The sequence below is a fragment of the Henckelia pumila genome, unplaced genomic scaffold, assembly GCF_033568475.1.
Source record: "Henckelia pumila isolate YLH828 unplaced genomic scaffold, ASM3356847v2 CTG_38, whole genome shotgun sequence".
In the NCBI taxonomy this organism is placed as follows: domain Eukaryota; kingdom Viridiplantae; phylum Streptophyta; class Magnoliopsida; order Lamiales; family Gesneriaceae; genus Henckelia; species Henckelia pumila.
The window spans coordinates 690,444-834,622 of NW_027331813.1; the positions used below are offsets into that span (position 1 = coordinate 690,444).

At 38.0% G+C, this 144,179-nt stretch overlaps 1 protein-coding gene, 1 non-coding gene and 2 pseudogenes across 2 annotated transcripts; 2 read left to right on the plus strand and 2 right to left on the minus strand.

Annotated features, from left to right (window-relative positions):
• The first annotated feature begins 6,302 nt into the window (after nt 1–6,302).
• Nucleotides 6,303–101,581, plus strand: LOC140871069 (uncharacterized; annotated as a pseudogene).
• Nucleotides 35,878–37,589, minus strand: LOC140871086 (probable E3 ubiquitin-protein ligase RHA4A). Its single transcript, XM_073273535.1, has 3 exons — nt 37,173–37,589; nt 36,949–37,034; nt 35,878–36,287 (listed from the first exon to the last, which is right to left on the minus strand). The coding sequence occupies exons 1-3, from the start codon at nt 37,386–37,388 to the stop codon at nt 35,951–35,953; spliced, it is 639 nt and encodes a 212-aa protein (XP_073129636.1). The 5' UTR covers nt 37,389–37,589; the 3' UTR covers nt 35,878–35,950.
• Nucleotides 95,464–100,116, plus strand: LOC140871082 (uncharacterized; annotated as a pseudogene).
• On the minus strand, nt 98,338–98,448 carry LOC140871091 (small nucleolar RNA R71). The gene has a single exon (XR_012147606.1). It is a non-coding gene; the product is annotated as a small nucleolar RNA R71 (small nucleolar RNA).
• Nucleotides 101,582–144,179: the final 42,598 nt, after the last annotated feature.

Below are 144,179 nucleotides of genomic sequence, written 5' to 3' on the forward strand. Positions count from 1 at the left end.
CTATGCGTAAAGACCTACAGCTAAACCTGCTGTCTTCAAGGTCACTGGCTACTCCAAGCTCTAGGTGCTCAATCCTGCACCTTCACCTACCCCGTCGAATGAGGTTTCCAGATACACAGAAAAGACTGGACGTGAGCTCTAAGCTCAATACATAAGCAATGATATATATAATATATGCAGCACGTAAGTGAGTTTAAATCCAGGGTAAAACTGTATACTCAGGGCACCAAGCTTATTCAGGGTTGTGCCGGATAGCTAATCCGCGGTGCCGCTCCCATATTCTCCTACCGACTATAGCGTCAAAATCCACCGTCGTTTCCGCTCTTAGTGATAGAAAAACTAGGGGCTGAGTGTCCCCAGACACGAATCCATAAGGAGTAACCCCTCACCAATGGAAACTGTCAATGACTCACATCATACCAGATGCAGTCAACCGTAAAATCATGCATGTGCTAAAGCCGTAAAACATATAAAAACAAGTAACACTTACTCATGCAACACATATAATATATGCCACGATGGCCATATCAGTCAGTACTTACGTACCTTACTACAGGCAGTCCTAGTAGTTCCACTCTAGGTTCCAAGCCCATCATCAACTCTACAATGCAAATACCCATGCATCATTCATTATGCTCTAAAAGCCTTGACTAAGCTATTTCATACTCCTAAGTAATTTAAGGAGACCATAGCTATATGTGCGACCTCGGTTCTAAACAACTAATCTCGGATTAAATAATTAATAAAGCATACAATAATCCAAGGTCCAAACAATAAATAAAAAAAATTCTTTCTTTTTTTTTAAAAGGCCTCTCGCGCGCGCGCAGGCCACGCTTCCAGAGCCTCAGCAGAAGACTCGCACCCGCGCGAGATAGGATCTCGCGCGCGCGCGGTCCATCGCACCATAACCCTGGAAAAGCACTCCGCGCTCGCATGAGATACCATCTCGCGTGCGCGGGGGTAGCCTGGGCAGAAATGCTCAGCCTAAAAAAAAATCTTTCCGCACTGGCTTCGACATGCATTCCAATCCCAATTCAAATCCATTATTACAACATACAACATGCATAAATCCAATACAAGGTAGTTCTAAAGTTATACAATCTCAAACTAGTAGAACATGCTTCAATCTAACTTATTCAAAACAATACAACAACACGAGTTCGAATACAATCTAAGTTCGATTACAAATTCGACTTCCAAAATACCAAGTCTCACTTTTAATCCACTCAACCCTTAGCCATGCTGCCTCTGACTCGATCCTGCCCCACCTGTTGCCAAGCATGCTTACAAAGACAAGACAACAGCCGGATAATCCGGTGAGAATAATATTCCCAGTAAAAGAGACTAGCATGCAATATTAGATAAGCATCTCAAAATGAAATACATCCAATTCCAGATATTCAAATATCAACCATGCAATTCCAAAAGAAATCAGAATGAAATGCATGTCTTTAAAACTCTGGGATTATCAAGTCTGGATTACCAAGAAATTGTTGCTCTGCTTTTGGTATCCCGAGGATGAGATCACGTAAACAACTCATCGACTCCCCCGATCGAGGTGGTGCTACGTATCTCCATTCTCTAGACTTTGGTGCAACTATAAGGAGTATGCTGACACGAGGCGACCTCTACGCCTAGGCCACTCACTTTAAAGACCCTGATAAGTGTGTTTAGTATGCATTATTTTATGTCATTTTATATTTATTTTGCATGCATTTATTTTATTTTCATGAGTTTTATTAGTGTTTTATTTTATGTGTATGCATTATACTCTCCTGGTTAAATTTTGTAGGAAAATAAGCAATTTTTTGGAATCCTGTGCGGACAAGCCGCGCGCGCGCGAGCCTCTTGCTCGCGCGTGCGCATAAGGATTATCCAGAGGCATCCAGGCTAATGCGTGTGTGGGCGAGCTCCTGCCCCGCGCACGCAGAAGAATTATCAAGAGAGTTTCAGGGAAATCGCGCACGCGCGCGAGGCGTTCTAAGAGGCCACTGACTTTCAAAGCAACGCGCGCGCATGTTTGTGAGGTGCAAAGTCCGAGAATTTTAGTTTTACGAAGATTATAATTGGCGTGGCCCTATAAATAGAAATTTTATACTCTTTTTCCAGACTTTTTGTCTTTTTGAGTATGCGCGAAGCTTACGGCGGCTGTGGAACAAACTTCTCCAGATTTTCTTCCACTCTAGTATTTTTTATTTTATGATTTTAGACTTGGTTTATTTAATTATATTTATTATTGAGTAGTAGTTTTTATTCGATCAAGGCCACGTGATTGGACAGACAATTGATGTAGAAAACTCGTTTGTTTATTTGAGATTTTCAGACTTGATTTTAATTTATTGTTTATTGAATTTATATTTGTCTTGTGAATTTCCTGGCCAGTTATTTTGCTTGCATGTTAATTGATTTCAATTTGACAGAGGAGGTTTCAATTTTGATCACTTCAATAATCAACATAGTGTAAAACTGACTAGAAATAGAATTCGGTTTCATTATGCGGTTTAGGTGTCTACTGAATTTTCACAGTTATTCATGCATTCAAATTTGATTAGAATTACGAAAGATTAGTTCATCAATATTTGAATAGGTTTGATTGTTCTAGAAATAGTCCTTCGAACAAATTAGGAAAATTCTCGTGAATTAAGATTAAGTCTGATGTCTTAGATCGACCGCTTGTTACATGAATTGTCTGGTACCTACGTGTGTCCTTGATCGAACTTTTCCCATATTTGAATTAATCCAAATTTTCTTGCTGCATTTTAGTTAATTAAATTTTATTTGCAATTTTAATTATTAGTTTAAAATCTGAAATCCCTCTTTTTGATTAGCCTAGATTAAGTAGGAATAAATATATTTTGGTATTCATATTTATACAGTCCCTGTGGGTTCGACATCTGGACTTTTGTCCACTATATTATAACTTGATCTGGTACGCTTGCCAGTTGATTTTTTATCATACCAATTTAGTCGGTTAAGTTTTTGGCGCCGTTGCCGGGGCCTGTTTGATATCACAATTTTTATTTCGCTTGAGATTAGACCTTATTTATTTTCTTAATTTCTTACTATAATTTTTTGGTGATTTTCAGGTACCTTCTGTTGTGCATGCATAGTATTCAATCAAGGAAATTACTACCACTTGATTTGGAGATCGAACGCATGCTTAGCAGGATCCGAAAAGCTAAGAAATCTATCAATCTTGAACTAGAGTTAGAATCTGAATCTGAAATAGAGATGGCAGACACCCGTACTGTTTGGGATATCATCCATCCGCCAACTGAAGGCTATGGATCTAGCATAGTTCGCCCCACTGTTGAGGCGAACAATTTTGAGCTGAAACCCTCTACTATTCAGCTGATTCAATTGCAAGCTAGATTTGGGGGTACATATGTGGAAGACCCCTACGCTCATCTGGAGCGTTTTCTGTCGATCTGCGACACGTTCAAGGTGAATGGGGTAACATCTGATGCAGTGCAACTGCGGTTATTCCCATTCTCTCTACAAGGAGAAATTGTTGAGTGGCTAGACGATTTTCTTGCTGGTCAATTACTACATGGGATCAACTTGTTCAGACCTTTCTGAATAAGTATTTTCCCCCTACAAAAATGGCTAAACTGTTCTCCGATATCATCTCATTCAGGCAGAAGGAAGTTGAATCTTTACATGCTGCTTGGACTCAATTCAAAAAGATTTTGAGGATGTGTCCTCAACATAATCTTACTCAGAGCCAGCACACTCAGACTTTCTACAATGGGGCTGATCAATATGTTCGATCCATGTTGGATGCCGCTGCTAATGAAAGCCTATTCAGCAAAACACCGGCAGAGGCATGGGAAATCATTGGAAATATGGCTGAAAGCAACATTGGATGGCCAGATGCTAAAAAGGAGAAAATGGCTGGAGTACTAGAAGTCGATGCACTAACAGCACTAAATGCCAAGATCGATGCTCTTACTCATCAGATGGCAGTTATGCAGACATCTTCAGCCAACCAAGTGCAAGTTCAACAGCCTGACGAATAGCAAGTATTTGAAGTTGATGCTACGAATTTTATGGGGAATCAAGGGAGACAGCAGTACAATCCCTACAGCAATACTTACAATTCTGGCTGGAAGAACCATCCAAACTTCTCTTGGAAAGCTGCAGATCCTACAGCTAATACATCGAAGCCAGTCGAGAAGAAGCCCTCCTTTCAAGAAATCATGATGAAATATGTAGCTAGTACTGAGACCCGTCTACAAAATCAGGAGGCAATGTTGCAGAAGTTAGAAACACAGATGAGCCAGATAGCAACACAGCTGTCTACTACGCCAGCAGGATCGTTTCCTAGCAATACTAAGAGGAATCCCAAGGATGTCAATGCTATTCTGGCGGTGACTAGATTGCAAGAAGATACTGTGGAGAAAAATACTGAGGATGAGGAAGCAAGCGAGCTAAGCAAGGAAAAAGGGCTGGAGGAAGTGCCAAACCAGTCAGACTCGATGCCTACGGGCAAGAAAGGTAAGTCCTCTCACCCAATTATTAATGAGAATATTGATTTGAGTAAACTTCCCTTCCCCCAAAGAGCAAAGCAACTGCAATTGGATAATCAATTCGCAAAATTCTTAGAGATTTTCAAAAAGCTTCATATTAATTTTCCCTTTTCAGACGCTTTGGTTCAAATGACCAGTTATGCAAAATTTTTAGAAGAGATTTTGTCTAACAAAATAAAACTTGTGGATTTTGAAACTGTGAAGTTTTTGGAGGAATGTTCTGCTAATTTACAAAATAAACTCCCTCCGAAACTCAAGGATCCCGGTAGCTTTTCAATTCCATGCACTATTGGAAAATAATTTTTTAACAAGGCTTTATGTGATTTAGGTTCAAGTATTAATCTTATGCCTTATTCATGTTTTGAAATGCTAGGAATTGGTGAAGTTAAGCCAACTACTATCTCCCTACAATTAGCTGACAGATCTATAAAATATCCAAGGGGGATTGTAGAAGAAGTGTTAGTTAAGGTTGATAAGTTTATATTTCCAGTGGACTTTGTTGTGCTTGATATGGAAGATGATCGTGAGATCCCTCTAATTTTGGGTAGACCGTTCTTAGCCACTGGAAAAGCATTGATTGATGTGCATAAGGGAGATTTGATGTTGCGTATGAATGATGAGAAAGTTATATTTAATGTTTTTCAGGGCATTCGATATCCTGCAGACAATTGTGATTGTTTCAGAATTGATATTACTGATGATTTGGTTGAGTGTTCTCTGCAGGAATAGTTGTCTGTGGATCCATTAGAAATATGTTTGACAGGTGCAACTGATAAAGAGCATGTCAGTGAGGAAGTTCATCAAGTAGCGCGGTATTTGGATTGGAGTTTGCCCTTCGACAGACTCATCAATACCAAGATGGGGGAGCTTAACCATACTTCAAAACCACTGAAGCCATCCACCGAGGAGCCCCCCAACTCTTGAACTTAAACCACTCCCTTCTCATTTGAAATATTTGTATTTATTAAAGAATAATAAACTGCCAGTAATTTGTTCATCTTCTTTAACAGGTTATGAGGAGGAAACACTGTTGCGGGTGATTCGAGAACACATAAGAGCCATCGGATGGAGCTTGGCCGATATCAAGGAGATTAGTCCAACCATGTGCATGCATAAAATATTGATGGAAGCGGAGCACAAGACATCTACTCAACCACAGAGGCGACTCAACCCGGCGATGCAAGAGGTAGTGAAAAAGGAGGTAATCAAGCTCCTTGATGCAGGTATTATCTATCCTATTTCTGATAGTGAATGGGTGATTCCAATTCAAGTAGTGCCTAAAAAGGGAGGGATGACTGTAATCGAAAATTCAAATATGAATTAACTCCTACTAGAACTTTTACGGGGTGGAGAGTTTATATTGATTATAGGAAATTGAATGATGTCACCCGTAAGGATCACTTCCCCCTCCCCTTTATTGATCAGATGGTTGAGAGACTTGCAGGGCATGCATTTTATTGTTTTTTGGATGGCTATTCTGGAAATATGCAAATTCCTATAGCACCTGAGGACCAACATAAAACCACTTTTACTTGTCTTTATGGTACTTTTGCTTATAAACGAATGCCGTTTGGTCTTTGTAATGTCCCTGCCACTTTTCAGCGGTGTATGATGGCTATTTTTCATGATATTGTTGAAAAATTTATAGAATTGTTTATGGATGATTTTTCTGTGGTTGGATCATCGTTTGATGCATGTTTATTTAATCTGAATAAAGTGTTGCAGAGATGTGAGGAGAGAAATCTTGTGTTAAATTGGGAAAAATGCCACTTCATGGTAAAAGAGTGCATTGTTTTAGGACATGACAAGGTGTCTGAGGTAGGTGTGGAGGTAGATCGAGCAAAACTTGAGTAATTGAAAAACTTCCACCTCCAACAAATTTGAAGGGCATTAGGAGTATTCTTGGGCATGCGCGTTTCTATAGGAGATTTATTAAAGATTTTTCTTCTATTGCTAAACCCCTTACTAATCTGTTAATCAAAGAGGTGCCTTTTAATTTTTCTGCTGAGTGCTTGCAGGCCTTTCAGATTTTGAAGCAGAATTAACAACTGCACCAGTAATAGTAGCGCTTGACTGGAATTTGTCATTTGAGTTGATCTGTGACGCCAGTGACACTGCATTGGGAGCCGTGCTTGGACAAAAGAGGGACAAAGTACTTCATGTGATTTAGTACGCCAGTATCACCCTGTCAGCCGCCCAACTGAATTATGCAACTACTAAAAAAGAACTTCTCGCTGTAGTGTTTGCCCTGGATAAATTTAGGTCTTATTTGGTGGGAAGCAAAGCCATTGTTCACATGGACCATTCGGCATTGAAGTATTTGATGAGCAAAAAGGATGTTAAACCAAGGTTAATTCATTGGGTTTTATTGTTGCAAGAATTTGATTTGAAAATTATTGACAGGAAGGGTGCGGAGAATCAAGTTGCAGACCACCTTTCTCGTTTGGAAAATCAAGGAGCTGAAACGCAAGTGATTCATGATGATTTTCCTGATGAACAACTATTTGAGGTATCTAATTTACCATGGTATGCAAACATCGTTAACTATCTGTCAAGTAAGTTTCTTCCTTCGCATTTAACTTATTAACAAAAAAAGAAATTTTTCTCTGAGTTGAAATATTTTTTGTGGGAAGATCCTTTTCTGTTTAAGATCTGTGCAGATGGTATCATTCATAGGTGTATTCCAGCGGAAGAGGTAAGATCTATACTCTCATATTGTCACACAGGTCCAACTGGAGGTCACTTCGGCGCGGGTCGTACCACTGCTAAAGTACTTCAGTCGGGATTTCATTGGCCTTCTTTGTTTAAGGATGCATATGCCTATGTGATTACTTGTGATTCTTGTCAAAAAATTGGTAATATTTCTAGGAGACATGAAATGCCCCTCAATAATATTCTTGATTGTGAAGTTTTTGATGTATGGGGTATAGATTTCATGGGACCGTTTCATGCGTCTGAAGGGAACAAATATATCCTGGTTGCGGTCGATTATGTGTCTAAGTGGGTTGAAGCACTTTCATGTAGGACAAATGTGTTGGAGAACGGCGATCAGATCAATCAGAATTGATACCCGGTGCAGCGGAAGTTTAAAATTTTATATGGAACGATTCCATAATGGGTATCAAAACTTTACGATTAAATTGTGTGTGTGTAAAAATTAAATAACGATTATAAATTTTTACCTCAATCTCGAATCAAGATTATGGACACCAACAGATTGCTCTGCTCTTGTTTTATATCCCTGGAACTGATGGACGAACTGTTCTTCAATCAGGTCCATGAACGGATATTTAATCCCTCTGATAGATTGCACTAGAAAATCTATCAGAAGTTTCTACGAAGAGATTAACGAATTTGATCCGTTAAACCAGACTGCAAATTCAAAATTCACAGGCTGGGTTTTTCGAGCAGAGAGGGGAGAGGGGGGCGGCGGCCACTAGGTTTCAAAACCCTAGTTAATTTCGAAAATTATGCATGTTGTGTCTAATTTCTGTACTGCAATAACTTATTTATAATGTAGGCCACTAACAGCTTAGGGCCCATTAGTCATAAGTTCAAGCCCGACAAGCAAAGCCCGCATGTTCAGAAACTAATATAAAATTCATCGTGACTCCGATTGATAAACCGATTTCACCAATGTGCACAGAAACCATTTTTGCACCTTTTAAAGTCAAGATAAATTTTTCTGAATCCGAATTCAGTGGTTTCCAAAAATGTCCATCCCTATGTCATTTTAGGAAATCTTACTCCTCTACTCATAATTAAGAAGTCCAACTTCTTTGTTCATTAAATTTAACTCTTTAAATTTAACTATCTCAACGGGGTTTAAAAATCCATTACACTGTGTGACCCTCAATGGTTCAGGGATACAGCTAGCCGTGGGCTCACAACTCCTTGTGACTCGGAACAACAATTTCCGACTTGCCCATCGAATCATGGTAAGAGCTCCTAGCAACATCGCCCCATGATTCCCTAGGTATCACTAATAGTGCCTACAAGAACCAATAGATTTTGGTTAGCGTACAGTACGGTCCCTTCATCCATATATCCCGATCGAATCAACAACCATTGGTATATCGAGAGTCGTTCGAGATTCGATAACTATGCAATACATCTTGAAGATCAAATAGTGACATCGCATGTGCTACTAAGAAACCATTTCTTAAACCACATCATGTACTCTGGCCAGAGATTCGTCACACTAATATCTCCTCAGATCGCATAGGATATCCACACTCGCAAGTATGTGGTGAATCCTTGACAACAAAGCATCGACTCCTATATGTGTTGTAACTGTACCCAATCCCGACACCTGATGACCCCAATAGAGTCGGTAAATGAGTCAAAGCACAGTACTAGCATATAGAGTCTCAATGATGTTTCAAGTAGTAAGGACTAATGGTGTACAACCAAAACCGCGGACTATATCCACTCGATAAGTGATAACCACTTGGAAAGTTCGGATAGGGTAGTTCGATCATTCATCATATGAATATCCATTTGCATGCTTCGAACATCTCTATGTTCCTTACCAATGAAACGTGGTACTCTGCATCGCAAATGCTAGTCTCAAACTCGAGCGATCCTTATCCTTATTATCGGACGGCTCAATCGACTAGGAACAGTTTAGAATATACAGTGACTATAAGATGTGTTTCATGATAGACATCTCCATGTTCTACCACATCTTACATACACTATAGTATATTCAAGGTCTTTATCAAAACAACAATAGTATATCACAATATAACAATATGAAGAAAGATAAAGTCATTGCCATTAATAAAAGTGTAAATAATATTAAACAAAAGATTGTTTATACAAAGAGTCATCAAAGCCCTTAGCCACAAGTTGGCTCACCGGGCACCCACTCTTTCAATCTCCCACTTGCCCTATAGCCAACTAGTCATACTACGTAGACCCATTGTTTCGCGATGTTTGTCAAATAATGGTCCTGGCAAGGGCTTAGTAAGTGGATCAGCGATATTGTCTGCAGAGGCCACTCTTTCGACAGTGATGTCTCCTCTTTCCACAATCTCCCGGATGATGTGGTATTTCCTCAGTACGTGTTTGGATCTTTGATGAGACCTTGGTTCCTTTGCCTGAGCAACGGCACCCGTGTTGTCACAGTACACCGGGACTGGACCAACAACTTCAGGAATGACGTCCAACTCTTGGACGAAATTCCTCATCCAAACGGCCTCTTTAGCAGCAGCTGATGTTGCAATGTATTCTGCTTCAGTGGTGGAATCCGCTGTGGTGTCCTGCTTGGAACTCTTCCAAGAGACAGCACCGCCATTGAGCATGAACACAAATCCAGAGGTTGACTTCGAGTCATCCACGTCACTTTGGAAGCTAGAGTCGGTATAGCCTTCCAATTTTAGTTCTCTTCCTCCATATACCATGAACATATTCTTAGTCCTTCGCAAGTACTTAAGAATGTCCTTCACGGCTTTCCAATGCATTTGACCGGGATTAGCTTGATATCTGCTCGTGACACTCAGAGCAAATGCTACATCTGGTCTGGTAGATATCATCTCATACATGATACTACCTATGGCTGACGCATATGGTACATGTGTCATTTTCTCTATCTCTTCATCCGTCTTGGGACACATAGACTTGGATAGAGAAACTCCATGACACATGGGTAGATGTCCTCTCTTGGACCCATCCATTGAAAACCGTTTCAATATGGTGTCGATGTAGGTTGATTGAGTGAGTCCTATCATTTTCTTAGATCTATCTCTATAGATCTGTATCCCAAGAATATAGGATGCCTCACCCAAATCCTTCATCGAGAATCTACCTGATAACCATATATTTGTTGACTGCAACATCCCTACGTCATTCCCAATGAGTAGGATGTCATCAACATAAAGTACTAAGAATGTCACATCATCCTTAACTACTTTCTTGTACACGCATGGTTCCTCCGGGTTCTTGATGAAACCAAAATCCTTTATTGTTTCATCAAATTTCTGGTTCCAACTTCTTGATGCTTGTTTTAGACCATAAATTGATCTCTGGAGCTTGCATACCTTATGCTCGCTTCCCATGGATGTGTACCCCTCAGGCTGCTTCATATAGATTTCTTCCTTAATGTCTCCATTAAGAAAAACAGTCTTCACATCCATTTGCCATATCTCATAGTCATACCAAGCAGCTATGGCAATAAGGATTCTTATGGACTTGAACATTGCAACTGGTGAAATGGTTTCATCATAGTCAACTCCTTGTCTTTGAGTATAACCTTTCGCCACCAATCGCGCCTTGTAGGTCAATACCTTACCATCAGGCCCAAGCTTTCTCTTGTAGATCCATTTACACCCTATTGGAACAATTTCATCGGGAGGATCTACTAAAGACCAAACTTGGTTTGTATGCATTGAATCTATTTCCGACTGCATAGCTTCAAGCCATAAATTTGAATCCGCATCAGAAATTGCTTCCTTGAAGTTTCTTGGATCACATCCAACATCGGGTTCATCTTGATCCCCTTCAAGAAGAAGACCATATCGAATAGGAGGTCTAGAAGTCCTCTCGTATCTTCTAGGTACAGGCGTGTCTATCAATGGTTCTTGAGGTGCAGGATCGTTATTTTGTATTTCGGGTTCTTCTCGAATTTCTTCGAGTTCCATCATCTCGCCTTTGTTATCCAATAAGAACTCCTTCTCCAAGAAGGTGGCATTCCTTGAAACAAACACCTTTGTTTCAGCAGGATAATAGAAATAATATCCGATTGAATTCTTCGGATACCCTACAAAATAACATAAGCTGGATCGACTATCCAACTTATCTCCCACTGTCCGCTTCACGTAAGCAGGACATCCTCAAATCCTCAAGTACGAATACTTAGGAGCTTTGCCATTCCATAACTCGTATGGTGTTTTGTCCACTGCTTTAGTGTGGACGTTGTTTAACAACAATACCGCCGTTTCAAGCGCATAGCCCCAAAACGAAGGTGGAAGCTCAGTGAAGCTCATCATGGACCGAACCATGTCCAACAAAGTTCGATTACGACGCTCCGATACACCATTAAGCTGTGGTGTCATAGGAGGAGTCCACTGAGAGAGAATCCCATTCTCTTTTAGATAGTCCAAAAACTCGGTACTTAAGTATTCTCCACCTCGATCCGATCGAAGTGCTTTAATACTTTTACCTAGCTTGTTTTCTACTTCAGCCTTGAATTCTTTGAACTTTTCAAATGATTCAGACTTATATTTCATTAAATATAAATACCCATACCTAGAATAATCATCAGTAAAGGTAATGAAGTAGGTGTGGCCATATTGAGTACCAACTCTAAATGGACCACAAACATCTGTATGGATCAAATCCAACAGATTTTGACAACGCTCAGGTTTCCCCTTAAAAGGAGATTTAGTCATTTTTCCTTTCAGGCAGGATTCACAAGTAGGTAGAGAGTTAATATCAGACATATCAAACATGCCCTCTCCCACTAGCTTGTTCATCCTCCTTGAGGAAATATGACCTAGCCTAGCGTGCCAAAGGTTTGCCGGGTTTTGGCTATCGATTTTCCTTTTGTTTGTTGTTGCCGGTTTATCAACATAATTTATTGGAACGTCTTTTAATTTTAAGTTATATAGATCGTTTTCAAGTTGTCCATTTCCAATTAAACATTCATTCTTGTAAATATTGCAAATCTCATTCACAAAATTGCAAGAAAAACCATCTCTATCAAGCATAGAAACAGAAATAATGTTTTTAATTAAATCTGGAACAAATAAAACGTCTCTCAAAAGTAACTTAAAATCGTTCTGCAAAATTAAATAAACGTCTCCTACAGCTTTAGCTTCAACTCTAGAACCATTTTCGAGACTTAGCTGGGTCTCACCCATCCTTAGCCTATTACTTCTTGTCATCATTTGCAACTCATTGCAAATGTGAGATCTACATCTGGTATCCAATACCCAAGAAGTAGTATTAAGAAAAACATTTATTTCAATGTAAAACATACCCTTTGCAGTTCGCAACTGCTCGAGGTATTCCTTGCAGTTACGTTTCCAATGATCGGGTTTCTTGCAGTGATGGCAAACTTGTTTAGACTTGTCCAATTTTGCATGTAACATTTGGCCTTGAGATCATGGTCCAACCATTTCTCTAGTTCGGCCAACCTTTCGGCAGTTACATCAGCCGAGGCTGTTTTCGGAGAGGCCTTTTCTAATACTTAGAAAATCTTTTCCGAACTTAGGACAATCTTAACTTTATGGAACCATTCCGTATAGTGTCGCCAGAAAGTTTGTTTTGTTCGAGAACATGTGGATTACGAATTCATTGTAATGAAATACTGAGTTGAAACAGACAATAATCGATGATTGTTTAATGAATTTACTAAGACATAAAATAGGCGAAATTTATTTTATGAATCTCACTCCCACTATTTTAACGATTTCACTACCCTCTAGTGAAAACGGGAAACTGTTTTCCTTAGTGAGAACATGGAGTCCAATTGACAAACTATGGTCTCGAATAATATCAGCCAACCATAATTTTCAAAAGGTAGAGCCCAATTGCTTCCAAAGCAACCTCCATGTCTTTACCTCATGTCCAATAAGGGCCCAATAATATGACGCCGTTTATTGTGACATGTCAAGATGACCCATCAATATTATGTTGTGATGGACGGTCGCCATGTGGATCCCCCAATAATATGAGCCGATCCCATGGGAGTTCCACCCAACTTACAACATGTGTCGATCCAATGTACAGCTTTCCGACGAACGGGACCCCCCAATAATATGAGCCGGACCGTATCCGCGGGTAGCATCTCATACATTGATCGTTGATGGAAGGTAGGAACATTTAAACAAATTTAAATTTCCTTTATTTATCTTGATATCAATTTTAAATCATATTCAAAATGAGGGATTTTAATTATAAAAAATTTGTCTCATCATTTTTAAAGTTTTGTATGCTTGCCGGATTCACACAATTATGTCTAAAACATGCATACAACAATAATATCACATATTATATAGGATGATCGATTCCATTTCTAATCGACCCGTGGTTGCCAATCACGAGTCTTAGTCCAATCCTAGGTAATATGCAGTATGCAATGCAATCCTATTACATTTGCTTCCAATTTACATTTCTTCTGTCTTTATTGTCTGCTGGGCCCACCTCCATCTTCAAATCTTGATCTCCCACTAAATCTAATGTATTTACAATAAATAACAATGACAAGTAGGGGATACATTTTTAAGGGATGGGAACGGGCCATAAACCAAACCCACTTTTATTACATATGACAATTCATATTGGGCCATAAACCAGGCCCATTAATAAATCCAACAACAATAAAAACAAATGTAAATTCCTAACATACACCTACAAAATTGGTGATGGCAATCGATCATCCTTATCCAATAACATTTAATTCAAAATTAATTTATTGGATAACATGTAATGGAAATTTAAATTTAAAAGGATAAAATCATATTTCATATATAAAATCTTATTTTACATACAAAATCATATTTTATCTTTTTATCAAATAAAATCATATTTTATCTATAAAATCCAATTTTATACATAAAATCATATTTTATTCAATATATCCATAAGATCATATCTTATCATCAATTGTACCAAAAATAATTAATTTCAAAATTCAATTTAACGGATAAAATATTTAAATTTTCCAAAAATTCAAATTTATCCAAAAATCAATTTTAAAATTTTCGGACTCGAACAATTCGATCCGATGCCTCGTGGACCAATCAAAAACAATTTTCGATCGGACCAAAAATAGAATTTTAACATATTAAAATTTAATTTAAAAATTAAAAAATAATTTTTCCCGCGGGCCGCCCGGGACATTCCCGGGCTGCCCGCGCCCTAATGGGGTCGGGCCGGGCAGCGCCGAGCGCTGCCCTGCGCAGCGCCCAGCGCTGCCCTGCACTGGGCAGCGACCATCGCTGCCCCCCCCCGGTCAGCGATCCAATCGCTTGATCTGAGAAACCTGGCTCTGATACCACTGTTGGAGAACGGCGATCAGATCAATCAGAATTGATACCCGGTGCAGCGGAAGTTTAAAAATTTTATATGGAACGATTCCATAATGGGTATCAAAACTTTACGATTAAATTGTGTGTGTGTAAAAATTAAATAACGATTATAAATTTTTACCTCAATCTCGAATCGAGATTATGGACACCAACAGATTGCTCTGCTCTTGTTTTATATCCCTGGAACTGATGGACGAACTGTTCTTCAATCAGGTCCAGGAACGGATATTTAATCCCTCTGATAGATTGCACTAGAAAATCTATCAGAAGTTTCTACGAAGAGATTAACGAATTTGATCCGTTAAACCAGACTGCAAATTCAAAATTCACAGGCTGGGTTTTTCGAGCAGAGAGGGGAGAGGGGGGCGGCGGCCACTAGGTTTCAAAACCCTAGTTAACTTCGAAAATTATGCCTGTTGTGTCTAATTTCTGTACTGCAATAACTTATTTATAATGTAGGCCACTAACAGCTTAGGGCCCATTAGTCATAAGTTCAAGCCCGACAAGCAAAGCCCGCATGTTCAGAAACTAATATAAAATTCATCGTGACTCCGATTGATAAACCGATTTCACCAATGTGCACAGAAACCATTTCTGCACCTTTTAAAGTCAAGATAAATTTTTCTGAATCCGAATTCAGTGGTTTCCAAAAATGTTCATCCCTATGTCATTTTAGGAAATCTTACTCCTCTACTCATAATTAAGAAGTCCAACTTCTTTGTTCATTAAATTTAACTCTTTAAATTTAACTATCTCAATGGGGATTAAAAATCCATTACACTGTGTGACCCTCAATGGTTCAGGGATATAGCTAGCCGTGGGCTCACAACTCCTTGTGACTCGGAACAACAATTTCCGACTTGCCCATCGAATCATGGTAAGAGCGCCTAGCAACATCGCCCCATGATTCCCTAGGTATCACTGATAGTGCCTACAAGAACCAATAGATTTTGGTTAGCGTACAGTACGGTCCCTTCATCCATATATGCCGATCGAATCAACAACCATTGGTATATCGAGAGTCGTTCGAGATTCGATAACTATGCAATACATCTTGAAGATCAAATAGTGACATCGCATGTGCTACTAAGAAACCATTTCTTAAACCACATCATGTACTCTGGCCAGAGATTCGTCACACTAATATCTCCTCAGATCGCATAGGTTATCCACACTCGCAAGTATGTTGTGAATCCTTGACAACAAAGCATCGACTCCTATATGTGTTGTAACTGTACCCAATCCCGACACCTGATGACCCCAATAGAGTCGGTAAACGAGTCAAAGCACAGTACTAGCATATAGAGTCTCAATGATGTTTCAAGTAGTAAGGACTAATGGTGTACAACCAAAACCGCGGACTATATCCACTCGATAAGTGATAACCACTTGGAAAGTCCAGATAGGGTAGTTCGATCATTCATCATATGAATATCCATTTGCATGCTTCGAATATCTCTATGTTCCTTACCAATGAAACGTGGTACTCTGCATCGCAAATGCTAGTCTCAAACTCGAGCGATCCTTATCCTTATTATCGGACGGCTCAATCGACTAGGAACAGTTTAGAATATACAGTGACTATAAGATGTGTTTCATGATAGACATCTCCATGTTCTACCACATCTTACATACACTATAGTATATTCAAGGTCTTTATCAAAACAACAATAGTATATCACAATATAACCATATGAAGAAAGATAAAGTCATTGCCATTAATAAAAGTGTAAATAATATTAAACAAAAGATTGTTTATACAAAGAGTCATCAAAGCCCTTAGCCACAAGTTGGCTCACCGGGCACCCACTCTTTCAAAATGATTGTAGGGTGGTTGTTAAGTTTTTGAAAAAATTCATATTTTCTAGATATGGTACCCCTAGAGCCATAATTAGTGATGGAGGAACCCACTTTTGTAATTAGCAATTTAATACACTTTTGACAAAATATGGGGTCACTCACAAGGTGGCAACACCTTATCATCCCCAGACTAGTGGGCAAGTTGAGATTTCTAATAGGGAGTTGAAAAGAATTTTAGAAAAAAATGTGAATTCAAATAGGAAAGAGTGGTCGAAAAAATTAGATGATGCGTTATGGGCCTATCTCACTGCTTTTAAAACACCTATAGGAACTTCTCCCTTTAGATTTTTATATGGCAAAGCGTGTCATCTTCCTGTTGAACATGAGCATAAAGCACTATGGGCTACTAAATTTCTAAATTTTTATGTGAAGGCTACAGGTGAAGAACGCTTGCTACATTTGAATGAACTTGAGAAGCTTAGGTTGGATGCCTATGAAAATGCCAGAATTTACAAAGAAAATACCAAGAAATGGCATGATCAGCGCATTGTCTCACGTGAGTTCGAGGTAGGCCAAACTGTTTTATTATATAACTCACGTTTGAAGCTCATGCCAGAAAAGCTACGTTCGAGATGATCAGGACCGTTTATTATCAAGCAAGTGATGCCGTATGGTAAGGTAGAAATTTATAGTCCTGCCACAGGAGCATTCAAAGTTAATGGGCAAAGGATAAAAGTTTATCGAGGTGGTATTGTGGATCAGACACAGACCACCGTCGACTTGCGAAACCCGATAAATTAAAAAGGGAGGTACAGTCGAGCGATAGACTATAAATTTAGCGCTGGCTGGGAGGTAACCCAGTAATTATTTTGATCGTTTACATTTTTATTTTAGTTTTGTTTTTAGTATTTTTCGTTTTTATTGTTTAAGTATTTTTGTTTCGTTTTTTTTATGCAGGCCGAAGTTTCTGTTATATTCCACTGCGCACGCACGAGGGCCCTTCCTCGCGCGCGCAGGCTAGTACTCCAGAGGTTTGCTAAGGGGAACGCGCATGCGCGCACAATGCAATCGTCCAGAGGCACACTTAAAGTCTCGCGCGCGCGCGAGAGACGCAGATTGAAAACTACGATATTTTCTCTTTCTCTCCCATTCTTTTCTACCTCTTTTCTTTCCTCCCTCCCATAAACCCTAAATCCCCAAATATTTCCTCTCCAATTCCTCCATGTATTCTTGACATCCTTGCTCGTAATTTGCCGATTTTTGGAGTTTATCATCGCTCTTCAAGTTTGGGTCCGCCAATTTCTGCCCAAATCCTTCTATTGCTCACCACCACTAACAGCCGCCACTCACCACCGTCAGCCACCACCGATCGCCGCCTCTGTTCCGGTCGACCACCACCATGCCAGCCAAGCAATTTCATTCGTCCGGCCCTATTGTCTCTAGCTCCTCATCCTCCACGGCAATCTCCAATAAGTTCGTCTCTTGGGAAGCCCAAGAAAGGTACGAACATTCTCGCCTCAATCGAAATCCTATTTCTGAGCATGGGATAAATATGGATTGTAATGAATTTTTTGCTTTGGGGATTATTAAGAGAAAATGGACTGTATTTTGTCAAGTGCCCGAACCCGCCATTGTTTCGGTGGTTCGGTAATTTTATTCTAATGCCCTTGCCTAAGAGGACTCGAAAGCTTTTGTCCGAGGAAAACTTGTATCGTTTGATGTCGAAACATTGATAGGTTGTTTGATACTCCTGATGTTGATGATAGCCAATTTAGGAGTTTTATGGCGAATCCGGACTATTCTTTGATGTTGAGAGAGATGTGTTATGCGGGCGTTCAGTGGCACGATCCCCTCCGGTTCACTCATTTCCCGGAGCATTTTTTGAAACTTGAGCCGGCTTTGTGGTATGCTTTCATAGCCCGGCGACTTTTACCCGTGCTCCACACAGTTGACGTGCAGGCAGATAGGGCTATTCTTGTTTATGCTATCATGAAGAGGTGGTCGGTTGATGTGGGCACTCTTGTCCACGATTCCATTCTTTATTTGATGCGGACTCCGACGGTGGGCCTCTACTTTCCCCACACCATCACAGCCCTATGTCGCCAGGCGGGTGTGCAGTTTAGTCTCGATGAGGAGTGGCTCCCGCCTTTCAAGACCGTAGATGAGAAGCTTGCTACTACCAAGAAAGCAAAGCGCAATTTGGAATTCTATAGCGGTCAGCAGCATGTTGGGAGTTCCTCTAGCAGTCGAACACCGCCTCAGCCCTCTCCTCCTCGCCGCACCGATCAGGACATGGTCGTCGAGAGTTCCGCTTTCGACAACTATGCCATGGATTATTTTCAGGCTACTTCCACTCATCTCCATAATGTGGAAGACATGATGTGCAGCATGGCGACGCAGTTGGGGCTTGATACATCGGGCTTTCGAGGGGCACCTCGTTATCCACATCGATTTCCATTCCAGTCTACCGTACCACCCCAGTATGCTCCTGTTGCACCACAGGATCCCTCCATTCCCGAAGAAGAAGAAGACAACTAGTCACCAGGGGATTCTTTTTGTTTCATTTTTTGTTGTTTCATTTGCATTTTGTTCATATTGTCATTTTTTGTATTCTAAAGCATTGAGGGCAATGCTTTGGATAAGTATGGAGGGGGGGGGGGGTGTTTAGTTGTTTAGTTATCGTGTGTTGTGTTCATTCTGTTTGCATTCGTTTTGTGTCGTTAGTTGCATCTAGTCATATTCATAGCATTTCGTTTTGTTGTCGTTTGTATTAATGATGCGAGTTGAATGAAATATTTTAGCCAATGATGATTGAGTGGAAAAGAGAAATTGTGTTGAAAAATTTTTGCTAAATTTTTTCTCTTGATTGCACATGAAAAGCTGTCAGTCGACTCGTGAATAATTTTAAGCACGCATGTTAGAGTAGTGTAGTGTAGTGTAGTGTAGCGATGTAATTGATGATGTTCGTGTTTGTTTGACCATTGTACGACAATAGGTGTTTGTTGATCATGATAGTATCTTTGGATTATTGATGATTGTTAGACATTGCATGTATGATCTTGGGCGTACCTGTAAAATTTTTGAAATTTTTTTGTTGAAAATTAAGTTAAATCCATCTGGGTTACGAGCAGAGATTGAAATCCTAATCTCTGTTCTTGACTAAGTATGCGGATCTCATGAGGTTAAAAATTTTGAAAATTTAAAATAACAATTCCATCCGGGCTTGGACAATGATTGAAATCCTAATCATTGCGCCATGGCTAAGTTTGCGGGTTAAATGGGATTGATGCTCCATCCGGGCTATAGACGAGGGGATTGAAATTCAAATCCTATCTTAGTTATAGCTAAGTTTACGGGTAATTATTGGGGCTTATAAAAAAATACCGGGTGCAAAATTCGGAGGTACGTAATTAATCTAAAAAAAGTACATGTTTTTGTTTGGGATTGTTGATGACGGAGTACTAGATTGTGACACTTGCACTAATTTTTCATAGGTCGCTAAGCATTCTTAGGAAAGATTCTTTCAAAGTTGCATGAAGCTGGAATGACATGGCACGCACACACGTTTGCGTTCAACTGACAGTTTACTGTGGACGATCGAAAATTGTTTTAGTTTTTTGGAAAACGATTTAGGACTCGTCTGAGGCTATTTTGAACATGACTCATTCATACTTGTATCTTTGCATTTTGTTTTGCATGTCTTGCTCGAGGGCGAGCAAGGTTTAAGTATGGGGGTGTTGATAAGTGTGTTTAGTATGAATTATTTTATGTCATTTTATATTTATTTTGTATGCATTTATTTTATTTTCATGAGTTTTATTAGTGTTTTATTTTATGTGTATGCATTATACTCTCCTGGTTGAATTTTGTAGAAAAATAAGCAATTTTTGGGAATCTTGTGCGGCCAAACCGCGCGCGTGCGAGCCTCTTGCTCGCGCGTGCGCAGAAGGATTATCCAGAGGCATCCACGCTAATGCGCGCGCGGGCGAGCTCCTTCCCCCCGCGCGCGCGCAGAAGAATTATCCAGAGAGTTTCAGGGAAGTCGCGCGCGCAAGGCGTTCTAAGAGTCCACTGACTTTCAAAGCTACGCCGCGCGCGTGTTCGTGAGGTGCAAAGTCCGAGAATTTTAGTTTTACGAGGATTTTAATTGGCACGGCCCTATAAATAAAAATTTTATACTCTTTTTTCAGACTTTTTGTCTTTTTGAGTACGCGCGAAGCTTACGACGGCCGTGGAAAAAACTTCTCCAGATTTTCTTCTACTCTAGAAATAATCCTTCGAACAAATTAGGAAAATTCCCGTGAATTAAGAGTAAGTCTTATGTCTTAGATCGACCGCTTGTTATATGAATTGCCAGGTACCTACGTGTGTCCTTGATCGAACTTTTCCCATATTTGAATTAATCCAAATTTTTTTGCTGGGTTTTAGTTAATTAAATTTTATTTGCAATTTTAATTATTAGTTTAAAATCTGAAATCCCTCTTTTTGATTAGCCTAGATTAAGTAGAAATAAATATATTTTGGTATTCATATTTATACGGTCCCTATGGGTTCGACATCTGGACTTTTGTCCACTATATTATAACTTGACCTGGTACGCTTGCCAGTTGATTTTTTATCATACCGATTTTGCCGGTCAGCCCCCAAAACGTCTACTCAAAAGGGCAATTCTGCCCTCTGAAATCAAGGATTTTGGCTCAAGATGAATGTAATTCAAATCATAACTCATTCAATAAGTTCAAGTAATTCAATTAACATGCAAGTATGTGATTTCTTCGGAACACTTGAATCACGTCGGATTCGAGTCACTCGTTCCATTTCAGTCTAAGTCGTCTTATACCTTTTTCAAACGTCGATGCTCCAACCTAGAAACCACAGGAATATACTCATTCAAGATTCAATCAAACTTTCTAGTCGATAATAAGAGAATCGATACTGTACCGGCTACAATCTCTAAAACGATACAACTCCTGCAACCTCGCAACTCAACGGCCTTCAAACGAATCTGCAAAAGAAATAATAAAGGCTCGAGATCAATGTTGACAATCCAACTTGACTGAAAATGGCTCAATTCAAATCAAACCAAACTATAGCCCTCAACTCAAACCGGCGGCATAACGGCTATAAACTGAACAAACCGGAAACACAGACAACAGTACAATATCAATATCATCTCATAACAATGCTAAGACAACAACAACAAAGCAATTCCAACAAATCTTAAAACCTCATTTTCGAAAATAGGCTTCCAAAAATCATAACAATTCCGAACGACGCTCTATTTCAAAACCGATAGAGAATAAAGGACCAGAACTCTGCCAAGAACAACATACTCGAAACTCAACCGACTCTAACAACATCCAAAAAATATATTGTATCTGATCGGAGAAAAACTTACCATAGAACGAAGCTCTTGCTGCCGTGATCGCTAATCTGCCTTCAGAAATAAATTCTAACGGACGGATCAAGCTCGGATTGAAAATCAGAAAGCTTGAAGCTCTCATTTTGGTTCATCAATGGGGGAGAGATGTTTGGGAAGGAGAAGTGAGGTTGAAGAAGTCAAAGAGCTTATAAATATCTAACAAATCCAATATTCGCATTTTAGTCCCTGAAAAATCCGAAATTTGAAAAAAGGACCCTGATAAAAATCAAGTCGGCTCTTGAACTCTGTAACCTCCGATTATCTCAAATAAAGTCAAATTAAGAAAAATTTGGGGCGTTACACTATACATGCGTCCGTCGTCAGCCGGCTGATGGCGACTAACCCGCAACTATGGGCACACTCCTGCTGCAGCTCCACAACCTTGAGCACGGCTCCACTACACGAGCACTGCTCCGCTACTTTGTCAGACACTGTCTGACTATGCTATAATATATATATTCCCTACTCCAACTCTAAAATAAGAGTACCCAAAGTCTAAATAGAGCCACGTGGGCAAAGGAGAGGAATTCGGAATTCGCACCAAATGAGGAGCTCAGACCTCATATTTATAAACACGTTCGGACCATTCGAACTTGTCTTCGAACCTTCTGAACTGTTCATGCGTGACAAGTGTCACCTGATAGCAATGATTGGGACTTTGGATCATCCGATCCTGATATTACATCATTCATGATGTCACTCCTTCGGACACCTGGCCGAGGCACTATTCGGACCATCCGATCCATCACTTCGGATCGTCCGAACTCTGGTTTTGGCCAATCACATAATTTCTTTATCTTATCTTTTCTGGTGGAGATCGGGCCGTCCGATCCCTCTTCGGATCGTCCGAACTTCACCCTCCCGAACAACCTCAGACCCTCTGAACTTGGACACTTCGAATCACCCGAACTCAGGTTCGGAGCCTCTGATCCTGTCTAAGACTCGGAATCTTCCCGACCATTTTTGAGTGTTCTGGATCCATTTCTGGATTCCGTTAATCTATTTGTAATTTCCTTAACCATGTTTTACCTAATCTAAACATGATTACATGATTAATTGCTCATTAATCATTAATACCAGATACGGGTCACTACATTCTCCCCCCCTTAAAAGATTTTGTCCTCAAAATCTAGGGTAGAACCTCGAGAACGTATTAAAAGTTGTTACTTGCGCGTCTGGTCGAATAGCTTTCGACACACTCAGACTCTTGTCAAGATTCCTGCAAGCTCCATTAATGCTGAACCGCATTAGCATTCTCCCATCTAAAAACGATTGCGCTACTTGACGACAGTCAAACTTCTCTGGCACTAATGTATCACAACACCGATACATCTTCCATCCTGACCACGATCTCCATGATTACGAAGGATACAAACACCCGCTCGATCGAGATTATCATCCCAAGGAAAAGAATTAGACAGACGAAGACCAAGTCATAACCTGACTGGTTTACGAAATTCGTCGAATCACTAACTGAATCTAACCATCTAATTGTTCCAAAAGATCTTGGTGCATAACACCTCTAGTCAGGAAATACCAATCCCAAGACTGTCATGAAGGAACTCTCATAACATGACAATCATGTCACAAAATCCTCCCTTGAACTATTGGTCTGTGAAATCATACGCATATGTCGCAATGGCAATCATCGTTTCTCTGATGATCTACATCATCTTGACCATGGGTTATTCTCCCATGAATTCCAAACGATGGACATCCTCTTGATAGTTATACATACTCGCAATCACTGTACACACATCAAGACTAAGGCATGCTCCCATCAATATGCTCGACTGGGACATTCCACAGTTCACAGACATATGAAAATGCTTCCTATTTCTTCTCAAAACTCGATAGTCATTGCACCTGCTATAACTCGCTACGGAGCCTATGATGATACCATCATCGCTCGTCCCAACATCACAAGGTGGAACTCATTGATCCTGAAAACCAAATCCCATCGGATTCAAACAGTCAACTTGTGCTCTTGCTGAACGCATCAGCCTTATCACATAGAGGACTAAATCATCGGTCTCCGAGTCACTCCTGAAGACAATATCCACTTGAAATAACCTATCACACAAAACAAAACCGACCATCGTCCATTGCTGAAATGCAATATTCCTGACATACAGTCCACGGATGTGACTTGCTGACTGGAAAGAACAAATTCAATTCGTCACGATCTTGCGAAGTTTTCAATTCCAAAGGCAAACCTTGTTGGCTACTAAGTCGATCATAGACTATCTCAGTCCTTACAGAGACATCACGCATCACTTGCTAAAAAATTAATGACACACCCTGCTAGATCTCGAGAACTAGATCCTAGTTAATGTCACCTATTACGATCAGACAACTGATGTTTCCTTGCTAATGTCCATTAGCTTTTCCAACACTCGTCGGATTCAACATTACGGTTCAACACAAGAACACTCCGTAGAAATGTTCTGTTGACACCCTTAATATCTTGTTAATGAACAACTCTCCCACGAAGCAGAAACTGGATCCCGTCCGTTACTCAACCCAAGTATACGATCGCTATCACTAAGCAATTGCTGGAATCAATATCAGCTTCTTCTTAACAAGAATGCATAATCCTGGGAAACCTACCAACTCCCTTGCTTGTCTCCACTGTCAAGTTATCTCCTAACTTGACCGTATAAGTCCAATTGCAATTGTCCCCGATTACAGCAATCCCGAATTATACATCTCCGGCAACCCTAGAGACTAAATTACCCAAATCGCCGACTGTCCTGAGATCGTACCAAGTACAAATCCCCTTATGAACTACGCGACAAAATACTATTCCAAGTATTTATTAATTGTTGCATCCTGATCATTACAGATTGGCTCAACTCATCGACCTCGTCGATTCTACTGTGGCTCACACTTAGCTCAACAGTGAAACTAAAATCAGATTACCACTGATCATCAAAACCTATGTGGCTCGATCAATACTCTTGACTCGGCTGCCACAAATCTACTATTCTCAACACTTGGAATATCCAAATTGCTCTAGTTCAACACTCCTATACTCGATAGCCATACAACAGCTATTAGTAGTCTATTGACACCATCTCGCGCCTTACTACTGACAACTCCCTCGTACACTGGAATCGAATATTAGGGCGAACTAAACCCAAGAATTTCTCGTGATCTATCAACCTATATCATTTCCATGTCATGGTACATCCTACGCTTAATTCTGAAAATATCAGACGATAATCAAGTCCAAAAATTATACCTAAAGAATCCCAAAGATTTCCAAAATCTCCGGACATGCTCCTGATTATATCCCTTGCAAGTACTATACAACAATTCAAGACTGAGGTAGCCCACCACGATGTCCACTTGGAATCACTATCAAGTGTACACTGGCATAAGTCAAGCGTCCCTCATATCTCAAATATTCCTGTACAATTCCTAGCGTCTGGTATAATCCATTACTGATGAAGTCAATCATCATGGAGTAGTTCTCCTATCATAGGGAAACCCTAACCACAACTCTGATGACAATCCCTAGTCATAGCTGGTAAGAATCCGTCTACCTACTAGATCGATCCATCTAGCAGTATATACTAGGTCAAACCTAACTGCTCAGAACACACGCTCGTCAAGGAAATCCCTCCAAGACTGGTTCTCACAGCGGAACATTTAAACTAATGTCCCTGACACAAGTCAGACGATATCTAAATCATGATACCGAACTAGGCCTCTAATCCATGGTCATACCTCGTCGCGACTGTTACCAAAACTCTAGACTAAGTAGCCTCCCCACCGCCAATCCCATAGCAAGAAGTCTTCCAGGCAACCTTCGAAGTACAAAGACTCCCAGAGTAATATTGGCATAGGGTCGCGCCCCATCACATCTAGCCATGGTCATAGTCCATAACTCTCGGCATATATACGACCTGGTTCCTGATGAAACCCATCATCACAAAGTCGCAATCTACGAAGGTCATACTACTTTTCTAAGGAAACAACCTAGAACATGGAACAATATTCTCATGCCTCTAGATGAGTCCACTCATCGTTGGCACTAACTTAGTCTACTGACTAGCTAGGTCAATCCTAGGAAACGCCTAGACTAACCACAAGTCACACAGTTACAGTTGGCTTACTCAAGGTCCATGAGCTACAGTAGTTGAACACTAATCAACCAAAGCAATGCCAATTTTAGTAAAATCACTTGCAATCATTCATAATTGCTGGATAAATAATACATGTATCATTACTTCAAGTTATGTACAATTTCTTTATTACAATCCCATGTAATACATATATTATTCAAAATACAATGAAAATGTACAACCATTAACTTGAAATGATGCAACCAAAGTATGAAGATTCATTACAACTGAAATACTGTTTACAACTACAACAATACAATATTTAAATCATCGTACTAGTCTTCGTTTCTCTGAGTATGAAGCTTATAATCGACAAGTGCATCAATGCAAGTGTAATCCTGACCAATATCTCTGGCATCTCGTCCTGCCACGACTTCCAGAGAAATAACTCGAGCTCGCTAACCTGCTATGCTCTGCATCAGTGCCTGTCAGTCGACCTCTTCTGCTCACGATCTACCGTCAGCGTTCTTCTTGTATTTATATCATGCTTTTGAACATGAAGTTTTCCGTGTGCCTACCGAAAGAATCGATACATGCGTACAGGCAAAACCATGTTTTGCATGAGTTTAAAGACCTTACCTTCAAAACCAGTCATACCTTAGCCACTTGAGGCATTTCCTGGTGAAGGTCTTTATGACAATCTCTACAACTAAGAGTGGAGAATCCATTCGGACTGGAACCACATGGATTATTACACACCATTCGTTCTAAAAAATCCTTAGAGGTATGTGACGCAATATACTTGTTCTTCTCTTCCAGTCTTACCTGGCTGGAATCCATATGTTCTTCGATTAGCATCCCAATGCATCGAATGATGAATCGCCCACAGCAGTCAACCTATCTATCGATATGCTACTACTGGTATTCTCATCACGATTGCATTCCTTATAGTAAAGACTTATGCCGCAAACCTCGGCAATAAAGAATCAAATCATCCTTCGTTAGGTCTCACCAATCCTACAAAGATAATCCAAAGTCTCAGTACTATATCCCAAGTCTCTTTGCATGCCTCTCTGATACCAATAAATGTAGAGACTCAACCCGGATCCACTACCTAATCAGAGTTAAAGCATAATTAAGCATGCATTTAAAATAAATCATTGTGGAAGACTTAAATAAAAGCATACCGGCTAAATACAACCGGTTAAATAAGCCAATATACAACCCAATCGAATTACAAATAATCCTATGGGTAAAGACCTACAGCTAAACATGTTGTCTTCAAGGTCACTGGCTACTCCAAGCTCCTGGTGCTCAATCCTGCACCTACACCTGCCCCGTCTAATGAGGTGTCAAGATACACAGAAAAGACTGGACGTGAGCTCTAATCTAATACATAAGCAATGATATATATAATATATGAAGAACATAAGTGAGTTTAAATCCAGGGTAAAACAGTATACTCAGGGCACCATGAATATTCAGGGTTGTGCCGGATATCTAATCCGTGGTGCCGCTCCCATATTCTCCTACAGACTATAGCGTCAAAACCCACCATCATTGCCGCTCTTAGTGATAGCAAAACTAGGGGCTGAGTGTCCCCAGACACGAATCCATAAGGAGTAACCCCTCACCGATGGAAACTGTCAATGACTCACATCATACCAGATGCATTCAACCGTAAAATAATGCATGGGCTAAAGCCGTAAAACATATAAAACAAGTAGCACATACTCATGCAACACATATAATATATGCCATGTTGGAAATCTCAGTCAGTACTTACATACCTTACTACAGGCAATCCTAGTAGTTCCACTCTAGGTTCCAAGCATATCATCAACTCTACAATGCAAATACCCATGCATCATTCATTATCCTCTAAAAGCCTTGACTAAGCTATTTCATACTCCTAAGTAATTTATGGAGACCATAGCTATACCTGCATCCATCGTCAGCCCGCTGATGGCGACTAAGCCGCAACTAGGGCCACACCCCTGCTGCAGCTCCACAACCTTGAGCACGGCTCCACTACACGAGCACTGCTCCGCTACTTTGTCAAACACTGTCTGAATATGCTAAAATATATATATTCCTTACTCCAACTCTAAAATAAGAGTACCCAAAGCCCTAAATAGATCCACGTGGGCAAAGGAGAGGAATTCGGAATTCTCACCAAATGAGGAGCTCAGACCTCATATTTATAGAACACGTTCAGACCGTCCAAACCTGTCTTCGGACCGTTCGAACTCTGCATGCATGAAAAGTGTCACCTAATAGCACTTTGGACCGTCCGATCCCGATATTAAGTCATTCATGACGTCACTCCTTCGGAAACCTGGCCGAGACACTGTTCGGACCATCCGATCCATCACTTTGGATCGTCCGAACTCTGGTTTTGGCCAATCACATAATTTCCTTATCTTATCTTATCTGGTTGAGATCGGGCCGTCCGATCCCTCTTTGGATCATTCGAACTTCACCCTCCCGAACAACCTCAGGCCCTCCGAACTTTGAAACTTCGGATCACCCGAACTCAGGTTCGGAGCCTCCGATCTTGTCTAAGACTCAGAATCTTCTCGACCATTTTCGAGTGTTCTGGATCCATTTCCGGACTCCGTTAATCTATTTGGAATTTCCTTAACCATGTTTTACTTAATCTAAACGTGATTACATGATTAATTTCTAATTAATCGTTAATCCCGGATACGGGTCACTACATAAAAAGATTTATGAATGAAAGTTGTTCAAACCATTTTATGTTGTTGAGGGGAAACAAGATTATTTATTATTTCTTTTGATGGTCATGTTTGGCAAAATCTTTTGAATGCTATTTTCATTATTTCTTGCATTTTTTACAATCTTATTAAATAGAGAATATGATGCTTCCGCAAAAGTTTTTTTTATTTTCCCTTTATGTATGTATGTTGAGTAATGCTCCGATTGGAAATTGGGACGTTACAGCTTGGTATTAGAGCAGTTTGCTCTGGGGTTTGTCGCACGCATGCTTACTCGCCATGACCCTATGCTTCGTCTTCATGTCTGTAAGTTTTATGTTAAGGATTGCTTAAGATGCATGATAGTAATTATGATTTATGAGTTATGCATGTTTCAAGTATGATTTTTATGTTTAAAACGTATTTAAGTATGTGGAATACGTTGGAAATCAGGAGCTAAGCACTCTTTTATGTCTTTTAGTTTTATGATGAAATTGGGGATCTTGCCGGATGAATCTATTTCGGGGTTTTGTGTGTCATTACCCTCAGGAGAGGAATTAAAAAGTAGTAGGGTGGTAAAAAATTGTAAGATTCAGATGCAGAGTCTAGATGTGTGTGCAAATTTTATTGTTTTGGAGATGGTGGATTTCGATGCGATTTTTGGGATGGACTGGTTGGCTCAGCATGAGGCTATTATCGACTGCAAGCGGAGGACCGTTTCTTTAAAAATTCAAAACGGAAAACCCTTTGTGTTCCGTGCTGCATCTAAGAGGAACACACCAGGTATGATTTTAGCAGGAACGACTTGAAAATTATTGAGTAATGGGTTTATAGTCTTCCTAGCGAGCCTAACTGGGGATCAAAAGGAGCAACGACCGAAACTTGAAGAGGTGGAAGTAGTGAAAGATTTTCCAGAAGTTCTTCCCGATGATTTTGCGGGTTTGCCTTCGGTCAGGGAAGTCGAATTTGGGATCGAATTGTTGCCTGGAACTAAGCCAGCTTCTAAGGCGCCGTATAGGTTAGCACCGATAGAGATGAAAGAGTTGAAAGAACAGTTGCAAGAACTGATGGATAAGGGGTTAATCAGACCGAGTGTATCGCCGTGGGGTGCACCGGTGTTATTCGTTAAAAAAAAGGATGGGTCAATGAAGTTGTGCATTGACTAAAGAGAATTGAACCGAGTTACAGTGAAGAACATATATCCCTTGCCTAGGATAGATGATCTGTTCGACCAACTACAGAGAGCGGTGGTGTTTCCAAAAATTGATATACGATCGGGCTACCACCGGCTGAAGGTGAAGGATGAAGACGTGCAGAAGACAACATTCAGGACTCGCTATGGCCACTATGAGTTCTTGGTAATGCCGTTTGGGTTGACCAATGCACCAGCAGTGTTCATTGACTTGATGAACATGGTGTTTCAACCTTTCTTGGATCAGTTTGTCATGGTCTTCATATGTGACATATTGATCTACTCTCGCAGTCTGGAGGAGCATCGTCAGCACTTGTTTACAGTGTTGCAGATTATGAAAGAAAAGCAGTTGTATGCTAAGTTCAGTAAGTGTGAATTTTGGCTTGAGCAAATTGAATTTTTGGGTCATATAGTTTCAGCTAGGGGAATAGATGTGGATCCGTCTAAAGTGGAAGGAGTTCAAAATTGGGTTACTCTGAAGAATGCTACAGAAATACGGAGTTTCTTGGGAAGATTTATTCAAGATTTCTCCAAGATAGCTCTACCATTGACTTCTTTAACTCAGAAAGGTGTGGAGTTCGTTTGTTCAGAGCAGTGTGAGAAAAGCTTCGCAGAATTGAAGGAAATACTGATGTCAGCACCAGTGCTAGCAATTCCAGAAGCCAGAAGTCATTTTGTGGTTTACACCGATGATTCAAAGAGTGGATTAGGGGTTGTTTTGATGTAGGATCACAAAGTAATAGCTTATGCATCTCGACAGCTGAATGTGCATGAGAAGAACTACCCGACTCTTGACCTTGAGTTGGTTGCAGTTGTATTTTCTTTAAGGTTGTGGAGACACTATTTGTATGGTGAAAGATTTTAACTGATCACAAAAGCCTAAAGTACTTTTTCACTCAAAAGAAATTGAATATGAGACAGAGACGATGGCTGGAATTGGTGAAGGACTATGACTGTGACATTAGCTACCATCCAAGTAAGGCTAATGTAGTAGCAGATGCATTGAGTCGCAAGTCTGCGACATTTAACCAGTTGACAGTTCAGCAAGAGTTAATTTCTGATTTTGAGCGGATGAGATTGGAAGTATCCGAACCCATGGAGGTATGTACTCTATTAGCCTTAACAGTAGTACATAGTTTGCTCGATAGAATTCGAGCAGGACAAGCTTTTGACGAACAGTTGATGGCGTGGAGTAATATAGATGAGGCTAAGGGTGGTACACTTTATACCATCAAAGACGACATTGTCCATCACAGAGGTATAATGTGGGTGCCAGCAGTAAACTCACTGAGAATAGAAGTGATGACTTAAGCTCATACTGTCCCGTATTCCCTTCATCCCGAGAGTACGAAGATGTATAAGGACCTGCAATCCTTATATTGGTGGCCAGATATGAAGAAGGACTGTAAGATTTTTGAGTGAATGTTTGAATTGTCAGCACGTGAAGATTGAGCACCAGAAGCCGGCAGGAATTCTAAAACCATTTCCAATACCCACATGAAAGTAGGAAGATGTTACGATGGATTTCGTGGTAGGATTGCCAGTTACACCGAGAAGGATGAACTCGATTTGGGTGATAGTTGACAGGTTAACCAAGCCAGTGCATTTTCTTACAAAAAGGAATAATTTCTCGATGAATCAGTATGAAGAGATGTACATTTGAGAAATTATTAGATTGCATGGAGTTCCAGTGAGAATAGTGTCTGACAGAGATCCTAAGTTCTCCTCGAATTTTTGGGGAAGTTTACATCGAGGTTTGGGAACGAAGTTAGATTTCAGCACAGCTTTCCACCCTCAGACATATGGTCAGTCAAAACGAGTGATCCAGATACTCGAAGACATGTTGAGGGCTTGAATGATCGACTTTGGAGGTAATTGGGAATCAAAATTACCTTTAGTGGAGTTCACTTACAACAATAGTTATCAAGTAACTATTGGCATGGCTCCGTATGAGGCATTGTATGGGAGAAGATGTAGAACTCCCTTACACTGAGATGAAGTTGGAGAGAGAGCTGTTTTGGGGCCAGAGATAGTGACTCGGATAGTAGATGTGATAGCCAAAATCAGGGACAAAATGTTGACAGATCAAAGTCGAAAGAAAAGTTATGCCAATTAGCAGCTCCGGGATTTGGAGTTTGAAGTAGTTGACCATGTGTTCTTGAAGGTGTCACCATGGAAGGGTGTTATGAGGTTTGGAAAGAGAGGTAAATTGAGCCCAAGATATATATGACCTCTCGAGATCCTAGAGAAAGTTGGGGCTCGAGCTTACCGAGTAGCTCTACCTCCAAACTTGGAGGGCATTCACAATGTCTTCCATATCTCCGTGCTAAGGATGTATGTGGCGAATCCTTCTCATGATATTTGCCATGAGCCAGTATAATGGACGCTAGACCTGTCCTACGAGGAGATGTCTGTCCAAATCTTGGACAGACAAGTTCGTAGGTTGAGGAACAGAGAGATCCCGATGGTGAAAGTCCTATGGCGCAACCAATTGGCTGAGGAAGCTACATGGGAAACCGAGAAGTATATGCGAGCACGCTATCCTGAACTGTTTGGTAAGTCAAATTTCGAGGTCGAAATTATTTTAAGGAGGGTAGAGTTGTAAGGTCCAAAAAATCCATTGGCTCAATCACGATTAATTAATTAAATTATATGATTTAATGCATGATATTCAGAATATTTAATTGATATTTTTAATTATGTGATTTATTTGAAGCTTGAAATTTTATGTGATTTGATGTGATATTTTTTTAAAATTTTCAAGTTGGTATTTAATTTTGGGTCGTAGGGACGAGTCTAGCCTTGGAACGAGTTATGAAAAGTATTTTAATTAAATAAATTTTAAGTTGATGCAGTGTAATTTATTATTTGAGAGAGTTAAAATTTCAAAAGACTTTTAAAATGTAACTAAAGGGGCCGTGTTGGAGCCCATTAGTAACAAAAGAAATAAGCATTTAGAAATTTATTCTGAATTCTCATTTTGAACGCTCCTTTTCTCCTTTCAAAATCTCTCTCGCTCAAACACTGCGATCTCAAGGGTTAGGGTTCTTCATTGTCAAGGCTAAATCATACTTTTGCCCAGGTTAATTCCAATCAAACGATACAAGAAAGTTTTTACTGTTTTGAAACTCATTCAAGAATATAGATATTTTCAAGGTAAAATCCTAGGTGTTTTATTGATGATCTATGCATGTTTTCTTGAAAAATTTATGATTATGTTGCTTGATTGTGATACGTGAAGAAATCCTGATGTGTTCAGTTCAAGTTTATTGTGTTTTGAATGGTTAGAAGGCAAGAAATCAGAATTTTGGGAAAAAGTTGAAGGAAGGTTTTTGATTCAAAATCTTTGAAATCGTTAGGTGTTTTGTTATGAATTATTTTGAAGCTTTTATGGTGTTGTATGGAATTTTGATGGAAGAGTATTCCAAAACATCATGGGATTTGAAAAAATGCAGAAAGGAAGAAGTTTTCGAAAAAAAAGTCGCGACGGCGCGCCCGCGCTTCTGAAGCGGCGCGCCCGCGCCTGAGCTGCGCATTTTTGCGCACAGGCTGAGCGCCCGCGATGCTGAAGCAGCGTGCCCGCGCAGAGCTCCTGCATATCTGCAAGCGGACTGCGCGCCCGCGCCGCAGGCTCGACTTCCCCACCCTATTTACGTATTTTTGCGTCTTAAAAATCATGATATTGATATTTTAATGTATTTTTAAGAATGCTTGTGAAAAGGTTTCAATTTTTCGATGTTCGGGACGGACTAAATGCCTCACGTGGATCGGTCAAGCTATGTAATGCATGTTTATGTGACTTTCTCTTGAAAACTAATTCTTCATGAAATGTTTTGAATCTTGTAAGCATTTTAGCGTCACGAGAAGTTTATGAGCATGATTTTACGATGATACAAAATGATATGCTAAGATGAACACTATGGTACATGGAAAAATATTTTGATGATTTATGCGTCTTGTGGTGATTATATGGGGTATGCACTTCGGGATGAGCTCCGGAGCGGCTATCCAAACATGGCTCACTGGATGGTTATACAGGATATGCACTTCGGGATGAGCTCGGAAGCTGCTATCCAAAGAATAAAGTTTACGGGCGTAATGTCATATGCCTGTTGTACAACAGGAAACTATAAATGGCTCTTTATGACGATTACCACAATTTACATACTTCATCACTCCAAATGATTTATGTTATGACTTCATTAAGATGCATTTATGTTACGTTTAGCATGAAAGCTTATGATAATGATTTCTCTTTTAAAGTTTAGAAAAAATCCTTTTATGCATTTTTCTTCTTGAGTCTTTAGACTCACTATACTTGAATGCTGAAGGTAACAATGATGTTGATGCATTCATTGATGATTATGTGGGCGGACATGAAGAAGAGGCTGGGGTCGGTCCAGTGGATGATGCATGAGTGCGAAAGATTTATGAATGAAAGTTGTTCGAACCATTTTATGTTGTTGAGGGGAAACAAGCTTATTTATTATTTCTTTTGATGGCCATGTTTGGCAAAAGTTTTTGAATGTTATTTTCATTATTTCGTGCATTTTTTTACACTTTTATTAAATAAAGAAGATGATACTTCCGCAAAAGTTTTTTTTTTTATTTTCCCTAAAATTTTATGTATGTATGTTGAGTAACGCTCCGATTGGAAATTGGGACGTTATAGAAAATTCTTTTGGAAAAAAAGAAGAAGAAGGGGAGACGTAGAAGCTTAGACTTAGAACGTCCGTAAAAAATCTCTGTGTTATTTACCTTACTGCATATTTTCTATCTTCCTAATGATCAATTACTCAATTTTGCACTACAGGAATTTTCGGCACTGACCAAATCATTTCTTGTACCAACTTTTCTGTTAAGCAAAATTCGATAATCACGCTGATACTCAGCTTAATTGTCACAAAAATTTTCAAAATATTTTAAATGTATTCACTCTCTCGTCTACACACATTTTCGATCCTAACAAACATGGTCCATGATGACTTAGGTAGTGTTTGAGATAAATTTTTGGAAGCAATTCTCAGTTTTTCTATAACAATATTTCAAAATTTTGCTAATAAAAAGCTGAGAAGTACTTCCTATAAGCTTTTCCAAACATTACCTTAGTCCTTCTAGTCCTACCCAACCAAATATATGAACCCGTGTTTGTATGAGTCCATAGTAGTATTGCCTTGCTTCATGATTTGCTGCAGTAGTGTAAGTGGGATAGACACTTACCTTATTAGGGCCAGTTCCAGACTGGTCTCCTCTTGCCCTCTCGGGACCAGTTCCAGGTTGACCTTCCCTTGTCTGCCCTCCCCCGTCCGAGTCCAAAAATGATATGGGTTGTTTCCGGGGCACAGAGGGTTGGGGGAGAGAAGGTGGAAAAGTAGAACAAGATTGAAAATGTTCGAAATGAAGATCGGGATTTTTTATTATATTTTTTTTAAAAAAAGAAAAAACTATTTTACTATATAAAAAATGTACTGGAAAATTGTGTTTTGGTGTTATGAATTTGTGTCTTTTCGATATTGGTATATTTTAAAATTTCATTCTCAGGTCTCTTACTTTTTTTTTTGGGTTAATTTTAGTCATTTTCTCGGCAGAAGGTAATGTTTGTAGTAGTTCAGTACACTCTAGCAAATTCGATGAAAAATTATTAAAATTACCAAAAAAATTTAAAAATATATTTCTAATATTGAAATTTGATGAATTAAAACACCAAAATCACAAATTACCAAAGATATATAATCCAAATTTGATTTTCCTTAATTTTGTTCAAAGACAAGTATTTGAATATAAGCCTTATAGTATCATATCACTTTTAGTATCTGACCTGTGATAATAAAAGAAACTTATCGCACCAAATATATATATTTATATACCACCTTCTTATCTAATTTTATCCAAACATTTTAATTTCATATTTTAAAGTAAAACATTACAACTTCTAAAATCTTAATTAAGTTATGAGAATTCAAATAATTGTGTAAGATAATTATAGCCTATCTTAATGACAGGCCTATTATAAACTTTATCTCTAATCTCATTAATCTACATGGGAAACTTTTATTAAAAAAATAATTATATTATAAGTTTTTAAAAAAATATATTTAGTTTTGCCCAAAAAAATAGCACTTCTCTCGCCTTTTGTAAAAGTTTGTGCATTTCATTACATTCCCAATTCATGATTAACTTCAATCATCAAGTGCTACCACTAACATTACTAGATGATCTCTCAATCATTGTGGAGTCCTGCAACTGGAGTTGCCGCGGTGACAGCCCCACCATTTGCTGGTGGTTCGAAACACGGTTTCCCGGCATCACATCGACCGGAAAATCGTGCAGCTGTTGTTGGTGAGATTGAAGAGTAGTGTTTTTGCTGGTATTATGATCAGATACAACTGGAGTTCGACAAAGCGGGCAGGTTGAACTCGAGTGGAGCCAATGGCGGATGCAGTCTATATGGAACATGTGCTTGCATGATGGCACTTGGAGCAGCTCCTCTTTCAACTCGAACTCTCCCAAGCATACGCAGCATCTGTGATACATTAATTTATTTCGATGATTATTCACAAGATTAAATTAATTATATTAATTGAGATTATTAAAAGATGTAACATGAAAGGAAATTAAAAAGTGTAACTTTTGTGTAATTCTTAATTATAACATTTTGGTGCTCCTTTCACCTTTATTCTACTTTATATATAGTCGATAAGCATCATGTAAAAGAACGGACGCTGTTAAATATTCTTGATTGATCAAGTAAACCAAAAATGTTATACGTCACTAGGATGCAAAGTGTGAATATTGAAACCGCATGCTTTCTGCACGCGTAACTCGTCGTTCCGGCCCCGACAAATTTTATTCGTGCGATTCGGCTTCCGCTCTTGGAATAGGCCATTACATGAGTTCAGAAAATTATACAACATGAACGAGTGTTTTTGGTGTCCACAGAATAAGATTCGGATGATTTTTCATAAGGTCAAAGTACAATTTAGTAACTGTGAATGCTTTATTATTGGCACTCAAGCTTAAGTCCTTGTCTGGAGGGCACTTTCAAAAGAAAAAAAGGAAAGGTATTTAACAATCACCCTGGATCGCCCATTCCCGTCGCGCAAACTTGCAAACTAGTGCATGATTCGTGTTGAAATGGTTTATATATAGTAAAAAAAAAAAAAACAAACATTAACAGAACTCACAGTGGATCCTTTGCTTTGTGATAATCATCAAACAAGACAGTGCAGAGGTTGTTCTTGAGCTCGTTTTTCAAATTCGAATCGGAAGGCTGGATTGGAGACAGTGAAACCCGATAAGATCGAACTCAACGAGAATTTAAAAAGACCCTCTTAATTATCTAACTTACAACATGTAATCCACCAAAGAGATCACAAGGATGAAAAAAAGTAACATGAGTATTGCTTACTATTGTTACGTTAACGTCGTTGATCGTCCTCGGAAGAACTGCAGAAGTGGATGAGAAGACAGAAGCTCTTCTTTTGAGGTAAAACAAGTAGAATAGAAGGAAAAGAATGATGGAAAACAGGATAGGAATTGAGAATATGAAAGCCTGGTAAAGCTTAAGTTGGATGGCTTGCGGATATTGGTGAGGCGGGCTGGATGCAGATTGGGGTGCCTCCATAAATCTTGGCTATCGTATCCTTGGGAATTAAAAGCCAGAGTATTTAACAATCTGCTAGAATCTTTAAAGCTTGTATTTATGGAGTCTTTGCTGTTGGCCTCCACTCTTTGTTGTGGGGTTGGATGTGTTCAAGGATATTTATGAGACTCATAATGGAATGCAACTTTAGTTTGCTATTAAACAAGTTATGATGCCCCTGGAAAGAGCTTTTTGATAGAAAACAGTATTTTTGTTTGATCCTTGGTTTCTTGTGTAGATGGAGCCGAGAGTAGTACTCAAACATAATTAGGCACTGTTTGGTGCAAAGCCTTGCATCAACCCACATTTGGGTCAAATTTTACAAAAATTGGAGTTAAAAAATAGTTATACTACCCTTATCTTTCAATTTATCATTATAACTTTCGTCATCTCATTACATGAATCAAATAATTTATAAACATGTTAGAGATATTGGTGATGTGATCGCTCTCGATCGTATCTCGTGGCTTCCTAGCTCCGCCACTGTTTGTGAAGAATGGGACAAGCTAGCCCACTAGATGAAAGGGTCACTTTCATGATTTATCATAATCTTCTTTGATCAATTCACCTAAAATCTTATGACATCAACAATAGTTGCTTTTCTTTGGTTTGGTGTGGTTAAAATCATTTGATGCAATGATCAATTCCCAAGGGTGGTTTTGTTACAAATAAACTCTAACCACTAAAATAGACAAGTCTTTAGATACCAACAACATGAAAATAACATCAATCTTGCAAGAATAAATCCAGACTATGATATTTCTAGACCCAACTACCTGGAACCAAAAGTCCCATGGAGTGCAAACCATACTAGGATGTCAGATTTAACAGATTCTTGGAGGGGTGCCACTAAGTAAGCACTAACCGAGTCGAGTTGGGTCGGGTATATAATTGAAAAAAACTCTCCCAAAACTATGCTATCAGACATGAGACTTGAACCTGAGACTTTGATTAAGAAAACGAACTCTGTACTCCTCGTACCAACATCAAGGTTTTTACCCATCAACGTGTGTGGATAGTACTCTTTGTTAGCCCGGATAAAAAGAACAGATTGATGGGGATACATGTTGAATGGTAATGGTGGGTACAAACATATAGCAAAGGCAATCATTCATCCACTCATGCTGTAATGTATTCATCAAAAAAGAGAGAGATTAAATACTCCGCACTCCTCACTACTGATTATTACCTAGACCAAACATGCTTATGACCCACATGATCAACCATTTCCACTATTAGTGCACCTTTCCATCCATAATGCCTTTTTTTTTTTTTAAAAAAATAATTAATATAATAATTTTTTAAAACATGATGATATTGAACAAGTCCAATCCCATGAGAACTGACGAGTAACAATCTGATTTATCATTCATCAATCTCAAAATTTTCATTCAACATTTGAATATCCCGTCTTCGTTTCTTGGACTCGGCAGAATTAGTTCATCGACCGAGCCGCGCCGAGTTTGTCCAACCTCGAATTCTCTTTGTATTAGATTGAGCCAATCTAATTTATCGGGTCGGGCAGGCTGAGCCAAGACGTGCCCCACCCCATTGTGAATCCCACTTTAGTGAGCCTTGACTCATTACAATACAAAAGGAGGAAGAAGAAATATGATCTCTATCTTGAGAATCAATTTAAGAATAGAAAAGTTCATTTGCTTTAGCCTTCAGCCAAATCCAAGAATTTCAACACCTGTAAAATGAGCGCCAAAAAGGAAGATAACTACAAGAAGCAAATTATTTAATCATAGTGAAGTACCATTCATTACAACTGTTGGAGCACTTCTCCAACCACTTGTTAATAATTCTTGTGAGAAGATAATTATAGTATTTCAGCAGAATATGAAGTGCAACTGCTGAGGCGGCTTGAAGTTGAGGCAACTGCATTGAAGGTTCCTGGAAATCATACTAATTAACTCTGCCCCGCATTAAAGATCCTCTCCCTAATGAAAGAGAGGACAGGGTACGAATCCTCTGCAAATAGGGATAATTGTTTTTGAAATGAAAATATGTCTTGGTTTGCAAGACATAAATTCTCTTCAATTATTTTGCTTTTCAATTTATATTGGTATTTTGTGTTTTGTCTTCCAGTGACTCTTTTTTATCTTTACTTATAAATATTATAATCTTTAATTGAGTTATATGATTTGTTTAGTCGATTATGGATATCTTTTATTTAAAAGAGTTATTTATTAACAAAAGATTTGTTTCCATTTTGCAGGATTTTATCAAAAGGAAACAATCTAATATATTTATGTAAGGCGGGAAAAAGATATTGTAATGCTTGAACGATTAAAAACAAGAGATAAGAGAGCATACACCTGAAAGACTGAGTGCCCTGTTAGCCAACTTGTGGCTATGGGCCTTTATAACTCTATTTGTAAACAATCTTTGTTTAATATAATTTACACTTTATATTGGCATTTGCTTTATCTTTTATCATATTGTTATATTGTGACGTGTTATACGATGTTTAGATAAAGATCTTGAATATACTAAAGTGCATGCAAGATGTGATAGTGGATATGGATGATTATCATTAAACACATCTTGTAATCACTGTATATTCTAAACCAGTTTCTAGTCAATTGAGCCGTCCGCAATAAGGATAAGGATCGCTCAAGATTGAGACTAGCATTTGCAATGCCGAGTACCACGTTTCATTAGTATGGAACATAGAGATGTTCGAAACATGCAAATGGATATTCATTGGATGAATGATCGAACTACCCTATTCGGACTTTCCAAGTGGTTTTCACTAATTGAGTGGAAAAGTCCGTGGTTTTGGTTGTACATCATTAGTCCTTACTACTTGAAACATCATGGAGACTCTATTTGCTAGTATTGTACTTTGACTCGTTTACCGACTCTACGAGGGTCATCAAGTGTCGAGATTGGGTACAGTTACAACACATATAGGATTCAATGCTTTGTTGTCAAGGATTCACCACACGCTTGCGAGTGTGGATATCCTATGCGATCTGAGGAGATATTAGTGTGACAAATCTTAAGCCAGAGTACATGATGTGCTTTAGGTTACTTGGTTTCTTAGTTGCACATGCGATGTCACTATTTGATCTTCAAGAAGTATTGCATAGTTATCGAATCTCGAACGACTCTCGATATACCAATGGTTGTTGATTCGATCGGGATATATGGATGAAGAGACCGTACTGTACGCTAACCAAAATCCACTGGTTCTTGCAGGCACTATCAGTGATACCTAGGGAATCATGGGGCGATGTTGCTAGGCGCTCTTACCATGATTCGATGGGCAAGTCGAAAATTGTTGTTCCGAGTCACAAAGGAGTTGTGGGCCCACGGCTAGCTGTATCCCTGAATCATTGAGGGTTACACAAGTAATAGATTTCTAATCCCCATTGAGATAATTAAATTTAATTAGTTAAATTTAGTGAATGAGAAGTAGGACTTCTTATTAATGAGTATAGGGAGTGAGATTTTCTAAAATGACATAGGGATGCCATTTTTGGAAACCAATGAATTCGGATTCAGAAAATTTATCTTGACTTTAAAATGTACAGAAAAGGTTTCTGTACATATTGGTAAAATTGGTTTGTCAATTTAAGTCACGATTAAATTTATATTAATTTCTGAACATGCGGGCTTTGCTTGTCAGACTTGAACTTATGACTAATGGGTCCTAAGCTGTTAGCAGCCCATGTTATAAATAAGTTATTGAAGTACAGAAATTAGACAACACAACTCAAAAATTTCGAAACCTAGAGAGATCACTCCCTAGGGTTTCGGCCGACCCCCCCTCCTCTGTGTTCGAATTTTTAGTCTGCAAATTTTCGAATTTGCAGTCTGTTTTAACAGATCAGATCTGTTTATTCTCTTCGTAGAAACTTCTGATAGACTTTCTAGAGCAGTCTGTCAGAGGGATTAAAATTCTGTTCGTGGACCTGATTCAGGAGATGATCGATCGAGTCATCAGTTCTTGGGATATACAAGAAGAGGAGATTTATCTGTTGAAGTCCATAAAATCAAGTTGAGACTTGAGAGATAAAATTTAATTGTTATTTTATTTTACTTGTTTGTTTTAATCGTAAGGATTTGATACCCACGATCTGGAATCGTTCCAGATCAGAAAATAAAAATTTTAAACTTCCGCTGCCTTGGGTAACATATCTACGGATCCAAGAACGTGTTCCAACAGTAGTATCAGAGACAGGTTGCTCTCGGATCTTACGATTAAAATTTTATGAAAATTGTACCATGCCTCGGTTTTCAGAAAAAAAGGAAAAAAAAAATTTGGGGCTGCCAGCTGCTCGAAAGGGCAGCGGGCAGCAGCCGCCCGGCGCGCAGCAAGGGCTGCGTGGGCTAGGGCAAACGTTGCCCTAGCCCATCACCCAGCTGGGCCGCGCGCGGCGGCCCAGCAGCCTGGCGGCTGGGCCAGGGCAAATGTTGTCCTAGCCCAGCGCGCAACTGGGCCGCAGGCGGTGGCCCAGCAGCTGGGCTGGGGCAACTGTTGCCCTAGCCTAGCGCGCAACTGGGCCGCCGCCAATAGCCCCAGCAGCTGGGCCGCAGGCTGCGGCCCAGCAGCCAAGCGGCTGGGCTGGGCCGAGAGCTAGGCTAGTAGGGCGGGCTGCCCGGGATCATCCCAGGCAGCCCCAGAATTTAATTTTTTTTTATTTTTTTTAATAATTTTAGAAATTATAATTTTTTGGACCGATTGAAAATTATTTCGGTTAGTCCACGAGGCAATGGGTCAAAAATTGTTTGTGCCCAAAATTTTAAGAATATTAATTTTTGGATAAATTTTGAATTTTGGAAATTAATTAAAATTTTTAAAAATTAATTATTTTGGTACAATTGATAATAAAATATAATTTTATATATGAAATTAGATTTTATATATAAAATATGATTTTATGGATAAATTATATAAAATATGATTTTATATATAAAATGATATTTTATGTATAAAATATGATTTTATCTATTTACTATTATTGCCACTTTGAATTGCATGTGATCCAATCTTTTAATTAGATAGAAGGATGATCGATTTTCATGACCAATTTTTTAGGTATATGTTATATTATTTACATTTGGTTTTTATTGTTGGGTTTTATTATTGGGCTTGTATTATGGCCCAATTTGATTTGTCAATTGTAATAAAAGTGGGTCTGGTTTATGGCTCGTTTCCACCCTTAAAATGTATCCCCTACTTGTTATCGAAATTTATTGTAAATTTTTAGACTTAGTGGGAGATAAATATTTGAAGACAATGGTGGGCCCAGCAGACGATAAAGACCGAAGAAATGTAAATTGGAAGCTCAATGTAATAGGATTGCATTGCATACTTGCATATCACCTAGGATTGGACTTAGACTCGTGATTGGCAACCACGGGTCGATTAGATCTAGGCATCGATCATCCTTTATTTAAAATTTGATATTATTGTTGTATGCATATTTAGACTAAATTGCATGAATCCTGCAAGCATACAATTTTTTTAAATGATGAGACAAATTTTAAAATTAAAATCTCTCATTTTAAATATGATTTAAAATTAATATCAAGTTTATTAAAAGGGAAATTAAATATAGTTTATATTTTCCTGCCTTCCATAAACTATCAATGCATGATAGATGCTACCCGCGAACGTGGTCCATCTCATATTATTGGGAAGGCCCGTTCGCCGGAAAGCTGTGCATTGAGTAGACAATTATTTTAAGTTGGGTGGAACTCCCATGGGATCATCTCATATTATTGGGGTTCACATGGCGACCGTCCATCACAACTTAATATTGATGAGTCAACTTGACATATCACTTTAAACGGCGTCATATTATTGGGCCCTTTATTGGATATGAGGTAAAAACATGGAGGTTGCTCTAGCAGCAATTGAACTCTAACTTTTTAAAATTATAATTGGCTGATTTTATTCGTAACTATAATTTGTAAATTGGTCTCCATGTTCCTACTAAAGAAAATGGTTTTCTCGTTTTTACTAGAGGGTGGTGAAATCGTAAAAATAGTGGGAGAGTCATTCATAAAATCATACTCGCCTTATTTTATGTCTTAGTAAATTAATTAAATAATCACTGATTATTGTCTGTTTCTTTTCAGTATATCGTTATAATGAATTCGCGTAATCCACTGTTTTCTATTCTCGAACAACACAAACTGACTGGCGCAAACTATATGAAATGGTTCCGCAAGTTGAAGATTGTCCTATGCTCGGAAAAGATTTTCTACGTGTTAGAAAAGTATCCTCCGAAGGAATCCCCGGCTGATGTGAGTCCGGAAGAATTGGCCAAACTTTATAAATGGTGGGACCATGATATCAAGGCCAAATGCTACATGCAGGCTTCGATGTCTGATGAACTTCATAGGCGATTTGAGGATGCAGTGAATGCTGCTGACATTAACAAGACCCTCAAAGAACTTTTTGGAGCTCAGTCGAGATCTGAGCGGTACGTCACGGTCAAAGAGCTAATGACATGCTGCATGCGAGATGGGACTTCGGTCCGTGAGCATGGGGTACACATGATTTGGCTCATTGAAAAATTGGTGACCCTAGAATTGACATTGGAGCACGAACTGTGTGCAGACTTACTGCTTCTTTCTCTTTCTTCATCGTTTGTTGGTTTTGTGGTGAACTTTAATATGAACAAGATAGAGGCCACCCTAGAAGAGATGGTCAATATGCTTGTCACTTATGAGGCCACATTCAAGAAGGATAAACCAGTTCTCTTGGTGAGCTCCTCTTCTTCTACGAAGAAGGGGCCAAGTGCAAAGGTAAGAAACGTTCTGCCCAAGAAAACTGCGCCCAAGAAGAAGCACAAGACCAAAGCTTCTAACATGGACAAGTCTTAAGATGTTTGCCATCACTGCAAGAAACTCGGTCACTGAAAGCGTAACTGCAAAGAATATCTCGAGCAGTTGCGAACTGCAAAGGGTATGTTTTATATTGAAATAAATGTTTCGCTTAATACTACTTCTTGGGTATTGGATACCGGATGTGGATCTCACATTTGCAATGATTTGCAGGTGATGTCAAGAAGTCGTAGGCTGAGGATGGGTGAGACCCAGTTGAGGCTCGGAAATGGTTCCAGAGTTGAGGCCAAAGCTGTGGGAGATGTTTATTTAATTTTGCAGAACAATTTTAAGTTATTTCTAAGAGATGTTTTATTTGTGCCAGATTTGGTTAAAAACATTATTTCTGTTTCTATGCTTGATAGAGATGGTTTTTCTTGCAATTTTGTGAATAGTATTTGAAATATTTACAAGAATGAATGTTTGATTGGATATGGACAACTTGAAAACAATCTATATAACTTGAAATTAAAAGACATTCCAGTTAATTATGTTGATAAACCGGTAACAATAATAAAAAGGAAAAACGATAATCAAAACCCGGCAAACCTTTGGCATGCTAGGCTAGGCCATATTTTCTCACGGAGGATGAACAAGCTAGTGGGAGAGGACATGTTTGATATGTCAGATATTAACTCTCTACCTACTTGTGAGTCTTGCTTGAAAGGATAAATGACTAAAACACCTTTTAAGGGAAAGCCTGAGCGTAGCTAGTCAAAATCTATTGGATTTGATCCATACATATGTTTGTAGACCATTTAGTATTGGTACTAAATATGGCCACACCTACTTTATTACCTTTACTGATGATTATTCAAGGTATGGGTATTTATATTTAATGAAATATAAGTCTGAATCATTTGAAAAGTTCAAAGAATTCAAGACTGAAGTAGAAAACCAGCTAGGTAAAAGTATTAAAGCACTTCGATCTAATCGAGACGGTGAATACTTGAGCACCGAATTTTTAGACTATCTGAAAGAAAATGGAATTCTTTCTCAGTGGACTCCTCCTGCCACACCTCAGCTTAATGGTGTAGCAGAGCGTCGTAATCGAACTCTGTTGGACATGGTTCGATCTATGATGAGCTTCACTGAGCTCCCACCTTCATTTTGGGGCTATGCACTTGAAACAGCGATATTGTTGTTGAACAATGTCCACACTAAAGCAGTGAATAAAACTCCATACGAATTATGGACTGGCAAAACTCCTAAGTATTCGTACATAAGGATTTGGGGATGTCATGCTTACGTGAAGCAGACAGTGGGAGATAAGTTGGATAGTCAATCCACCTTGTGTTATTTTGTAAGGTATCCGAAGAATTCGATCGGATATTACTTCTATCATCCTACTGAAACAAAAGTGTTTGTTTCTAGGAATGTCACCAGCTTCCTGGAGAAGGAGTTCTTACTTGAAAGAAAAGGCAAGATGATGGAACTTGAATAAGTTCGACAAGAACCAGAGATACAAAATAACGATCCCACACCTCAAGAACCAATAAATGACACGCCACTTCTTAGGAAATCCGAAAGGGCTTCTAGACATCCTGTTCGACTTAATCTCCTACTTGAAGAGGATCAAAGTGAACCCATCATTGGATGTGATCCAAGAAACTTCAAGGAAGCAATTTCTGATGCCGATTCGAATTTATGGCTTGAAGCCATGCAGTCTGAAATAGACTCCATGCATGAAAACCAAGTTTGGTCTTTAGTAGATCCTTCCGATGGAATTGTTCCTATAGGGTGTAAATGGATCTACAAGAGAAAACTTGGGCCTGATGGTAAGGTGCTAACCTACAAGGCACGATTAGTCGCAAAAGGTTATACACAAAGACAAGGTGTTGACTATGATGAAACCTTTTCACCAGTCGCAATGTTCAAGTCCATAAGAATCTTAATTGCCATAGCAGCATGGTATGACTATGAGATATGACAAATGGATGTGAAGACTGCGTTCCTCAATGGAAACATTAAGGAAGAGATCTATATGATGCAGCCCGAGGTATTCACATCCATGGGAAACGAGCATAAGGTATGCAAGCTTCAGAGATCAATTTATGGTCTCAAACAGGCGTCAAGAAGTTGGAACCAGAAATTTGATGAAACAATAAAAGACTTTGGTTTCATCAAGAACCCGGAGGAACCGTGCGTGTACAAGAAAGTAGTTAAGGATGCTGTGACATTCTTAGTGCTTTATGTTGACGACATCCTACTCATTGGGAATGATGTAGGGATGTTGCAGTCAACAAAGATATGGTTGTCAGGTAGATTTTCGATGAAGGACTTGGGTGAGGCGTTCTATATTCTAGGAATACAGATCTATAGAGATAGGTCTAAGAGAATGATAGGACTCACTCAAGCGACCTACATCGACACCATATTGAAGAGATTCTCTATGGATGAGTCCAAGAGAGGACATCTACCTATGTGTCATGGAGTTTCTCTATCCAAGTCAATGTCTCCCAAGACTAACAAAGAGATAGAGAAAATGACACACATACCATATGCGTCAGCTATAGGTAGTATCATGTATGGGATGATATCTACCAGATCGGATGTAGCCTTTGCTCTGAGTGTCACGAGCAGATATCAGGCCAACCCCGGTCAAATGCATTGGAAAGCTATGAAGGATATTCTTAAGTACTTGAGAAGGACTAAGAATATATTCATGGTTTATGGGGGAAGAGAATTGAAATTGGAAGGCTATACCGACTCTAGCTTCCAAAGCGATGTGGATGACTCAAAATCAACCTCTGGATTTGTATTCATGCTCAATGGCGATGCTGTCTCTTGGAAGAGTTCCAAGCAGGACACCACAGCGGATTTCAACACTGAGGCAGAGTACATTGCAGCATCAGCTGCTGCTAAAGAGGCCGTTTGGATGAGGAATTTCGTCCAAGAGTTGGGGGTCATTCCTGAAGCTGTTGGTCAAGTCCCGGTGTACTGTGACAACACTGGTGCCGTTGCTCAAGCAAAGGAACCAAGGTCTCATCAAAGATCCAAACACATACTGAGGAAATACCACATCATCCGGGAGATCATGGAAAGAGGAGACATTACTGTCGAGAGAGTGGCCTCTGTAGACAATATCGTTGATCCACTTACTAAGCCCTTGTCAGGACCATTATTTGACAAACATCGCGAAGCAATGGGACTACGTAGTATGACTAGTTGGCTTTAGGGCAAGTGGGAGATTGAAAGAGTGGGTGCCCTGTTAGCCAACTTGTGGCTAAGGGCCTTTATGACTCTATTTGTAAACAATATTTGTTTAATATAATTTACACTTTATATTGGCATTTGCTTTATCATTTATCATATTGTTATATTGTGACGTTTTATACGATGTTTAGATAAAGACCTTGAATATACTAAAGTGCATGCAAGATGTGATAGTGGAAATGGATGACTATCATGAAACACATCTTATAATCACTCTATATTCTAAACCAGTTCCTAGTCAATTGAGCCGTCCGCAATAAGGATAAGGATCGCTCAAGATTGAGACTAGCATTTGTAATGCCGAGTACCACGTTTCATTGGTATGGAACATAGAAATGTTCGAAGCATACAAATGGATATTCATTGGATGAATGATTGAACTACCCTATTCGGACTTTCCAAGTGGTTTTCACTAATTGAGAGAAAAAGTCCGTGGTTTTGGTTGTACATCATTAGTCCTTACTACTTGAAACATCATGGAGACTCTATATGCTAGTATTTTACTTTGACTCATTTACCGACTCTATGAGGGTCATCAGGTGTCGAGATTGGGTACAGTTACAACACATATAGGAGTCAATGCTTTGTTGTCAAGGATTCACCACACGCTTGCGAGTGTGGATATCCTATGCGATCTGAGGAGATATTAGTGTGACAAATCTCTGGCTATAGTACATGATGTGCTTTAGGTTACTTGGTTTCCTAGTTGCACATGCGATGTCACTATTTGATCTTCAAGAAGTATTGCATAGTTATCGAATCTCGAACGACTCTCGATATACCAATGGTTGTTGATTCGATCGGGATATATGGATGAAGGGACCGTACTGTACGCTAACCAAAATCCACTGGTTCTTGTAGGTACTATCAGTGATACCTAGGGAATCATGGGGCGATGTTGCTAGGCGCTCTTACCATGATTCGATGGGCATGTCGGAAATTGTTGTTCCGAGTCACAAAGGAGTTGTGGGCCCACGGCTAGCGGTATCCCTGAACCATTGAGGGTTACACAAGTAATAGATTTCTAATCCCCGTTTAGATAATTAAATTTAATGAGTTAAATTTAGTGAATGAGAAGTAGGACTTTTTATTAATGAATAGAGGGAGTGAGATTTCCTAAAATGACATAGGGATGCCATTTTTGGAAACCACTGAATTCGGATTCAGAAAATTTATCTTGACTTTAAAATGTACAGAAAAGGTTTCTGTACATATTGGTAAAATTGGTTTGTCAATTTAAGTCACGATGAATTTTATATTAATTTCTGAAAATGCGGGCTTTGCTTGTCAGGCTTGAACTTATGACAAATGGGCCCTAAGCTGTTACCAGCCCATGTTATAAATAAGTTATTGCAGTACAGAAATTAGACAACACAACTCAAAAATTTTGAAACCTAGAGAGCTCTCTCCCTAGGGTTTTGGCTGACCCCCCTCCTTTGTGTTCGAATTTTCAGTCTGCAAATTTTCGAATTTGCAGTCTGTTTTAACAAATCAGATCTGTTTATTCTCTTCGTAGAAACTTCTGATAGACTTTCTAGTGCAGTCTGTCAGAGGAATTAAGAATTCTATTTGTGGACCTGATTCAAGAGTTGATCGACCGAGTCACCAGTTCCTGGGATATACAAGAAGAGCAGATTTATCTGTTGGAGTCTATAACCTCAAGTTGAGACTTGAGAGGTAAAATTTAATTGTGATTTTATTTTACTTATTTGTTTTAATCGTAAGGATTTGATACCCACGATCTGGAATCGTTCCAGATCAGAAAATAAAAATTTTAAACTTCCACTGCCTTGGGTATCATATCTACGGATCCAAGAACGTGTTCCAATAACACCGAAACTGGGAGAAGAATTATGAAACCAAGCAATCAAAGATCTCATATTCCGATTGAAGAATTCTTGCCTCTTTTTTATGTTGTTCGACATGTTGGGAAACACCTGCAGACAACACCGTCGCCACTACATATTGAAAATATTTCTAGATTTCTCCTTGCCGTTGTATTTCTAAGTTTACCCCCTTTGATTTTCTATACTTGTTTTATGATATTAGGATATTGTTTTAATATCTCAACTTGTTGAGATATTTGATTTTTGTTTTACACTCATTAGTTTTTCTTTTCAATCTAGAATTGAGTTTAGAATGTTTTTTGGATTTCTCATCATGTATCTGAATTTTTTAAAAATTACTAGATTGGATTTTGTAATAAAATATTATTTTGTTTCAGTAATTGTTTTTGCCATGAATCATTGCACAAGTGCTTGCACTTGTGTACAATAATTTTTTTAATAATTTTTAATTACTTTATTGTGTATTTCCGATGCATAATTATTTGTGCATAATTTTTTTTATTCATAATTATTCATTTGTTGATGTTGTCTCTGGTGTTGCCAACATCACATGACAACATCAGCGTGTTAAACTTTATAAGTTTGTCTATTATGTCATGTTGATACCTTTCATTTGGTATCAGAGCCTTCTTTTGACGACACTAAGAATAGATTATGGTTTTTCCTATTGACAGGAATATTAAGGAAATTAATGAATCAGATCTGCTGCAAATCTCGCAAGAATTCAATGAATCAGATCTATGCGAAGAATCTATATCTCTGATTACGAAGAAATTTGTCAATTACTTGAAAACAAATCAGAGAGAAGAAAGAAATTGAACAGAAATTCAAGCCTCTATTTGTGCCTACACCTTTGAAAACTCAACAACCATTTTTCTTTTCAAGGTCAAAATAACTTGAACAAGTTGAACTAAAAGGTTGATCCCAAGAAGATTGAATTGGTACAATGTCGTGAGTGTTCGGGATTTGGGCACTATGCTAATGAATGTGCTAATAGATTGAGGAAAGTAATGACTGCATCTTTAAGTAATGATGATGATGATAATGATTCTATTGATGAAAAAAATCATACATCACTTACTGCTCTCTTGAAAAGAACATAGTTTTTGCAAGTCAATAACCACGGTGTTGCCTCTAGCACGGAAACATCAGGACACAACATCAGATGGTATTTATCTAATTCCTTGTGTATAAATGATTTCGTTCCTGACAATTCCAGTGTTCATGATGATCATGACGAATTGGCTTGATCAAATCAGTCTTTGGCTAGGTACAACTTGAGTTCAAACAAGCTCAATGAGTTACTATATGTTGGCCATGATAAAGCTGGTTTGGGATATAAAAATAGTGTTTTTGAGGCATGTGAATCACCAAACAGTGAACCTAAACCTATTGTTTTTGTGAAAGAAAGTGAGAGTGACTCATCTAACAAAGACATCCCAACAGCAAGAGTTCCACCAAAACAGGTTTGCACCTAGAAACAAAAAATTAAGAAACCACATTTTTTTGTCATTACTGATACAAACCTAGACATATCAAGTCCTATTGTTTCAAGTTGAGAAAGGAATTCAAGAAGTGTACTGTGAAGTCGATGTTGTCTCTAGTGATGTACAACACCAGCCAAAACATCAACAAAAATCAGTCTTCTGCAAAAAGGTTTGGCTACCAAAGGATAAATATAACTATTTTGTCATTTATATTTTACTAAGAACTAATACTGCAGAGATATGGTATTATGATTGTAGTAACCCGTATCCAGAACTAATGATTAATGAGTAATTATTCAAGTGATCATGTTTAGATTAAGTAAAAAAAGATTAAGGAAATTTCCAATGGTTCTACGGAGTTCGAAAATGGATTAAGAAAACTTGAGTATGGCCTAGAGGGTTGCACTGGATTGGACGATCAGATGAGAGAACGGACCATCCAAAATTGGTGCAGATCGGATGCTCCGATGAGAAAACGGACGGTCCGATCTTGAGCATCCAGCTGTCCAGGATATTATGTAAGCAGCAAAGTCATGAGGGGACATCGGACGCTCTGATGCATGGACCGGGCGGTCCAATCTGTACCCGGGAAAGTTGTATGGTTGCATGTAAATGAATTGACGCGTGGTGGAAAACGGACAGTCCGATGGAGATCGGACGCGCCGATGGCAGGATCGGATGATCCGATCTTGCTCTATAAATATGGGGTTCGAGAGCCTCATTTGGTACTTATTTCAAACTTCTTCCTCTCCCATTCTAAGCTCATTTTAAGGGCTTTTAGGGCCCTTATTTAAGAGTAGGAGTTGGCAGATAGTGTCCGGAGCAGTAATGGAGCTATTGCAGGGTTGTGCCCGAGTTGTGGGGTAGTCGCCATCAGCGGGTTGACGACGGACGCAGGTATAGCTTTGGCTTCCTAAAAATAGTTAGGAGTATGCAATAGCTTAGTTAAGGCTTTTAGAGCATGAATAATGATGCATGGGTACTTTGCATTGTAGAGCTGTTCATAGGCTTGGAATCTAGAACGATGTTTTTAGGACTGCCTTAAATAAGGTACAAATGTATTATCCGAGATAGCCTGGTAGAATATACATATTCAATGTTTGCATGTTTTATGTGGAATTGTTATATGTGCATTTGTTATTTCACGTATATTGTGCTGCATGCATAAACACGTTGAGCTTTATGCCTTGATTGCATAACCATAGTAGGGTTTGCTCAGCCTCGTGTATTTTAGTGGATGGATTTCCATGAATTTGGAGCCGGTTATAATCCACAGTTATATTGTATGAGAGCCACCTCCTGATGCGATGACCCAGCGTGCTACATACTATGGCGCCTTTGACTGAGAAATGTTCTATCTCTGATAGGTTCCCGGTAACCATTCATATGCATTTGTATTTGCATTCATAGCATGTGTATATTCGTACTCTCGTACTGAGCTCTAGTGCTCACTTCCAATATTTTTATGTGTGTCTGGACACACCATTCGGCGGGACAGTTGCAGTTGTTCCACCAGGACTTGGGAATAGGTGGTGACCAAGCGGAGCTACAGGAGTAGTAGCTAGGATCAATTGACTTACTTCAATTGGGTTGTATTATTGAGATTTTATTTACCGATTGTATTCTGCCGGTTCAACATTTATTTTAAGCTTTCCGCAACTTATCTTTGATTATGTTTATTGCAAGCATAATTAAGATTGAAACATTGATCTGCGGTGGATCCGGGTTAGGGTCACTACATTTATTGATATCGAAGCATACAATAAGATTTTTGGGAAATAATATTGATTCTTTGGGATTGACTTGGGTTATTCTTATTTGAAGATTACCAAATTTGCGTTGGACGCCAGAATTGTGAAGTACTTAGGATTACTCAAGATCGTCATTACCAAGATGGTCCATAGAGAATTCCATTATGCAGAATGCAACAGTGATGAGAACAGAAGTAGTAGCATATCAGTAGATAGGATGACTACGGGGTATGTTTCTTCATTGATGTCTATTATAGTTGGTCGAAGATCGCCTAGATTCCAGCCAGGCAGGACTGGAATAGAAGGAAGAAAATTTAAATTCAGGTTCCACATAAGATTGGCTAGAGCGAATGATGCACCGTAATCCATTCGGCTATAACCAGGGAGGATTCTGCACTAGTAGTTGGAGAGATTGTCATAAAGATATTAACTCATCCACCAGGGTGTTCACCATAGATTAGTGACGCACTCGGTAGATTAGTGAGACCTTTTTCAGGAATATACGTCTGTCGGAGTATGCTTGTATCGATGTTTGCAGACTACAAACGGGAAACTTCACGTTCAAAACCAGTAAACGGAATGAAATATTTCCGCGTGTACGTGGTTTTAAAATGTTGTTTTAAGTTGTTATAAATAAAATTTCAGTTGTAAGTGTTGAATCATCTGTAATAATGATTTCAAGCCTTGATTGTATCATTTCAAGTTGGTTGTACATTTTTCAGTGTATTTAAATTCTCAAAGATTTTGTATTACATGAGATTGTAATAGAGAAATTGTACGTGGTTTGGAATTAATCCGGTGATTTGTGGATAACTGCCGTGATTTTGCCAGGGTTTAGTAGGATTCTAGTTGATTGATTCTATATGATTTCCTAAGATGACCTAGTTAGTCGGTGGACTAAGTTAGTGCCAAGAATGAGGTGATTCATAAGTAGGCATGGGTTTTGTTCTAGGTTTTTACCTTAGAACAGTTGTTTGTTGGACCTTCTTAGGTTATTTCCATGTGATAATGGTTTCTGTGATCGGGACTAGACGTGAGAGGCGCGAACCTTAGTCGATATTGCTCTAGAAGTTTTTATACTTCAGGGGTTGTTTGGAGACCTTTGAGCTCCAGGGACTATATAGGGAAGGCTATTTTATCTGGGGATTTGGCAACAGTCACAGCAGGGTATGACTTTGGATTGGATACATACAAGGTGTGGTATCACGGTTTAGTTATCATCTGGCTTTTGTGAGAGATACAAACTTGGAGTTTCTGCTGTCAGTGTTAGTCTTGGAGGGATTTCCTTGACGAGTGATTGTTCTGAGCAGATAGGTTTTGACTTTTTGATATTTGGATATCACTAGACGAATAGATCTAGTAGGTAGACGGATTTCTAATAGTGATGATTGGTAATATAATCTGATTTAATCAGAGATACGATTGGGATTCCTTGTGATAGGATTAATCCAAGTTATTGGATTGTAATATGTCTTTGGGACTTTGACTCGGTGTGAGTATTGCTCAGTGATGATAAACTTCATCAGTAGTAGATTATATCAGGTGATGAGGACTGTACTAGATTGTTCGAGACAGGAGGGAAGCGTGACCTACGCTAGTGTTATCTGGAAGGTTTTTCCATATTTGGACTATCGGTGGGAGGTTACCTCAGTCTTGATTTATTGCAGAGTCTTAGCCAGAGATATAACTACCAGGAGCATGTTCAGCGATATTTGGAATCTTTCGGACTTGTTGTAAATATTTGATTTGACGAGTCTAGGTGTTTAATAAGTGCATTTTGTGTCCATATTTTGGTGTTGTTTTTATATTTATTTTGCATGCATTCATAGTGTTTTATATGTTTTATTAATGATTTACTGCATATGTGTGCATTTCAATCTCTGGGTTGATTTTTTTAGGAAACATTGAAGAAATAAAAAATTTAAAGCAAAAGAAGAGCCGCAAGAATAAATTATTTGCTTGAGACTAGACATTTTTTTCTCTCTTTTCATTCCTTTGCTTATTTTTTATTTTTAATTTTAATTTTTTTCTTACTTGTGAGGTGCTTAGAGATGGATCATCGACAGGTGTTCACAAGGTTTGGCCAGCAATACTCGGAGCCATTCTATGTTTCTTGGGTGAGATTCAATGATTTGACAAATAGATTTCGATACCATGATTTTTCAAACTACACGCTAACTCAGATTTTCTATGGTGGTTTTGATGAGCCAACAAGGCGTTGGATAAATTATGGAGATTTGGCCATTGGCAATCATTTTTTCAGCAGAGATCACGACAATGTTATGCACTTGTTAAATGATATGACAGATTTCGACTACCATTGACATTGTGATCCTTCACTACAGGGTTGAAGTCACCAATATCTTCCAGAATTCAACTCCACAAATTTTGCGAACCAACCAACTGAGCATCAAGAAGAGTGTATAGGGCATTTTGAGGATTATGTGGCTCAGTTGGAGAACATTGTGAAAAACAAACAAAGATAAATCAGTTCTTGGAAAGCCGCATCAACTCTTTGAGTTTCTTGGATGAACAGATTGCTCTTCTTATATAACCATCTTCTGAGATTCTCCAAGAGACTGGAGCTATTTGTGTTGATCAGTTATCATGGGCATGTGATCCTACAACAATAATTGAGGAAGATCATGAGGAAATATTTTTTGAGGAATCTTCATGCAAAGAAGAGCCAGAAGTGATAGTGGAGGAGGAAGAAATATACAAGGCAAAAGATTTGACCTTGTCAGTGACCTTTACATGTACATCATTAGAAGATCCATTCTTACCATTGATGCCACCTCCACAGTCTTATATCCTCGATGAGCTTCAGCCTAGATTCGGAGTCTCCTTAAAAATTAATTAGTTCATACCAAGTATTCCTGGACCGACAAGCTTACACTGCATATATCATGCCAATCTTGAGGGCGTAGGAAATCAAAACCCATACGTAGAGTCGTATGATTCTTACTATGGGCGGCAGCTGCTCTTTGATGGTTGCTTCTGCAAAGTCAGACGATAGACTATAAATTAACCGCTTATTGGGAGGCAACCCAGTGTTCTTTCCATTGCTCTTTATTTTTTTTTGTTTATGTTTATTTTTATTTGATTTTTGCTTTTTTCCCATGCTAGTTTGCCATGCCTGCCGCTATACTAAGCCTACTGCTATCGCCCCAACTGATACTGCCGAGACGAAAACGAATGATTTTATAACCAGGGGAGTGTTATTTTTGTTTTCTTTGTGTTTATGTTTTTTTTGCATTTTGTTCATTGTTCTGAAGCATTAAGGGCAATTATTTGGATAATTATGGGAGGATAGTCTAGTATTTCATTATTGGTGTTTTCATTATTGGTGTTTTGTTTGTGTTGCTTTCATAATCGTTTTGTTTTTTTGCATATAGTTCGTCTCGGGGTTGTTGTGCCTTGTCAGTTTTGTAGTTGTTTGCATGCGTGTTGAGTAGAATGATAAATGGGAGCCAATGATGATATGAAGTTAGAAAAATGAAATCATTTGTGAAAATTTTGCTCTTGATTGAACACGAGAAACCGTAGGTTTAGTAGTGAATATTTTTAAGAACGCATGTTAAGTCAGTAAAATGTAGAGATGTATTGGATGATGTTTTTGTCTCTTGGATCATTGCACGAAAATGGGTTTTTGTGGAGCTTGATAGTGTTTTTTGAATCCCAATGCTTTTTACAATATTGCATGTACGATCTTGGGCGCACCTGTTAAATTTTTTTTATGAAAATTTTTGTGAAAATAAAATTAACTCCATCCGGGTTATGAGCAATAGATTGAAATCCTAATCACTTGTTCTTGACTAAATATGAGGATTAAATGGTGTTAAAATTTAAAAATCAAAATTTTTGAAATAAATAACAATTTCATCCGGTCTGAAAAGTGATTAAAATTCTAATCACTCTTCCATGGCTAAGTTTGTGGGGTAAATGTGATTGTAGCTCCATCCGGTATATAGACGAGGGGATTGAAATTCGAATCCTATCTTAGTGATATCTAAGTTTGCGGGTAATTATTGGGGCTTAAGAAAATCGGGTGCAAAATCTGGAGATGCGTAATTTATCTCAAGAAAGTCAAGTTTTTGTTTAGGGATTTTTGGGAGGAAGGAGCGCTTGATTGTGATACTTACACTGATTTGTCATAGGTCGCTAAGCAGTCGTAGAACGGATTCTTTTGAAGTTGCATGTAACTGGAATAACATGACACACACACACGTTCACGATTGACTGATGTTGTATTCTGGAAAATCGATAGCATTTTTGTGATTTTGTTTTGTTGGTGTTGGAACTTCTCTGAGGCTGTAAATTCCAGGATTTATCCTTACTTATGTTTGTGTGTGCATATTATTTTTTTCATGTCTTGCTCGAGGGAGAGCAAGATTTAAGTATGGGGGAGTTGATAAGTCCATTTTGTGTGCATATTTTGGTGTTGTTTTTATATTTATTTTGCATGCATTCATATTGTTTTATATGTTTTATTAATGATTTATTGCATATGTGTGCATTTCACTCTCTAGGTTGATTTTTGTAGGAAATATTGAAGAAATCAAGAATTTAAAGCAAGAGAAGAGCCGCAAGACTAAATTACGGAGCAACAATGGTCAAAAATTCATTTTTAATGATGTAGAGATCAAAATTAGATCTTCACCGTTCAAAATAATGTTCAAGATTTTTGAAGATGCTGTAAAAAATTCAGCTCGATCTGACGGCTAGAACTCAAGATATTTTTTTTCAAGAAAACTGCGCGCTAGAAAGAGCACATGCACAGACCTAGTAATGGACCTGACACGAGGTCCGTGAATATCGCAGAATTTTAAGAATTGAGACAGAATGTTGCTCTCTCAAGAGGGATTTTCTACCTCTTGAGCGAGTAATCGCGGATCAGAAAAATTAGATTTTCGGGAATTAAAAACATTATATTTCCGGGATTTATTTTATGGGCTTTCAATGACATATAAATGGGAGATTGTCAAAAGTGAAAAGGGGTTGAAAAACGCAGACAGAAGGAGGCAACTAGGCAGAGGCTTGGAGATTGGAGATCTGCTCCATCTTCTTTAGAGTTTTTCTTCTTTTCTTCTTCGTCTTTTTATTTTTGAATTATTGTTTTCTATTATTGATTAGTTTTTCTTTAAACAAGGCCATGTGATTGGACCGAACAAATCTATGTAGAAAATTTTGATGTTTGTTTGGGATTTTTCAGATTTGGTTTTTTATTATTGATTATTGGATTTATATTTGTCTTGTGAATGATCTGACCAATTTTTTGCTTGAATGTTAATCGATTCCAAGTCGACAGAGGAGGAATTTATTTCGATCACTCTAATAATTGACAAGAGGTAAAATTGACTAGAAATAGTATTCGATTACATCGAGCGGTTTTAGGTGCAAACTGAATTCTCATAGTCCCTAATGCATTTGAGTTTTATTAGAATTATGAAACTTAATCCGTCAATATTTGAATAGGTTTAATTGTTCTAGAAATAGACCTTTAAAAAAGTTAGGAGAATTCACCGTAATTTAAGATTTAAATCTGAGTCCTGAATCTACTACATGTTACATGATTTGTTCGGTAACTGCGTGTGTCTTGGTTGTCTCGTTTTAACAAAATTTTCCTTTCAACTATTTTAATTCTTATTTCTTAAGAAGTTTTTATTTTAAATTCTTATTTTATTTTAATCAAATCGCTTTTTATGATTTTGTCTAGATTAAGTAAAATAATTAATTCTTGAGAATTGACTACAGTCCCTGTGGGATCGATACTTGAACTCTCTGTCCACTTTACTATTACTTGACCTAGTATACTTGCTAGTATACCAAATGAAGCGGTCAGTGTTCATATCGAATGAACAAGACTGCTGACAGTAGGTCTAGAATGGTGAAGGATTGGTACCAGTGACTACTTGTAACTGTTGTCGGACTCTGTCGGGAATAGGTATACCAGATCAGGTATGATTCTTGTGATTCCAAGTATTTGGGATTAGCATACTTGTGGCAACAAGATAAGAGATAGTGATCGAGCCATGTATGCTTTAGTAAATCAAAGATCGTCCAATTTGGGTTAATACTGTCAGGCCGAGCGTGAGCCACAGTAAATCGATGGGGTCGATAAGTGTAGCGCCCCGTTTTTATCTTAAATGAGTTTATTTGAGTTAATCGGAGATTACAGAGTTCAAGAGCCGACTTGATTTTGATCAGGGTCTATTTTGAAAATTTTGGAAATTTCAGGGACTAAAACTCAAATTTGAGTTTTTATATATTATCTACTCTAGTTGACTAGTCTCATTCACACCATCATCTTCCCCATTTAGTTCTCCTCCATTGAAGCCGCCCAATACGCCTTCCAAGCTTTCAGATTTAGGTTTTCGGTCGATCCGTCCGTTGGAAATTATTTCTGAAGGCAGATTAGCGATCACTGCAGCAAGAGCTTCGTTATATCGTATGTTTTTCTACGATCAGATACATTCTAGTTTTCGATGGTTGTTAGAATCGTTCGAGATTTGAGTATGTTGTTCTTGGCAGAGTTCTGATCGTTTATTATCTGTCGGTTTTGAAATAGATCGACGTTCGAATTTGTTATCATTTTTGGAAGCCTATTTCCGAAAATCTATTTTTGATATTTGAAGAGTTTTCCTTGTTGTTGTTGTCTTAGCATTGTTATGAGTTAGTATCGTTGTTGAACTGATGTCTGCATTTCCGATTTGTTTAGTTTATAGTCGTTATGCCTCCGGTTTGATTTTTTGGGATTTCGAACCGTTTTTGAGTTGTTGAACTTTGGCTTGTGAGTTGATCGTTGTTGTTGATCATCTCTTGTCCCTGTATAGATTCATTGGAGTTTGTCGAGCCCGGTGTTGGAAGCATTTGATCGTCAAGAGTTGGACGAAGAATGGTAAATAGATTTTCCTTGAGCCGTTGTTGTTGTTTAGGTCGTATAGTTTTTGATACAATCTTTTGTTGTAGCTTATCCAGAGTTGGAACTACTGCATTGGAAGTTAAAAGAAATCACCTTTAGAGGGATAGCATACTCGGGACAGTTGGTTCTGGAGTTTCTCTTAAAATCACCTATTGCATCAATACTTGTTCTAGCATGTGGAACTTGTATTTTGTTGATTGATTGAGCTTTTGTTATGTGGCTTATGTTTTATGTTTTGTTATGTATTCATCTTGAGCCAACTTTGATTTCAGAGGGCAGAACAGCCCTTTTTGTTTAGACGTTTTGGGAGCTATACTGTGAGTGGCCTGGGTGTAGAGGTTCACCTAGTGTCAGCATACTCCTTATAGTTGCACCAAAGTCTAGGGGAGTAAGATGCGTGGCACCACCTCTATTGGGAGAGTCGGTGAGTCGTTACGTGATCTTATCCTCGGGTTCCCAAAAGTACAGCAGAAATCCCTTGCTTATCAAAATTGATATCCCTATTTTAAAGACATGCATATCATTATCTTGAACTGATTATGTTTTCTTGTAAGCATGTTGTTGAGACATTACATGTATTACTTGTTATGTTGCTTTTACTGGGAATACCATTCTCACAGGTTTATCCGGCTGTTGCTTTGTTTTGTATGTGTACTTGGAAATAGGTGGGGCAGGACCAAGTTAGAAGAGGCATGGTTAGCTTCAGGATCAAGGGATATAAGTGAGACTCGGTTTAGAAGTCATGTCAGCATGTCTACCTAGTGATGTTGGAACATGTTTAGATATCGAAATTTGTTATTATGTTGTATTGTTTATGCAAGCTTTTTGATGGAATGTGTTGTTGCATGTTCTATACTTTGAGCAGTTGTTAAGCTCTAGAACTACATGTATTAGTTGAAAGAACTGCTTTTGTAATGCATGATTATGATTTGAATGTGTTTGAGTCAAGTTTTCTGAGTTTCTGCTTTGTTTTGGCCGTGCAGCAGGGGGCGCACGGTCTGCTGTTTTTAGCAAACCGAGCGCAACCCCCCTTCCGAGCAAGACAGCAGACTGCTGTCTTGGCCTCGCTCGGTCTGCTGTTTTTAGCAGACCGAGTGCATCCCCTATTGAGCAGAACAGTGGGATGCATGGACTGTAGGCGCACGGTCTTCTGTTTTTAGCAGACCGAGCGCACCCCCCTTTAAAAAAAATATTTTCTTGCGTTGCTTTATGTCTTGGATCTTGTTTGCTTAATTGTTGTTTAGTCCGAGATTAGTTGTTTAGAACTGAGGTCTCACATTAAGTGGTATCAGAGACAGGTTTCTTGGTTGAACTAGAGCGAGCGGGGTAGTTCGAGTCCGCATGTATTGGCTCCTCGCATGTGTTTGAGTCATTTACTTGTTTATTTAATTCCATGCAAGCATGATTTATTATTTGACAATTAATTGAATTACATGATTTTGTGATTTAATTTATAAACAATGAACTACTTTAGATATAACTGCTTCTGTTATCGACTGGTATCCGGTATTCCAAGCGGTTGTAAGGGCACTGAATTGTAGCGATTGAGATATCTTGTGTCCTAACCTTTGATTATCAGATGGGTCCCCGTCGAGTTATAAAAAGAAACCCCCCGCCAGTTATTCCTACACTGAGCAAGCTAGTACTGAAGTTGATCAGTTGGATGCTACAGCGACGCCTATGGAAACCTTGCTGAAGAGGTTCCAGTCGTTTAATCCACCGTTGTTGTTGGGTATAGAAAATCCAGTTGACTATGAGAGTTGGTTGGACGACATTGATCAGTTGTTCGATTCCATTGATTACACAGATGACCGCCGAACCAGGTTAGTCATTCATCAGCTTCGTGGTGTTGCTAAAAACTGGTGGATCACGACAAAGAGATCCATGGAGAACAGAGGTACAGTTGTTAATTGGACTCTTTTCAAATCTGAATTTTATAAGCGGTTTTTCCCTGTTTTGTAACGAAAGGATAAGGGAGCGGAGTTTTCCAATCGGATGCAAGGGAATCTGAACATTGAGGAGTACGTAGCCATGTTTGACAGCTTGTTGCATTTTGCACCACACATTGCCGATAGTGAAGAAGCCAAAGCCGATCAGTTCATCAACGGCTTGAATCCAGACATCTTCACATTGGTAAACACTGCTAGACCTGATAACTTTGCGGATGCCATGAATCACGCAAAGGTAGCTGAAGCGGGTTTGTGGAGACAGAGAGGGAATCAAATTGTACCTGAGCAGCAGAGACAGTCTCAGAACCAACCATCTTAGTATCAGAATCAGCCACCTCAGTATCAGAACCAACAGCAGAGGTATGAAGGTGGAAGCAGTGGGGGAAACAGAAAGGATCAGTACAAATGAAGAGGAAAACAGTTCAAGAGGCAGAGGAACAGTTCTTCTAGTTCCAGTGGTTCCAAGAAGTTCGGTTCAGGACAGAGTTCTGGATCATCATCCTTTTATTGCAGCAATTGTGGAGGTCGACACTCACCAAATCAGTGTTTGGGAGTCTTTGGGAACTGCAACACCTGTCAGCAACCGGGAAACTTTTCCAAGGTGTGCCCTCAGCGTAGTAGAGATCGAACTCAGAGTGGGAGTTCATCTAGACCTACAGCTCAGCCTGAGAGACAGTCTTCTGCAGTTCACTCTTTCCAGCCTCAGCAGCAGAACAGACAGGGAGGTAACCCTAGTGCGAACCAGCCTCCGAGATAGCAGACACGAGTCTTTGCCTTGACAGAGGATCAGGCTCAGGCATCACCTGACGATGTTATAGCAGGTAACTGTTTGATTTTCGGTTGTTCTGCTCATGTTTTGATAGATACAGGTGCTTCCCATTCCTTTATCTCTGAGAAATTTGTGGTTTTGCATGTTTTGCCTACTGAGCTGCTGCCTACTGTATTAGTTGTTACTTCACCTTTGGGTGGAGGAATTGTTTCTGTCAGATTTTTCAGAAACTGTGAACTGTGTTTTGAGGGAAATTTTCTAGATTTCGACTGTATTGTACTTGGGCTGTCAGATTTTGGCTGTATTGTTGGTATAGATGCTTTAACCAAGTACAAGGCAGCAGTCGATTGTTTTCAGAAAGTTGTCAGGTTCAGACCTGAAATGGCAGACGAGTGGAAATTTTTTGGTAAGGGTTCTCGATCTAGAATTCCTTTGATTTCAGTGTTATCTATGACTCGTTTTCTACAGAGAGGTGCAGAAGGATTTTTGGTTTACGCAGTTGATGTACTGAAATCTAGCCCAGCATTGGTTGATATACCAGTGGTTAGAGATTTTGCGGATGTGTTTCCGGAAGATGTTCCTGGATTGCCGCCTATTCGAGAAATCGAATTCAGCATTGACTTAGTGTCAGGTACTCAACCTATTTCCAAAGCTCCTTATCGTATGGCACCTATTGAACTGAAGGGTTTGAAGAAGCAGCTTGAGGATTTGATAGCCAAGGGATACATCAGACCTAGTGTATCGCCTTGGGGTGCTCCTGTTCTATTTGTTCGGAAGAAGGATGGTTCTATGCGACTCTGTATTGACTACCGTCAATTGAATCAGGCTACAGTCAAGAACAGGTATCCCTTACCCCGAATAAATGAACTTTTTGATCAGCTGCGGGGTTCTTCTGTCTATTCAAAGATTGATCTGAGGTCAGGTTATCATCAGCTGAGAGTGCGAGAGGAAGATGTTCCTAAGACCTCATTCAGAACGAGGTATGGTCATTTTGAGTTTATAGTCATGCCGTTCGGGTTGACTAACGCTCCAGCGGTTTTTATGGATTTTTTGAACCATATCTTTCAGCGTTATTTAGATGAGTTTGTTATTATCTTCATCGATGATATTATTATCTATTCGAAGAACCGTACTGACCATGCAGAGCATTTAAGGACCATATTGCAGATTTTTCGAGTTAAATAGTTGTTTTCCAAGTTGTATAAGTTTGAATTCTGGTTGGATCGAGTTGTCTTTCTCGGTCATATTATTTCTGAAGATGGGATTTCTGTCGATCCCAGCAAGATTGAAGCGGTTATGAATTGGCCTAGACCGACATCCGTACCTGAGATCAGAAGCTTTATGGGTTTAGCTGGTTATTATCGCCGATTCATCAAGGGTTTCTCGTCTATTGCCATGCCGATTACCCAGCTGACACAGAAGAATGCACCTTTTATCTGTACTGCAGATTGCAAGGCTAGCTTTGTTGATCTGAAGAGGAGACTGACCAGTACTCCGATTCTTTCTATTCCGAAAGGTACTAGAGGTTTTACCATGTATTGCGATGCTTCTAACCGAGGCTTGGGATGTGTTCTTATGCAGCATAAGCATGTGATAGCGTATGCATCAAGGCAGCTGAAACCGCACGAAACTCGTTATCCGGTTCATGATCTTGAACTAGCTGCGATTGTATTTTCTCTGAAGATCTGGCGTCACTATCTTTATGGTGAGTCTTTTGAGATCTTTTCTGACCATAAGAGCCTTAAGTATTTGTTTTCACAGACACAGTTGAATATGAGACAAAGAAGATGGCTAGATCTGTTGAAGGATTTCTACTGTGAAATCAAGTATTATCCGAAAAAGTCGAATGCAGTTGCAGATGCCTTGAGCCAAAAGCTATGTTCTTTATCTCTTTCTACTATTGGTGTTTCTCAGTTGATCGATGATTGTTGCCCTTCTGGTTTAGAGTTTGAAATAGATAGGAAGACTATAAGAGTGTTTGCTATTTAAGCCGAGCCGGAGTTGTTTATTGCGATCAAAGAAGCACAGAAGTCTGATCCGAGCATTCAGGTTTCAGTAGAGAAAGTCAGATATGGGCATCAGTCTGAATTCCAGGTTAGAGATGACTTTTTGTTTGTGAATAACCGAATTGTTGTGCCTGATATTTTGGAGTTGAGACAGCGTATTCTCCAAGAGGCTCATTGCAGTCGGTTCAGTGTTCACCCTGGAGGCCGTAAGATGTACTACGATCTAAAGAACCAGTTCTGGTGGAAGAAAATGAAGAGCGATGTTGCGAGGTTTGTATCTCTATGTTTGAACTGTCAGCAAGTGAAAGCAGAGCGGAAGTGACCTGGTGGTCTGTTGCACAGTCTATCTGTTCCTGAATGAAAATGGGATCACATTTCTATGGATTTCGTCACGAAGCTACCGCGATCTGTTTGAGGATGCGATGCTATTTGGGTAGTGATCGACCGATTGATGAAGTATGCTTGTTTTAATCAATACAGGATGACGTATCGTCACGATCAGATAGCTGTGTTGTATGTTAGCAATGTTGTGAGATTGCATGGGGTGCCGAAGTTGATCGTTTCAGACCGAGACCCTAGATTCACTTCGCACTTTTGGCATAGTTTGCAGGAGGCACTTGGTACTCGATTGCATCTGAGTACAGCTTATCATCCTCAGACCGACGGACAGTCAGAGCGGACTATCCTAACATTAGAGGATATGATGCGAGCAGTAGTGCTAGAATTTGGCACTAGTTGACAAGATTCTTTGCCTCTTGTCTGTTGGAAAACTGGCGAGTTCCCAGACCAATTACGATTGATACCCGGTGCAGCGGAAGTTTAAAATTTTTCATGGAACGTTTCCATGGTGTGGGTATCAACCATACATCGATTGAATTACGTGTGTGTAAAATTTAAATAACAATTAAATAAATTTTACCTCAAATCTCGCAACGAGATTAATGGACACCAACAGAACAATTCTGCTCTTGTTGTCTCTCCCTGGAACCGATGAACGCCTTCAATCAGGTCCACGAACAGAGGTTTAATCCCTCTGATAGATTGCACTAGAAAATCTATCAGAAGTTTTCTGCGAAGAGATTACACGAATCTGATTCGTTATTCCTGACCGCGATTCAAAATCACAGACCGGAATTTTCTCGGGCAGAGCAAAGGGAGGGGACGGCCGAAAATGTTTTTGAGAGAGAAGGGTTTCGAAAATCCTGTCTCAAAAATTATGACCTGTTGTGTGTAATTTCTGTACTGAAATAACTTATTTATAATGCAGGCCACTAACACCTTAGGGCCCATTAGTCATAAGCTGGGGCCCGACAAGCAAAGCCCGCTCGTTCAGAAATTAATATAAAATTCGTGACTCCGATTGATGAAACGATTTCACCAATGTGCACAGAAACCATTTCTGCACGTTTTAAAGTCAAAATAAATTTTCCTGAATCCGAATTCAGTGGTTTCCAAAAATGTCCATCCCTATGTCATTTTAGGAAATCCTACTCCCTTACTCTTATTTAAGAAGTCCAACTCCTTAGTTTATTAAATTTAACTCTTTAAATTTAACTATCTCAACGGGGATTAAAACTCCATTACACTGTGTGACCCTCAATGGTTCAGGGATACAGCTAGCCGTGGGCTCACAACTCCTTGTGACTCGGAACAACACTTTCCGACTTGCCCAACGAATCATGGTAAAGCGCCTAGCAACATCGCCCCATGATTCCCTAGGTATCACTGATAGTGCCTACAAGAACCAGTAGATTTTGGTTAGCGTACAGTACGGTCCCTTCATCCATATATCCCGATCGAATCAACAACCATTGGTATATCGAGAGTCGCTCAAGATTCGATAACTATGCAATGCATCTTGAAGATCAAATTAGTGACATCGCATGTGCTACTAAGAAACCATTTCTTAAATCACATCAAGTACTCTGGCCAGAGATTTGTCACACTAATATCTCCTCAGATCGCATAGGATATCCACACTCGCAAGTATGTGGTGAATCCTTGACAACAATGCATTGACTCCTATATGTGTTGTAACTGTACCCAATCTCGACACCTGATGACCCCCTCAGAGTCGGTAAACGAGTCAAAGCACAGTACTAGCATATAGAGTCTCCATGATGTTTCAAGTCGTAAGGACTAATGGTGTACAACCAAAACCGCGGACTTTATCCACTCGATAAGTGATAACCACTTGGAAAGTCCGGATAGGGTAGTTCGACTATTCATCCTATGAATATCCATTTGCATGCTTCGAACATCTCCATGTTCCCTACCAATGAAACGTGGTACTCCGCATCGCAAATGCTAGTCTCAAACTCGAGCGATCCTTATCCTTATTATCGGACGGCTCAATCGACTAGGAACGGTTTTAGAATATACAGTGACTATAAGATGTATTTCATGATAGACATCTCCATGTTCTACCACATCTTACATACACTATAGTATATTCAAGGTCTTTATCAAAACAACAATAGTATATCACAATATAACAATATGAAGTAATATAAAGTCATTGCCATAAAAGTGTAAATAATATTAAACAAAAGATTGTTTATACAAAGAGTCAACAAAGCCCATAGCCACACAGTTGGCTCACTGGGCACCCACTCTTACAATCTCCCACTTGCCCTATAGCCAACTAGTCATACTACGTAGACCCATTGCTTCGCGATGTTTGTCAAACAATGGTCCTGGCAAAGGCTTAGTAAGTGGATCAGCGATATTGTCTGCAGAGGCCACTCGTTCGACACTGATGTCTCCTCTTTCCACAATCTCCCGGATTATGTGGTATTTCCTCAGTACGTGTTTGGATCTTTGATGAGACCTTGGTTCCTTTGCTTGAGCAACGGCACCCGTGTTGTCGCAGTACACCGGGACTGGACCAACAAATTCAGGAATGACGCCCAACTCTTGGACGAAATTCCTCATCCAAACGGCCTCTTTAGCAGCAGCTGATGCTGCAATGTATTCAGCCTCAGTGGTGGAATCCGCTGTGGTGTCCTGCTTGGAACTCTTCCAAGAGACAGCACCGCCATTGAGCATGAACACAAATCCAGAGGTTGACTTCGAGTCATCCACATCACTTTGGAAGCTAGAGTCGGTATAGCCTTCCAGTTTGAGTTCTCGTCCTCCATAAACCATGAACATATTCTTAGTCCTTCGCAAGTACTTAAGAATGTCCTTCACGGCTTTCCAATGCATCTGACCAGGATTAGACTGATATCTGCTCGTGACACTCAGAGCAAATGCTACATCTGGTCTGGTAGATATCATCCCATACATGATACTACCTATAGCTGACGCATATGGTACATGTGTCATATTCTCTATCTCTGCATCAGTCTTGGGACACATAGACTTGGATAGAGAAACTCCATGACACATGGGTAGATGTCCTCTCTTGGACCCATCCATTGAAAACCGTTTCAATATGGTATCGATGTAGGTTGATTGAGTGAGTCCTATCATTCTCTTAGATCTATCCCTATAGATCTGTATCCCAAGAATGTAGGATGCCTCACCCAAATCCTTCATCGAAAATCTACCTGATAACCATATCTTTGTTGACTGCAACATCCCTACATCATTCCCAATGAGTAGGATGTCATCAACATAAAGTACTAAGAATGTCACCGCATCCTTAACTACTTTCTTGTACACGCAAGGTTCCTCCGGGTTCTTGATGAAACCAAAGTCTTTAATTGTTTCATCAAATTTCTGGTTCCAACTTCTTGATGCTTGTTTTAGACCATAAATTGATCTCTGAAGCTTGCATACCTTATGCTCGCTTCCCATGGATGTGAACCCCTCAGGCTGCTTCATATAGATTTCTTCCTTAATGTCTCCATTAAGAAAAGCAGTCTTCACATCCATCTGCCATATCTCATAGTCATACCATGCAGCTATGGCAATTAGGATTCTTATGGACTTGAACATTGCAACTGGTGAAAAGGTTTCGTCATAGTCAACTCCTTGCCTTTGAGTATAACCTTTAGCCACCAATCGCGCCTTGTAGGTCAATACCTTACCATCAGGCCCAAGCTTTCTTTTGTAGATCCATTTACACCCTATTGGAACAATTCCATTGGGAGGATCCACTAAAGACCAGACTTGGTTAGTATGCATCGAATCCAATTCAGACTGCATAGCTTCAAGCCATAAATTCGAATCCGCATCAGAAATTGCTTCCTTGAAGCTTCTTGGATCACATCCAATGTCGGGTTCATCTTGACCCTCTTCAAGAAGAAGACCATATCGAACTGGAGGTCTAGAAGTCCTCTCGGATCTTCTAGGTGCAGGCGTGTCCAGCAATGGTTCCTGAGGTGTGGGATCGTTATTTTGTATTTCGGGTTCTTCTCGAACTTCTTCGAGTTCCATCATCTCGCCTTTCTTATCCAATAAGAACTCCTTCTCCAAGAAGGTGGCATTCCGTGAAACAAACACCTTTGTTTCAGCAGGATAATAGAAATAATATCCGATTGAATTCTTCGGATACCCCACAAAATAACACAAGCTGGATCGACTATCCAACTTATCTCCCACTGTCCGCTTCACGTAAGCAGGACATCCCCAAATCCTCAAGTACGAATACTTAGGAGCTTTGCCATTCCATAACTCGTATGGTGTTTTGTCCACTGCTTTAGTGTGGACGTTATTCAACAACAATACCGCCGTTTCAAGCGCATAGCCCCAAAACGAAGGTGGAAGCTCAGTGAAGCTCATCATGGATCGAACCATGTCCAACAAAGTTCGATTACGGCGCTCCGATACACCATTAAGCTGTGGTGTCATAGGAGGAGTCCACTGAGAGAGAATCCCATTCTCTTTTAGATAGTCCAAAAACTCGGTACTCAAGTATTCTCCACCTCGATCCGATCGAAGTGCTTTAATACTTTTACCTAGCTTGTTTTCTACTTCAGCCTTGAATTCTTTGAACTTTTCAAATGCTTCAGACTTATATTTCATTAAATATAAATACCCATACCTAGAATAATCATCAGTAAAGGTAATGAAGTAGGTGTGGCCATGTTGAGTCCCTACTCTAAATGGACCACAAACATCTGTATGGATCAAATCCAACAGATTTTGACTACGTTCAGGCTTCCCCTTAAAAGGAGATTTAGTCATTTTCCCTTTTAGGCAGGATTCACAAGTAGGTAGAGAGTTAATATCAGACATATCAAACATGCCCTCTCCCACTAGCTTGTTCATCCTCCTTGAGGAAATATGACCTAGTCTAGCGTGCCAAAGGTTTGCCGGGTTTTGACTATCGATTTTCCTTTTGTTTGTTGTTGCCGGTTTGTCAATACAATTCACTGGAACGTCTTTTAGTTTTAAATTGTATAGATCGTTTTCAAGTTGTCCATTTCCAATTAAACATTCATTCTTGTAAATATTGCAAATCCCATTCACAAAATTACAAGAATAACCATCTCTATCAAGCATAGAAATAGAAATAATGTTTTTAATTAAATCTGGCACAAATAAAACATCTCTCAACAATAATTTAAAACCGTTCTGCAAAAATGTCTCCTATAGCTTTGGATTTATCTCTGGAACCATTCCCGAGCCTTGACTGGGTCTCACCCATCCTTAGCCTATTACTTCTTGTCATCATTTGCAACTCATTGCAAATATGAGATCTACATCTGGTATCCAATACCCAAGAAGTAGTATTAAGAAAAACATTTTAATGTAAAACATACCCTTTGCAGTTCGCAACTGCTTGAGGTATTCCTTGCAGTTACGTTTCCAATGACCGGGTTTCTTGCAATGATGGCAAACTTGTTTAGACTTGTCCAATTTTGCATGTAACATTTGGCCTTGAGATCATGGTCCAACCATTTCTCTAGTTCGGCCAACCTTTCGGCAGTTACATCAGCCGGGGCTGTTTTCGGAGAAGCCTTTTCTAACACTTTAGAAAATCTTTTCCGAACTCAGGACAATCTTAACTTATGGAATCATTCTGTATTGTTTGCGTCAATAAGTTTGTTTTGTTGGAGAACAGAAACATGTGGATTACTGAGATAAAACAGACAATTATCGATGATTGTTTAAATAATTTACTAAGACATAAAATAGGCGAATTTAATTTTATGAATCTCACTCCCACTATTTTAACGATTTCACCACCCTCTAGTGAAAACGGGAAACTTTTTCCTTAGTGAGAACATGGAGTCCAATTGACAAACTTATGGTCCCGAATAATATCAGCCAACCATAATTCTCAAAAGGTAGAGCCCAATTGCTTCCAAAGCAACCCCCATGTATTTACCTCATGTCCAATAAGGGCCCAATAATATGACGCCGTTTAAAGTGACATGTCAAGATGACCCATCAATATTAAGTTGTGATAGACGGTCGCCATGTGGATCCCCCAATAATATGAGCCGATCCCATGGGAGTTCCACCCAATTTACAACATTTGTCGATCCAATGTACAGCTTTCCGACGAACGGGCCCCCCCAATAATATGAGCCGGACCGTATCCGCGGGTAGCATCACATACATTGACCGTTGATGGAAGGTAGGAACATTTAAACAATATTTAAATTTCCTTTATTTATCTTGATATAAATTTTAAATCATATTTAAAATGAGGGATTTTATTTATAAAAATATTTGTCTCATCATTTTTAATTTATTGCATGCATTGCCGGATTCACGCAATTTATGTCTAAACATGCATACAATCATAATATCACATATTATATAGGATGATCGATTCCATTTCTAATTGACCCGTGGTTGCCAATCACGGGTCTTAGTCCAATCCTAGGTAATATGCAGTATGCAAATGCAATCCTATTACATATGCTTCCAATTTACATTTCTTCAGTCTTCATTGTCTGCTGGGCCCACCATCTTCAAATCTTGATCTCCCACTAAATCTAATGTATTTACAATTAAATAACAATGACAAGTAGGGGATACATTTTTAGGGGGTGGGAACGGGCTATAAACCAAGCCCACTTTTATTACATATGACATTCATATCGGGCCATAAACCAGGCCCATTAATAAAACCAACAACAATAAAGACAAAATGTAAATTCCTAACATACACCTACAAAATTGGTCATGGCAATCGATCATCCTTATCCAATAACATTTAATTCAAAATTAATTTATTGGATAACATGCTGTGGCAATTCAAATTTAAACAAGATAAAATCATATTTTATATATAAAATCACATTTCACATATAAAATCATATTTTATCTCCATATCAAATAAAATCATATTTTATCTATAAAATCCAATTTTACAAATAAAATCATATTTTATCTAATATATCATAAGATCATATCTTATCATCAATTGTACCAAAATAATTGATTTCAAAATTCAATTTACGGATAAAATATTAAAATTTTCCAAAAATTCAAATTTATCCAAAATCAATTTTAAAATTTACGGACTCGAACAATTCGATCCGAAATCTCGTGAACCAATCAAAAACAATTTTTGACCGGACCAAAAATAAAATTTTAAATATTAAAATTAATAAAAATATAATTTTTCCCGCGGGCCACCCGGGACACTCCCGGGTTGGCCCGCACCCGGGGCGCGGGCCGGGGGCAGCCCGGCTGCCCCCTTAGGGCAGCGCCTGGCGCCGCCCCTGGGCGGCGCCGAGCGCCGCCCCTGGGCAGCGCCGAGCGCTGCCCTGCGCAGCGCCCAGCGCTGCGCTGGGCAGCGCACAGCGCTGCCCTGGGCGGCGCCGTGCGCCGCCCTGGGCGGCGACGGTCGCCGCCTTGGGCGGCGCCGTGCGCCCCCTTTGGGCGGCGCCGTGCGCCGCCCGGGGCAGCAACAATTGCTGCCCCACCGGGCAGCGATCCAATCGCTGCCCGGGTTTTGCCCCGAAAAAATTTTTTTTTTATTAAAAATATTTATTTTGTTTCATAAACCGAGACTCAAAAATTTTGTACAATTGATTAATTCAATCGATTGATCTGAGCAACCTGGCTTTGATACCACTGTTGGAAAACTGGCGAGTTCCCAGACCAATTACGATTGATACCCGGTGCAGCGGAAGTTTAAAATTTTTCATGGAACGTTTCCATGGTGTGGGTATCAACCATACATCGATTGAATTACGTGTGTGTAAAATTTAAATAACAATTAAATAAATTTTACCTCAAATCTCGCAACGAGATTAATGGACACCAACAGAACAATTCTGCTCTTGTTGTCTCTCCCTGGAACCGATGAACGCCTTCAATCAGGTCCACGAACAGAGGTTTAATCCCTCTGATAGATTGCACTAGAAAATCTATCAGAAGTTTTCTGCGAAGAGATTACACGAATCTGATTCGTTATTCCTGACCGCGATTCAAAATCACAGACCGGAATTTTCTCGGGCAGAGCAAAGGGAGGGGACGGCCGAAAACGTTTTTGAGAGAGAAGGGTTTCGAAAATCCTGTCTCAAAAATTATGACCTGTTGTGTGTAATTTCTGTACTGAAATAACTTATTTATAATGCAGGCCACTAACACCTTAGGGCCCATTAGTCATAAGCTGGGGCCCGACAAGCAAAGCCCGCTCGTTCAGAAATTAATATAAAATTCATCGTGACTCCGATTGATGAAACGATTTCACCAATGTGCACAGAAACCATTTCTGCACGTTTTAAAGTCAAAATAAATTTTCCTGAATCCGAATTCAGTGGTTTCCAAAAATGTCCATCCCTATGTCATTTTAGGAAATCCTACTCCCTTACTCTTATTTAAGAAGTCCAACTCCTTAGTTCATTAAATTTAACTCTTTAAATTTAACTATCTCAACGGGGATTAAAACTCCATTACACTGTGTGACCCTCAATGGTTCAGGGATACAGCTAGCCGTGGGCTCACAACTCCTTGTGACTCGGAACAACACTTTCCGACTTGCCCAACGAATCATGGTAAAGCGCCTAGCAACATCGCCCCATGATTCCCTAGGTATCACTGATAGTGCCTACAAGAACCAGTAGATTTTGGTTAGCGTACAGTACGGTCCCTTCATCCATATATCCCGATCGAATCAACAACCATTGGTATATCGAGAGTCGCTCAAGATTCGATAACTATGCAATGCATCTTGAAGATCAAATTAGTGACATCGCATGTGCTACTAAGAAACCATTTCTTAAATCACATCAAGTACTCTGGCCAGAGATTTGTCACACTAATATCTCCTCAGATCGCATAGGATATCCACACTCGCAAGTATGTGGTGAATCCTTGACAACAATGCATTGACTCCTATATGTGTTGTAACTGTACCCAATCTCGACACCTGATGACCCCCTCAGAGTCGGTAAACGAGTCAAAGCACAGTACTAGCATATAGAGTCTCCATGATGTTTCAAGTCGTAAGGACTAATGGTGTACAACCAAAACCGCGGACTTTATCCACTCGATAAGTGATAACCACTTGGAAAGTCCGGATAGGGTAGTTCGACTATTCATCCTATGAATATCCATTTGCATGCTTCGAACATCTCCATGTTCCCTACCAATGAAACGTGGTACTCCGCATCGCAAATGCTAGTCTCAAACTCGAGCGATCCTTATCCTTATTATCGGACGGCTCAATCGACTAGGAACGGTTTTAGAATATACAGTGACTATAAGATGTATTTCATGATAGACATCTCCATGTTCTACCACATCTTACATACACTATAGTATATTCAAGGTCTTTATCAAAACAACAATAGTATATCACAATATAACAATATGAAGTAATATAAAGTCATTGCCATAAAAGTGTAAATAATATTAAACAAAAGATTGTTTATACAAAGAGTCAACAAAGCCCATAGCCACACAGTTGGCTCACTGGGCACCCACTCTTACATTGTCGAGTTTTCTTACAACAACAGCTTCCAAGCGAGTATGGGTATGGCGCCTTTTCAGGCTTTGTACGGTAAGAAGTGCTGATCTCCGTTGTTTTGGGATGATTTGTCCGAGTCACCTGATTTGGGACCGGATATGCTTAGAGTTATGGCAGATCAAGTTAAGATCATTCAGTTGAGAATGAAGTCAGCTCAGGATAGACAGGCGAAATATGCGAATGTCAGACGTATACCTCTGAGTTTTGAGCAGGGAGACTATGTATTCCTTAAGATTTCTCCTTTCAGAGGTACTGTCAGATTTGGTAAGAGAGGTAAGTTATCTCCGAGATTCATCGGTCCGTACGAGATTCTCGAGAAGATAGGCGATCTTGCCTAAAGACTTGCACTTCCTCCGTCTTTATCGGGTATTCACGAAGTTTTTCACGTCTCTATGCTGCGGAAGTATCATCCAGATCCTTCTCATATTCTTCAGCCTGACGAAGCCGAGTTAGACGAGACTCTGAGCTATTTTGAGTGACCGATTCAGATCCTTGATCGGAAGGAGAAGCAACTTAGAACCAAGTTAATTCCATTGGTGAAAGTGTAGTATAGCTGTCACGGCATCGAAAAAGCAACTTGAGAGACAGAATCCAACATGAGACAGCTTTTTCCTGAGTTATTCGGATGACGTGAGTTCTTCTTACTGTCTTTAGTTCTTTATTCTATCTTATGAGTTGTGATTCTTGTTGATTTCGAGGACAAAATCTCTTCTTAGTGGGGGAGAATTTTAACGCCCTGTTTTTATCTTAAATGAGTTTATTTGAGTTAATCGGAGATTACAGAGTTCAAGAGCCGACTTGATTTTGATCAGGGTCTATATTGCAAATTTTGGAAATTTTTAGGGACTAAAACACAAATTTGAGTTTTTATATATTATCTACTCTAGTTCACTAGTCTCATTCACACCATTATCTTCCCCATTTCATTCTCTTCCATTGAAGCCGCCCATTACGCCTTCCAAGCTTTTAGATTAAGGTTTCCGGTCAATCCGTCCGTTGAAAATTATTTCTGAAGGCAGATTAGCGATCACTGCAGCGAGAGCTTCGTTATATCGTAAGTTTTTCTACGATCAAATACATTCTAGTTTTTGGAGGTTGTTAGAATCGTTCGAGATTCGAGTATGTTGTTCTTGGCAGAGTTCTGATCGTTTATTATCTATCGGTTTTGAAATAGAGCGACGTTCGGATTTGTTATGATTTTTGGAAGCCTATTTCCGAAAATCTAGTTTTGAGATTTGAAGAGTTTGCCTTGTTGTTGTTGTCTTAGCATTGTTATGAGTTAGTATCGTTGTTGAACTGTTGTCTGCATTTCCGGTTTGTTCAGTTTATAGCCGTTATGCCGCCGGTTTGAGTTTTTGGGATTTCGAACCGTTTTTGAGTTGTTGAACTTTGGCTTGTGAGTTGATCGTTGTTGTTGATCATCTATTGTCTCCGTACAGATTCGTTGGAGTTTGTCGAACCCTGTGTTGGAAGCATTTGATCGTCAAGAGTTGGACAAAGAACGGTAAAGATATTTTCCTTGAGTCGTTGTTGTTGTTTAGGTTGTATAGTTTTTGATACAATCTTTTGTTGTAGCTTATTCAGAGTTGGAACTATAGCATTGGAAGGTAAAAACAGTCATCGTTAGCGGGATAGCATACTCAGGACAGTTGGTTCTCGAGTTTCCCTTAAAATCACCTATTGCATCAATACTTTTTCTAGCATGTGGAACTTGTATTTTGTTGATTGATTGAGATTTTGTTATGTGGCTTATGTTTTATGTTTTGTTATGCATTCATCTTGAGCAACTTTGATTTCAGCGGGCAGAACAACCCTTTTTGTTTAGACGTGTTGGGAGCTATACTGTGAGTGGCCTAGGTGTAGAGGTTCACCTAGTGTCAGCATACTTCTTATAGTTGCACCAAAGTCTAGGGGAGTAAGATATGTGGCACCACCTCGATTGGGAGAGTCGGTGAGTCGTTACGTGATCTTATCCTCGGGATTCCAAAAGTACAGCAGCAATCCCTTGCTTATCAGAATTGATATCCCTATTTTAAAGACATGCATATCATTATCTTAAACTGATTATGTTGTCTTGTAAGCATGTTGTTGAGACATTACATGTATTATTTGTTATGTTGCTTTTACTGGGAATACCATTCTCACCGGTTTATCCGGCCGTTGCTTTGTTTTATATGTGTACTTGGCTACGGGTGGGGCAGGACCAAGTCAGAAGAGGCAAGGTTAGCTTCAGGATCAAGGGATAGAAGTGAGACTCGGTTTAGAAGTCGTGTCAGCATGTCTACCTAGTGATGTTGGAACATTTTTAGATATCGAACTTCGTTATTATGTTGTATTTTTTATGCGAGCTTTTTGATGGAATGTGTTGTTTCATGTTCTATACTTTGAGCAGTTGTTAAGCTCTAGAACTTCATGTATTAGTTGAAAAGAACTGTTTTATAATGCATGATTATGATTTGAGAGTGTTGGAATCAAGTTTTCTGAGTTTCTGCTCTGTTTTGGCTGTGCAGCAGGGGGCGCACTGTCTGCTTCATAATGTTGGAATCAAGTTTTCTGAGTTTCTGCTCTGTTAGCGCCACCCCCCTTTCGAGCAAGATAGCAGGCTGCTGTCTTGGCCTCGCTTGGTCTGCTGTTTTTAGCAGACCAAGCGCATCCCCTGTTGAGCAGAACAGTGGGATGCATGGACATGAGACGCATGGTCTGCTGTTTTTAGCAGACCGAGCGCACCCCCCTTTAAAAAAAAAATTTCTTGCGTTGCTTTCCGTCTTGGATCTTGTTTGCTTAATTGTTGTTTAGTCCGAGATTAGTTGTTTAGAACCGAGGTCTCACAATAAGTTTATACCGATAAATAATTGATTTAGGATGTATTTAATAAAGATGTATTTGGGATCGTACTATAAGCTGATGTGCTTAGTAGTTGATCCTTGGTAACTTTTAATAGCAGCTATTCGAGTGCGTCCAAAATTCTCTAGTCGTTGGGGATCTTCAAGAATGAAACAAAATTTTTTGGGTTTCTGCTGATACCGGGATGTAGTTGTAGTTTGAATCTTGTGGTCATAGTTAGATTGGAATCGTTGCTGAGGTTATCAGTGACATATTTGATCTAAGCATTGCTTGGTCTTAACAATGATTGAACCAGGTTACGGAAATGGGATTTCGTAGTTGTTCCATGTTATTAGTGAATGACAGTTTTCGGGAACCATTAATTGAGTACTTTTCTCGGATCTTTCCAGTGATATACTTAGCATTTGTCCTTGAGTTGCGATCTGGTCAGTGATTGAATATTTTCGATGGGCATTAGTAGGATTAACATCAGTTGTTTTGGTTGTGAGAAGAGACAACATCTGAGACCTCTGGTTTTCAGGATCTGGCGGGATGTTTTCATTAATCTCCCAGTATATTCTGATGTGCAGTTCCATTGATATGTTAGAATCGATTTGGATCAATCTGTTAGATAACCGTATTGTGGTTAAGTATTGAGGAATTCGTGTGAGATCGAGGTGAACCAGTTTTTCTCATCCCAGTACGTAAGTCAAGATCATGCGATAAATTACCGTTATCCAGGACAGGATAACCAGTATTGTGTTTCGAGTATTATCTCGAGTGATGAGATAGAGGGAGACATTCGTTATACTACTGATGCTGGGGATGGTGTTAGTCCATCGAAGTGTTCAGCACGATGGTAGCAGAATTCAGATCACAATGAACTGTGATTAGTCTGAGTGTTTCACAAAGTTGTGATCATATCACTAGATATGTAGTCCGAGGTTGTCGGTTATGGAGAGTGAGGTGTATCAATGTTAATACTTTTCTAGTGAGTGGCAAGGTATTTGGCCGTTCTTTTTGAGGAATATTTCTGTTGGGAAGTGAGAACTTTATCCTTAGTGATAAGGAGTAACTCGGATAAGTACTCTGAAAGTGTTCTCTAGAATGTGTCACTAAGATTACGAATGCGGACGTTTGGTTAAATGTCTTGTGGTAACATCGTGGAAGCGATGTCAGTGTTTAGACCAGTGAGATACAATGTAATTGTATCTTGTCTTCTCGTTTGGCAGCGGAAGAGTCCATGCGTTTCTAAAGGTAGCTAATGACTAGTTACGGTCTTAGCAGAAGTGTCATCGCTAAGATTTGTATTTAGTGTTGTTGATGCAGTCAGAGTTGGTTTTCGACGAGTAGTCAGGAGACTACAGTAATCTCGTGATAGTCGGGTTAGATATCCGAAATATTGTGTGAATAGCCAGTTAGTAGCTGTTATTACATAGTCAGTGATTGAGATCACATAAGTATGTTGAATAGTGAGTTCTCGGTAAACTCCTATGTGATCTGATAAGGGTTTGGTATAATTGTCTGTCGGTGGTACCTTGTCGTTTTCAACGGGAAATGATTGACTAACGGTAGTCAATAGTGATACGCATTTCCAGCGAGATTGCGGAGGATGAGGCAGTTGTTTGAATATAAGAGACAGTGATTGCCTGGGATTATTGTTAAGGCACGCGATTTAGAATCAGCGCAGAATTCTAAACATAATTTGAGTCTTATTGGTTTCAGTGTTAGACAAATCGTGTATGTTTTAGCAAAAGTTTGAGTTGTCGGAAGATATTCGACCAGATGTTTCGAATCAATGAATGGGATAAAGTGGTCTATGTTGCGTTCTCGAGATTTCCTTAGATTTTGAGGACGAAATATTTTAAGGGGGGAGAATTTAGTAACATGTATCCATAATTATTGATTAATGAGAAATTAATCAAGTGATCATGTTTAGATTAAGTAAAACATGATTAAGGAAATTTCCAATGGTTCTACGGAGTTTGAAAATGGATTCAGGACATTCGAGAATGGCCCAGAGGGTTGCACTGGATCGGACGATCCGATGAGAGAACGGACCATCCAAACTTGGTGCATATCGGATGCTCCGATGAGAAAACGGACAGTCCGATCTTGAGCATCCATCTGTCCAGGATATTACGTAAGCAGTGACATCATGAGGAGACATCGGACGCTCCGATGCATGGATCAGATGGTATGATATGTACCCGGGACAGGTGTATTGTTGCATGTACACGGATTGATGTGTGGTTGAAAACGAACGGTCTGATGGAGATTGGATTCTCCGATGGCGGGATTGGAGGGTCCGATCATGCTTTTTAAATGGGGTTTGAGAGCCTCATTTGGTGATCATTTCCAAATTCATCCTCTCCCATTCTAAGCTCATTTTAAGGGCTTTGGGGGCTCTTATTTAATAGTTGGAGTTGGAGGACAGTGTCCGGAGCAGTAGCGGAGCTATTGCGGGGTTGTGCCCGAGTTCTGGGGCAGTCGCCATCAGCGGGCTGACGACGGACGCAGGTATAGCTTTGGCTTACTAAAAATATTTAGGAGTATGCAATAACTTAGTTAAGGCTTTTAGATCATGGATAATGATGCATGGGTACTTTGCATTGTAGAGCTATTGATAGACTTGGAATCTAGAAGGATGCTTCTAGGACTGCCTTAAATAAGGTACAGACGTATTATTCGAGATAGCCTGGTAGAATATACATATTCTATGTTTGAATGTTTTATGTGACATTTTTATATGTGCATTTGTTATGTCACGAATATTATGCTGCATGCATAAACACGTTGAGCTTTTTGCCTTGATTGCATAACCATAGTAGGGGTCTCTCAGCCTCGTGTATTTTAGTGGATGGATTTCCATGGATTTGGAGCCGGTTATAATCCACAGTTAGAAGGTATGGGAGCCACCTCCTGATGCGACGGCCCAGCGTGCTACATATCATGAAGCCTTTGACTGAGCAGTGTTCTATCTTTGATAGGTTCCCGGTACCCATTCATATGTATTTGTATTTGCATTCATAGCATGTGTATATTCGTACTCTCGTACTGATCTCTAGTGCTCATGTCCAGTATTTTACTGTGTGTCTGGACACCCCATTCGATGGGGCAGTTGCAGGTGTTCCACCAGGACTTGGGATTAGTTGGTGACCAAGCGAAGCTACATGAGTAGTAGCTAGGATCAATTTATTTACTTCAATTGGGTTGTATTATTGAGATTTTATTTACTTGTTGTATTATGCCGGTTCAGCATTTAGTTTAAGCTTTTCGCAGCTTATCTCTGATTATGTTTCTTGCATGCTTAATTAATGTGGAGACTTCGGGTTTCTAATCTCGATTCTTACGGAGCAATTAATGAATAAGCATCATTAATTAAACAAGTGAGAAAAAAGATCAAAGCAAATATTTTTTTTTCAAATGGGGGTGCTCTCGAGCGGTCAAAAACTACCGCTCGGGCGCTCCCTCAAAATTCCCAAGGCAAAAATATGGGCTCAGGGCTGCACTAGGGCAGTAAAATTTTGCAGCTCGGGCGCTGCCCTGCGAAGAATTCGGCTCTGTTTCTGCAGCTTATTTTCTGATCTTCTAACTCCTTCAATTCAAGCTCTTTTAAGTCTAAAACATGCACAAGCATATATATTGAATTCCAACCATAACCTCCTGCTAGTCTTACATCAAACTAATAGTGCAAATACATGAAAAAGCTAAACTAAACAAGAGTTTCATATGTATTCTTCAAACTACAACAAGTTCTTTACTTCTAACAAATATGATAAAGATCTAAGTTCATATATTCTGCTACAACCCGAGTCACCACTTGCTAAGACTCTCTCTCGAGCTACCCACGTCGTCTCTGACTAGATCCTGCCCCTTCTGTTGCCATGCACACATACAAAACAAGAAAACAGCCGGATAACTCCGGTGAGAATATAATTTTCAGTATAATCGACATAAACATGCATTAACATAGCATCTCAATTCAAGCTACAACGTACATAGAACTCATATTTAGTAAATGAAATCGATCCTCTAGATTTCGTATCCGATCTCGGTCTCAAGATTCATAACCGATCTTGGTCTCAAGATTCGTAACCGATCTTGATCTGGATATATTCAAACTTCGTAGATCATAACCGGCTCAACATAAAATTTAAGCAATATAATTCAAATATCCATTTACCTGAGATGGATTCACAATTCAACTTCAAAACAAAGAACATATATTTAACAAGTACGTGATTTTTGCGGGATAACTCAAGAATCATAGTTCTCGAGTTTCAAAGCCATTACGATTGATGTCATCTTATACCTTTCATTTCGTTTGAATTGTAAACGCTTCAAATCTGAACAATCTACAATAATAACTTCATATCAAAATTCAATTCAAGTTCAACTAAATCTTCATTCAACCCTCATGACAAAATAACTTCAAACCTTGTTCCAATTCTATCCCGGTTCGAAGGCTGGATTCTCGAGCTCGTCAACTTCACTACAATGCTGAAACCAGAAGTAAGTAAGCTCAAGATTAACATTCAAACTCCATACAAGCTCAACTCAAACAATTGGATTCAATCTTGATCATTTTCACACCGACGACATGACGGTATCAAAATCGGTAACCGAAACGGTATCAAACTCAATCTATCAATCTAATATACTTCAAAACCAGCTCATATCCGCAATAACCATAAAAAACCAGCAAAATAAGAAGCATAATGATCGAAACCAAGCTGGAAAAATCATAAAAATTTCATACGACAACCTGTAACGTCCCAATTTTTACAATCAGAGCGTTACTCAAACATACATACTTAAAAATTTGGGGGAAAATAAAAAATTTGAGGAAGCATCATCTTATTTATTAAAATGAGTGTATTAAAAGTGCACAAATAAAGAAATAGAATCTAAAAGTCTTTTCCAAACATGGCCATCAACTTAAAATTCAAAACTTGTTTTCCCAACAAAACATAAAAATTGTTTAAACAATACTCATTCATAAGTCTCGCACTCATGCATCGCCCATCGGACCAACCCCTACCTCCTCTTCATGTCCACCAATGAAATAATCAATGAAGGTATCAACATCATCGTTACCTGCATAAACCAATGTGAGAATCATTCATGCATAAAATAATTCCTACATTTCATGATTTTTAATGAAAAATTAGTTTCCATGAATGTTGAAACATAAACATGCATTACATATTATAATCGGTCCGCAAAAGTCGTTCCGTCAGTCTCGGACGATTAATTTCGAAACTTTCTCCAATATAATGTCTTAAAATCACATAAAAGAGCTTAAAAGGTCAAAAAACTTAATTTTGGACTTCAAATGCGAAAGCATAAAAAAAACTGGACAGAACATTTTCCTCCTAGGCGGTAAGAAATTTCCACCTAGGCGCCACAGCTCGCACCTAGCGGTAGAAAAATCCCGCCTAGGCGCAAAGCGTGCTGCCTGGAAGTTCCAGGCAGTCTGACACTGCGCAAACTGAATGAAAAACATAGCCATTTCAACCCCTTTCAAACCCTTTTTTGATAAAAATTCACACCCACACCTTTTAAAATAAAATTGCACTCCACAAAACTTCAAAAACATAAAAAGGATCCATACAATTCATCTCTTAAAGAGTTTGAATCAAAAATCCCTACACACACCAACATTCTAAAATCTTTCTTCTAGATCCACGAAAACATCAATAAAGTTACACCAAAGACATCAGGAACGCATCACGATTATACATCATACTCATGAACCTTACAAAACATGCATAGATCATCATATAAACCACTTAGGGTTAAAACTTTAAAATAGATATAGCCTTGAATGGGCTTTGAAACAGTAAAAACTTGTCTGAATTGTTTGATTGGATTTAACCTGGACCTCGGAATGATCTAGCCTTGAGAAGTCGAAGAACCCTAGACTTGGATGCAGCGTTTGAACGAGAAAGAAGAAAGATTTTTATAGAATAAGCGGCGTTCAGATTAGAGAAAAGAAAAGAAATTTGAACGCTTGAATTGTTTTGTGACTAATAGGCTCTCTATACGGCCCATTAGTTACACATAAAAGTATTTAAAATTTTAACTCTCCCAATTAATAAAAATAAACTGCATCAACTTAAACTTATTTAATTAAAATATTTTCTTAATTCTCTCGAAGGCCCTACGACCCAAAAGTAAATTCCAATCAGAAAACTTTAAAAATCACATCACGTCACATAAAATTTCAGGCGTTAAAATAAATCACATAATTAAACATAACGATTAAATATTCCAAATATAATGCAATAACTCACATAATTTAATTAATTTATCGTGATTAACCTAGTGGACTTTTGGACCTTACACATTCGATCTTCGATCCGGTTTCAATATTGTAATACATAAAAACTCTAGAACACATATATGCATCAAAATCTGATTCCTCCAACACTCTAATTTCGAAACAAGCTGTGTGAGGACCTCGGGTTGCTAATCTCATCTTAGGGCAACTAATGATTAATTAAACAATCAATCAAACATTAAAAGAATAATCAAAGGAAGGCATAAATTTTTATTTTTATTTTTTAAATTTTGGTCAGGATCGATCCTGGAAACTTCCAGGATCGATCCTGGGACTTTAGAAAAGTTTCTGCCCAGCATCATTTTGTGCCAGGATCGATCCTGGAGCTCTGTTCTGAAAAAAAATAATGTTTCAGAAGAATTCTGGTGCGGTCAAATTCGTGCACCAACAATCTAATTCACCAAAGATCAATTCAAAACATGGTACATCAATTCTAAAACATGCATAACAACATGTATAAAGTTTCAAACATATAATCATGCGATTCTTAAATCAACGAATAACATAAAATGCAAGAAAACTACAAGTTATTCAATCATCATAAATCAACTTCAGGTTCCAAGTTCTCTTGCTAAGTTGATGCTATCAATCTATTATATATCATCTTCAAACCCGAGTCCACACTTGCTAAGTCTCGCTCCCAAGCTGTCAATGTTCTCTCAACCAAGCTCCTGCCCCACCTGTTGTAATGCACACATACAAAACAAAGCAACAGCCGGATAAACTCCGGTGAGAAACATATTTCCCAATAAAAGCAACTAACATGCAAATCAAGTTATATATCAAACTCATGATATAAATAAAATACAATGCATGATTAAATATAGGCTTCTCTCAAGAAATCTCTCGTTTCATCGGTTGGGATCCCGAGAAGAAGATATCATAACTAACCACCGACTCTCCCAATCGAGGTGGGGCTACTTATCTTGCTTCTCTAGACTTTGAAGCCACTATATATGCAAATCAGACGCTAGGCTAAGTCAGCCACCCAGGCCATACATATATAATCCCTCAAATCGTCTAATCGAACGCTTCCGTTCATTTCAAAATCAAGGAATCAGTTTCAAGATGAATGCAACATATAAAATCAATATAGCATTCATTCACATCATAGTCTCATTCAAGAATTCATATAAGAGCAAGTAATCAAATAAGTATGTGATTTAGGAAACTCGATACAAACCATCTCGAGTTTTAATCCCATTCAAGTAGTAGTCCACTTTTACCTTCGTATTCTTCTGTTCTGAACTCTTTAAATCTGAACTACAACCTCAAAACATTCACATCAAGCTTCGTTCAATTCATTCATTTCAGAATCGAGTCAAAATCATCAACACATCTTCAATCAAATTCATTTCAAACCTCAAGCAAACTTCCTCGATTCACAATCCGACCTCTTGAGTTGATTGAGCTCGTAGCACGTCTGAAATGTAAAGATTACCATGTAACAAAATCAGTATACAATCCCAAGATCATTGGCTCAATTGTAGACTATCAGTATGGTTTCAAAACATAACCGAGCATCGTAGCGATTGACAATCGGGAATCATTACGATATTGAATTCATTTCTAATTCCAACTCCATTCATACGGCTTTTCATATCCGTTCATTATCATTCAACTCTTCATACCAACATCTATAATCATCAACATATTAAAGAACATCTCATCTCGATAATCAGCTATCAAACTAGTCTCAAAACATGAATCGACGGCGTAGCGATTAAAAACTCGGTAACCGACTTAATATCGAATTCGAACTCAACTTCATATCAGCATGTATATATCGAGACCAGTCAAAAACCATCATATTCAAAAGCTAAATAAGTCGACATACATGATGGAATTCATGATTAAGTTCATTCAACATCAAATCGTCGATTCGGTTTCAATATTGGAATGAATAACATGCACGAACACAAAACTAATATCAAATTTTGATCTCTGCTCATAACTGATTTTGAAATCTATCAAATACATCATAATAATTAAACGAGATCGAAGCCCTCATTGCAAGGATTTCAGAACATCTTTCGTAATTGAAATCGGACGAGCGGATCAAAACTTACTGCATTTTGAACAATCAAATTTCAAAGGAAATGAAAATGTCTCGGCTCTCTGTTCTAACTTCAACTTTTCTGAAGAAAATCTGAGTTATACACGTGCATATGCTGATAATCTTAGTTAAAATCGGATATGTATTGCATAATTGCAATTTAGTCCCTCAAGTCTTCATTAATTGCAATTCAGTCCTCGACCTTCGTTTTAATTCAATTTCAATCCAAAATAATTTAAGAATATTAGAATTTAAATCGAAACTCTAAATATTCCCAAATTAAATATATTCGAATTAATCAAATAATCCCGGCCTTTTGCATTTTAAGCCCTTCAAGCTTCGATATTTGCAAATCAGTTCCTGATCGAATTGTATCTTCAAAATTAATCTTCTTTAATTCCCGAAACATGGAATTTAATCTTAAATTCCATAAATATTCAAATCGAATATTTATTCTTTTAATTTAAGAATTCTCGGAATTTAATTCTCAAAATCCGTAAATTCTCAAATTAAATTTTTTCGGCTCGGAAATTAAATCTATCATTTTCATAACTTCTCAAATCAATATTAGCCCATAATATGGAATTTAATTCTCAAATCCCATAATTAATAATTTAATATTTTCGGGCCTTACAATTCCTCCCCTCTAAGAAATGATTTTGTCCTCGAAATCGTAGTCAAACCAAATATCAAGTCTAATAGACTGAATGATTATCTGAAGTTATTCTTACTTCAATCATATAACTCTGAACTTCGTATCCCATCACTTCATTTTTTATTATATCCTTTCTTTGGATATGCTTCTATTCTCTTTGGTATATATTCAGTTGTAATTTCAGTCATTGAAAAGAATTCATTCTGAACTGCTTCTTTCTTCAATCAAAGATTTGTCGACTAATCGACTTAAATCGGAATCTTTTCGATATCTATTTCATCTAATTAAACTACATATGAAGAATATACTGATACTTCCTTCACTTTGTTACGTGAAACAAATCAGATCCATCATATTAAACTGAAAAGAAGAAATCTTTCATTCACATTATCACGTTTTTCTGACATCTCAGTCAGTGAAAGTCAACTTCAGTGACGACTTATTTCTTTCTCTAGATCATTCTATTTTATGCATAGAACCTATATCAAGTCTATGTTGTCATTCAATTCAGTGCTTCAAGATCAGTATTCAACTTCATATTCTGAATCTGCAAATTAAACTCTGCTTTTTCTCTATTCTGAATTGAATGATGTTTCAAGAATAACTTTGTTGCTTAACGAATCAGTTTCAGCTTCAAAATTATATCTATCATTCAATTACTAATTCTGTTTCTTCTTCTCTATTTTTTTTTCGTACAGATTCATCTTCAGAACCTTTGTGTATTTCCAATCAAATCTGATATGATATCGACAAATCATGTCTTTTCTGATATTATATACTTCAATAGTAACATTTCAACACAAAGAAATAGGATTTTCTTTCATCATATCCTCATAGCATTATCTCAAAAATCGGCTCAATAGCTGTTACAGGAATAATAATCATCAAGTGGCAACACATCAAGTCAAGTAATACCGAATCAGGTATTAAAGTTCTGAGAATATTCTCAACATCTGGAAAATCAACTCAGATAATCCATCAATCGACGAATGGTGTAATGCAATCACATATAACCAACTCTCAGAACATTAGTCAATCAATCGATGCCACATTCTGTCAAATAAATCTATAGTCTTAATCCTGAAAATAGATTTTAATCATTCCTGTAATTTCATCATATCTCTATCTTCTTCGCAGACCTGAATAGATAGCTGTTATGCACATCTCATACAATATATTCTGCAAAATTCTGATTAGTCTATTCAGACTATCTATTAATCAGAATATAATATGCTATAGTCACAGATTGCAAAGTATTCAAAGCTATTGATAATCGGTATCATATCAGATAAAAAAAAATTCATTCTCAAAATTCGATTCATCTTCTCTGACTATTCTTCCAATTCAAGGATAATATACTGTACCTTTACCTCAAAAAGTACTCAAAGTCTTCGGATCATTTATATTACAATTTAATAGTAAACCCAATGTTTCAATCTGAAACATTATTTCTTGGCTTACTGTTCATCTTGCAACGAATCTAATCACAATTCAGTGACTTGACCATACAAACAGATCATCGTATAAAGTAATTTCAATAAAGCTGTTCATAACTACCACCTGTTTACCTCATCTATACTGTTTCATCATGGTAGTTTTCGCAAAATATTCTTTCAAATTATAATCTCGTTTCAATTTTTTTTTTTTTTTTTTGGAGTTCCCAAACTATCACTGAACTAATCTGGTCAACGATATTAAAATTCATCGGAAACTCTCTGTACGTTTAACTTCAAAAACGTACTAAGTCTGTTACTTCTATTTGCTTTATCTTCTGATAAAACAATTATCGGAAGAATATTGACTTCATTGTTGTGCATTTCTTCAAATTATGGTATCTCTTTTCGGAAATATCAGGCACAATCAAATACTCAATCATAATAGAATTCATTCATGCTGATCTAGGGCTTCAATTCATATTTCAATCTGGCATTCTTTACTGAATTCTCATCACTTCAATTTACTTTCTGTGTTTCTTTCATCTTCTGCATAGTTCTGCCTTATTTCAAATAGAAAAATCATTCTAATTGGTGATATATTTGTCTGAATATTCAAACCAGAATACACAAAAATTTGAAATCAATTCATTGGATGCCTATTTCATTCCTTATTCCTATCTCCAAATACCGATAATTCATATCATCTAACCCAAAAATCATGGATCTTATTCAAATTCTTCTATCAGTTACGAGCCAACAATCTTAAAATACGCTGAAATATCATCAAAGGATTAATAATTCTCAAAATCAAAAGAAATAAATCAAGATTGAGAAAATCTCTCAATCAAGGTCATCCAAAATCAAGTCTTCTGGATAACAAACTCTGCAAAGTGAAAACAACTCACTTGCATTACCCAACTCAGAATGAGTGAATCAACACAGGCTCTAAATGAAAGCAATGTGCCATGAGAGCCAATCACTATTCAAGCATTTCAAGAATCATATATCCAATTGATGTAATCGATTCAGCATAATCAAAGAAAAGACTCAACTGTAACTGATTTTCATATCATCATCTATCTTCTAAACCTCAAGATTAATATTCAGTTCATAATCTCATCAAGTCGGTAATTCATAAATTCATCAATTCATCAATTCGCTATTGAATTCCAGTTCACAACTTAAACTAAAGTCAAAGTCTTACTGGAATATATCTGTAATCTCTATTCATTAGCATACCTATCAATGCTGATTTAGATCTTGAACATATCTAGTGCATCGAAAATACTGATTTCGGAATATTTCTATAATCAAACATCATATATCAAACCGAAATCACAGAATCTTAATTCGAGATTCTATATCATATTATCATATTCATATGCACTTTATGTTCGTTCTGATCTAATTTTATCGCTTCTTATCATCAATTCTTCTGCTATTTGTTCTTCATTCGAATCTTCTTAGAATCTATGTTTCTTCGAACAGGTTCTAGCACATCTACTTAAATTTTCTTTACACTGCTTGGTCATATATCTTCCACCACAATGAGTGTCCTAATCTCTAGCATACTCTTCATTCAGAACTAGACTAATCTGTCTCGGTTCGCTAGAGTTAGAGATTTATTTTCATTTCATTCACTTCATATCTGTTCTGAAATAAAAATTGTAGATAAAGTTGTGAGTATCTCACATACTCTTGAATGTCTACAATTTTATTCTCCTAACTCATCATTCAGCTTCAATTCTCCTAGACAGGGCTATGTCTTTAAAAAAAATGTTTCAGTCGTCAACATTTATTCAGACATAATCTTCGAATTTCTTGAGCTTTTCATCATTTACAATTCAAAGAATTTTAATAGGCTTGAAAATTCTAATAAGACATTCCTCAAATTCAAAATATTCAGCTTCTACAGGGTATATTTTTCTTTCTCATCATTTCTATCTGTTGTGGCAAAGAACTATAAACAACATTCTGTTCTAAGCACTTACCAACAATCAATATACCTCTGCCTTCTCATCATTTCTTCATCAAAATCCACCAGCTGGTTGCTAGGTTTCGAAGTTGGTATTCAATCAATTTGATCCAATATTCATCTGAATCTTTCCGATATTTAAACAACTGGTCAAGTTCTTCAAGCCAACTGTTACCTACAACATCCTATATTCATTTGCTGATATTCTGTTCTATTCAATCAGAGATACTTCATTCAGCTGAGCAATACCATTCTGTTCTATTCAGTCTAACCATACCATTCTGTTCAGTCTGGCCATACTATTCTGTCAGTCTGGGGTGCTTACATCACCCAAAGAACACTGTTCTCTTCGATTCTGGGTGCTTACATCACCCGGGGAAAATCTTATAACAAAACGGTAAAAATTTAAAAAATTTACAAATCAGTAAATTATGCAGTTGAATTTCAAAGATAGATCATGCTCACATGAAATTTATCAAATCATCAAATCATCAAATCAAGTAATGCACAATCATGCAATACGATAAATGCATGTGACTCACTTACCCCGCTCAACTTCTATCTCAGTCCAAGAACTTACGCTCTGATACCACCTGTTGTGAGGACCTCGGGTTGCTAATCTCATCTTACGACAACTAATGATTAATTAAACAATCAATCAAACATTAAAAGTACTAGCAACTGTGGCACACGCGTTGCGTGTGAAACAAAAAAATATGGTAAACACGTTCCCGTGTAACTTAATACATATTTAATATGGAGTGCACAATCACTAATCTGCCGTGCTGGGCAAAATGCATGAAATATTATTCAAAACACATAGATTGAAAGAAGTATGCAATACCAATGTCCTTCAAATGTTGATAAACAATCTGAAAATTTTAAAAAACAGATTTACAATATATTATTAATCACATTGACATGAATTCAAAAACATAGATATGAATTGTTCTAACCAAAGAGAACAACAGATTAAAAACAAAAGAACAAAGAAAAGCTTGACCTATCATTTCCGTAGTGTTTAGTGCCCGACCCGTTCTACATTTTCAATACCTTGGCATCCACATGAATTCAGAACCTCAAATACAAATTGTCCAATCAAAGAGAACATCATAATTAAAAAAACCCGAGCTATCATTTTTGTAGTATTTAGTGTCCAATCCTCTCAACAGTTTCAATACCTTTGCCTAACTCCCCGTCAACCTTCAATGTTTTTCTCTCCTCCACTCTTCCGACAATTTCTTTTTGGAATTCTGCATTTAAAAAAAGGTAGCCTAATGATAAATACTTTTTTGATATTCTTGTAGATAATATTTCATCTCTGAGAAATAAAATGTAGTTCACCCAAAATAAGGGAGGCAAGAAAATATTAAACACTTTTGGTAAATGCACAATAACATAACACTCTGCTCAACATAGAAAAAGCAAATACACACACAAATTTTCAATTCATCAAACAGTTGAAGAACATGATTAACCAATAAGCAAGTACAATAAATACCTTCATAAACGTTCTCAATTCAAAACATATATCAATTTAGGTGGAAAAAAAACTCCACCAATTCGAATTTCAAATAAAGAAGCAAGCATACTGTTCAATTCTCAATTATCTTTAAAGAATAAAGAAAAAGAAGACAACTGAAACTGGAGGAAAACGTGAGTCATTTTATAATTTATTTCCAAAATAAATATGGGTCTTGAAAAAATACTAAACATTCGTGCGAAATTTCAATAGAATTTTTGTTTCTGTTACAAAATTTTAATTATTATGATTATATATAAATCATAATTTAATAGTTTTTTAGTTGCAATTAAGGTGTAAGTAAGATTATGAATAAAAAGATAGGAACACCTGAGTATGAGACAAAAAGAAGATTTCATTGGTTGAATGATGTGTTTTAACCAATCGAAAAAAAATGTTGCAAATAAAAATAATATAACACCACATTTCCAATTTTCCATAAAGAAGTAAATATGAGGTATTTCTCATATACATCGTTTTCCTTCCTATCTATGATATCTCTTCTCCGGCGAAAAACCGAGGACCTAAAAACAATTCAAGATTTCCATCCGTTTTCTCAATGAGTCGTAGGAAAGCAAGCCAATCCATTGTCTCCAAAGAACAAACAAATTATAAATCTTGGCAAATGCACCGAATGTAAAATACCAAGGATAAGCCAAGAGATCTAAAACTGATTGCAATATATTAATTACAGAAAAAGTATCGACTTTACCTAGCAGTTAAGAAATCAAAATACCCCGCAACAGAGAGACTGGTGTCATTAAGAATTCATGATAGGAAAGTAATAACAGTGTGGTAGTTTTCCGTCTGGACTCTGGATCTTCGAAAGCATATATAACATCATTTACTGCCAAATTTCCTATAACTCATCACAAATTTTTTTTTTTTTTTCATTCTGAAGCATGTAACTGAAGGGGAGGAAGCGGCTGAGATAACAGGGATTGATGTCGCTCACCATCACATGCAATGCTTTCCTAGAACGTGATGAAGATAAGCAAGGTTTTATATCAACATCTACAGATATGATGAAGATCATAAGCAAGGTTTTATATAAACATCTACATCTGAATGTGATGCCTTAACAAATCCCGATTTTCAGAAAATCGAATACATACAGAGTAGAATATGCAAACCAAATATCAAAAACAAAAGATATTGGAAGAAAGACATTCGAATCCTTACCTTATGGGAAAACGTAGAGCGCAAAGATCTGGAATTGAGAGCACAAAGTGCAATGGTAGTGTGAAATAGATATTTGAAATCATGTTTAAAATCACGATTAAAGTAACGAAGAAAATGCGGGGGTAGTTGAGGACGAAGTGGGAGGATAAAGGAGGGACGTTATTTAAATTAATGAAAGAAATAAAAGGGTAGAATTGGGAGAAATTTTTGGTGTGGCAATGACAAACCAAAACAGTTTGTATTAGGGCCTTAGCCTTAATAAAATAGTAATGATAATCAAAGGAAGGCATAAATTTTTTTTTTTAAAAAAAAACATTTTGGTCAGGATCGATCTTGGGAACTTCTTGGATCGATCCCGGGACTTTAGAAAAGTTTCTGCCCAGCATCATTTTGTGCCAGGATCGATCCTGTGAAATTCCAGGATCGATCCTGGAGCTCTGTTCTGAAAAAAAAAAAATGTTTCAGAAGAATTCTGGTGCTGTCAAATTCGTGCACCAATAATCTAATTCACCAAAGATCAATTCAAAACATGGTACATCAATTCTAAAACATGCATAACAACATGTATAAAGTTTCAAACATATAATCATGCGATTCTTACATCAACGAATAACATAAAATGCAAGAAAACTACAAGTTATTCAATCTTCATAAATCAAATTAAGGTTCCAAGTTCTCTTGCTAAGTTGATGCTATCAATCTATTATATATCATCTTCAAACCCGAGTTCACACTTGCTAAGTCTCGCTCCCAAGCTGTCAATGTTCTCTCAACCAAGCTCCTGCCCCACCTGTTGCAATGCACACATACAAAACAAAGCAACTGCCGGATAAACTCCGGTGAGAAACATATTTCCCAGTAAAGCAACTAACATGCAAATCAAGTTATATATCAAACTCATGATATAAATAAAAGACAATTCATGATTAAAAATAGGCTTCTCTCAAGAAATCTCTCGTTTCATCGGTTGGGATCCCGAGAAGAAGATATCATAACTAACCACCGACTCTCCCGATCGAGGTGGGGTTACTTATCTTGCTTCTCTAGACTTTGAAGCCACTATATATGCAAATCAGACGCTAGGCTAAGTCAACCACCCAGGCCATACATATATAATCCCTCAAATCGTCTAATCAAATGCTTCCGTTCATTTCAAAATCAAGGAATCAGTTTCAAGATGAATGCAACATATGAAATCAATATAGCATTCATTCACATCATAGTCTCATTAAAGAATTCATATAACAACAAGTAATCAAATAAGTATGTGATTTAGGGAACTCGATACAAACCATCTCGAGTTTTAATCCCATTCAAGTAGTAGTCCACTTTTACCTTCGTATTCTTCTATTATGAATTCTTCAAATCTGAACTACAACCTCAAAACATTCACATCAAGCTTCTTTCAATTCATTCATTTTAGAATCGAGTCAAAATCATCAACACATCTTCAATCAAATTCATTTCAAACCTCAAGCGAACTTCCTCGATTCACAATCCGACCTCTTGAGTTGATTGAGCTCGTAGCACGTCAGAAATGTAAAGATTACCATGTAACAAAATCAGTATACAATCCCAAGATCATTGGCTCAATTGTAGACTATCAGTATGGTTTCAAAACATAACCGAGCATCGTAGGGATTGACAATTGGGAATCATTACGATATTGAATTCATTTCTAATTCCAACTCCATTCATACGGCTTTTCATATCCGTTCATTATCATTCAAATCTTCATACCAACATCTATAATCATCAACATATTAAAGAACATCTCATCTCGATAATCAGCTATCAAACTAGTCTCAAAACATGAATCGACGGCGTAGCGATTAAAAACTCGTTAACCGACTTAATATCGAATTCGAACTCAACTTCATATCAGCATGTATATATCGAGACCAGAAAAATACCATCATATTCAAAAGCTAAATAAGTTGACATACATGATGGAATTCATGATTAAGTTCATTCAACATCAAATCGTCGATTCGGTTTCAATATCGGAATGAATAACATGCACGAACACAAAACTAATATCAAGTTCTGATCTCTGCTCATAACTGATATTGAAATCTATCAAATACATCATAATAATTACACGAGATCGAAGCCCTCGTCGCAAGGATTCCAGAACATCTTTCGTAATTGAAATCGGACGAGCGGATCAAAAGTTACGGCATTTTGAACAATCAAATTTCAAAGGAAATGAAAATGTCTCGGCTCTCTGTTCTAACTTCAACTTTTCTGAAGGAAATCTAAGTTATACACGTGCATATGCTGATAATCTTAGTTAAAATCGGAAATGTATTGCATAATTGCAATTTAGTCCCTCAAGTCTTCATTAATTGCAATTCAGTCCTCGGCCTTCGTTTTAATTCAATTTCAATCCAAAATAATTTAAAAATATTAGAATTTAAATCGAAACTCTAAATATTCCCAAATTAAATATATTTGGATTAATCAAATAATCCCGGCCTTTTGCATTTTAAGCCCTTCAAACTTCGATATTTGCAAATCAGTCCCTGATCAAATTGTATCTTCAAAATTAATCTTCTTTAATTTCCGAAATATGGAATTTAATCTTAAAATTCATAAATATTCAAATCGAATATTTATTCTTTTAATTTAAGAATTCTCGGAATTTAATTTTCAAAATCCGTAAATTCTCAAATTAAATATTTTCGGCTCGAAAATTAAATCTATCATTTTCATAACTTCTCAAATCAATATTAGCCCATAATATGGAATTTAATTCTCAAATCCCATAATTAATAATTTAATATTTTCGGGCCTTACATGCTGGAAACATAAAAACACTTACATCCAATCGAAGCTCTCCTTGCAAGAATCGCGGATCTATGCTCGGATTAAAAATCGGATGGCCGGATCAAATGATATCGAAGTTTGAAATAAGAAATTTGGCTTCCAAATCTGAGTTCTCGACTTTTTCTGAAGAAAATGAGGAAGAAATAATGATATAAGCGTTTAAATACAATTAGAAGCCATGTGTCCTCCAATAAATCACATAATTGCTCTTTGGCCCCTCAACTCTTCATAAATTGCAAAATAGTCTTCGGCCCTCTTTTTAATTCAATTTCAATCCTAAATAATTTATAAATATTAGAATTTAAATATAAACTCTAAAAATTCTCAAATTAAATATCCTCGTATTAAAATTAAATAATCTCGGATTAAATCAAATAACCCCGGGCCTTACAATTAAGCTTGAAACTCTGATCAGCAAGGGATCCGGGTTAGGGTCACTAGAATGACAGTGGTAATGTGGATCAAGAAAGTGGATGTGTGACCTGTGGTGGGGATGAAAAATGAAAATTTTTGGTAAAGGAACTTTAGATGTGGAATGACTTCCAAAGTTTCATAATATGTTTCATGCTGAAGGACTGAATGAAAATTTAACTAGCATTAGCCAATTATGTTATGATAATCTGTTTGTCAAATTTGATGAAAATTCATGTGAGGTTTTTGTTGAAGCTGATGTTTGTGTTATGACAGTTACTAGATCTAGAGATAACTGTTATCAGCTTAATGAAGAACACAATTTTAGAAGATCCAAGGTACATGAATTGGATTTATGGAACCAAAAGCATGGACATGTGTACATCAAAACCCTGAAGAATCTCAGTAAGTTTGAATCTGTTCAAGGTATGCTTAACCTCACTTCAAAAACTCTGTTTGCTTGGGGACCATGCCAAAAAGGTAAACAGACTCGTGTTGCACACGCGGTCTCTGGAGCTCCTTCATATGGATCACATGGGTCCTATGGAAGTGGAAAGCTTTGGTGGTAAGCAATATTCTTTTGTATGTGTAGATGATTTTTCATGATTTACTTAGACAAGATTCACTAGGAAAAACTCTGACACATTGATTTTTTTTAAGAAATAGTGATGAAACTTAAAATTTGTAATTATTTATATGATAAAAAGTGTGTTTTAAAATTTAAGTTTAATTAAAATTATGAAGTTGTATTATTTTAGTGTTATGTGTTTATATTTAAATATTTTACTAAAATGTTGTATTTTACGGTTTGCGCAGATTTGGTAAAAATAAAATTACTCAAGCTACAGAGGTCATAATGGAGTAATCTCAAAACCTGTAGAATCACAAAAGAGGCATCTTCAACTTTGTAGAAGACAAGAAATTCCAAAAACGTCATTAAGATGATCAAAATAATCAAACATCAAACAGGAGACAGATTTACTTTTACTATGACCAGCTTGGAGTAAAAATATCATAAGTATTTCATATTTTATCCAAAAGGGGTGAATGAGTTGTCAAAACACATCTACAGACAAAGGGCTACGTGTTATATGTTTTGTGCAGAAGCAAAATCGGAAGTCTATGGCATCAAACATGTCAATTAAAGTTGGGTCAATGTATTGATATTCAAGGAGACAAGCACCCACCAACTTTACTATTCCATATTTAATGAGTCTTGGACTCTTTCTCTCATTTGGCCTATAAATAGATGTATTGTATAAGATTTGTAGTGTGCAAGAGTGTAGAGAAGTCCTCATTTGTAAAATAAATATTGTGTGTGTGAGAATAAAAGTTTGAGTGTGCATATTTCTCAAGTTCAAGTATGAAATTTATTTTATCCTTACTCTTGAGTTTCATGTTCATGGCAAGCTAAATCTTTTTATGTCAAGGTGAAAAGGTTTCATTGTTGGTCAAGTAAGATTGTTTATATTTTGTATATTCTTCTTTTTTTCTATTTCTATTTTGTTTTTCTAATTGATCCTTATTTGTAGGTATAATTTTGGAAGATTTGTTGTTATCTATTTACATCAAATGCTTGGTACCTTGAATGTGGTTACCTTGATTTGTTGTCAAATATGATACAATAAATACTACAATAATTATATACTATAAATATAAGTATCTATTTATAATAAAGTCATATATATTATTTAGACGATAGCGTGACACTGTCGGTTGTTCTAAATAATATATTGTTATTTGAACTAACATTTACTTTCTCGCATCTAACTTTTATTTTATCGCAACTAACATTTACCTTTCCGCAACTAACATTTACTTTCTCGCATATAACATTTATTTTTCCGCAACTAACATTTACTTTATCGCATCTAACATAAAGTCATATTTTATTTAGACGATAGCGTGGCTCTGCCGGTTGTTCTAAATGAAATATTGTGATTTGATCTAACATTTACTTTTATGTCAATTTATATTTATGCATTTATATATATATTATGGGTACCATGTATTAAATATCGGCTGATATTAATATAGTGGGAACTATATTATATGATATACTTGTTTAAATATTTAATTGTTCTTTTTATGTTTATATTTATTCATCTATATATATATTATGGGTACCATGTATTAAATATCGGTTAATCTGATATCAATATAGTGGAAACTATATTATATGATATACTTGTTTAAATATTTCATTGTTCTTTTATGTTTATTCTTATTTTAGTTTCTTTTATTTATTTTTATTAAGCAATCTTAAATAAACCAACAATGAACCTTTGAAACCTTGAAAATTTTATAATTTGTGTATTTGAAGTTTCATAATAATATTTCCATCTATAATATATCATTCTAAAATTAAACTTACAACATCATCTCCATGGATCGATCTCATACTCACGAGTATATTACTTGCAGACAACCTACACTTGGGTGAATTACAATTTAAGTTGTAGCAAGTTTTTGGCGCCATTGCCGGGGAGGTATAAATTAAGTTTAATTTTGTTATTATGTAAATAGTATGTTGTTTTTAATTGTATGATTGTTTGGAGTCGTAAACAAAGTGGTAGACTTGTTCGAGTATCTAAAAATATTTTAAACATGGAGGATAATTCTAATAATCAAGATGATAATAATAATAATAATCAAGAACATGAACAACCAAGAACACTTAGGCACCATATGAATCCAATAAGAACTAGTACACCATCTTGTTTAGTCTTTCCTCCTGATGCGTCTAATTTCAATTTTAACCTTCAAATCATTCAACTTTTACCAAATTTTCATGGCCTAGATTCTGAAAATCCATATTTGCATTTAAGAGAATTTGAGGAGGTTTGCAACACTTATAATGATCAAAATTGTAGCATGGATATTGTTCGATTAAAGCTTTTCCCTTTTTCTTTAAAAGATAAAGCTAAAACATGGTTGCAAAATTTGAGATCAAGTTCAATAAAATCATGGGAAGAAATGCAACAACAATTTTTAAAAAAGTTTTTCCCTTCCCATAGAACAAACTCTTTTAAAAGACAAATTGCAACTTTTTCTCAAAAACAAGGGGAAACATTTTATCAATGTTGGGATAGATATAAAGAGTTACTTAATACATGCCCACATCATGGTTTTGAAATATGGAGAATAGTTTCTCACTTTTATGAAGGTTTAATACCTAAAGATAGGCAAATGATAGAATTCATGTGTAATGGAACTTTTGAAGATAAAAACCCAAATGAAGCTATGGAATATTTGGAGTCATTAGCAGAAAATGCTCAAAATTGGGATAATATAGGCTCAATTGAACCACCAAGTAAAACCAATAATTCAACAAATGGGGGTGGTATTTATCATCTTAAAGATGATGTAGATGTTCAAGCTAAACTTGCATCTTTAGCAAGAAAAATCGAGTCATTAGAAATGAAAAAGAGTGATCAATTAAAAAATGTTCAAGAAATTGTTTGTCATATATGTGACACACATGATCATCTTACAAAAAATTGTCCTACTTTGCCTTCATTTAAAGAATGTCTCCATGAACAAGCCAATTATGTTAACAATTTTAAAAAACCAACATTAGATCCTTTTTCACAAACATATAATCCTGGTTGGAGAAATCATCCTAATTTTAGTTGGAGGAACGATAATAATGCACAACCTTCACAACAACCTTTTCACAATAACCAAAGTCATCAAGGTTATGCTCCTTATATCCCACCTCCAAGAAAACATTTTGAAGATGAAATTCATGCATACATTCAAAAGCAAGAGTCTATCAATATTCAAAACATTCAATCTATGAATGATTTGAAAGAAACTCTTGCAAAATTTGCATCTGCACTTAATATTCATGAAAAAGGAAAATTTCCATCTCAACCACAACCTAATCCTAAAAATCAAGATAAATTTGATCAAGTTAAATCTGTTATTACTCTTAGAAATGGTAAAATAGTTAAATATCCATATAGTGATGAAAACAAAGATCAATTAAACTCAAAGAGTAAGGATTCAAATCCTGATACTTTTGAGAAAGATGATGCTTTGAGTCCTAAAAATAAGAAAATTGATGATAAAATAAATAAACATGTTCCTTTTCCTCATGCATTAGTAAATAATAAAAAACAAAAAAATGATTCTGATATTTATGAAGTTTTTAAACAAGTAAAAATAAATATTCCATTATTAGATGATATTAAACAAGTGCCTTCTTATGCAAAGTTTTTAAAAGATTTATGTACTGTGAAAAGACAATTGCATGTAAAGAAGAAAGCATTCTTAACGGAGCAAGTAAGTTCTATTATTCAAAATAATTCTACCTTGAAATATAAAGATCCCGGTTGTCCAACAATTTCATGTATTATTGGAAAAAATAAAATTAAAAAGCTTTGTTAGATTTGGGAGCAAGTGTGAATTTACTACCTTATTAAGTTTATGAAAAACTTAAGTTGGGAGATTTAAAGCCTACATCTGTCACTCTTTTACTAGCCGATAGGTCAATCAAAATACCTAGAGGTATCGTAGAAGATGTGTTAGTTCAAGTCGATAAATTCATATATCCTGTGGATTTTATTGTTTTGGATACACAACCAATAGAAGTGCATAATGAAATTCCAATAATATTGGGACGTCCATTTCTCGCAACTTCAAATGCTTTAATAAATTGTCGAAATGGAATAATGAAATTATATTTTGGAAACATGACTTTGGAACTTAATGTGTTCAATTTGAGTAAAAAACCAAGTATTAATGAAGATGAAGATGATAATACAATAGAAACTATCGTGGAAGAATGTCAATAAGATAACTTAAATCAACAATCTGATGTTTGTTTAGTGGAAAATTTTGATTCGGAAAATATTTTTGAATCAAAATTATTTGAAAAAGACAATCAACTTGAAGAAGATAATGTAGTAGCCGATCAGTTATCAAGAATAATTTTTGAATCATCTCAAAATGAAATACCAATAAATGAAAATTTTCCGGATGATCAACTATTTTATGCTACTACTATGCCTTGGTCTGCTAATATTGTAAATTTTCTTGTAACAAAGAAAATGTCTTCTCATTGGAGTTCACAAGATAAAAATAAATTATTCAAAAAGGTAAAAAAGTTTTATTGGGATGATCCTTATTTGTTTAAGTATTGTCCTGATCAAATTTTTTGACGATGCATACCCGACAATGAGGCAAGTAGTGTCATTAAATTTCTTCATTCTGAGGTATGTGGAGATCAATTGTTGTCAAAGAAAACAGCTAAAAATGCAAAAATTTATAAAGATAAAACAAAAGCCTTTTATGATAAAAATATTATGAGAAAACCTTTTGAAAACAGGCAAAAAATTTTACTTTATAATTTTCGCTTGCATTTGTTTCCAGAAAAACTTAGATCACAATGGTGTGGACCATTTATTGTTAAAAATGTTTATCCTCATGGTGCTGTTGATGTTGAAAATCCTAAAAATAATAATGTATTTAAAGTTAATTGTCAAAGACTTAAACCAATTTTAGAAAATAAAATTCTTGATGGTGAATTTATGCCTTTATATGATCCAACTTAATTGTTATTAATATTTTCATTTTATTTTTGCAGAAATTAGGTCACTTCCCGGTTAAGTGGCGGATAACGGTACTCCGTGGCTCTTACAGTCGGTTAAATTGGTTTCCCACAATAACTGATCCAAAAAAAAAAAAATTTCTTTATTTTCAAAATGGAAGAAGCTATCAAAGAACATGGAAAATATATTTGTTCTTCTGTTTCTAAAAAGGTTCGAAGAATGATTTATGAATGCAGACGTGAAAGATTGAGAATGCTTATGCAAAAAGGAATTCCGGAGGATATTCGTCTTATAATTGAAGCCAATGTTCGAATAGGTGGCGAAGTCCCAAAATTCTTACATGTTCGAAATATGTCCGGACTAGGAAAAAGCACCTATGCGAAGAAAAGGAGGGCAAAAGGGTTAGATGTTTGTCATAAATGTGCCAGATGGACTTGTAACAAACAATGCAGATCTTTGGGATGTGTTTCCACAAATAGAGAAGATAAAAATTGATTTCATTAAGAATGGGCTGAGTAAAGAGTCATTGGATGATATCTCATTGACTCTTGAGACGCATTCTAGTGGAGATGTACAAGGTCAACTTCTCCGTTTATGGAAACTATTCCAAGCGCAGCGTCATGGTAATGGTCTTGGGAATCTGACTAAAAAAGACCCTATTTGCCAATTTATAAGAAAATTGGATGGGAAGCCAACCCTCAACTCATAAGAAGACGTTGAAGTCATCATTGATTCAACATGTCACGAAATGGTTTGTGTTTGTTCCTCATCTTCAATAAATTCCAGGTGATATCTCTTTCATCATGTACTCTTTCTTTTAATAAAAAAAATTAAAAAAATGTCATATTCAGGTTTGGGGGAGGGTTTATCCTTAAAAAAAATAAAAAAAAATAAAAATTTAAAAAAATATATTTCTATAAATTTATTTATTTTTCTTTTTCAATGGCAGAGTAAGGAGTCAAAAACTCCTGACACACATTAGTTTTTATTTATCATCTTATCACAATAGATTAGATTTTAATATTTCGTATATATTTAAATTGCAAACTACTAAGAAAATGAAGTCTTTTTGTATAGATTTTTATTTATTCTTCTTTTTATCAATTTAATAGAAAATATGTAATTGATGGGATATAAGTTATAAATAATATATAATTGTGTGTTTTCAAATAACATATTTTTTAAAACTTTTATGAGTATATAATTAAAGTGATATTGATTGAATGAATAATAACATGTATAATTGAGGGAATTAATTTCTAAAAGTGCAATATTTACTCACATAAATTTTGTGAGTGAGAGGTGAGAATTGAGAAAATAACTTATAAGCTTTTATTGATTATTAAGAAATGGTTGATTACTAGATTAAACCCATTTAAAAAAAAAATTATTGTGCATATGAAAATTGGCTGCAAAGATTGTTTGAAGTTTGATTGTAAAGATGTAGAGTATTAAATTCTCTACTATAATTATCAATGTAATAGATTTACCTCATAAAAAATAAACAAATAAATAAACTTTGAAAAAAAAAATATGTTACATTTTCAAAGTTTATTGGAGGTATTTGATTATGTAAAAACAATTTTGCAGCCAAGCAAAAAAAAAAAAAACAAAAAAACAAAAAAAAAAAATAAAATGGGTTTATTCTTTGTAAATCATCCTATCTTATTTTCAATATTAGGTTATTTGATTGTCTGCTTTACTATCCATTTTCAAATAGTGTATAATTTTCTTCCAACTCCATGAGTGAAAAACAGCTATATATGAAATACTTTAACCCGAGAGAATATGGAGTTGAGACTTTTACATTAATATTCTTGATGATATACATGTTATGAAAATGATTTCTATTATCCTTTTAATTATATTATTCTCAAAGTTTTTAGAAAATATTTATGTAAAAAAAATTATATATATTTAATATTTTGATATTGTGTGAAATATATATGTATAGCCCATCCAATTACATATTAATATATTGGTTGATAATGAGATTTATAAATAAACATATGATCTCCTCACAAGTGTGTTTTTAAAATTTCAAAGTTTGCAAATTTGAATATATATATTAAGGAATAAAAATCTAACTTGTGATTTTATGATATTTTATGATATTTTATTACTAAGGGACTAGTAATTAGCCGGTTTGGGGGTGTGATAAAACTTAAAATTTGTAATTATTTATATGTTAAAAAGTGTGTTTTAAAATTTAAGTTTAATTAAAATTATGAAGTTGTATTATTTTAGTGTTATGTGTTTATATTTAAATATTTTACTAAAATGTTGTATTTTACGGTTTGCGTAGGTTTGGTAAAAATAAAATTACTCAAGCTACAGAGGTCATAATGGAGTAATCTCAAAACCTGTAGAATCACAAAAGAGGCATCTTCAACTTTGTAGAAGACAAGAAATTCCAAAAACTTCATTAAGATGATCAAAATAATCAAACATCAAAATGGAGATAGATTTACTTTTACTATGACCAGCTTGGAGTAAAAATATCATAAGTATTTCATATTTTATCCAAAAGGGGTGAATGAGTTGTCAAAACACATCTACATACAAAGGGCTACGTGTTATATGTTTTGTGCAGAAGCCAAATCGGAAGTCTAAGGCATCAAACATGCCAATTAAAGTTGGGTCAATGTATTGACATTCAAGGAGACAAGCACCCACCAACTTTATTATTCCATATTTAATGAGTCTTGGACTCTTTCTCTCATTTGGCCTATAAATAGATGTGTTGTATAAGCTTTGTAGTGTGCAAGAGTGTAGAGAAGTCCTCATTTGTAAAATAAATATTGTGTGTGTGAGAATAAAAGTTTGAGTGTGCATATTTCTCAAGTTCAAGTATGAAATTTATTTTATCCTTACTCTTGAGTTTCATGTTCATGGAAAGCTAAATCTTTTTATGTCAAGGTGAAAAGGTTTCATTGTTGGTCAAGTAAGATTGTTTATATTTTGTATATTCTTCTTTTTTTCTATTTCTATTTTGTTTTTCTAATTGATCCTTATTTGTAGGTATAATTTTGGAAGATTTGTTGTTATCTATTTACATCAAATGCTTGGTACCTTGAATGTGGTTACCTTGATTTGTTGTCAAATATGATACAATAAATACTACAATAATTATATACTATAAATATAAGTATCTATTTATAATAAAGTCATATATATTATTTAGACGATAGCGTGACACTGTCGGTTGTTCTAAATAATATATTGTGATTTGAACTAACATTTACTTTCTCGCATCTAACTTTTACTTTATCGCAACTAACATTTACTTTTCCGCAACTAACATTTACTTTCTCGCTTATTTTTCGCAACTAACATTTACTTTATCGCTTCTAACATAAAGTCATATATTTTATTTAGACGATAGCGTGGCTCTGCCGGTTGTTCTAAATGAAATATTGTGATTTGATCTAACATTTACTTTTATGTCAATTTATATTTATGCATTTATATATATATTATGGGTACCATGTATTAAATATCGGCTGATATTAATATAGTGAGAACTATATTATATGATATACTTGTTTAAATATTTAATTGTTCTTTTTATGTTTATATTTATTCATCTATATATATATTATGGGTACCATGTATTAAATATCGGTTAATCTGATATTAATATAGTGGAAACTATATTATATGATATACTTGTTTAAATATTTCATTGTTCTTTTATGTTTATTCTTATTTTAGTTTTTTTTTATTTATTTTTATTAAGCAATCTTAAATAAACCAACAATGAACCTTTGAAACCTTGAAAATTTTATAATTTGTGTATTTGAAGTTTCATAATAATATTTCCATCTATAATATATCATTCTAAAATTAAACTTACAACATCCTCTTCATGGATCGATCTCGTACTCACGAGTATATTACTTGCAGACAACCTACACTTGGGTGAATTACAATTTAAGTTGTAGCAAATAGATTATAAAAATTACCAATCTTCATAATCTAAAGGTGAGCCGCATTATAAGTGTTGGGTTATCAACCAAAGTCCTACATTGGTAGATCAAGGAAATGATCTTGGGTTAATAAATGGAACGATATCTCCATTGGTAGGAGGCCTTTTGGGTGGTTCCAAAAGCAAATCCATGAGGGTTAAATCCAAAGTGGAAAACATCATACCAATGTGAGATATCGGGCCCCGTTGTTCCAACAAGTGGTATCAGAGCCATGCTCTGATCGAGCCAATGTGGGTGGAATCCTTGGAATACTTAAACGAATGAGATGAGGTGCCTTGTAAGATCCGTGTTAAGCTTTCGATGGGTGATGCTTTAGGTAATTCATGTAAAGAGTGTGCCTCAACGTAGTGATGTGGAGTAGCCTCGATTGGAGGATGGATTGAGGGGAGGCCCGGACCATGTGGATAATGTTAGGACTTCGTTTGAGGGGAGGATTGTTGGGTTATCAACCAAGGTCCCACATTGGTAGATCAAGTAAATGATCATGAGTTAATAAATGAAATGATATCTCCATTATTAGGAGGCCTTTTGGGTGGTTCCAAAAGCTAATCCATGAGGGTTAAACCCAAAGTGGACAATATCATACCAATGTAAGATAACGGGTTCCGTTGTTCCAAAAAGAACTAATCATGGAAAAGAGTTTGAAAATTCATTGTTTACAGGTTTGTGTGACAAAAAAGGAATATCTCAATAATTATCTACCTCAAAGACTCCTCAGCAGGTAGCTGAGAGGAAAAACAAGACCTTGCAAAAAATGGCTCATGTGATGCTAAGTTCAAAGAACATTGCTATGCGTTTTTGGGTTGAATATCTGAATATAACATGCCATATTTCGAATAGGGTGTATTTGAGAAATGGTTATACAATGTCTTCTTATGAAATTATTATGGGAAAGAAGCTCAATCTAAAATATTTTCATGTATTTGGTTGTATTTTTTATGTGTTGAATGATAGGGATCATTTGGCTAAGTTTGATTCTAAAGGGGATAAATGCATGTTTCTTTGATATGCAACTAATAGTCGTTCTATCAAGATGTACAAATTGAGAACTAGGACCATCATGGAATCTTTTAACATGGTGTTTGACGATCTTTAAAATCTCAAAGGAAATAAGGCTGAAGATGACATCCTATAATTTTTGGATGAACAATTAAAACTCTCTATGTTGTCCCTGATGTTGCCAATACCAAAGGCACAACATCGAACTCCTAGTTGACTCAACCTGAAGAAGATAAACTTGCTGAAGAAATACAAACTGATGTGATAGAAGAAAATGGTGAACAGGAAGTTCCAATGAAGATTCAGAAGAATCATCCCACATCACAGGTAATAGGAAATTTGTAGGAAAACATGCGAAACCGAGGAAATAAAAAAGTGGACTATAGAAAAATGATCAGGTTAGCATGCAATGCTTCTATTTTTTTCTCAAGTAATGTATTTCAGCTTTGTGTCTCTTATTGAACATAATAATGTGCATGAAGCCTTGAAAGATGATTTTTGGGTGAATGCTATGCATGAAAAACTTCAGAAATATGTTAGATATGATGCATGGTGTTTTGTACCCTCCTACTCATGGTAATTTAATTGGTACTAAGTGGATTTCAAAAAAAAAAAACAAAAAACTGATGAATTGGGGAACATTGTTAGAAATAAAGCATGTTTGGTTGTTTGGAGATATACACAAATTGATGGGTTGTCTTTGATGGAACTTTTGCTCCAGTAGCTCGTATTAAATCTATTCATTTGTTGTTTGTTATTTCTTGTTATAGGGGTTTTAAATTGTAGCAAATGGATGTGAAATGTTATTTTCTTAATGGGAATTTTCATGAAGAATCTTATGTTAAACAACCTAAGGGTTTTGAAGATCCCAAGCACTTAGATAATGTATAAAAATTGAAGAAGGTGCTCTATGGACTAAAGCAAGCACCACACGCCTAGTATGGAAGGTTGACAGAGTACTTGTTAAGTACAGGATTCAAAAGAGGTGAGGTTGATAAGACTCTCTTCATAAAAAATCTCAAAGGTGAAATTCTAATTTGTCAAATCTATGTGTATGACATAGTGATTTCTGCATCATCTCAAAATCACGTTGATAATTTTGTTGAATGCATGCCATCTACCTTTGAAATGAGCATTGTAGGACAGTTGAGTTATATTCTTGGATTTCAAGTCAAGCAAATGTCTAATGGTATTTTATTATCCAAAAGTAAATATGCTAAGAATTTTGTGAAGAAATTATTGAAGGGGATCGGTTAACTCGTGCCCGGAAACGCAGCGGATATATAAAATTTTTAACAAAAGAGATCCGAGCACTTGTGTAGCATTCAAAATACTCAAACAACCATAGGGTGTTTAGAATTTTACCTATCAATCTCAAAGATTGATTTATGGCTCCAACCAAGTTGATAAAAAACTAGGCTCTTGAAAAGGGTAGACTCAATCTACAAGCTTCCAAGAGCACTCCTTGCTCAAAATGGATTCAACACTTCGAGCCTCCGAATTAGGTCCACGAATAGACGATCTAAATCAGCTCTAAATATGCACTAGAATATTAAGAGAATTTAGCATTGAGATATGATTTTCTTCACCATCAAAAATGAAAGAAAAATTTGGAGAATATTTTGGAGAGGTGTTCGGCCACTTCAAGACTTGGAATGGAATGAATTGTGTAATGTGTGTATATAATATTAATGGAGAAGAATTGATTAGATACAATTAAAACCATGCATAGAAAACTGCATGACTTGCATGAAAAATTGCATCCAATCTTCCAACCCTTCAAATTCCATCACACACATACATATATATATATATTATATATATATATTGTAGTAGCCCGTACCCTAATTGAGTAATTAAAGTATTAATGCTAATTAATTGAATTGGGTATCGGACGGATCGGAAGCTCCGAAGGCTCGATCGGAAGCTCCGAAGGCTCGATCGGAAGCTCCGAACAGGATCGGAAGCTCCGATGAGCGATCGGAGGCACCGATGTTTTTACGTCAGGCATGACATGTGATTGGATCGGAAGCTCCGATCAGAACCGGAGGCTCCGATCACCCCTATCCAGAGTCAACAAGTGATATTTTGACACGTGGCAGATCAGGATCTTCGGAAGCTCCGATGGCAGGATCGGACGTTCCGATCGAGGTTCGGACATTCCGATCAAGGATCGGAAGTTCCGATCATTGTCTATAAATAGAAGGCCGAGACTTCACTTTCATTTGCCAATTCCGAGTTCTCCTTTCCTTTCTAGTCCTTTTGGAGCTGTTCTAGTCTTCTTAGGCTTGGTCCGGAGGTCGGCGAGGCATTCGGTAGTCGTAGCGGAGTTGTGCCCAAGTTCTGGAGGCATCGACATCAAAGGGCTAACGACGGACGAAGGTATAGCTTTTGCTTCCTATAAATATTTAGGAGTATGCAATAGCTTAGTTATGGCTTTTAGAGCACTTTAATGATAATAGTATCATTTGGCAATGTAGAGCAGACTATAGGCGTGGACCTAGAGTTGGTAGAACTTGCACCGTTTTGAGGTACGAAAGTACTGTTCGAGATATCCTGACTGAGTATGCATGTATTATGTGACTGCATGATTTATATGCCATGATATTATGCTGCATTCATTTGCATCTTGCTGTATCTCTTTCGAGATATCTGTTAGTAGGGTTGTACCCTATCCTGTTAGTGGATGGACTTCCATCGATTTGGGTACGGCGTATCCACGGTTATCTCGGTATGGGAGCCACCTCCTGAAGCGACGGCACAGCGTGCTACATACCAAGGCCCGGTCTGTCTCTGTTATCTGATCCTTGACCTCGAGTCTATAGGGAGTTCACTTTGCATGCATGTATACTCATACTCTCGCACTGAGCGTTTTATGCTCACGTCTCGTACTCTGTATTTTCTGGACACCCTATTCCATGGGGCAGGTTTGCGATTGGACGAGGAGGGTGGATCCAGGAGGGGCTAGTCAGTGGTTCGCCGGCTGGAGCTTCGCTTAGGTTTTATTACTGTTGTTTGGGTTTATACAGATATTCGATTTGGTTGTATATTATTGGATAAATTACAGATTCCTTTACTTGGGATTGTATGTTGTTTTTGGTTTCCGCAGTTTTATTCTGATATCTGTTTCATTAAGTTAATTGCATGCCTAAGTTCTGTTTAGTAGGTGATCCAGGTAAGGGTCACTACATTTATGGTATCAGAGCATGCAAAAGATTTCTTGGGATTTAGTCTCATCTTGAGGTATTTTTGTAGATGTCAAATCGTGACGACCAGAGTTCTCATGGCAGTGTTGGTGGGCGTTGGGGTGATGCCGACCGGGAGCCTCGTCGAGAACGGCATCATCGTCACCATGACGACGAGCGTTTCACTGTGCGTCGATTCTTAGCTATGGGTCCTAAGCCCTTAGTTGGAGGTGAGTCTCCGGAGGATGCGGAGAACTGGTTAGACCGCATGGAGACGACTTTTCAGAATTTCCAATGCACCGATGAGCAGAAGGTGGAGACCCTTGGCTATCTTCTGGATGGACGTGCGCGCAGGTGGTGGAGGTTTACTTCTGCACCTTTTGTTGCGGCGAGAGGAGTGGCCACTTGGGCCGAGTTCCGCACAGCTTTCCAAAAGCGGTATTTTCCTCCTGCACTCCGTCAGTCGAAGGCAGGCGAGCTACTGAGTCTGCGACAGGGAGCCATGTCTATTGATGAGTATCAGCAGAGGTTCTTTGATCTGCTATCCTATTGCCCCGAGATTGCTGATAGCTCAGAGATGAAGTACAATCTGTTCCTTCAAGGCCTTAACCCTGAGATCCACGACCGTGTGGCGGTTGGCAACGACATGTCCTACGAGGGTTTGGTGAGCCGTTGTCACCAGGCGGAGGACAGCATTCGGCGGAACAGGTCTTTCCCTCAGTCGAGGCCTGCTAGTTCTTTGGGTCCCCGTGCCCAAACTTTCAAGAAGTCTGGATCTTCTTCTTCCTCTGGTTCTGGAGGTGTTGTCCGTTTCGGTAAGAAGGACAAGTGTGATCACTGTGGAAAGAACCATCCATCCGACAAGTGTCGTAGAGCTTCTGGAGCTTGTTTCCGTTGTGGAGAGACTGGTCATATCCGGAGCGATTGTCCACTGTCTGGGGGAGGCGGTTTGGTTCTGGTTCAGGATCGGGTTCTCAGGCCACCGTACAGCAGAGGTCGCAGGGACAGTCTGCTGGGACTTCCCATTTGAAGCCACGAGCTTTTGGCCAGGTGTTTGCCCTGAGACATGATCAGGCTGTGGAGGAGAATGAGAAAGTCATCGCAGGTACATTTCTGCTTTTTGGTATACCTGCTCTTGTACTTATTGACACTGGTGCATCTCATTCCTTCATTTCTGCACGTTTTGTTAAGAGGAATAAGTTACCATGCATTTCACTAGACGTAGTGATGTCTGTTTCTACTCCGACGGGCCAATCTGCTTTGGCTAAGCGTCTAGTGATGGGTTGCCCTTTAGAGTTCGAAGGTAAAATTCTGTTAGCGAATCTCATGGTCCTGTCAATGGACGACTTTGAAGATATGTTAACTACCTACCGAGCTTCAGTGGACTGCTATCAGAGATTAGTACGCTTTCATCCGGTGGGGAGTGAGAGCTGGTTTTTCTATGGTGAGGGAGCGCGACCCCCGATGCCTTTGGTATCAGCTTTGAGAGCCTGTTGAGCTCTAGAGTCTGGCGGGTAAGGTTACCTTATCTATGCAGTTGATTTGTCCGCTGAGAGTATTGGAATAGAGAGCATTCCTGTTGTGGATGAATTTCCAGATGTGTTTCCTGATGAGATTCCGGGTTTTCCTCCTGCTAGGGAAGTCGAGTTTGGCATAGAGTTGATGCCGTGTACTTTGCCTATTTCTAGAGCACCGTATCGTCTGGCTCCATCAGAGATGCGTGAGTTGAAGAATCAGCTACAGGATCTTTTGGACAAGGGGTACATTCGTCCTAGTGTATCTCCTTGGGGAGCTCCTGTTCTCCTCGTAAAGAAGAAGGATGGGTCGATGCGGCTGTGCATTGACTATCGACAGCTGAATCAAGTCACTGTGAAGAACAAGTATCCGTTGCCTCGTATTGATGACTTGTTTGACCAGCTGCAGGGCACATCAGTTTACTCCAAGATTGACTTGAGATCTGGGTATCATCAGTTGAGAGTCCGTGATCAGGATGTAGCCAAGACTGCATTCCGTACTCGCTTTGGGCATTACGAGTTTCTAGTAATGCCATTTGGTTTGACTAATGCGCCGGCTATATTCATGGATTTGATGAACCGTGTCTTCAGGGAGTATTTGGACAAGTTTGTCGTGGTCTTCATTGACGACATCTTGGTGTATTCGCGTAATATGGAAGAGCATGTTTCTCACTTGAGGTTGGTACTACAGACTCTTCGAGATGAGCAGTTGTACGCCAAGCTGAGCAAGTGTGAGTTCTGGATGGATAGAGTGGTCTTTCTTGGCCATATCATATCCAGGGAAGGGATTTCTGTTGATCCAAGCAAGATTGAAGCAGTACTTAATTGGTCGCGTTCGACGACGGTTGCTGAGATCCGTAGTTTTCTAGGTCTAGCAGGGTATTATCATCGCTTCATTCTGAACTTCTCTCAGTTAGCTCGACCGTTGACGCAGCTTACTCGCAAGGGTGTGGATTTTGAGTGGTCCTCCGAGTGCGAGGAGAATTTCCGTGAGCTTCGACGACGGTTGACTTCTGCGCCGGTGTTGGCATTACCGTCAGGATCTGGAGGGTATGTAGTTTACACGGATGCTTCTCTTCAAGGGTTAGGTTGTGTCCTGACTCAGAATGGGCATGTGATCGCATACGCTTCTAAATAGTTGAAGCTTCACGAGGACAATTACCCAGTCCATGATTTGGAATTGGCAGCCATTGTGTTCGCTTTGAAGATCTGGCGTCATTATCTGTATGGCGAGAAATTTGAGATCTTCACCGACCATAAGAGTCTCAAGTATTTGTTCACTCAGGCAGAGTTGAACATGAGGCAGAGACGTTGGATGGACTTGCTTAAGGACTATGATTGCGAGATTAAGTACCATCCGGGAGCTGCTAATCTCACCGCTGATGCTTTGAGTCGCAAGGTGCGACTATCCGCACTTCAGACTTGTTCGATATCTAGTGCGATCAGTGATTGTTGTACTTCAGGTTATACCTTCAAGCATAAGAAAGGTATGCAGAGTATCCAGATGTTTGCGATATTATCTGAGCCAGCCTTGTATTCGCGGATCCGAGATGCTCAGATGTCTGATTCGAAGACCCAGCATTTATCTCGTCTAGCTAACGAGGGTAGCTCGTCTGGATTTCATTATCAGTCAGATGGATTTCTGTGTTTGTCTGGTAGGCTTGTGATTCCGCAGGATGAAGAGTTGCAAGAGGAGATTTTGTCTCAGGCGCATCGCACTAAGTTGAGTATCCATCCTGGGAGCAACAAGATGTACAAGGATCTATGTACTCGTTTCTGGTGGAAGGGAATGAAACGCAGTGTTTATCAGTTTGTTTCGAGATGTTTGGTGTGTCAACAGGTCAAGGCAGAGCACCGACGACCTGGAGGATTGCTTCACAGTCTGCCTATTCTTGAATGGAAATGGGAGTTTATCACAATGGACTTTGTGACCCATTTACCGGTATCCCCAAAGAACTGTGATGCTATCTGGGTTGTGGTGGACCGACTCACCAAGTCAGCGCATTTCATTGCCTATAGCCGAGAGTACTCTGTGGATCGCATGGAACGGATGTACATTCAGGAGATCGTCCGACTTCATGGAGTGCCTGTGAGCATTGTCAGCGATCGGGACCCCAGGTTTACTTCTAGATTCTGGGGGAGTGTTCAGCGTGCGATGGGTACTACTCTCAGTTTGAGTACAGCCTATCATCCGGAGAATGATGGTCAGTCAGAGCGCACTATCCATACTTTAGAGGATATGTTTAGAGCGTGCGTCATGGATTTTGGTTCAGCCTGGCAGGATCATTTGCCGTTGATCGAGTTCGCTTACAACAACAGCTATCACACTAGTATTGGGATGTCACCTTTTGAGGCGTTGTATGGGCGACGTTTTCGTACTACACTCTTCTGGTAAGAAGTGGGGGAGAGACAGGCTGAGGGACCGGAGTTTATCCAACAGGCGATAGACATTGTTGATCAGATCAAGAAACGGATTAAGACTGCACAGGATCGTCAGGCCAGTTATGCTAATATCAAGCGTAGGCCCTTGAAGTTCGAGGTCGGGGAGAAAGTGTTTCTGAGAGTGTCACCTTTCCACAAGATTCTCAGATTTGGCCTTAAGGGCAAGTTGTCTCCCAGATTTATCGGTCCATTTGAGATCTTGGAGAGCATTGGCGATTTGGCTTATCGACTAGCTTTGCCACCGCATCTATCCAGTATTCACGACGTGTTCCACGTATCTCTGTTACGACGGTATGTGGCAGATGAATCTCATATTCTGCAGCGGTCTGAGGTTCAGGTAGACAAGGATTTGACTTATGTTGAGAAACCTCTTCGTATCCTGGATGATAAGGATAAGGTTTTACGGAACAAAGTCATTCCTTTGGTTTTAGTTCAGTGGCAGCGCCGAGGCACTGAGGAGGCTACTTAGGAGCTTGAGGACAGGATGCGTAAAGACCATCCTGAGTTGTTTTTATTCCATTCTTTGAGTTGTATTCAGTTGCAAACTCTGTAAACGTTTGATTTGAATAAAGAATGTTTCTGATTTCTGTATTTGCATTCGGTACTTAAGATCTGATTTCGAGGACGAAATATCTTAAGTGGGGGAGAATGTAGTAGCCCGTACCCTAATTGAGTAATTAAAGGATTAATGCTAATTAATTGAATTGGGTATCGGACGGATTGGAAGCTCCGAAGGCTCGATCGGAAGCTCCGAACAGGATCGGAAGCTCCGATGAGCGATCGGAGGCACCGATGTTTTTACGTCAGGCATGACGTGTGATTGGATCGGAAGCTCCGATCAGAACCGGAGGCTCCGATCACCCCTATCCGGAGTCAACAAGTGATATTTTGACACGTGGCAGATCAGGATCTTCGGAAGCTCCGATGGCAGGATCGGACGTTCCGATCGAGGTTCGGACGTTCCGATCAAGGATCGGAAGTTCCGATCGTTGTCTATAAATAGAAGGCCGAGGCTTCACTTTCATTTGCCAATTCCGAGTTCTCCTTTCCTTTCTAGTCCTTTTGGAGCTGTTCTAGTCTTCTTAGGCTTGGTCCGGAGGTCGGCGAGGCGTTCGGTAGTCGTAGCGGAGTTGTGCCCAAGTTCTGGAGGCATCGACATCAAAGGGATAACGACGGACGAAGGTATAGCTTTTGCTTCCTATAAATATTTAGGAGTATGCAATAGCTTAGTTAAGGCTTTTAGAGCACTTTAATGATAGTAGTATCATTTGGCAGTGTAGAGCAGACTATAGGCGTGGACCTAGAGTTGGTAGAGCTTGCACTGTTTTGAGGTACGAAAGTACTGTTCGAGATATCCTGACTGAGTATGCATGTATTATGTGACTGCATGATTTATATGCCATGATATTATGCTGCATTCATTTGCATCTTGCTGTATCTCTTTCGAGATGTCTGTTAGTAGGGTTGTACCCTATCCTGTTAGTGGATGGACTTCCATCGATTTGGGTCCGGCGTATCCACGGTTATCTCGGTATGGGAGCCACCTCCTGAAGCAACGGCACATCGTGCTACATACCAGGGCCCGGTCTGTCTCTGTTATCTGATCCTTGACCTCGAGTCTATAGGGAGTTCACTTTGCATGCATGTATACTCATACTCTCGCACTGAGCATTTTATGCTCACGTCTCGTACTCTGTATTTTCTGGCACCCTATTCCATGGGGCATGTTTGCGATTGGACGAGGAGGGTGGATCCAGGAGGGGCTAATCAGCGGTTGGCCGGCTGGAGCTTCGCTTAGGTTTTATTACTGTTGTTTGGGTTTATACAGCTATTCGATTTGGTTGTATATTATTGGATAAATTACAGATTCCTTTACTTGGGATTGTATGTTGTTTTTGGTTTCCACAGTTTTATTCTGATATCTGTTTCATTAAGTTAATTTCATGCCTAAGTTCTGTTTAGTAGGTGATCCAGGTAAGGGTCACTACATATATACACGCCTATACATATATACATATATAAATATATATATTTAAATGGTATTTTGAACTTATTTTAATTAAATATTAAACCTAAACCCATTTAAGTTTAATCAATTAATTAAATTCAACTTGAACTCATTCAAGTACACTAGTAACAATAATTATATAACACTATTTTATTTGAGCTCTACAAGACTCAATAGTGTTTAATTATTTGTACATTAAAATGTCAACTAGTGTTAAATTAATTCAACACTTGAATTAATTAACTAAGTTCAAAATAATAGTTTAAAAAATCACCATTTTCATAAACTAATTATTTTAAGTCAACTTTTAATCTTGGAACACATTCGCAAATTAAAAGTTACTTATTCCATTCATTCTCCAATTTAAAAGTCAAACTTCTAATTTATTTTACTTATAAACTCCTTTATAAGTTGTTCAACACATTGAACTTATTTTAATCTCAACGGGATCTAGAAAGCTAGTACTTGTGTGACCCTCAATGGTTCACTGGTACAACTAGCAGTGGGTTCACATCTCCATTTGATTCGGGATCAACAAATCCCTTATATGAGCATACCCTATATAAAGCTCCATTCTTATTGATCAACACATTGATAATAAGAACGTCAGAAAACTCAAGTCTGATAGTACCCAACCAGTCATGTAAACGTCTAGCAGCATCACTTACATGACTCCCTAGGTATCAAATGATAGTGCCTGCAAGAACCAATCAATTATGGTTAGCGTACAGTACGGTCCCTTCAACTCATATATCCCGATCGATTCGACAACCATTGGTTTATCGAGAGTTGTCATTGAATCGATAACTATGTGTCATGCCATAGTTGCATCGAAAGTGTAATTCAAGAAACGCCTTTCTTAATTACCACTTACTCTGATCAGAGATTTCAAGCTACGTATGCATGAGATAACATAGGATATCCATACCCGTAGGTAAGCGGTGAATCCCCGACTACAATGCATTGACTCCTATATGTTTCGTCACAACACCCAACATTTCCACCTGATGACCCCTGATGAGTCGGTAAACAAGTCAAAGTAAAGCACTAGCATATAGAGTCTACATGTTGTCCCGGGTTATAAGGACTAATGGTGTACAACCATAAACTAGGACTTCTCCACTCGATAAGTGAGAACCACTTGGAAAATCCTTTAGGGAGGGTTGTTCAGTGCACTCTACAAGGAGCACCTATTTGCATGCTTGGACATCTCCATGTCCCCTACCAATGAAACATGGTACTCACATCGCAAATACTAGTCTCAAGCTCGAGCGGCCTTTATTCTTCTTTATGGCGGCTGAATCGACTAGGAACAGTTTAGAATATACAGCATTCCAAATATGAGTTTCATGATAGTCATCACATGACCATCTCATATTCTTTCTACTATTTGTATATTTAAGGGCTTTATCTATGCAGCTTGCATGGGTATAAAGATAAAGATGTGCCAAATTAAATAATGTCAAATATTATTAAAATAAAGATTGTCATACAAGAGTTCTCTCAAGGACCATCGGCCAACACATTGGCTCGACGGGCACCTACTCTAACAATCTCCCACTTGCACTAGAGCCAACTACCCATATTCTTTAAACCCATTGATTCGCGATGCTTTTCGAACAATGGTCCTGGTAAAGGCTTAGTTAGTGGATCAACACCAATATCTGTGGAGGCGACTCTGTCTAACAAGACATCTCCTCGTTCCACAATTTCCCGGATGATGTGGTATTTTCTCAGTACATGTTTGGATTTCTGATGAGACCTTGGTTCTTTTGCCTGAGCAACGGTACCAGTGTTGTCGCAGTACACCGGGACTGGACCAACTCCATTAGGAATAACGCCCAACTCTTGGACAAAATTCCTAATCCAAACAGCTTCCTTTGCAGCATCGGATGCAGCAATATATTCTACCTCAGTGGTTGAATCCGCAGTGCTGTTTTGCTTGGAACTCTTCCAACAAACAGCAGCACCATTGAGCATGAATATAAAACCGGAAGTTGACTTCGAATCATCAACATCGCTTTGGAATCTAGAGTCGTTATAGCCTTCCAATTTTAGTTCTCCACTCCCATAAACCAAGAACATATTCTTAGTCTTTCTCAAATACTTGAGAATGTCTTTCACAGCTTTCCAGTGTGGAAGACCAGGGTTCGATTGATATCTACTTGTAACACTAAGTGCAAAGGCCACGTCGGGACGTGTAGATATCATCGCATACATGATACTACCAATTACAGATGCATATGGAATGCGTGTCATCGTCTCTATCTCTGCATCATTCTTGGGAGACATGGACTTGGATAGAGACACGCCATGACAAATTGGTAGATGTCCTCTCTTAGACTCATCCATCGAGAACCTCTTCATGATGGTATCAATGTATGTGGACTGGGTCAGACCAAGCAATCTTTTCGATCTATCCCGATAGATTTGTATTCCCAATGCAAAAGACGTTTCACCCAAGTCCTTCATCGAGAAATTACTCGATAACCATACTTTAGTTGATTGCAACATTCCTACATCATTCCCAATGAGTAGAATGTCATCAACATAAAATACCAGGAATGTCACAGCACTCCCACTGACCTTCTTATACACACATGGTTCCTCAGGATTCTTAGTAAACCCAAACTCTTTGATTGTACCATCAAATCTGAGGTTCCAGATTTCTGAAGTTTGAGACCATAGATAGATCTCTGAAGTTTGCATACTTTATTCTCACTTCCGATAGATGCGAACCCTTCAGGTTGAGACATGTAAATTTCTTCCTTAATATCCCCATTAAGAAAAGCTGTCTTCACATCCATCTGCCATATTTCATAGTCATACCATGCGGCAATGGCAAGCAAGATCCTTATGGACTTGAACATTGCGACTGGAGAAAAAGTTTCTTCAAAGTCAACTCCTTGCCTTTGAGTATAACCTTTTGCCACCAATCGAGCCTTGAAGGTCGGAACCTTCCCATCCGTCCCAAGATTCCTCTTGTAAATCGATTTACACCCTATAGGAACAATTCTTTCAGGTGGATCCACAAGATTCCACACTTGGTTCGAATACATGGAATTCATCTCAGATTCCATAGCTTCAAGCCACTTGGATGAATCGGCATCAGACAATGCTTCCTTGAAGGTCCTTGGATCACATCCATGGTCAGGCTCATCTTGGCCCTCTTCATGAAGCAAACCATACCTCATAGGTGGTCTTGAGATCCTCTCGGATCTTCTAGGAGCTTGTATCTCCTCTCTTGGCTGTTCGGGTGTGGGTTCCACAATCGTGGGTATTTCTCGAACTTCTTCGAGCTCTATCATCTCCCATTTTCTATCCAATAGAAATTCCTTATCCAAGAAGGTTGAATTCCTAGAAACAAACACCTTTGTTTCTTTGGGATGATATAAATAATATCCAACCGAATTCCTTGGATATCCCACGAAGTAGCATAAAATGGATCGAGCATCCAATTTATCTCCCACTATCTGCTTCACATAAGCAGGGCACCCCCATATTCTAAGATAATAATACTTTGGAGGCTTTCCCATCCATATCTTATATGGTGTTTTATCAACTGCCTTTGAATGGACATTGTTCAACAATAGTGCCGTTGTCTCAAGCGCATATCCCCAAAAGGATGGCGGCAACTCTGTGAACCCCATCATAGACCGAACCATGTCCATCAAAGTCCGGTTACGACGTTCCAAAACACCATTCAACTGAGGTGTACCAGGAGGAGTCCATTGTGAGAGAATCCCATTCTCCTTAAGATACTCTTGGAATTCAGCACTCAAGTACTCACCACCTCGATCCGATCGAAGTGCCTTGATGCTTCGTCCCAATTGATTCTCTACTTCATTTCTGAATTCTTTGAACCTTTCAAAAGCTTCAGATTTGTATTTCATCAAATATACATACCCAAACCTAGAGAAGTCATCGGTAAAGGTAATGAAGTAAGAATGTTCGTGCTTAGTGGTGATGCTAAGAGGACCACACACATCTGTATGGATCAAATCCAACAGTCCATTGGCTCGCTCCACATGGCCCTTAAAGGGAATTTTGGTCAACTTTCCTTTTAGACAGGGTTCACAAGTAGTAAGAGAATTAATATCAGACATATCAAACATGCCTTCTCCCACTAGCTTGTTCATCCTTTTAAAAGATATATGACCTAATCGAGCATGCCATAAGTGTGCTGGATTTAGAGTATCTTGTTTTCTTTTGGATGTTGTGTTGGAAAACTGTGTTCAGATCAATTAGAATTGATACCCGGTATAGCGGAAGTTTAAAAATTTATTTTATTAATATGGAACGATTCCATATCTGGGTATCAAAACTTTTACGATTAAATTCACACAAGTAAAACAAATAATCATAATTAATGTTTTACCTTAAATCTCGAAACGAGATTATGGACTCCAACAAAATTTAATCTGCTCTTCTTGTAAATCCCGGGAACTGATGGCGTCACGATCAATCACCGGAATAAGGTCCACGAACAGAAAACAGAAACCCTCTGATTGACTGCACTAGAAATCAATCAGAAGTTTTGCGTAGAGAATAAACAGATATGATCTGTTAATTCAGAATTGTAATTTTTCACAAAATTCACAATCCGAATTTTCTCAAAAAGGAGCAAGGAATTTTCGAAAAATCCCTTAGATTTATGCAGTGTTCGAAAATTATAAGACTGAATCACACACAATTTTCGAACCCACTACATATATTTATAGATAATTTCTAGACTAGGTTAAGTTATAATTGTGTTAGGACTCTAACTCCTTAAAGCCCACAATCCATAACTTAAGCCCAACAAGCCAAGCCCGTTGTTCTAAAAATTAATATAAAATTAATCATGACTCCGATTGATAAACTGATTTTACCAATGTGCACAGAAACCATTTCTGCATCAGTTAAAGTCAAGATAATTTTTCTGAATTCGAATTCAGTGATTTCCAAAAATGTCCATCCCTATGTCATTTTAGGAAATCCCACTCCCTTTAGTTAAGAAGTCCAACTTCTCTTTCATTAAATTTAACTCTTTAAATTTAACTATCTCTATGGGGTTTTAGTAATTCATTACTTGTGTAACCCTCAATGGTTCAGGAATACAGCTAGCCGTGGGCTCACAACTCCTTGTGACTTGGAACAAAAATTTCCGACTTACTCATCGAATCATGGTAAGAGCGCCTAGCAACATCGCCCCATGATTCCCTAGGTATTACTGATAGTGCCTGCAAGAACCAGTAGATTTTGGTTAGCGTACAGTACGGTCCCTTCATCCATATATCCCGTTCGAATCAACAACCATTGGTATATCGAGAGTCGTTCGAGATTCGATAACTATGCATAACATCTTGGAGATCTATTAGTGACATCGCATGTGTTACTAGGATAACCCATTAACCTAAAACACATCATGTACTCTGGCCAGAGATTCGTCACACTAATATCTCCTCAGATCGCATAGGATATCCACACTCGCAAGTATGTGGTGAATCCTTTACAACAAAGCATCGACTCCTATATGTGTCGTAACTGTACCCAATCCCGACACCTGATGACCCCAATAGAGTCGGTAAACGAGTCAAAGTACAGTACTAGCATATAGAGTCTCAATGATGTTTCAAGTAATAAGGACTAATGGTGTACAACCAAAACCGCGGACTTTATCCACTCGATAAGTGATAACCACTTGGAAAGTCCGAATAGGGTAGTTCGATCATTCATCATATGAATATCCATTTGCATGCTTTGAACATCTCTATGTTCCATACCAATGAAACGTGGTACTCGGCATCGCAAATGCTAGTCTCAATCTCGAGCGATCCTTATCCTTATTTGCGGACGGCTCAATTGACTAGGAACAGTTTAGAATATACAGTGACTATAAGATGTATTTCATGATAGCCATCCCCATGTGCTACCACATCTTACATACACTATAGTATATTCAAGGGCTTTATCAAAACAATAATAGTATATCATAATATAACAATATGAAGAAAGATAAAGTCAATGCCATTATAAAAGTGTAAATTATATTAAACAAAAGATTGTTTTACATAGAGTCATAAAAGCCCTTAGCTACAAGTTGGCTAGCTGGGCACCCACTCTTTCAATCTCCCACTTGCCCTAAAGCCAACTAGTCATACTACGTAATCCCATTGCTTCGCGATGTTTGTCAAACAATGGTCCTGGCAAGGGCTTAGTAAGCGGATCAGGGATATTGTCTGTAGAGGCCACTCTCTCGACACTTATGTCTCCTCTTTCCACGATCTCCCGGATGATGTGGTATTTTCTCAGTACGTGTTTGGACTTCTGATGAGACCTTGGTTCCTTTGCCTGAGCAACGGCACCCGTTTTGTCAAAGTACACCGGGACTGGACCAACAGCTTCAGGAATTACACCCAACTCTTGGATGAATTTCCTTATCCAAACCGCCTCTTTAGCAGCAGCTGATGCTGCAATGTATTCTGCCTCAGTGGTGGAATCTGCTGTGGTGTCCTGCTTGGAACTCTTCCAAGATACAGCACCGCCATTGAGCACGAATACAAATCCAAAGGTTGATTTCGAGTCATCCACGTCACATTGGAAGCTAGAGTCGGTATAGCCTTCCAACTTCAATTCTCTCCCTCCATAAACCATGAACAAATTCTTAGTCCTTCGCAAGTACTTAAGAATATGGCCTTCACGGCTTTCCAATGCATTGTTGGAAAACGCGGCTCTCAGATCAATCACGATTGATACCCGGTGCAGCGGAAGTTTAAAAATTTTATTATGGAACAATTCCATAGTGTGGGTATCAACCGTTTAACGATTAAATTATAAGTGTGTGTAAAATTAAATAACAATTATTAAATTTTACCTTCAATCTCGAAGCGAGATTATTGGACACCACACAGATTTCTCTGCGCTTCTTGTATCTCCCTGGAACTGATGAACAAGCTTTCCTTCAATCAGGTTCACGAATAGAGGTTTAATCCCTCTGATAGATTGCACTAGAAAATCTATCAGAAGTTTTCTACGAAGAGAATAAACGAATTTGATTCGCTATTCCAGACTGCAATTCAAAATCACAGACCGGAATTTCTCACGCAGAGAAGGGAGGGGCGGCCGAACTGAGAGGGGAGGCTAGGGTTTTTTCGAAAAATCCTGTCTCAATTATGACCAGTTGTGTGTAATTTCTGTACTGCAATAACTTATTTATAATGCAGGTCACTAACACCTTAGGGCCCATTAGTCATAAGTTGAGGCCCGACAAGCAAAGCCCGCATGTTCAGAAATTAATATAAAATTCATCGTGACTCCGATTGATAAACCGATTTTACCAATGTGCACAGAAACCATTTCTGCACATTTTAAAGTCAAGATAAATTTTCCTGAATCCGAATTCAGTGGTTTCCAAAAATGTACATCCCTATGTCATTTTAGGAAATCCTACTCCCTTACTCTTATTTAAGAAGTCCAACTTCTTTATTCATTAAATTTAACTCTTTAAATTTAACTATCTCAACGGGGATTAAAACTCCATTACACTGTGTGACCCTCAATGGTTCAGGGATACAGCTAGCCGTGGGCTCACAACTCCTTGTGACTCGGAACAACGATTTCCGACTTGCCCAACGAATCATGGTAAAGCGCCTAGCAACATCGCCCCATGATTCCCTAGGTATCACTGATAGTGCCTACAAGAACCAGTAGATTTTGGTTAGCGTACAGTACGGTCCCTTCATCCATATATCTCGATCGAATCAACAACCATTGGTATATCGAGAGTCGCTCAAGATTCGATAACTATGCAATACATCTTGAAGATCAAATTAGTGACATCGCATGTGCTACTAAGAAACCATTTCTTAAATCACATCAAGTACTCTGGCCAGAGATTCGTCACACTAATATCTCCTCAGATCGCATAGGATATCCACACTCGCAAGTATGTGGTGAATCCTTGACAACAATGCATCGACTCCTATATGTGTTTTAACTGTACCCAATCCCGACACCTGATGACCCCCATAGAGTCGGTAAACGAGTCAAAGCACAGTACTAGCATATAGAGTCTCCATGATGTTTCAAGTAGTAAGGACTAATGGTGTACAACCAAAACCGCGGACTTTATCCACTCGATAAGTGATAACCACTTGGAAAGTCCGGATAGGGTAGTTCGATTATTCATCCTATGAATATCCATTTGCATGCTTAGAACATCTCCATGTTCCCTACCAATGAAACGTGGTACTCCGCATCGCAAATGCTAGTCTCAAACTCGAGCGATCCTTATCCTTATTATCGGACGGCTCAATCGACTAGGAACAGTTTAGAATATACAGTGACTATAAGATGTATTTCATGATAGACATCCCCATGTTCTACCACATCTTACATACACTATAGTATATTCAAGGTCTTTATCAAAACAACAATAGTATATCACAATATAACAATATGAAGAAAGATAAAGTCATTGCCATTAATAAAAGTGTAAATTATATTAAACAAAAGATCGTTTGTACAAAGAGTCATCAAAGCCCATAGCCACAAGTTGGCTCACTGGGCACCCACTCTTTCAATCTCCCACTTGCCCTATAGCCAACTAGTCATACTACGTAGACCCATTGCTTCGCGATGTTTGTCAAACAATGGTCCTGGCAAGGGCTTAGTAAGCGGATCAGCGATATTGTCTGCAGAGGCCACTCGTTCGACAGTGATGTCTCCTCTTTCCACAATCTCCCGGATGATGTGGTATTTCCTCAGTACGTGTTTGGATCTTTGATGAGACCTTGGTTCCTTTGCTTGAGCAACGGCACCCGTGTTGTCACAGTACACCGGGACTGGACCAACAAATTCAGGAATGACGCCCAACTCTTGGACGAACTTCCTCATCCAAACGGCCTCTTTAGCAGCAGCTGATGCTGCAATGTATTCAGCCTCAGTGGTGGAATCCGCTGTGGTGTCCTGCTTGGAACTCTTCCAAGAGACAGCACCGCCATTGAGCATGAACACAAATCCAGAGGTTGACTTCGAGTCATCCACGTCACTTTGGAAGCTAGAGTCGGTATAGCCTTCCAATTTCAGATCTCGTCCTCCATATACCATGAACATATTCTTAGTCCTTCGTAAGTACTTAAGAATGTCCTTCACGGCTTTCCAATGCATTTTGACCAGGATTAGCCTGATATCTGCTCGTGACACTCAGAGAAAATGCTACATCCGGTCTGGTAGATATCATCCCATACATGATACTACCTATAGCTGACGCATATGGTACATGTGTCATATTCTCTATCTCTGCATCAGTCTTGGGACACATAGACTTGGATAAAGAAACTCCATGACACATGGGTAGATGTCCTCTCTTGGACCCATCCATTGAAAACCGTTTCAATATGGTGTCGATGTAGGTTGATTGAGTGAGTCCTATCATTCTCTTAGATCTATCTCTATAGATCTGTATCCCAAGAATGTAGGATGCCTCACCCAAATCCTTCATCGAGAATCTACCTGATAACCATATCTTTGTTGACTGCAACATCCCTACATCATTCCCAATGAGTAGGATGTCATCAACATAAAGTACTAAGAATGTCACAGCATCCTTAACTACTTTCTTGTACACGCACGGTTCCTCCGGGTTCTTGATGAAACCAAAATCTTTTATTGTTTCATCAAATTTCTGGTTCCAACTTCTTGATGCTTGTTTTAGACCATAAATTGATCTCTGAAGCTTGCATACCTTATGCTCGCTTCCCATGGATGTGAACCCCTCTGGCTGCTTCATATAGATTTCTTCCTTAATGTCTCCATTAAGAAAAGCAGTCTTCACATCCATTTGCCATATCTCATAGTCATACCATGCAGCTATGGCAATAAGGATTCTTATGGACTTGAACATTGCAACTGGTGAAAAGGTTTTCATCATAGTCAACTCCTTGTCTTTGAGTGTAACCTTTCGCCACCAATCGCGCCTTGTAGGTCAATACCTTACCATCAGGCCCAAGCTTTCTCTTGTAGATCCATTTACACCCTATTGGAACAATTCCATCAGGAGGATCTACTAAAGACCAAACTTGGTTTGTATGCATTGAATCCAATTCAGACTGCATAGCTTCAAGCCATAAATTTGAATCCGCATCAGAAATTGCTTCCTTGAAGTTTCTTGGATCACATCCAATGTCGGGTTCATCTTGATCCCCTTCAAGAAGAAGACCATATCGAATAGGAGGTCTAGAAGTCCTCTCGGATCTTCTAGGTTCAGGCGTGTCCAGTAATGGTTCCTGAGGCGTAGGATCGTTATTTTGTATTTCGGGTTCTTCTCGAACTTCTTCGAGTTCCATCATCTCGCCTTTCTTATCCAATAAGAACTCCTTCTCCAAGAAGGTGGCATTCCTAGAAACAAACACCTTTGTTTCAGCAGGATAATAGAAATAATATCCGATTGAATTCTTCGGATACCCTACAAAATAACATAAGCTGGATCGACTATCCAACTTATCTCCCACTGTTCGCTTCACGTAAGCTGGACATCCCCAAATCCTCAAGTACGAATACTTAGGAGCTTTGCCATTCCATAACTCGTATGGTGTTTTGTTCACTGCTTTAGTGTGGACGTTGTTCAACAACAATACCGCCGTTTCAAGCGCATAGCCCCAAAACGAAGGTGGAAGCTCAGTGAAGCTCATCATGGATCGAACCATGTCCAACAAAGTTCGATTACGACGCTCCGATACACCATTCAGCTGTGGTGTCATAGGAGGAGTCCACTGAGAGAGAATCCCATTCTCTTTTAGATAGTCCAAAAACTCGGTACTTAAGTATTCTCCACCTCGATCCGATCGAAGTGCTTTAATACTTTTACCTAGCTTGTTTTCTACTTCAGCCTTGAATTCTTTGAACTTTTCAAATGCTTCAGACTTATATTTCATTAAATATAAATACCCATACCTTGAATAATCGTCAGTAAAGGTAATGAAGTAGGTGTGGCCATATTGAGTCCCAACTCTAAATGGTCCACAAACATCTGTATGGATCAAATCCAACAGATTTTGACTACGCTCAGGCTTCCCCTTAAAAGGAGATTTAGTCATTTTCCCTTTTAGACAGGATTCACAAGTAGGTAGAGAGTTAATATCAGACATATCAAACATGCCCTCTCCCACTAGCTTGTTCATCCTCCTTGAGGAAATATGACCTAGCCTAGCATGCCAAAGGTTCGCCGGGTTTTGACTATCGATTTTACTTTTGTTTGTTGTTGCCGGTTTATCAATATAATTTATTGGAACGTCTTTCAGTTTTAAGTTGTATAGATCGTTTTCAAGTTGTCCATTTCCAATCAAACATTCATTCTTGTAAATATTGCAAATCCCATTCACAAAATTGCAAGAATAACCATCTCTATCTAGCATAGAAACAGAAATAATGTTTTTAATTAAATCGGAAAAAATAAAACATCTCTTAAAAATAACTTAAAACCGTTCTGCAAAATTAAACAAACATCTCCAATGGCTGTAGCTTCAACTCTGGAACCATTCCCGAGCCTCAGCTGGGTCTCACCCATTCTAAGCCTGCGACTTCTTGTCATCACCTGCAAATCATTGCAAATGTGAGATCCACATCCGGTATCCAATACCCAAGAAGTAGTATTAAGTGAAATGTTTATTTCAATATAGAACATACCCTTTGCAGTTCCCAACTGCTCTAGATATTCCTTGCAGTTGCGCTTCCAATGACCGGGCTTCTTGCAGTAATGGCAAACATCCTTGGATTTTCCATTGTTTGAAGCCTTTGTCTTGTGCTTCTTCTCGGGCTCGACTTTCTTGGGTGGGGCAGAACGTTTCTTGCCCTTCATACTTGGCCCCTTCTTAGCAGAAGATGAGGAGCCCACCAAGAAAGCTGGCTTATCCTTCTTAAGTGTGGATTCATATGTCACAAGCATATTGACCATCTCTTCAAGGGTGGCCTCTATCTTGTTCATATTAAAATTTACCACAAATCCGTCAAACGAAGAAGGAAGAGACAGAAGCAGTAAATCCAAGTTGAGTTCATGCTCCAACACCAAATCAAGGGTCGCTAACTTTTGTATGAGCCAAATCACTCGTACCCCATGATCACGGACCGAAGTCCCTTCACGCATGCGACACGTCATCAGCTCCTTAACAGTAGCGAACATTTCAGCCCTCGATTGAGCCCCAAAAAGTTCCTTGAGTTGAGCGTGAATGTCAGCAGCATTCACGGTGTCCTCAAATCGCCTCTGGAGTTCATCAGACATCGAGGCTTGCATATAGCATTTGGTCTTGATGTCATGGTCCCACCATGCATCAAGTTTGGCCAATTCCTCTGGACTTACGTCAGCTGGTGCTTCCTTCGGAGGTGATTTCTCTAACACGTAGAGCATCTTCTCCGAAGTCAAGACAATCTTCAACTTCCGGAACCATTCCGTATAGTTTGCGCCAGTCAACTTGTTTTGTTCGAGGATCGAGAATAATAGATTACGCGAATTCATTGTATGAAATACTGAAAAGAAAAACAGACATATATCAATGATTGTTTAAGCAATTTACTAAGACATAAAATAGGCGAATTTAATTTTATGAATCTCACTCCCACTATTTTAACGATTTCACTACCCTCTAGTGAAAACGGGAAACTTTTTCCTTAGTGAGAACATGGAGTCCAATTGACAAACTTATGGTCCCGAATAATATCAGCCAACCATAATTCTCAAAAGGTAGAGCCCAATTGCTTCCAAAGCAACCCCCATGTATTTACCTCATGTCCAATAAGGGCCCAATAATATGACGCCGTTTATAGTGACATGTCAAGATGACCCATCAATATTAAGTTGTGATGGACGGTCGCCATGTGGATCCCCCAATAATATGAGCCGATCCCATGGGAGTTCCACCCAACTTACAACATGTGTCGATCCAATGTACAGCTTTCCGACGGACGGGCCCCCCCTATAATATGAGCCGGACCGTATCCGCGGGTAGCATCAAATATATTGACCGTTGATGGAAGGTAGGAACATTTAAACAAATTTAAATTTCCTTTATTTATCTTGATATCAATTTTAAATCATATTTAAAATGAGGGATTTTAATTATGAAAATTTGTCTCATCATTTTTCAATTTATTGTATGCTTGCCGGATTCATACAATTATGTCTAAAACATGCATACAATCATAATATCATATATTATATATAGGATGATCGATTCCATTTCTAATTGACTCGTGGTTGCCAATCACGGGTCTTAGTCCAATTCTAGGTAATATGCAGTATGCAATGCAATCCTATTACATTAGCTTCCAATTTACATTTCTTCGTCTTTATTGTCTGCTGGGCCCACCATCTTCAAATCTTGATCTCCCACTAAATCTAATGTATTTACAATAAATAGCAATGACAAGTAGGGGATACATTTTAGGGGTGGGAACGGGCCATAAACCAAGCCCACTTTTATTACATATGACATTCATATTGGGCCATAAACCAGACCCATTAATAAAACCAACAACAATAAAACAAATGTAAATTCCTAACATACACCTACAAAATTGGTCATGGCAATCGATCATCCTTATCCAATAACTTTTAATTCAAAATTAATTTATTGGATATCATGCATATGACAGTTTAAATTTAAACAGGATAAAATCATATTTTATATATAAAATCATATTTTACATATAAAATCATATTTTACCTTTTATTAAATAAAATCATATTTTATCTACAAAATCTAATTTTATAGATAAAATCATATTTTACTTAATATATACATAAGATCAAATCTTATCATCAATTGTACCAAAAATAATTGATTTCAAAATTCAATTTAAGGATAAAATATTAAAATTTTCCAAAAATTCAAATTTATCCAAAAATCAATTTTAAAATTTTCGGACTCGAACAATTCGATCCGATGCCTCGTGAACCAATCAAAAACAATTTTTGACCGGACCAAAAATAAAATTTTAACACATTAAAAATTAATTTAAATAAAAAATAATTTTTCCCGCGGGCCGCCCGGGACATTCCCGGGCCGGCCCGCACCCGTGGGCGCGGGCCGGGGCAGCCCGACTGCCCCTTTAGGGCAGCGACAATCGCTGCCCTGGCGGCGCCCCGGCGCCGCCCCTGCGCAGCGCTCTGCGCTGCGCTGCGCTGGGCAGCGCCGAGCGCTGCCCTGGCGGCGCTGAGCGTCGCCCCTGGGCGGCGACGTGCGCCGCCGTGGGCGGCGCTGTGCGCCCCCTTTGGGCGGCGCCGTGCGCCGCCCGGGGCAGCGACCGTCGCTGCCCCACCGGGCAGCGATCCAATCGCTGCCCGGGTTTTGCCCGAAAAAAAAATTTTTTTATTTAAAATATTTATTTAGTTTTAAAAAACCAAGACTCAAAAATTTTTGTACAATCGATTAATTTAATCGTTTGATCTGAGCAACCTGGCTTTGATACCACTGTTGGAAAACGCGGCTCTCAGATCAATCACGATTGATACCCGGTGCAGCGGAAGTTTAAAAATTTTATTATGGAACAATTCCATAGTGTGGGTATCAACCGTTTAACGATTAAATTATAAGTGTGTGTAAAATTAAATAACAATTATTAAATTTTACCTTCAATCTCGAAGCGAGATTATTGGACACCACACAGATTTCTCTGCGCTTCTTGTATCTCCCTGGAACTGATGAACAAGCTTTCCTTCAATCAGGTTCACGAATAGAGGTTTAATCCCTCTGATAGATTGCACTAGAAAATCTATCAGAAGTTTTCTACGAAGAGAATAAACGAATTTGATTCGCTATTCCAGACTGCAATTCAAAATCACAGACCGGAATTTCTCACGCAGAGAAGGGAGGGGCGGCCGAACTGAGAGGGGAGGCTAGGGTTTTTCGAAAAATCCTGTCTCAATTATGACCAGTTGTGTGTAATTTCTGTACTGCAATAACTTATTTATAATGCAGGTCACTAACACCTTAGGGCCCATTAGTCATAAGTTGAGGCCCGACAAGCAAAGCCCGCATGTTCAGAAATTAATATAAAATTCATCGTGACTCCGATTGATAAACCGATTTTACCAATGTGCACAGAAACCATTTCTGCACATTTTAAAGTCAAGATAAATTTTCCTGAATCCGAATTCAGTGGTTTCCAAAAATGTACATCCCTATGTCATTTTAGGAAATCCTACTCCCTTACTCTTATTTAAGAAGTCCAACTTCTTTATTCATTAAATTTAACTCTTTAAATTTAACTATCTCAACGGGGATTAAAACTCCATTACACTGTGTGACCCTCAATGGTTCAGGGATACAGCTAGCCGTGGGCTCACAACTCCTTGTGACTCGGAACAACGATTTCCGACTTGCCCAACGAATCATGGTAAAGCGCCTAGCAACATCGCCCCATGATTCCCTAGGTATCACTGATAGTGCCTACAAGAACCAGTAGATTTTGGTTAGCGTACAGTACGGTCCCTTCATCCATATATCTCGATCGAATCAACAACCATTGGTATATCGAGAGTCGCTCAAGATTCGATAACTATGCAATACATCTTGAAGATCAAATTAGTGACATCGCATGTGCTACTAAGAAACCATTTCTTAAATCACATCAAGTACTCTGGCCAGAGATTCGTCACACTAATATCTCCTCAGATCGCATAGGATATCCACACTCGCAAGTATGTGGTGAATCCTTGACAACAATGCATCGACTCCTATATGTGTTTTAACTGTACCCAATCCCGACACCTGATGACCCCCATAGAGTCGGTAAACGAGTCAAAGCACAGTACTAGCATATAGAGTCTCCATGATGTTTCAAGTAGTAAGGACTAATGGTGTACAACCAAAACCGCGGACTTTATCCACTCGATAAGTGATAACCACTTGGAAAGTCTGGATAGGGTAGTTCGATTATTCATCCTATGAATATCCATTTGCATGCTTAGAACATCTCCATGTTCCCTACCAATGAAACGTGGTACTCCGCATCGCAAATGCTAGTCTCAAACTCGAGCGATCCTTATCCTTATTATCGGACGGCTCAATCGACTAGGAACAGTTTAGAATATACAGTGACTATAAGATGTATTTCATGATAGACATCCCCATGTTCTACCCCATCTTACATACACTATAGTATATTCAAGGTCTTTATCAAAACAACAATAGTATATCACAATATAAAAATATGAAGAAAGATAAAGTCATTGCCATTAATAAAAGTGTAAATTATATTAAACAAAAGATCGTTTGTACAAAGAGTCATCAAAGCCCATAGCCACAAGTTGGCTCACTGGGCACCCACTCTTTCATGCATTTGACCGGGATTGGCTTGGTATCTGCTCGTGATGCTCAGAGCATAGGCCACATCCGGTCTGGTAGATATCATCCCATACATGATACTACGTGTGTCATCTTCTCTGACGCATATAGCACGTGTGTCATCTTCTCTATCTCTTCGTCAGTCTTGGGACACATAGACTTGGATAGAGAAACTCCATGACACATAGGTAGATGTCCTCTCTTGGACTCATCAATAGAAAACCTTTTCAATATGGTGTCGATGTAGGTTGATTGAGTGAGTCCTATCATTCTTTTAGATCTATCTCTATAGATCTGAATTCCTAGAATATAGGATGCCTCACCTAAATCCTTCATCGAGAATCTACCTGATAACCATATCTTTGTTGACTGCAACATCCCTACATCATTCCCCATGAGTAGGATGTCATCAACATAAAGTACTAAGAATGTTACCGCATTCTTAACTACTTTCTTGTACACGCATGGTTCCTCCGGGTTCTTGATGAAACCAAAATCCTTTATTGTTTCATCAAATTTCTGGTTCCAACTTCTTGATGCTTGTTTGAGACCATAGATTGATCTCTGAAGCTTGCATACCTTATGCTCTCTTCCCATGGATGTGTATCCCTCAGGCTGCGTCATATAGATCTCTTCCTCAATGTTTCCATTAAGAAATGCAGTCTTTACATCCATTTGTCATATCTCATAGTCATACCATGCTGCTATGGCAATAAGAATTCTTATGGACTTGAACATTGCGACTGGTGAAAAGGTTTCATCATAGTCAACTCCTTGTCTTTGAGTATAACCTTTTGCCACCAATCGTGCCTTGTAGGTCAATACCTTTCCATCAGGCCCAAGCTTTCTCTTGTAGATCCATTTGCATCCAATTGGAACAATTCCATCGGGAGGATCTACTAAAGACCAAACTTGGTTAGAATGCATCAAATCTATTTCCGATTGCATAGCTTCAAGCCATAAATTTGAATCCGCATCAGAAATTGCTTCCTTGAAGTTTCTTGGATCACATCCAATGTCGGGTTCACTTTGATCCCCTTCAAGAAGAAGACCATATCTAATAGGAGGCCTAGAAGTCCTCTCGGATCTCCTAGTAGTAGGCGTGTCTTGTGATGATTCTTGAGGTGTAGGATCGCTATTTTGCATCTCGGGTTCTTCTCGAATTTCTTCGAGTTCCATCATCTTGCCTTTCTTATCCAATAAGAACTCCTTCTCCAAGAAGGTGGCATTCCTTGAAACAAACACTTTTGTTTCATTAGGATGAAAGAAATAATATCCGATTGAATTCTTCGGATACCCCACAGAATAACATAAGGAGGATCGACTATCCCACTTATCTCCCACTGTCTGCTTCACGTAAGCAGGACATCCTCAAATCCTCAAGTACGAATACTTAGGAGCTTTTCCATTCCATAACTCGTATGGTGTTTTATTTACTGCTTTAGTGTGGACGTTGTTTAACAACAATAGTGTCGTTTCAAGCGCGTAGCCCCAAAACAAAGGTGGGAGCTCAGTGAAGCTCATCATGGATCGAACCATGTCCAACAAAGTTCGATTGTGATGCTCCAAAACACCATTAAGCTGAGGTGTCATAAGAGGAGTCCACTAAGAGATAATCCCATTCTCTTTCAGATAATCCAAAAACTCGGTACTTAAGTATTCTCCACCTCGATCCGATCGAAGTGCCTTAATACTTTTACCTAGTTTGTTTTCTACTTCATCCTTGAATTCTTTGAACCTTTCAAATGCTTCAGACTTATATTTCATTAAATATAAATACCCATACCTAGAATGATCATCAGTAAAGGTAATAAAGTAGGTGTTGCCACATTTAGTACCAATCCTAAATGGACCGCAAACATCTGTATGGATCAAATCCAACAGATTTTGACTACGCTCAGGTTTCCCTTTGAAAGGAGATTTAGTCATTTTTCCCTTTAGTCAGGACTCACAAGTAGGTAGAGAGTTAATATCAGACATATCAAACATGCCCTCTCCCACTAGCTTGTTCATCCTCCTTGAGGAAATATGACCTAGCCTAGCATGCCAAAGGTTTGCCGGGTTTTGACTATCGTCCTTCCTTTTAATTGTTGTTACCGGTTTATCAACATAATTAATTGGAACGTCTTTTAATTTTAAGCTATATAGATCATTTTCAAGTTGTCCATTTCCAATCAAACATTCATTCTTGTAAATATTGCAAATCCCATTTACAAAATTGCAAGAAAAACCATCTCTATCAAGCATAGAAATAGATATAATGTTTTTGACCAAATCCGGAACATATAAAACATCTCTCAAAAATAACTTAAAATTGTTCTGCAAAACTAAATAAATGTCTCCTATAGCTTTGGCTTCGACTCTAGAACCATTCCCGGGCCTTAGCTGGGTCTCACCCATCATTAGCTTACGACTTCTTGTCATCACCTGCAAATCATTACAAATGTGAGATCCACATCCGGTATCCAATACCCAAGAAGAAGTATTAAGCGAAACATTTATTTCAATGTAAAACATACCCTTTGCAGTTCGCAACTGTTCGAGGTATTCCTTGCAGTTACGTTTCCAATGACCGAGTTTCTTGCAGTAATGGCAAACGTTTTCATCTTTTATTCCAATTGAAGCCTTAGCCTTTCCCTTCTTATTTGGTACAATCTTCTTGGGCGGGGCAGAACGTTTCTTACCCTTTCCACTTGGTCCTATCTTAGAGTTAGAAGAGGAGCCAACCAAGAGTACCGGTTTATCCTTCTTTAGTGTGGCTTCATAAGTCACAAGCATATTGACCATCTCTTCAAGGGTGGCCTCTATCTTGTTCATATTGAAGTTCATCACAAAGCCGTCAAACGACGAAGGAAGTGAAAGAAGCAACAAGTCCACATTGAGTTCATGCTCTAATGTCAGTTCGAGTTTTACCAACTTTTCAATGAGCCCAATCATGTGTACCCCATGCTCACGGACCGAAGTCCCATCTCGCATGCGGCATGTCATGAGCTCTTTGATAGTCGCAAATTTTTCGGCCCTTGACTGAGCTCCAGAAAGTTCCTTGAGTGCGCTATGAATGTCAGCAGCATTCACCGCATCCTCAAATCGCCTCTGGAGTTCATCAGACATTGATGCTAGCATATAACTCTTTGCCTTGACATCATGGTCCAACAATCGTCAAGCTTTTTCAACTCTTCCGGACTAGTGTTAGCCGGGGCTTCCTTCGGAGGACGCTTCTCTAACACGTAGAAAGCCTTCTCTGAATTTAGAATGATTTTTAACTTACGGAACCATTCCGTATAGTTAGCGCCAGTCAACTTGTTTTGATCGAGAATTGAGAGTAGTGGATTACGCGAATTCATAGTAATGAAATACTGAAAAGGAAAAAGACAATAATCAGTGATTTGTTCAATTAATTTACTAAGACATAAAATATGACGAATTTCATTTTATGAATTACACTCCAACTATTTTGACGATTTCACTACCCTCTAGTGAAAACGAGAAACATTTTCTTTAGTGGGAACATGGAGTCCAATTGACAAACTATAGTCCCGAATAATATCAGCCAACTATAATTTTCAAAAGGTAGAGCCCAATTGCTTCCAAAGCAACCTCCATGTTTTTACCTCATGTCCAATAAGGGCCCAATAATATGACGCCGTTTATTGTGACATGTCAAGATCACCCATCAATATTAAGTTGTGATGGACGGTCGCCATGTGAATCCCCAATAATATGAGCCAATCCCATGGGAGTTCCACCCAACTTACAACATGTGTCGATCCAATGTACAGCTTTCCGACGAACGGGCCCCCCCAATAATATGAGCCGGACCATATCCGCGGGTAGCATCACATACATTGATCGTTGATGGAAGGTAGGAATATTTAAACAATATTTAAAATTCCCTTTTTTTTATCTTGATATCAATTTTAAATCATATTTAAAATGAGGGATTTTATTTTGAAAATTTGTCTCATCATGCAATTTATGTATGCTTGCGGGATTCATACAATTTATGTCTAAACATGCATATATCAATAATATCATATATTATTTAAGGATGATCGATCCCATTTACTAATCGACCCGTGGTTGCCAATCACGAGTCTAAGTCCAATCCTAGGTGTTATGCAAGTATGCAATGCAATCCTATTACATTGTGCTTCCAATTTACATTTCTTCGCTCTTCATTGTCTCTACTGGGTCCACCATTTTTTCAAAACTTTGTCTCCCACTAAGTCTAATAAATTTACAATAAATTTCGATGACAAATATAAGATACATTTTTAGGGGTGGGAACGGGCCATAAACCAGACCCACTTTTATTACATATGACAATCATATTGGGCTATAAACCAAGCCCATTAATAAACACCAACAACAATAAGACAAATGTAAATCACCTAACATACACCTAAAATATTGGTCATGGCAATCGATCATCCTTTTATCCAATAATTAATTCAATAATTAAAATAATTAGATAAACATGCAATGGCATCATAATTAAAAGATAAAATCATATTTTATCTTATCCATCCATAAGATCATATCTTATCATCAATTGTACCAAAATAATTAATTTTATAAAATTTAATTTAACGGATAAAATTTATAAATTTTCCAAAAATTCAAATTTATCCAAAAATCAATTTTAAAAAATTCGGACTCGAACAATTCGATCCGATGCCTCGTGATCTAATCAAAAAATAATTTTCGATCGGATCAAACACTCAAATTTCAAAAATTCAAAATTTTTAAAAAATTAAAATTTTAATTTTCCAGGCTGCCCGGGACAATCCCGGGCAGCCCGTCGCTGCCCATTGGGCAGCGCTGTGCGCTGCCCTGCGCAGTGCCCAGCGCTGCGCTGGGCAGCGACAATCGCTACCCGTGTTTTGCCCGTCAAAAATTTAATTTTTAAAATTTTTTTTTTTTTCAAAAACCAAGGCTTAAAAATTTGTACAATCGATTAATTTAATCGTTTGATCTGAGAAACTAGCTCTGATACCACTGTTGGAAAACTGTGTTCAGATCAATTAGAATTGATACCCGGTGCAGCGGAAGTTTAAAAATTTATTTTATTAATATGGAACGATTCCATATCTGGGTATCAAAACTTTTACGATTAAATTCACACAAGTAAAACAAATAATCATAATTAATGTTTTACCTTAAATCTCGAAACGAGATTATAGACTCCAACAGAATTTAATCTGCTCTTCTTGTAAATCCCGGGAACTGATGGCGTCACGATCAATCATCGGAATAAGGTCCACGAACAAAAAACAGAAACCCTCTGATTGACTGCACTAGAAATCAATCAGAAGTTTTGCGTAGAGAATAAACAGATATGATTTGTTAATTCAGAATTGTAATTTTTCACAAAAATCACAATCCGAATTTTCTCAAAAAGGAGCAAGGAATTTTCGAAAAATCCCTTAGAATTATTTATGCAGTGTTCGAAAATTATAAGACTGAATCACACACAATTTTCGAACCCACTACATATATTTATAGATAATTTCTAGACTAGGTTAAGTTATAATTGTGTTAGGACTCTAACTCCTTGAAGCCCACAATCCATAACTTAAGCCCAACAAGCCATGCCCGTTGTTCTAAAAATTAATATAAAATTCATCGTGACTCCGATTGATAAACTGATTTTACCAATGTGCACAGAAACCATTTCTGCATCAGTTAAAGTCAAGATAATTTTTCTGAATCCGAATTCAGTGATTTCCAAAAATGTCGATCCCTATGTCATTTTAGGAAATCCCACTCCCTTTAGTTAAGAAGTCCAACTTCTCTTTCATTAAATTTAACTCTTTAAATTTAACTATCTCTAAGGGATTTTAGTAATCCATTACTTGTGTAACCCTCAATGGTTCAGGAATACAGCTAGCCGTGGGCTCACAACTCCTTGTGACTCGGAACAACAATTTCCGACTTGCCCATCGAATCATGGTAAGAGCGCCTAGTAACATCGCCCCATGATTCCCTAGGTATTACTGATAGTGCCTGCAAAAATCAGTAGATTTTGGTTAGCGTACAATACGGTTCCTTCATCCATATATCCCGTTCGAATCAATAACCATTGGTATATCGAGAGTCGTTCGAGATTCGATAACTATGCATAACATCTTGGAGATCTATTAGTGACATCGCATGTGTTACTAGGATAACCCATTAACCTAAAACACATCATGTACTCTGGCCAGAGATTCGTCACACTAATATCTCCTCAGATCGCATAGGATATCCACACTCGCAAGTATGTGGTGAATCCTTGACAACAAAGCATCGACTCCTATATGTGTCGTAACTGTACCCAATCCCGACACCTGATGACCCCAATAGAGTCGGTAAACGAGTCAAAGTACAGTACTAGCATATAGAGTCTCAATGATGTTTCAAGTAATAAGGACTAATGGTGTACAACCAAAACCGCGGACTTTATCCACTCGATAAGTGATAACCACTTGGAAAGTTCGAATAGGATAGTTCGATCATTCATCATATGAATATCCATTTGCATGCTTTGAACATCTCTATATTCCATACCAATGAAACTTGGTACTCGGCATCGCAAATGCTAGTCTCAATCTCGAGCGATCCTTATCCTTATTTGCGGACGGCTCAATTGACTAGGAACAGTTTAGAATATACAGTGACTATAAGATGTATTTCATGATAGCCATCCCCATGTGCTACCACATCTTACATACACTATAGTATATTCAAGGTCTTTATCAAAACAATAATAGTATATCATAATATAACAATATGAAGAAAGATAAAGTCAATGCCATTATAAAAGTGTAAATTTTATTAAACAAAAGATTGTTTTACATAGAGTCATAAAACCCCTTAGCCACAAGTTGGCTAACCGGGCACCCACTCTTTCATGTTGTTGATATCTCTTGGACATTGTACATAGGAATATCTTTCAATTTTAAATTATAGAGATCATTTTCCAATTGTCCTGTACCAATTAAACATTCATTCTTGTAAATATTGCAAACACCTTTGCCAAATAAACAAGAATATCCATCTTTATCAAGCATAGAAATGGAAACAATGTTTTTCACCAAATCTGGTACAAACAAAACATCTCTCAAACATAATTTAAAATCATTGTCCAACAATAAGTAAACATCTCCAATACCTTTGGCTGCAACTCTTGCCCCATTGCCCATCCTCAAGAAGGTCTCACCATCTCTGAGTCTCCTACTTCTTGCCATCACCTGCAAATCATTACAGAGATGTGAGCCACAGCCGGTATCCAATACCCAAGAAGAAGAGTTAAGTGAAATGTTTACTTCAATGTAGAACATACCTTTTCCAGAACCATTCTGGTCAAGATATTCCTTGCAATTACGTTTCCAATGTCCAGGTTTCTTGCAGTGATGACAGACGTCATTAGTCTTGTTAGCCTTAACTGGTGTGGCTACCACAACGGGACTCGCAGCTTGCCTCTTCAAGGGCACGTTCTTTTTGGGAGCATGGAAGGAACGCTTCTTTCCCTTCCCATGTGGTCTATTCTTTGAACCAGATGAAGATCCCACATAAAGAACCGGCTTCTCTTTCTTGATTGTGGATTCAAACGTAACAAGCATGTTAACCAACTCCTCAAGGGTTGGATCTAACTTGTTCATGTTGAAATTCACCACAAAAGGATCAAATGAGTTAGGCAGTGACAAGAGCAACACGTCTGTGGTCAACTCAGTTGGTAGCACAAGATGCATGCTAACGAGTTTCTCCATGATCCCAATCAACTTCAGGCCATTCTCATGGACCGAAGCCCCATCTCGCATGCGCAAAGTGATTAGCTCCTTGACAATCGCATGTCAAAGTGGGCGTGTTTGTTCACCAAAGAGTTCTTTGAGATGCAAATGAATGTCAGCAGCATGCTTTGCACTCTCAAAACGTCACTGAAGCTCATCATTCATAGAAGCCTGCATATAACACTTGGCTTTCAAGTCATGGTCACACCAATCCTTGTAAGTCTGTAGCTCCTCAGGGCTACAATCTGTCGGAGCCGTATCAGGGGGCGACTCATCAAGTGTGTATGCAATCCTCTCCGAGTTCAAGACAATTTTCAAATTTCTTAGCCAATCGAGGTAATTTGGACAGGTCAGTAAATGTTTGTCGAGTATAGTAGATAGCGGATTGCGAATTGATGACATAGTCAAAACTTGTACTGAAAAATAATAACAGATAAATTTCAATGACTATTTTAAAATATTTAATAAGATATAAAGTGTGGACTTTAACTTTATAAATATTTACTCCCACTGTTTTGACATTTTTACTACACTCTAGTAAAAACGGGAAACTCCTTTCCTTAGTAGGTACATAAGGTCCAATTAGCCTATCATGATCCCGAATAATATCAGCCAATCACAATTCCTAAAAGGTAGTTTCCAATTGCATCTCCATGCAACCCTTAAGTAAATTTTTGTCTCACACTTGATTAGGACCCAATAATATGACGTCGTTCATATTTACGTGTCAAGCCTTACCCATCGATATCGAACCTTAATGGACGGTCGCCATGAGTTCCCCCAATAATATGAGCCGAAGTCATGGGAGTTCCATGTAGTTCACATCACCATGTCAATGGATGTCACAGCTTTCCGGCATCCAATCCCCCCCAATAATATGAGCCGAGCATTGAATACGGGTAGCGTTCGTCATGCATCCATTGTCGATGGAAGACATGGAAATTATAAAAAAATTTATAATTCCCATTTTCGGGCTTGATATAAATTTTGAATCTAATTCAAAATGAGGGTTTTTAATTTTGAAAAGGTCTCATCTTTAATTTTTAAAAATCGCCATGTTTGATCGTATGTTTGCCGGATTAATACAACTTTGTTATTATAAAATAATAACGTACATACTCATTAACAAGGATGATCAATCGCCCCAAAACTATTCGGCCCGTGTGAGCCAAACACGGGCCTAGGTCCAATCCTAGGTAATGCATGGGATGCAAATGCGACAATTACATAAGCTTCTAATATTTACATGTCTTGGTACTTCATAATTTATCATGGCCCACCATCTTCCAATCTTGAACTTCCACTATCAAATATTTTACATTAAAATATCCATGGCAAATAGGGATACATCTCATGTGGTGGGAACAGGCCATAAACCAAGCCCACTTTATAATTTGATAATTATTACAACCATACAACACAAAATATCCTAGCATACACCTAGCAAATTGGTCTTGGGCTTTTGATCATCCTTCATGCACAATATCACATATCATACACCATCAATTAATTATCTCCATAATCAATTGATCAAATATTATATATATCTTGGTCAAATCACTAACAACCACAATTATAAAATAAATTAACAAAATAAACAAACACCTTTGTTTACTTTCAAATTAATTTATTTATAATTGAATTTCTTGTAAATCACAATTTACTATAAATAATCAAAGTCACACTTTAAATATTTATTTTATGAGAAAAATCACATATTATAAAGTTTAATTTTTCATAAAAATCAATTATAATGTATTTAACAATTTAGGGCCTATGACACATGATATTCCAAAACACCTTTTGAAAAACTCAAGTCGTCACCGAAACGCCGTCGCCGGATTCCGGTCAATTTTTTTTTTTATTTAAAAGTTTTGGGCAGCCCACGGCTGCCCCTAGGACTCCTTCGGGCAGCCCATAGGCTGCCTGAAACTAAAAAAAAATATTTTATAAAAACAGACCCAAAATTGATAAATCTTGATTTTCTCATGCGGTTAGAAATTGACCTCAACATAATATCCAACAAATATTACACAAAAGAGTAACCTAGGCTCTGATACCACTGAAGGGGATCGGTTAACTCGTGCCCGGAAACGTAGCGAATATATAAAATTTTTAACAAAAGAGATCCGAGCACTTGTGTAGTATTCAAAATACTCAAACAACCATAGGGTGTTTAGAATTTTACCTATCAATCTCAAAGATTGATTTATGGCTCCAACCAAGTAGATAAAAAACTAGGCTCTTTAAAAGGGTAGACTCAATCTACAAGCTTCCAAGAGCACTCCTTGCTCAAAATGGATTCAACACTTCGAGCCTCCGAATTAGGTCCACGACTAGACGATCTAAATCCGCTCTAAATATGCACTAGAATATTAAGAGAATTTAGCATTGAGATATGATTTTCTTCACCATCAAAAATGAAAGAAAAATTTGGAGAATATTTTGGAGAGGTGTTCGGCCACTTCAAGACTTGGAATGGAATGAATTGTGTAATGTGTGTATATAATATTAATGGAGAAGAATTGATTAGATACAATTAAAACCATGCATAGAAAAATGCATGACTTGCATGGATTGCATCCAATCTTCCAACCCTTCAAATTCCATCACACACATACATATATATATATATATATATATTATATATATATATACACGCCTATATATATATACATATATAAATATATATATTTAAATGGTATTTTGAACTTATTTTAATTAAATATTAAACCTAAAACCATTTAAGTTTAATCAATTAATTAAATTCAACTTGAACTCATTCAAGTACACTAGTAACAATAATTATATAACACTATTTTATTTGAGCTCTACAAGACTCAATAGTGTTTAATTATTTGTACATTAAAATTTCAACTAGTGTTAAATTAATTCAACACTTGAATTAATTAACTAATTTCAAAATAATAGTTTAGAAAATCACCATTTTCATAAACTAATTATTTTAAGTCAGCTTTTAATCTTGGAACACATTCACAAATTAAAAGTTACTTATTTCATTCATTCTCCAATTCAGAAGTCAAACTTCTAATTTATTTTACTTATAAACTCCTTTATAAGTTGTTCAACACATTGAACTTATTTTAATCTCAACGGGATCTAGAAAGCTAGTACTTGTGTGACCCTCAATGGTTCACTGATACAAGTAGCAGTGGGTTCACATCTCCATGTGATTCGGGATCAACAAGTCCCTTATATGAGCATACCCTATATAAAGCTCCATTCTTATTGATCAACACATTGATAATAAGAACGTCAGAAAACTCAAGTCTGATAGTACCTAACCAATCATGTAAACGTCTAGCAGCATCGCTTATATGACTCCCTAGGTATCAAATGATAGTGCCTGCAAGAACCAATCAATTATGGTTAGCGTACAGTACGGTCCCTTCAACTCATATATCCCGACCGATTCGACAACCATTGGTTTATCGAGAGTTGTCATTGAATCGATAACTATGTGTCATGCCGTAGTTGCATCGAAAGTGTAATTCAAGAAACTCCTTTCTTAATTACCACTTACTCTGATCAGAGATTTCAAGCTACGTATGCATGAGATAACATAGGATATCCATACCCGTAGGTAAGCGGTGAATCCCCGACTACAATGCATTGACTCCTATATGTTTCGTCACAACACCCAACATTGCCACCTGATGACCCCTGATGAGTCGGTAAACAATTCAAAGTGAAGCACTAGCATATAGAGTCTACATGTTGTCCCGGGTTATAAGGACTAATGGTGTACAAACATAAACTAGGACTTCTCCACTCGATAAGTGAGAACCACTTGGAAAATCCTTTAGGGAGGGTTGTTCAGTGCACTCTACAAGGAGCACCTATTTGCATGCTTGGACATCTCCATGTCCCCTACCAATGAAACATGGTACTCACATCGCAAATACAAGTCTCAAGCTCGAGCGGCCTTTATCCTTCTTTATTGCGGCTGAATCGACTAGGAACAATTTAGAATATACAGTATTCCAAATATGAGTTTCATGATAGTCATCACATGACCATCTCATATTCTTTCTACTATTTGTATATTCAAGGGCTTTATCTATGCAGCTTGCATGGGTATAAAGATAAAGATGTGCCAAATTAAATAATGTCAAATATTATTAAAATAAAGATTGTCATACAAGAGTTCTCTCAAGGACCATCGGCCAACACATTGGCTCGACGGGCACCTACTCTAACAATTATGTGGTGATAATCTGAATCATATGAAAACACCAATTGGAACAATTTAAAAAATTTCGAAAGATGATGTTGCAGCTAGTGTTGACAACACCATTTACCGCAGCATCATAGGAACTATTCTATATTTGACATCTAGTCATCTTGATATCATGTTTAGTGTGTGCTTATGTGCTAAATATCAATCTGATCCTAAATTCTCTAATCTTAAAGCTGTGAAAAGGTTATTGAAATATGTTGCAGGAACAGTGGAATTAGGGTTATGTTATATTAAAGAAACTAATACTAACCTACTTGGTCTTAGTGATTATGATTGGACAGATGATTTAGATGATAAGAAGAGTACCACTGATGGTTTTATTTTACCTTGGTAACAATGTAGTTTTTTGGTATAGTAGGAAGCAAAACTGTGTTTCACTTTCGACTACTAAATCTGAGTATGTGGCTGTTGAAAGTTGTTGTTCTTAACTTCTGTGGATGAATCAAATGGTGGATGACTACGGTTTTAAGAGTGAAACTCCGATTGTCTATTTTGATAATTCTAGTGTTGTTAATATCTTGAAAAACACAGTACAACACTCCCGCACTAAACACATTGATATAATACATCTTTTTATCCATGATTTGGTTGAGAAAGATTGATTCATATGGAATTAATTAGTACTACAAATGACAATCAACTAGATAATATATTCACAAAAGCATTGGATTTTGAGAGATTTTCCAACATTAGTAAGTCTCTTGGAATGTGTTCACTTTGACCACTCATTGATGTTGATGCATGTTGTTACCAACACCACGGGAAACACCAAGCACGCATGTGCATTTTTCTTATTTTAGGTATCTTGCATTTTA

What these genes read in the sequence shown, in the direction of transcription:
- LOC140871086 (XM_073273535.1), bottom strand. Translation starts at nt 37,388, where the DNA reads ATGGAGGCACCCCAATCTGCATCCAGCCCGCCTCACCAATATCCGCAA. An exon ending in ACGACGTTAACGTAACAATA is followed by an intron (nt 37,035 to 37,172) that starts GTAAGCAATACT and finishes TCTCCAATCCAG; the next exon opens with CCTTCCGATTCGAATTTGAA. An exon ending in CACAAAGCAAAGGATCCACT is followed by an intron (nt 36,288 to 36,948) that starts GTGAGTTCTGTT and finishes AATGTATCACAG; the next exon opens with ATGCTGCGTATGCTTGGGAG.